We start from the raw sequence: 144,179 nt of genomic DNA, 5'->3' as shown, positions 1-144,179 counted from the left end.
GAAACACCATTGAGTCAAACCCTTGACCCTCAGTGTTGTTCCTCCTTCCAGCTCCCTTTGTCTCCTTTCATCCTACCCTTGTCCCTTTTGATTCCGGACCCCTCCTTACATACAATGTACATAGTAACTTGTAACCTCAGTCCAAAATCGACTTGATTTCCCCCCAAGAGACTTCCCCTCTGCTAGATCCAAAATTAGGGACCCCTAGGACAACCAGCAATGGCACAGTGCTCCGCATGAGTCGCTGAGGCCAAGGTCCTTCCACCCTAAGTCTCCGATTCCATTCTGGAATTGTCTGAATCTGCCCAATCTAACACCAATCCTGGATGTTTGATGGCAGTTGCTTACCCCTTGAACAATTTTCAGCTTTTTGACATTACCTGTCCAGGCATCCAGGGAAGTGATGTCAGAGGTATAAACAGTTCCTTTGTAGCCAGCATTCTGCAATTGTGAGGTAAACAAGCAAAACTGAAGTTGCTGAGCCACAAAGTGTTAAACATATGTACATCAATGTTTCAATGATCATCACTTACTTTGTTTAATGGGTCTAGAATGTCTAGAACCTCCTTGTTCACAGGGGATTGATGGTTATTTTGGGCCCATGAATCATGGGGAGGGAAATGATCTCCCTGAGGATTGCCCCAATTGCCTTGTGATCACCATGAAGTAGAAAGGGTGTGCTGGTGATCAGATCACAAGCCAAGTATTTGTCAATAGGGATGTAGGTAGTGTCTCCTTGACACTGTCAATTAAAGTGTAGGGGTGCTTTGAGGAATGCAAAGCCCCAGACAAGTTGTTCTGAATCATGTGTCTGAAGAAGGTCCACCCAGTGCCATTCAGTAGCTCTGTGGGGTACTTAGATGCTACCATGCTTGCCAACTGCAGCCACATGAAGGCTGCAGGAATTGTGGGCTGTGCTCTTGTTCCCTGGTGCAGGCTCCAATGCCCAACCAGTCACAAGGATGTATACACCAAAGGGATTATCATTATCAAGGTGAAGCTGAAGGGCTTCAGCTGGATCACCACCAGAGTTATATGTCACTGCAACCATCACATACTTGATCAATCTGTTGGTAATGCTTTGCTCTTCCCCCAGGTCAAGTTGAAGGGATCAGTGCCTAAAAATCCAGGCATCATCTTAGACAGATCAACTGTGTCTTCATCAATGAGCATTGGTTTGCTGGAATCATGGGTAGATGATGTATCATCTGCATGTGGCCAGCAAGCAGCATGAGCATGCAGAATGCTGCTTTGAGGTAACAGATTTGGTGGAGGTAGTTGGCATCTTTTGTAATGATGAATCCCCTTCATCAGCAAACTTGGTAGGGAGCTCTCAGAGCTCTGTGAGCTCTGTGAGGAAATTGAGTCTTTTTGCTGTGCACCCTCTACACATTGGGTGGAGAAAATTAAATGTTTGAATGATTTTGGATGCGGAAGTGCAAAGATAATATGTATATACATTTTTGGAAATGCATATTAAATGGCCAGCATCATTACTTTTTGTTTTTAAATAATGGATGGTCTTCATATCTCCATGCAATCTGCTTGGTTATTTTGGCACCAGTAATGCAAAGATAATAATATGGATATATGTGTGGCCAATTTCTGAGGTGATTCTCTGCACAACATATTGATTGATACCCATTTCACTTTTTATTGGACAAATTCCCTCAAAAGTGCTGTAACATGAAGCTGAGGCAAGATCCATACTTTGACTAGTTGTTATGATTCTTACTAATAACTCATGTATGATAGTTATCCCATGATTAGCACAATTACTAATAGAAAGAGCCACTACATTGCAGATGCAGGATCAAGACCTTGATAGCCATCTTTCCCTTTGATGGCTGTGCTTTGGCCCCAAGGGTGGCATTGGAGGAGACACGCACAGAAGGCTTGGAGCCACCAGCCTCTTTCAGCTTGACCATCATCCTGGTTTGGCATTTTGGAGGCCTGGAGGGCTGGGGTGGAGAAATAGGAGGACTGCTCTCTACCTCCTTTTCTGATCATGGTTCATCCACCTGCTGTTCATCACACTCCTCATTCTTATTGATCTCAGCTGATTCATCCCTACCTTCATCATCCTTGTCATCCTTCACCTCCTCTTCATCCTCATCCCTCCCCTCCCCTTCATCCTCATTATCCTCAAGGCGCTTCCCAACATGCCCACAACTAATCTGTGTTGGGGGAACATAAGGAGGCGAATCCGATTCATCATGATGATGATGACGTTGCGATCGACTATGATATGACTGCAATCAGTGTATTGGAGGAGAAACAATGGATGCTGACATACTGAATGGGTGTCTCAGGTACCAGCTCATGTGAGTCTTCAGAGTGGGGGGTAGACTCTTCGATGTGGCTTGCATCCTCAGGATCATCATCAACGGTGTGTGGATTGTCGAACATGAAATCATCTTCATTATCCTCTTGATTTTCCTTGTGTAGGTGGCTCTTCTTAGAGGAGCAGTCTAGAAGGGAGATATGGATAATGATGTTGAAAGTCAAAGGGAGAATAATGCTTACTGGTTTTGGGAGAGACATTGGAGGGCTCTGCTCGTCACTTACCCTTCATGGATGAAGGAGGCACTTGGGCACCTTGTGCCTGCTGCTTGAGTCGCTTGGTAAATTCATTCTTGACAGCATCATCCAATGAGTCCTCCTTCAACATCCAGTCAGGGAATTTCACCAGGTCCTTCTTGAAATCACAATCAAGACCCTGAGGTGTTTGGGGTGGCCTGACCGTCTGTCAAGGCCACCAAGGACTTGACCTTCATCAAGTGGAACAACATGTGTAAAATGGCCATTGTCATTGCTCTGAAAGCTCTATGAGGCTCATATGCCTTTTGTGTTTACTAAAATCATCACCTTATTTGTTTATTGCTATTTACAAAATATGAGGAAAACTCTGAAATTCAAAATTTTTCACTTTATCTTTCATCTCATTTCTTGCTCACAACTCAACCAATTTTGATGATTCTATGTGAACTGGAAAGCACCAAAGTGTGGCAATGTAACCATGCATGTTATGTAGGGTATAAATCAGTTTTAAAAAAGTGTTCCAAATGAAGTAAATTAAAAATATCACCCAATAAAGCAAACAAAAAGCTGATGTATTCTTCAGATATCATCCAAACCTTTGACACCAAATTTCCCATGGTCAAAAAGCCATGGTTATTAGGCTCACCAAAACGTGGTGGGAGACTTTTCTAGGGCTGAAACATACATTGCTACATTGCCCCACTTTGGCACTTTCCAATGCACATTGAATTAGCAAAAAAGTGATTTAATTTTTTTTCCAATTATTCCTAATTTCCTGAAATATCTCTCCCTAACTCATCCCAAAATTTCTGATTTTCCCCCCAATTTCCCCTGATTTTTTGGACATTCTCCTTTTTTAGAAAGTCCCCCATTTTCTGAATTTTCCTTAATTTCCCCTGACTTTTTTTCAAGTTTTTAGAAACCCCCCAGTTCCCCCTCATTTTCCTCTCATTCTCATTTTCCCCTTCATCCCCCTCCCAATTCCCTCCACAATTCCCCCCCATCCCCCCCTTCAATTTTCCCCTCATTCCCCCCTCATCCCCCCCTCCAAATTTCCCCATTTCCCCCCTCATTTTCTCTCTCATCCCCCCCCCTCAATTTTCCCCTCATTTTCCCACTCATTTTCCTGCATTTTCCCTAAGTAATTTCAGATTAACTGCATTTATATCCCTAAAATTGGTCTATATATTGATTGGGCTACATACCCTTGGTGTCAGGGACACGGCAAGGAGGGGCAGTGTTCCTGGACCTTTCCTGAGAAGGGAGGCCGGAGGTAGAGAACCAGTGGGAGGACCATGGTCTCAGTGACTTGGAGAGGAGCGCTGCACCTACATTTGGTAACACTCACTGCATTTGAGCCAAAAATTTCCACTGTGGAAATGGCAGGGATAACCGGATTTCCATGCAATTTCCCACAGTGGATATTGGTTCTGTCTGCTGGCAGATTGAGCATCACTTTACCATGGTTGGGGCTGGGAAATGATGGGGATTTGGTGGTGGCTGATAATCTTCCATATTGATTCCCAATCAAATCCATATCTGGAAAGCACCATTTCCGACAGAGGAAACCATGATGACATATACTGATCAATATCGCTCATTCATCTCTCGATGTACATAGAGGATAATAAACGATTAAAGACAGATGTCCCTCTTTCTACCTCTATCCCTCCCATCATTCTCCCTATAGCACTACCCAGAAGTTGGAGTGATGTACCAGGGCCCATCTGACAAATACCAGCATGACTCCCAACCTGCTGACGATGACAATATGGGGACTAGCGATGGCAGCTTCACATCATTTCGATCCCCTCCCATCCCCAGCACTAGTAATGCCGATGACTTCGGGTATTGGAGTACTGGAACCCAAGAGTACTATAGACAAACAGGTATGTCAAGATGTCCAGTAAGGTGTTAATATATTAATGAGAGTACTGACCTACCCAACGCACTAGGCCCATCTCCCTTAAGGTCACTGCCTAATGACTGGAATACTGGAATGATGAGGAGTCCAGTGGTTGTGGGCCACAGCCCCCAGTACTCTCGCTTGCTGGGTGAGGGTTTATTTCAAAGTAACGGAGTGCAGTAATTTAAATCAAGCAATCAGCTTACCAGGATCTGTCCACATGAACTCCAATCCATGACCTCCAAACTACCATATGGATGTCAGTCAGCGCCCGAAGCTGCTGGCTAGTGCGGAGGCAAGTATGAGAGCAAACTTGACTGAAGCAATTCAGCCATTGGCTCTAGAGTTACGATCATTGAGGGATGAGATGAACTCCAGCAAAGAAAACCAAGTGAGGTGGGGATGCCACGATTTGGCCGGAAAAGCTCCAGGTAAGTATTGACTATGTGCTAGTACTACTAGTGATAGATGGGGCTGATGATGATGCTTTTAGGAGTTGATGCAGCAGACTTTTCACCACATACTGGGGATCATGTCAAAGACTCCCGGAATGACAATAGAAGGGGAACAGATCCCTGACCCCCTGAAGCCAGGGGAATCCCTGCTGAAGAGAGCCGATGGGACTCCTCTCTTCTGGCCAGATTGGCGAAAACACGCAAATCATGAACTGAACGAGCCTGCAATCAATGAGGCTCTCAGGCTCTGTTTGGACAGCCCAGTATGTGGGCCTCCATCCCAAGCAACATGTGAAAGTTCAGGTGCAAGTCTGCTTCCCAGAAATTTACATGCCACATAGAAGAGAAGACCCTTGATGATCAAACAATCCACAAGGGACTCGTCCAGTACTTCAAGCACCTGCAAGATGTCTGGACGATGCTGCAAAAGGCTGATGGTTGAAACCAGCTTGTGTCATCAAGAGAGAGGAAGAATCGCTGGGGCCATAAGAAATCGGTAAGCCCGCCTCTTAAAAGTAGTCTGAGCCATGATCAAACCGTCCCTGTTACCAGAAAGCCACCAGGCGACGTAATGCAATAACCAAGCTATTGGTCAAGTTGACTAATGTCATGGAGTCGCAGATGAAGTCTCTTGTACTAACTGACTACATGTCGACAGACTGTGGCGATAACACAGGAGCACTGGTGCGCAGACAGAAGTGCTGGAGGTCACCAATGGTAGGTGGTCAACAAGTTGGCCTGCACACGTCCACCAGGCTAATGAGACTTTGTAGGTCGTGAGGTATTACTATGCATTGGACAAATGCCGCCAGGACGACATAGATGCCAAAGCTCCTGGCGAGAGGCCTGCGCCTCAAAATACATATAAGCCTGCAAGTCATTCCTCTGAGGCAATGTCCTGCCAGCTCCCTAAGTTCGCGGTCTTCCATTCATTGGTATCCCAAAACCTCTCTGCAGAGCAGTTGGCTCATATGAAGATCACGGAGGACCCAGAATGGATAACGAATATTGCGATAACTGATGAGATGATAATGGCTGAGGATCTTGCAGCACTCAGAAGGTTTGAAGCAGAATCTATAGCATATGAGGGTGACAACGAAGATGAAGGGGTGGATAATGAAGGCGAGGATAATGAGGCTGACAACACAGGGGATGCCTGAGATCTAGCTAGCAAAGGTCCAACATCCAGTTGCGTGATTGGAACAAAGTAAACATGCACCAACAATGCTAAACAAAATAACATAATATGTACGACCATGAGATAATAATATTTATTATTTTGGGTTAGGATGTTTGTACATTTGGATACACAGAGAGTGTCCTAGATATTACAGCAAGGGGATTCTCTCAACATCAAAGTTAGATCCTGTCTCCATTCTGCCATGTTGTAAGAATCTCAGTGGGGGTCATCAAGAATGATGATCGAATACATACAGCATCAATAGTAAGAGTTACCCATACCCATGTGCCTTGAACTGCCATCGCGAGCCTTGCAAGATGACTCCGAATGGAATCCAGAGCAATGATGGAAACACTTCCGTTATTCCACCATTTGTCAGCTTCCCAAACCCGGATGTGAGAGTCTTGGGCACTGTCCAGAAGCATGTACTGCACATCAGTGTATCGACCATAAGTATGGCAATGCTCTTACAAAGGGGCCCACACTGTGTCGTGTTTTGGCATGTAAGGGTGAAACCATTTGACCATGCCAAACGCCATTCGCATTGCTCCCATACCAAGATTCTTGTCGAATGAGAGGATATGTGTGAGTTCACCACAACATTGTGTCCCACATACATCCACTTCAACCAATGAGCTTCAGGGGTTGGCAGCCATGTCTGATGCAAGATATTGGCGGGATTTGATGACAACATAGTGGTGCATCCAGCAGGACGTGGGTAGTGGTATGCTGTCTGGGTGAGGGTTGACAGCGGTGTATTGATGCAGCCTAAGGCCTGGATGGCGACATTGCAGATGACCTATTATTACAATGGAATCAGCGAGCGTCAGATCGTACTTCTTCTGCGGTGCTGGGCCTAAGCTGATCTGGTTGAGGGGGAATGTTTCTGAGAGTGCACGCTTAGAATTCTGAATTATATACAATGAGAGGGCGTACCATCTGCAAGGCCCATATCAAGCTCTTGTGCCAGAGCTTGGACTGTACCCCGTTCATCTGTCATAGCATTTATCAGGCAAGAGGCTGCTGCCTTGTCCAGCGGATTGGAAGTCAACAATGCCTGGCTAATCTGTACTAAGGTGAATCAAGAAGGGGGACCATCAAAATGTAATTAACCATGCACAATTTGAGAGATGCGAATGGTACAGTGGAATTCGTGGAAAAAGGATGCCTCAATTTGCCCACCACCATGATTATTGGATTTGTAGCTTTTGAGGACCTTGTTCAGATGCTCAAATAAGAATGTCCAGAAGCCATAGATGGGGCCAAAGTCCTGGATGAATTCAGCAGTATGGACTGTGATTGGGTTTGTGTCAGGGCACACCCACCTGACCCGGGTCCACCCGGACCCACCCGGCCACACCACACCCGCTCCCCACTGTCTATCCCCCTCCCCCCTCCTTCCTCCCTCTCCTTCCCCTTTCTTTATTTCTTTCTTCTCATCTTCCTCTTCCTGTTTATTTCTTTCTATCTACACAGACCACCTTCCTTTGTATCGATGTACTATTGACCCGTCTGGCCCACACACCCCGGACGGCTTCCCACTGTGCCCAGCACGCATGCATGCAGCGGACGCTCTCGGGATCCCCCACGGGGACACCCGGATGCCTGCGGCTGCCTCCGAGGATGACATGGCACTCGTCATGTGACTCAAGCCACATGTACATAAATGTACCTGAAGTGGGAACCGAAGAAGTAACCTTCTTCTCACATTCTCCACTTCAGGTAAGTAGTATAGTTTTCCCCTTTAATAATAATAACACATTCTCCACTTCAGCCTGAGTGGCCAGGGACCACTGTCCCGGATCGGGCCCGCCAGTATGCACGCCCGCTCCACACCCTGCGACGGCCTCAGTGCCAGACATTACCCCCAGGCCTTCTCGACCCCGGACGCGTCCCTGACAGTTTGATCATGTCGGGGCCAAAAATCTGATGGCAGCAGGTCAGTGGAGAGATCAAACTTTAATGCAAACCCACCTCAAACACGCCCTTGAGATACTGTAGCATATGTCCCTCACCCATCGCAATCTGCTCTTCAGTTATCGTACGGGATAGCCAACACTTAAGCACCATTGTGAGGTGGAAAAAATTCATGGGCTCATCTGGGTGAAGCTTAGCCATCTCGTCGAGATTGGGACTGCCACCAGTAGTCATTCTCTTCTTCGTCGGTTTCCTCTTCTTTGGTGGTGGTGGTGGTGGTCTCGGAGCCTCATGGCCCTTGAAGCGTTGTCATCCATGGGGGCCTGTGAGGATCTGAGTTTAAGAGCATCCCAAGACAGTGTAGCAGTAGGAATGTTGATCGATGTACTGATTGATTAATACCCGAAGCCAGCTTCTCTTGTCCACATCGCTCCTTTGCCTCTTTCTTCTCCTGTTCCTTTTTTCGTATACGTTCCTGTATCATCTTCTCCCGCTCTTCCTGTGCATGGACAGCATCTGATGGTAGATATGCCTCCCAAATGATTGGTATCTAACAAAGAGAGTTTAGTCTGTCTTAATACCGGCCCAACCCAATTAACATACAGTGACGGGCCCAAAAATCGTTGCCATCAGCAGCCACTGATCGGCTGTCAGGGAGCCACCAGCCAGCTCCCTGACTGCCATTGGGAGTGTTGCCAAGTGACCCGGTACAGTGAACTAACGGCACTCAGTGTGGACGGCACAAGTGGAAAGAAGGGACACACGTTTGACAACACTTCATGGAAGAGGTTGAGTTCATGTTTTGGGCACAGGATGCCGAGGGACACTGTCAGAGACCAGGTCAAGACAAAGGAATGTCTCTGTGGCAGAGGGCTTCAGCCTCAGCGCTGTGCTAAGTAACACGTCTGTGCCCTAACTTACTAAACTGGCAACCAGAACTGAAGGGGGGTAAACTCTAGTCGATTTTATTACTGAGGTGTAACCTATGTACAAGTTGAGTATATATAGTTACAACGAGGGCAGGCCTGCAAATGGCAGAGCCGAGTGGAGCAGAGCTAATGGGGTTAGACATTAGCCAATTGAATATTACTGACAAGTCAGGTTACAGGGTTAACAGAATGGTAGGCAATAACCCAGAAACGGAAAGGAGGGATAGGCCCAAAGGTGGGCTTGCAGGGCAAGCGAGTGTATTGCCCAGTGGAGGCAGGAGTGCACTGGCGGACGTCGGAGCTGTCCGGAAGCCTTTGGGGCTCCATACTTAGGGAGGTGTAGGTAATAAATTGAAAAGAGGGGGTGGTGACCATCGAGGGATACCAAGGTGATTGTGGAATATGGGAGCTCCGAGGTTAGTGAAGAAGGAGCAGAGGTAGTCTGGAGAGATCGGAGGCAGTGGAAGGCCGTGGATGGATATGACAATGCACAGAAATGAGAAAAGCCTATTCTTGTTATATTGTCCTCCTTGTGCAAGTAAAGAGGCAATGGGATATATATCAATCAATCAGAACATCATGATACACTACATTTGATGTCAAAGAGTCATGGTGTCCAGGAGGGAAAATGACTTTAATGTTTTGAGGAGAAGTAACCCTTGACAGTGCAACATAAAGTTGTCCATGACTGAAGCATGGTGCACGCGAATCAAGCCCCACTGTCAAAAACCCCAAATATAGGGGAAAATGCGTGAGTCCGAATGCAGGCGGGGCTCAACTAGAGGGGATCCGAGAGCTCCGGTAGTGGACCAAAGCTTCTCCAGGAAGCCCAGGTCTGCTGGGTGGTACAAGAGGCTCTAAGAAGGATGCGGCCTCAGCAACTCAGAGGGAGTGCTGTGCCTCTGTTGCATCTCAGTTAGTCCTTGTATTTCATGTGTTTGAGGTATCTTGTCAAAAGGGGTCGGGATTCACTCAGAGGGACTTGGGGTAACATTTTAGTCAAGATTAGAACTGGGGAACTACAGGTTCTAATCTACAAGTATTTATATATGGAGGAATGGGAAGGACTTTAGTCAAAGTCTGAGTGATAATGGAAAACACTGAAAGGTGCCGAATGATACCGGAAGGTACCGAAAGGTCCCAAACGATATCCTTAACAGGAAACCGAGGTGTCGGGTCGAGAAGGGCGGAGTAAGAGGCCGGAAGATGAATGGGAACGAGAAATGGGTAAGAGGAGGTTAGCCGACTGAATGAAAAGAAGACAACAGTCATGCTATAAAAGGAAGGTGACTAATTAGTGATGACATGAGTGGGATCACTGGAGGATGCGGGTAGCTCTGAAGGTGGAGTTACGTATCCGAGGGATGTTGGGTGACTCCAATAAATGAAATGGGAGGGGGAATGGTTTAGAGGTAAGTCATGGGATGTCGGAGAACTGTCAGGAGGTCGGAGCAAATCCAGAGTCTCCAAATGTTCCAACCCAGGACCAAACTTCCGGGATGGGAGTGGCCAAGGTAAGGTGTGCTGCAACCACGCTGGAGCTGAGACAGTTTGGAGGGAAGGTGACTTGGGAAGTGGGGAGTTATGGTGTAGGGGATGATGAAGTTGTTAGGAAGGTGTGATGTGGTGGGAGAGCGCAGGGTCGGGATTCTGGGATATGACACCCACATGCTTCACAGATTGTCCCTGTGCCTTATTCACAGTCATAGCAAAGGCCAATGCAACTGGAAACTGCTGCTGTTTGAGGATAAAGTTCAACTCCCCTAAGTCTAATGGTGTGAGGGTCATTGGGATAAAAGCAACTTTCCCATGATGAAAACCTCCAAGGACATGGGCTTGAATCACTCTCCTTCCCAGATGCTCAACACGAAGGCAAGTTCCATTGTAAAGTCCATCCTGCACTGACAGGTTTCAGAGGAGAAGAATTGGGGATCCAACTTTCAGGGCCAATTTTGAAATAGGAACACCTGATGCATTGATGGAGTTGAGGCACTCCACTGGAATGGGATCAGGATGGTCAGCACCCTCTTCGTCCACAGCAGAATCAGCAGAGTCATAAATCATCTCCTCCCCAGGAAATTTGCCTAAGATGTGTTCATTGATGGAATGGACATCAGCATTACATGGAGCAAGGATGATGTGATCAGAGAAGTATGGATCTGGGTGATTGTCATATCCATCCCTGGCCATCGACTTCCACTCCCTCCAATCCCTCCGGTCTACCTCCGCTCCTTCTTCACTAACCTTGGAGCTCCTGTATTCCGCAATCTCCTCGGTACCCCTCAATGGTCACCACCCCCTCCTTTCAATTTATTACCTATGCCTCCCTAAGTACGGAGCCCCAAAGGCTTCCGGACAGCTCCAATGTCTGCTAGCGCACTCCTGCCTCCGCTGGGCAATACACTCGCTTGCCCTGCGAGCCCACCTTCAGGCCTATCCCTCCTTTGTTATCGCCTACCATTCCACTAACCCCGTAACCTGACTTGTCAGTAATATTCAATCAGCTAATGTCTAACCCTGTTAGCTCGGCTCCGCCATTTGCGGGCCCGCCCTCGTTGTAACTATATATATACTCAACTTGTACATAGGTTACACCTCAGTAATAAAATCGACTAGAGTTTACCCCCCTTCAGTTCTGGTTGCCAGTTTAGTAAGTTAGGGCACGGACATGATACTTGGCACAGCGCTCCTGGCATAAGTCGCTGAGGCCGAAGCCCTCCGCCACAGAGACACTCCTTCATCTCAACCTGGTCTCTGACAGTATTTTATTACTCCCTGACTAGTACACATCTTGTATGGCACCAAAAGCCCCTCACACTCATCCGCAAATACGCACATTAGTTCCCAACTCTGCCTCACTGTCCCCAGAACCCTCACAGCCTGGTCCTAGCCGATTGGCGAGAAACCCAGTTGAGTTTCGTAGCTTTTCTAATCTAGAAACCCCTCTCCCATCAACTCCGATCATGCGTCCCATTAGGAATCGATCACCAGTTGCAGATTCCGACTTCGGAGACACCACGGAACAACCCATAGACCCTGTTCACTTCTTTGGACTCGGTTCCAAGGTCCCCGACTTCGTCGACCCTCCTCCTGCTGATCCTCCCATCCCCACTGTCCCAACTGCCAACGATGCCGAACCCATCCCCAACATGGCTATTGCACAACTAGCCCAAGCCATTGCCAGCTTGGCTCATCACACCGGACGTCCACCATGTCCACCATCCTCCGCTCTCCAGACCAAGGTCTGTGAGCCCAAACAGTTCGATGGGAAAGATCCACGAGAACTCCGAGTATTTCTGGTCCAATGTGAACTCAATTTCCAGGACCGTCCCCTCGCTTTTGCTAGCGACTGCACTAAGGTCATCTTCACACAGTCCTACCTCAAGGGAATGGCCCTCAATTGGTTCGAGCCGGATCTATTATTCGATCAAAATTCTACGCTTCGTCCGCTGTAACGGGTCTATCACCACTAGACTCAAGACAGAAGAGAGGGGGAGGGTTGGAGTGGTCGCATGCACAGGTTTGTTAATGGGGAGTGGATTCCGCTACTCCTCACTGTCTAGCTAACTATACAGCTGGTCATGGTATCACGGAAGAGTCCGAAAATGACAAATAAGGAAAGAACAATAAGAAAAGGAAACATCAGGCTCTAATGGAATCAGAAAAATAGGAAAAATAAGAAATATGCAGGAGAGAACATTGGCTAAGGGTGGTAGAATCGCGGGATTTGGCTTGTTTATGGTACACCAGCAAATCCCCATTACACCGCGATGGATGAATACCTATCAAGAGTTCGTCAACAAACTTCAAACCAACTTCGGTCCTCACAATCCTGTGGGCGATGCTGAAGTTCAACTAATGACCCTGGACATGAAGGACAGGCACCACATCAATAAATACGTCGTCGAGTTCAACTGACACACCTCTCAACTTCATGGTTATGGAGAAGCCGCGCTCCATCATTTTTTCTATAACAGATTGCTGGAGTGTATCAAGGACGATATTGCCAGAGTAGGTATACCTTCTACTCTTTCGGAACTTCGTACCTTGTCGCAAACTTTTGATGCATGCTATTGGGAGCGTAAATCTGAAGTTACACATCATGCAAAACCCTCCTCCTCTAACGTTTTCGACAAGTCCACTGCTGCTTCTCGTTCTGACCCCATCCCTTCCTCCTCCTCTTTCAACTCCGCTTCTGGTAGCAAGCCTCTGAAGGACAATAAAAAGTCCGAGGCCAGCTCTGCTAAACCGGACCTTTTGTCTAAACTCGGAGACAATGGCAAGCTCACGCCACAAGAGCGTAAGTGTTGTCTCGACAAGAAACTTTGTATGTTCTGCAGTCAGTCTGGCCACATGGTCAAAGACTGTCCCAAGTCTTCTTCTCACGCATCTAAGGCCCATTCGGCCTAGACCAAGGAGCAAGGATCCGCTTCTGCAGAAGCAAAAAATTAGTCTGCACCCCTGTGGACTCCGCACAGACCAGGGGTTGCAATTCTTCCCTCCGTGCGCTCAAAGAAGTGCGTTTAAATGCGTCTTCCATCTCTGACTTATCCTCCCTCCATATTCCCATTTCTTTTTCTCTTTCAAATGGTCTATTTTCTCCTCTCAATGTTGACGTTCTACCTGTTGTAGATAGTGTTGCTGATGTACCACTCTCTCCTCTGCCCCCTCCGACTACTTCCATAGATTGATCCACCTCGCTCTGCTTCTCTTCTTTCTCTTCTCCTGTCCCTTCTCCTCCGTCCAATGATAGGACACAAAATAAACTTTTCCACTCCTATGAGAACGTACCCACACTCATAGACTCTGGGTCTTTGGACTGCTTCATCAACGACACATTTGTAAAGAAGTTGGCCTTGAAGACATATCAGATTAAACCCCTACAACTACACCTATTCGACGGTAGCACCAACTCAATCATAACCTGTGCCGTTGATATTCCCCTCCGCTTCACTTCTGGAAACATCACCCCCATGACTTTCTTTGTCACATTGCTGGATGGATCATGTTCCCTAGTCCTAGGACACAACTGGCTTACCCGCCACAATCCGTTGATTGACTGGGTCTCAAGCAGTATTACGTTCCGAACTTCTGAACCTACCAAGACAGTTACTCCAAGCTCTCCCCTGTCATCTCCGGTACCACTGCCATCATCCGACACCCAACCATCTGATGTTCCGCCAGCACCTCAGTCACAGGCTCCCACTCCTCCATTACCATCTATTGAGTTTGTCAGCTGTTCCGCATTTGCGAAGGCTTGTCGACTTGAAGGATCGGTATCCTTCAGCCTAACCATCCCCTCTGAGGACAGCCGCTTGAGGGCTGCCTCATCCCACACTGATTCTGTTGACCTCTTGGCCGTTCCGAAGGAGTATCACGAGTTTGCAGATGTGTTCAGTAAGAGCAAAGCCTCAACGCTGGCACCGCACCGTGAGCACAACCTGAAGATGGACCTTGAGGAAGGCACTTCACCACCCTTGGGTACTATGTACTCTCTCTCTACTTTGGAACTCGAGGCCCTCCAGGTGTTCTCAGATGAACACCTAGCCTCCGGGTTCATTCGTCCCACTACTTCCGCTCACGTGGCACCGGTCCTCTTCATCCGCAAGAAGGACGGATCCCTCCGTCTTTGCATTGACTTCCAAGGGCTGAACAAGATCACCAAAAAGGATCGCTACCCACTCCCCCACATCTCCAACCTCCTTGATGCACCTAGCCATGCCACAGTCTATACCAGACTCGACCTCCAGCATGCTTACCACCTAGTTTGCATTGCAGCAGGTGACGAATGGAAGACTTCCTTCCACACGCGCTATGGTTCCTATGAGTGGCTTGTCATGCCATTCAGTCTCACAAATGCACCTGCGGCCTTCCAGCAATTTGTCAACACGATCTTTGCTGATGTTACAAAAATGGGGCCGGAAGCGCCCATTTTCGTCCGTTCTGGCACAGGAATAGGGAAGGGGGTTGGACATAATGGTTTACAGGTGGTTTCACAGATGGTTTGACATGAGGTTTAACAGATGTTAGCACAGCGGTTTTTTGGTAATTGTTGATTGGTTAAACTTAATTACTATACAAATCATGTGATACAGAACCCATAAGAGTCTAAAATGGGAAATTCCCATTTCCATAACAGCTGACCTCTTGGATGTTTCTGTGGTAGTCTACTTAGACGACATCCTTACCTACTTGGAAGACATGGCTTCACATCAGGAGCATGTCTGAGAAGTTCTTAGGAGACTCCGCAAACATGGCCTATACGCCAATCCGAAGAAATGCGAATTTCATACGGACACTACGGAATATCTCAGATACTGCCTTTCTCCCTCTGGACTCACCATGTCCATCAAGAAGGTTAAAGCTGTCCAAGATTGGCCCGAGCCCCGTAAAGTCAAGGATGTCCAGTCCTTCCTTGGCTTCGCTAACTTCTATCAGTGTTTCACCCACTGCAACTCCCCCATCCTCTTTCTGTCGCCTCTGGACCTAGTTCCGCTGGTTGACTCATTCCCTCTGTCCTCTCTCTTTGAGTTAGGACCTCATCTGTTGACGTCTTTACATCTCCCCATTGGATAATTTTGTGCTCAAGTATCTGGCTGATGTCTGCTCACCCTGAGACTCCGTTGAGTAATGGACCTGAGTAAATGTTGTCTGGGTATGAGAACGCTTTCTTTCCAGTTCACCATCACCCTTCCCTGTCGCCTCTGGACTTGTTCCGATGGCTGGCACTCTTTCTCTGTCTATGTTAGACACTGGTCCGGGGTCGGCACCGAGGGTTGCCGTTGCGGGCTGCTATAGGCCGCGATGGCCGTGATGCCATGAACAAGGCCCGAGGGTAGGGCATTCGGCCTCAGCAACTCTAAAGGGAGTGCTGTGCCCCCTAGCTGTCTCTTGGCCCTCATTTCAGACTCACTGGGGTTGCCTTGCTGGGGTCAGGACTTAGGGGTTGTGGTCACATTGATATTAGAGCTAAGGTACAATAAAGTATCATACAGGATATATATATAGGAAGAAGAAATGAATGGAAGCGGACCCGGGCTGGAGGCTGAAGGGTCCGGAAGCAAACAAGAAGAAGGAGCGGGGTTGGCCGCATAGCGGCTGGCAATGACCGAGGGTCAAAACAAACAATAACAGATAAATAAAGGAAAGAGCGTAGGGCCGCGATAGCGGCAATGGTATCGTAGCGGCGCTGGACTCGGAGTTGGGCTGGAGTCGGGCGCGGGGATGATAGCGGCCCTGTAGGGGCCAAGTGGGCAGGGTAGGGGAGTCGCGCTGGGCATGGTGCTGGAGGCGGACTCAGGGTGGGAAGGTTGGTGCAGCAGCAGGGGAGTCGGCCAAGTGTAGGGGAGCCTAGGGGCAAGCGGGGAAGTGAGCAGGGAGTCCTCAGGGAGGATAGGGCTGAGGTTGGGGCTCGTGCTCATGCTCGCATAGTGGGAACGGGCTCGGGCGGCATCGGGACGGGCGGCTAACGGGCCGGAATGCACGGCCATGACAGTCTACCCCTACCCATGAGGAAGACTCCTACACCATTGGATGCTTTGCCAAAGCTTGCTACCGGTTAACATTTAACCTTTGCACATGGCACACACACATCTCTACTCCACTTACTCTCTTGCCTTCGGGCTCACCTCCGAGAGCTCTCTGGACGATCATTATCATGATCCTCATCCTTCCACTTCTCCTTGGAAGTATTCTGGAACCCTCCAGTTACTCCATACACCTCTCTTCCACTTCCTATGATGTTCAGCTTCAGCTTCTGGATGATCCAACTCTAGCCTGTTGTATCAATCAGATGCTGGGACGTCTAATCCTAAGAAGGGGATATAGACCCCGCTTCTATCTACCTCAGTACTATACACCGGTCTCCACCAAAAGTATTTTCGCATCTTCCCCACAGACAACCCTAGCTGCTCAAAGACCCTCGAGTCAGCTCCGTCTTCAATGCCAAAAACACACTCAACATCATACCCAACCTCCACCTTCGTCACCCTGTGCCTTGCACACCCTCAGACCTCCATCATTTCCAACAATCGAGATTCCATCGATGCATAAGACCCATTCAGGTGAGCAACCGAACCCTCCTCCCTGACATCAACTACCCCTCAACCCTGTATCTATGATACACTCCCTTCCTTTGACAAACCTTACCTGGATGGTACTGTCAGGGCACACCCACCTGACCTGGTTCCACCTGGGCCCACCCGGGCCCACCTCGCCTGCTCCCCGCTACCCATCCTCCCTCCATCCTCCATCCTCCCTCTTCCCCTTCTTCCCTTTCCTCCCTTTTCCCTCTTTCCTCTTCCTCCTTTATTTCATTCTCCCTTTCTGTTTATTCTTTCTATTTACAGGGACCACCTTTCCTTGTATCATTGTACTACTGACCCATCTGGCTCGGACACCCCAGATGACTTCCTGCTATGCATAGCACACATGCCTGCAGCAGATGCCCTGTCAGGGCCCGGCCCTCGTTCCGTGACGGGCCCAAGGGGATCCTCCGAGTCGCTGGGGTATCTAGTCCCAGTCCGAGGTCTTCAAACTCACTGAGGGGGCTAGCCCCAGCCTTCACAGGAAATGAGTTGAGAAGAAGGGTAACCTTCTCAACCTCCTGTGAAGCTGCTACAAATGGGAGCCGGGAACTATACAGTTTTCGGCTCTTTGCCGACTTTCCATAATTGGCACCCCCCATGGGAAGATTCTGGGTGAGCAGCTTGCCCAGAAAGTTCCCACGGTCTGCATGCATGCGGGATTGTGGAACAGTGAAGGGAAAAATAGGAGAAAATGGGGGAAGGGTACCTGAGGGTGTGTGGGGTCAGGGGCTGTGCCCTGACATGCCCTCGGGATCCCCCGCAGGGATACCCGGATGGCTGCAGCTCTCCCCGCAGATGACATGGCACTCGTCATGTGACCTAAGCCGCATGTACATAAATGTACCTGAAGTGGGAATTGAAGAAGTAACCTTCTTCTCATGTTTTCCACTTCAGGTAAGTAGTGTAGTTCTTCCTTTTAATGACAATTCACGTTTTCCACTTCAGTCTAAGTGGCCAGGGACTACAGTCCCAGATCGGGCCCGTCAGTATGTGCGCCCACTTCGCCCCCCGAGAGGGTCCCTCTGCCAGGCGCTACATCCGGGTCCCCTCCACCCTGGACGCGTCCCTGACAGGTACCCCGAGTGTCTACTCCGGACCTTCGGACCTCTCTTACCAGTCCACGGTACTCCTTCTCAAGCCTTCGGCTTGTACTCCGAACAACTCCAACTCCCTTATGACCATGGAACTCCACTCCTGTGTTGTCAAACCCTGAGTTCCTCCCCTTGTCAACCCTGAAAGGGATGCCGAGTTTGTTCTCCGACCTTCCCCCATCCTCTGGTTATGGCCTCCTTAGGTATCTGTCTTCTGTCTACTCCAGTACCCATCCCGGGAAGACAAACACGCTGAGTGTTCATATGAGTTGCTACGTTAGCACCTTCACTCTTCACCATAAGCCTCACCACATGGACCTCTGCTCCTTCTGAGCGAGCTCCAGACCAACAAGTTCTTCGGAACTCCATGGACTCGTCTCATCTCATCATCCCTCCTGTGACTGAGTTGTACCATGCGCAGCACGACCTCACCTTTGAGATTGTTGTCGCAAACGGGAACTCCCTCACTCCATTCCTGCAGATACTATGGAGCCAGCCTTGGCCCTCTGTCGTATCTTCACATGGACCTTCGGTCCCTCCCTCACACCTAGCGAGCCACCCATCCAGCCTCTTTGTGTTACCCCTTGGAGTCCTCCATTCCTTTAGGATCTCCTAACCCACCAACCCCCAGACCTCCCTCAACTCTTAGGAATTTCATGGAAGTTAAGACTGAAACTCCCCTTGAAGACCGCATCTACACGACCTCTTCACTCACCTTTCAGCTCTTACCGCCAGACGACTACCTATATCTGTGCGACCCAACCCTTCCTATCATACCCCATTCCTATTCTCGATTGAGTCCTTGCCATTCCTGGACCCGACTCCGCCTCTTCTGAGTCTCCTCATTCCGCCTAGTTCTTCGAAGTCCTGTCGGACTTCACACCTCCCTTCCTCTCCTCGTTGATCGAACACCATCCCAAGATCCCGAGCTGGTTGATGTAAGTCTTCGCTGTTACACCAACACTTCGTCATGCTCCTCATTCACCTCCTTCGTTGGTATTGTAGCAGGTATATCCAGAGACCTATTCTAAGGCCTTCATGGGTTCAAGCCTAAGAAGGGGATACTGTCATGTCTGTGCATATCCGATCCCGACCCAACTCCCAGACCTCCTTCTTCACCACCTCCGGAGTCCTACCCTACCGCTGTTCGTTCCGATATTCACCTTCAGTCCTGGCACCACACCTCCTCTCACCTCCCATGCCACCACCACACCTCCATCCCTCTCCTGTCCTATCTCCATCCGCTCCGATACTCACCTCGGACCGAACACTACTCCTCTTGCCACCCTCCTCCTACTCTTCCTCCCACTCCTCCGCTCCCTCCTCACAACACCTCCACCCTTCCATCATCCTCCTACTCTTCTCCCGTCCGCTCCAATACTCACCTTCGGACCTGACAACTCTCCTTTCTGCCACTCCCCTCTGGTCCTCTTCCGCTGACCTCCCGCCAAGTTACGACCTTCCGCCACTGTCCCATACCTCGTACTCAGACACCACTCGTACCTTCGCTCCAAGACTCCATCATAGCTCCTACCTCGGACTTTGACACCACCTCGGCCTTAGTCCATTGCATTGGTGACCTCATACTACGTAAACACCATTGCCAATATTCCTCGGACTTTCAACCCCACCTCCATAACCTCCATAAGCTCCGTGACCTCCGAGCTCCATGGATCATCTTTGGCTCTTTCGCTGCTTGTAATGTATCTCTCGCGTTTTCCCCTCATCCCTATTTGGACTGCTGCTTCTTCCCATTCTAGCCAGTTAGTCATCATCCCCACTTCCCCTCATCCTCCTGCCCCTCTGGGCTTCACCCTCCTTACCTCCTTTTGGATGTACCACCGGTTCAGCCCTGTGACCTTCGGTACCACTCCACTTCTGTCATCCCTTTGTTCCCATTTGGATGCCTTCATTCCGATTTGGATCCCCTTTGTTTCCTTGTGCTTTCACCCCCTCCATTATATATATCGGCGCTTGTACATACTCGTTTTAGTCCTTAGTAATAAAATCGACTAGAGTTTACCCCCCTTCAGTTCTGGTTGCCAGTTTAGTAAGTTAGGGCATGGACATGTTACTTGGCACAGCGCTCCTGGCATAAGTCGCTGAGGCCAAAGCCCTCCACCACAGAGACATTCCCTCATCTCAACCTGGTCTCTGACAGTATCTCTCCATAGACAAGAAATAAAGGCATCATTGGGACAAATTAATTCATGTCACTTTTGGTTCTGGGCTCTGTACCTTAAGACATACACTCCTCATGGAGTTCCTCCAGAATCCCATTGGCAGCTGCTGGGATACTGGCATCCCAGTATACTTGCAATCTCACTATCTGATGACAGTGTGAGCTAGCTAGAGTAAAATGTATGATAGCCCTTACTTGGTCATCCTAAAGGAGTGGCATCAGCATCAGCCTTAGGCAACCCATTCAACATGGAGCACTCACAGATTCTGATGGAGGCCTTATCTCAACTATCTTTCCCTTGCCTCCATGTGTCATCAAAGTCCTCTCAAAATATGCATCCCATTGTAGGTGGGATAATCGCCCACACACAGAACCGGCTCGGATACCCGTTTGCACATTCAGAAAACCACTTTCATTCATGCGACGACTCGGTACGGAATTGGTATCTAAAAATAGTCCTAATTCGTACAATTCTGACGATACCAAGAACGTCCCAATCGGTGGAGATTTGACAGAGTTCCATGTTGGAGATGTTAGGCATGGTAGGCACGGGCATGTGCAGGTGTGGGAATCTCAAGCGGCAACCCAGAATTCCAGCCTCACTCGTTCCCACGGCGTCTAATAAATTGGTAAAAATGCTTACTGGCTGCGTAAGAGTTATCTCCGGCTTCATTTCCAATTTTGGCCTTGAATTCCGTAAATCCATTGAGATATTGCTTATTTTCTTATATGTTCATATTTTTGCATCATTTCAGTTATTGATCAATATTCTTTTATTGATACTGTTACCCTTTTTTAGTATTTCGCCTAATAAGGTACCCAGGTGCCATATGGCATCAATATTTTCCATCTATTCTTTCTAAAAATAATTATTAGATATAATCCTGTACATACCGGATTTTGAAAAGAAGTTCTCCCCTCCCCCATTTTCTCTAAGGTGCTAGGACGTGCTAGAGAGGGTGTGAGTGTGTGGAATTCCAACAGTAGGAATAAGGGCAGCTGTCTAGCTCACAACGAGTGAGTAGTGGATGCTGAGCCCGGACCTTGCGGAAATCCTGGAGAACCCACCACGGAGTTTTAGGATCGAGAGTATAGCGAAGTCTAGTCAAGAAGTAGCAGTTTTGGAGAGTTTGGCCCCACGAGCTTAGTCGGCATAGAGAGCCATGAGCCCTCTTTCACCATCTTGGTAATTGAGCATCATCCATCCAGTACACAATGACAAAGTCTCAACTGCATCCTCTCACACATTGTGAAGGAACAGCTTACACATCGTGGAGGTGGTATTTGTACTCTTCTTCTCCTTTCCACCACACATGGCCTTGGAGTGTTGATGCAATTAGCATGAAAGCCAGAAGCCTTTTGATTTTTAACTCACCCGAAAATTCACGCTCTGATGTAACAGCTTGTTGAGACATTGATGCTTATTTCTGTCAGGGGACGCGCATGCTCGCGCAAGATGCTCCGATAACCTAGTTGTGATTAAAGCCGGTCAGCTATATACATGTAGAGTCCGGCAATAAGGAAACCAAACGGATTGCCGATAGAATCACGTGATCATAGAATGTTCCAGAACAATGCCGGAGATGATCCGGGTCACCGGGGCTTAGGTAAGCGGAGTAGACGGGAATTACCGGCATACTTCCCACGCGCATACGCGCAGCCGGCATAGGGTCCAGGGTCATTGCTGATCCCTGACAATTTCATGAAAGGGGCACCTGTGGTACAATGTTGACTTGTGGTTATGCAGAAGGAGCTGAGGCCAGTACAGCCTGGGTCGGGACAATCCCTGTTGAACTGGCATTCTGATGCCCTTGTTCATCAGCAAACCTGAATGTGGAAGTCTGAGAACTCATAGAAGCTCTCAGAGCTTCAGTCCTTTGAAATTGCTGGTCCCCTTCTCTCAGAGCTCCAAAAAGTAGTCAAAGCTCTGAGAGCTCATAGAGCTATATTTGCACACAGGGGACTATTATCTATATGAGCTCCCTGAGTGTTTAATTTACCCAATATCAAAATTTAAATTTAAGAGCATTGACTCTGGCATCATGTGATGAGTCACAGCCAAGTCCCTACCATGCAGGAAACTAAACAAACTGAGCTTAACTTTCAGCCCCCAATGCAGCACTACACACCAAGGGTATATAGCCAAATTAATATATAGACCAAATTTAGGGATATAAATACAGTTAATCTGAAATTACTTAGGGAAAATGTGGGAAAATGAGTGGGGAAATGGGGGGGGGAATGGGGGGAAATTTGGAGGGGGGAATGGGGGGGAAATGAGGGGGAAAATGAGGGGGGGAATGAAGGGGAAAATGAGAGGAAAATGAGGGGGAACTGGGGGGTTTCTAAAAATTTGAAAAACGGTCAGGGAAAATTAAGGAAAATTCAGAAAATGGAGGACTTTCTAAAAAAGGAAATGTCTGAAAAATCAGGGGAAATTAGGGGAAAAATCAGAAAATTTGGGATAAGTCAGGGAGTGATATTTCAGGAAATTAGGAATAATTGGAAAAAAATTAAAATCACTTTTTTGATAATTCAATGTGCATTGGAAAGTGCCAAAGTGGGGCAATGTAGCAATGTATGTTTCAGTGTTAAAAAGTCTCCCACCATGCTTTGGTGAGCCAAATAACTATGGCTCTTTTGACCATGGGAAATTGGGTGTCAGAGGCTTGGATGATGTCAGAAGGATACATCAGCTTTTTGTTTGCTTTATTGGTGGTATTTTTAATTTACTTCATAACTCTATGAGCCCACTGAGCTCATAGAGCTCATAGAGCTTTCAGAGCAATGACAATGGCCATTTTACACACACATATATCCATATTATCTTTGCACTACTGGTGCCAAAATAACTAAGCAGATAGAGCTTTTCAAGTAATGATGCTGGCCATTTAACATGCATTTCCAAAGCTTCCTACCAAGTTTGCTGATGTTGAGACCATGGAAGAACTCCAAGTGGCTATGGAGATGTATTGAGTGGATCAAGACATTTTGTTTGTGGATAAAACTTGAGTGCAAGGCAAGGTTTTGGAGGTACACATTATCCCAGAGACTTCACACTACAATCCCAAACAACTACAAACCCTTATTTCCATATAAGGAAATTCCATAAAGGGAAATTTCCTTTTATAGAAACTTAGTAGGACTACTAGGATGGAAGACAACATATTGGGTCACCATTGGAATCAACTGCGACAGACAGATTTCTGTGGCAGCTGCAAAGAACTATCAGCAAAGCGGTGAGCAGAAGATATAAATAAATAAATAGAAATCATCACTCACATTGTGCATTCCTTGGTTGTGCCAAGGCTTGAATGCTATCTCCCTGACCAGCACCACAGGCATAAAGTCTGCCCATGTCAGAGGCACTTTGGCCTGTTGAAGGTTATCCTCCAACAACCAGGATTGAAACATGATCCCATCCTGAGAGACCTCTGCAATCATGTGTTGTGTGTGGTTAGCGAATGGAATGCATACATATTGTAGATATCCTTACTCTTTCCATATAATGCTACCAACCACCATGCATTGGAGGATGCATGGATCGATCAGATCTGTGTGGCTGACAGACCCTGGCATTCATGTTCCTTGACTGGAAGGTCCTGGATATACCCAAGCTCCATGGCAATCACCACTTGCAGCACAGGCTTGCAGTGCTGCCCATGGATGATCTGGATCAGTTCATCTCCAGCCAAGAACCCATTCGAATCCACCTCGATCAAGTCATCTGTGGGCAGGAGCCCAGCCATGGCATACTGCTCAATGTCCTTTGTCACCATGTGGCCCCAGGAGTGGTGGTGCTCTGCCACCCAATGCCAGCTGACCTCACAGTTGTGTGGCAGGAGGTCCATTCTGGACAATGGGACCTATGAGTTGGAAGGGTTGGCAGAAACAAAAAGGGAAAACTCAACATGCCTTTGCAAACCCTTTGAACAATGCATGCTTCAATGCATCATAGTCAGCCTGGGACATGGGGATGGTGTTAGAGGTGGAAGCCATAACTGGAGGAAAATAATGGGCAAGTGGATCTTATATACCTAGATGTGACTGTGATGATGATTCTGTGGCTGTGATTCCCTATGAAAGGGGCCAACTCATATCATAACCCCATGAAGGAAATGTGGCAGTGCTCCCACCTTATGCATCAAGATAAATTTTTTCTGATCATGTGCAATGCTTGACACATCAAGAGAAATTTTTGATGACCACATGATCAAGGTAAATTTTTCATGTGGCACATCAACACACATGGCATCAATGAATAAATTATGGAGAAAAATGGAAAATATCATTACAAAAATGGTGCCTCATCATTTCTTACAAGGGATAGGAGTTTACAGGGGATTTTACAGGTGGTTAGACATAGTTAACAAGTGGGGTTCCTGCATACATAGCAGTTTCCCCCTGGTGAAAATTTCACCTGTCTTGGTGCCACATGATCAAGAAAATATTTACTTGATCACCTGATTTGCAGATCCAGAAGGTATAAAGGTGGGATCCACTGCCTCTGTTTCCTCTTTACCACCTCAACTTCCTCTTCACTCCCTCTTTACCCACCTTCAGATGTGAGTTTGGGACAGCTTTGAGGGAGTCCATCACTGACACAGGCTGCCCATAGGATGAATGCGCTTCCAAATGAAACTCTTTGTGAAATTGCAGAGCATTGCACTGGCATGCTCCAGACCCAAATCACACTTTCCCTGGTTTCCCAATGTCTTCATGCCACCATTCAGTCACACATCTACAAATTTGTTTCAATCATGGCTTGACCAGATCTGGGGGCGTTGGTCCACCAGGCAGAGATAGAGTGGGACCATTGGGGTCAGCCCTCAGTTGATCCAGAGGAAGTTGACTCCATGCAATGAGCTGGGGAAGAGATGCATGTAGGCCCTCTTGCCATCTCTGGGTCATGCCACACATACTTTGCATTGATGCTCCATTTGGTCCCCAACTTGAGGGTCCTATGCATTCACATACCAGAATCACCTTGTTTCGGGCATGGGCCTGGAGATCTAACCAAATGGATTGGCTAAAGGATCCCTGCAGGGCGTTGTTCTCTGAGGGAAATCTCCCTGTTCTGGGATGGGTTCAGGATGGATGACATCATGCCTTTGATTCATCTCCCAAATCTGTCTACCATCTCTCTATGTGGGTTGAGCAGGACTGAAGGGCAGGATCACTGGAAGCAGCCCCTGCCCAAAAACCTCACCCTTCATGTGTATGGCCATCCTGAAAGGGATGTTTATGGGGATGCAGGGGGTGTCGTTGGTGTTGTCGGAATGGCTCAGTCACTGTCAGGGACCGGCCTGGGGTTGAGAGCGCCCAGGTGTATCGCCCGAGGCTGAGGGTCCGGTAGGTGTCAGGGCACACCCACCTGACCCGGCCCCACCTGACCCAGTGCCCCACCATCCGCTCCTCCTGACCTCCCCCCTCTTCCCCTTTTCCCTTCCCTATCTTCCTCCCCTTCTTTTCTATTCTCTTTCCCCTTTATTCTTTTCTTATCACACGGACGACTTCCTTTGTATCAATGTACCACTGACCCAGCTGCAGTGTAACGCGCCTGAACCCGGACACACCGGATGCTCCTAGGACCTCTTACGGAGGTACCTGGATGGAGTGGCTGTGTGCTTGGGTGACGTGGCGCTTCCCACGTGGCCTCCAACCACATGTATATAAACACAGCCTAAGTGGGAACTGAGAAGCAACCTTCTTCTCACATTTCCCACTTTAGTCTCAGTGGCCAGGGACCCTTGTCTGCTTTGGGCCCGTTGTTACGCACGCCCGCGTCATACCTACCAGACCCTCAGCCTCGGGCGATACACCCAGGCGCTCTCGACCCTGGGCCGGTCCCTGACAGTAGGTATGACGCAGGCGTGCATAACAATGGGCCCGAAGCAGACAAGGGTCCCTGGCCACTGAGACTAAAGTGGGAAATGTGTTATTGTTATTATCAAGGGAAGTGTCACGACCCGGCGTTCCCCGGGGCCAGACGACCTCCTCCCTGACCTTCTCCCACGCCCAAACACTCCCCGCACACTCCGCTCGCCGCCCGTCGCCGTCTAGCCACTTCCCGCCACCTCTCCACAACACCTTTCCTCCTTGTCATTGAACGACCTAGCGGCGCAGAGCGCCGCGACCCGTTGTTCCATGTTTTGCCGCACCTTGTTATCTCGCGGTGTTGTGGGGACAACTCCGTGTACTGCAAAAAGTCGGATTCTGCGGAATTTGGTCACCAACACGCAGTACATATCCGCTGACGCTCCCGATGTTCATTCTATCACTATCCAACACTCCATACACTCACTCCATATTTTTCCTTATTTTCCCCATCATTCCCGACAGCCCCAAGCCAAATTCCCACGCCCAACCACGCCGCCAATTTCACCCCCTCTCCACATCTCAAGAACCACTGCACCAAATGGGATGAATAAGGGCTCGTTGGAAAGCTGGAGACGAGGAGGTTGCTGACGGGAGGATAGGCGGGTGCTGTGGCGAACTGTTGCGGAGTTAATCTTCACAATTCCCATTTCGGACCCGTTGTCACATTTTCCCCATTCACTCATATTTCTTTTATTGTTTCTTTGTTCCCAATTGGATATTCATCATTTACGGTTGCCTAACGGCCCGTTTACATTCCCCCAGTCCATTCATTTCATTTCCAACATATATAAACTAGATAACAACTTGTACATAACAAGTTAGTATTGAATAGACCCGTGAAGGGACAAGCAGAAGTTGCATCCAAGTGGCAAAGACGCCATCCACGACCCTAACGCCCCCATTGAGCTAGTTGATAACGTCTAAGACCCCTCTCATCATACTACTCAGCCTTGACGTCCAAGAGAGACGTAGGTGAGTGTTTGTTTGAGGTTTTTGCAGACTCGGTAGCACCCACGGACCAAAACCCGGCCCAACGAACCACACCTGCGCACACTACCACCCTCCCCCTTCTCTCTGTCTCGAGTCTAGGCGATAGACCCGTTACAGCGGCGAAGGTCACACTTGACCTTCGCTGTCTTGAGCACGTGCTCTTTGTTTGTTTTCCTGTTTCTTTTCTCCGCCCGCAATCTCCGCGAGATCTGGCGACTTATTCCTTATTCAGTTCCCTAGCGCTTATATACGGCTTGTAACTAATGCCTGTACTGTAGTTCGAAATCAACTAGAATTACCCCCTAGAGCTTACCTCTGTCCCCGCGAGACCTCTGACCTTCTAAGTATCAGGACCGCGTCGAGAACGAGGCGCAACGCTCCTCCTAGAGCCGTTGAAGCCGAAATCCCGGCTCACTCGCCTAAGTAGCCTCGGCCTCGAGATCGGTGGGGTTTATCCCTCGCTAAAGCTCGGTCGGGTGTAGGACGCCTTTATCACTAGCGGGCAACGCTCGGTCGCCTACGGCTACCCTCGGCGAACCTTCGCACGGTTCTGACAGGAAGTGTAAGCTACTTGCCTAAAGTGGGAAATGTGAGAAGAAGGTTGCTTCTCAGTTCCCACTTAGGCTGTGTTTATATACATGTGGTTGGAGGCCACGTGGGAAGCACCACGTCACCCAAGCACACAGCCACCTCCATCCGGGTACCTCCGTAAGAGGTCCTAGGAGCATCCGGTGTGTCCGGGTTCGGGCATGTTACACTGCAGCCAGGTCAGTGGTACATTGATACAAGGGAAGTCGTCCATGTGATAAGAAAGGAATAAAGGGGAAAGAGAATAGAAAAGAAGGGGAGGAAGAAAGGGAAGGGAAAAGGGGAAGAGGGGGGAGGTTGGGAGGAGCGGATGGTGGGGCACCGGGTTAGGTGGGGCCGGGTCAGGTGGGTGTGCCCTGACAGTCACTCAAGAAGTTTGTGGGGTGGCAAGATGCCATGGTCTGGGTGCTACTAGGGGTTGAGGTGGATCGGATAGGATCGGATTAGGATCAGAAATCCCGGATTGGGACAACCTCCCAATGGCCAATCCGGATCCGCCAGATGAAAATCCCGGATGATCCGGGATGATCCAGGATAATAACATCTTAAGATTTCTTTGTATTTTAACATGTATTTACCTGAATTCCGATCATACAATAAATTTGGAAGCTATTCAAATGGGCTATTCATCAATGTAAAGTGTGTTGACACTGTGGGAAACAGTCCTGACACCCCTTTACACAGTGGTCAGCATGAGTACAGACATTGAGTTACCCCAAAAGACTCGTGTCCAAAAAAGTATTTTGCATTTTTCTCGATAATTTACTGGTCAATTTAGTCTCAAATTGTATATTCTGGAAGCTATTCAATAGGGCTATCCAACTATGTAAAGTGTGTCTAGACCGCGGGAAACAGTCTTGACACCCCTCTGGACAGCAGCCAGCAATGTGCATGGACAATGAGTCAGGAGTTAAAATATCTCGGATGACTTTGCTACAATACAATAATTTCGGAGGCCCCCAAACCAATAAGGGGGCCATTAGTTGCATGCTAGCAATGGGACTCCATCCCAGATCATCTGGGATCATCCCAGATGCCAATCCTGGATCAAGAATACATCCTGACCCCCAATCCTAATCCGGCATCCGGGATTGAAAATTCCGGATCATCCAGGATAATCTGATCCACCCGGAGCCCTACTGGCCATGTACCCACAGGCCCAAATTCCCACAGTCACTCACTACTGTGCACTGGTCAACCAACCTGCTAATAAAATATCTAAAGGAGTGACTAACTACAATGTAAGATAGGAGCTAAATATGAAGTTTGTTAGAACTGGGTGAGGGTGGACAATTCCAGAGGGGAACCAGAGACTTAGCAAGGAGGGACCTTGGCCTCAGTGACTCAAGCGGAGCGCTGTTTGTCCATTTGGTCCTTAATTTCATAGGTAGTGAGCAGGAAGTCTCTAGGGGGCATTTCAGGTCGATTTTAGACTGAAGGTCCAAAATGAGTATGTACAAGCGCCTGTATATAATAGGGAGATGAAAGCACAAGGGAAACAAAGGGGGTCCGAATTGGAATGAAGGCGTTGTAGGCAGGATAATCGCCCATGCACAGAGCCGGCTCAGATACCCACTTCCAACATTCAGGAAACCCCTTTTATTCATGTGACGACTCGATACGAATTTGGTATCCAAAAATAGTCCTAATTCGTACAATTCCGACGATACCAATAACGTCCCAATCGGTGGAGAATTGACGGAGTTCCATGTTGGAGAAGTTAGGCACGGCAGGTCACAGGCATGTGTGGGCATGGGAATCTCAAGCGGCAACCCAGAATTCCAGCCTCACTCATTCCCACGGCGTCTGATAAATTGGTAAAAAATGCTCATCGGCTGCATGAGAGTTATCTCCGGCTTCATTTCCAATTTTGGCCCTTAATTCCGTAAATCTGTTGAGAAATCGCGTATTTTCTTATATTTTCATATTTTGCCATCATTGAAGATATTGATCAATATTCTTTTATTGATACTGTTACCCTTTTCTATTATTTCACCTAATAAGGTATCCAGGTGCCATATGGTACCAATATTCCCCATCTATTATTTCTGAAAATAATTATTAGATATAATCCTGTACATACTGGATTTTGAAAAGAAGTTCTCCCCTCCCCCATTTTCTCTAAGGTGCTAGGACGCCCTAGAGAGGGTGTGAGTGTGTGGAATTCCAACAGTAGGAATAAGGGCAGTGATCTAGCTCACAACGAGTGAGTAGTGGACACTGAGCCCGGACCTTGCGGAAATCCTGGAGAACCCACACAGAGTTTAAGGATCAAGAGCGTAGTGAAGTCTAGTCAAGAAGTAGGAGTTTTGGAGAGTTTGGCCCCACGAGCTTAGTCAGCATAGAGAGCCGCAAGCCCTCTTTCAGCATCCAAACAGGAACAAAGGGATGACAGAAGTGGAGCGGTACCAAAGGTCATAGGTCAGAACCTGTGGTACATCCGAAAGGAGATAGGGAGGGCAAAGCCCAGAGGGGCAGGAGGATGAGGTGAAGTGGGGATGATGACTAACTGGCTAGAATGGGAAGAAGCAGCAGTCCAAATAAGGATGAGGGGAAAATGCGAAAGATACATTACAGATGGTGAAAGTGCTGAATATGATCTGTGGAGCTCAGAGGTCACAGAGCTTATGGAGGTTATGGAAGCAGGGTTGAAAGTCCGAGGAATATTGGCAATGGTGTTTACGTAGTATGAGGTCACCAATGCAATGGACTTAAGCCAAGGTGGGGTCAAAGTCTGAGGTCGGAACTATGATGGAATCTTGGAGCGAAGGTACGAACAGTGTCCAAGGACAGGGTACGGGACAGCAGCGGAAGGTTGTAACTAGGCGGAGGGTCGGCAGAAGAGGGTCAGAGGGAAGAGAGAGAAGAGACGAGTGGGGTGAGGAGTGGAGGAGAGGAAAGGTGTCAGGTCTGAAGGTGAGTATCGGAGCGGACAGGGGAAGGGTAGGAGAGTGACAGAAGGGTGGAGGGGTAAGGGGAGTAAGAGGAGGAGTGAGGAGGAGGGTGGCAAGAGGAGTGGTGTTTGGGTCCAAAGGTGAATATCGGAACGGATGGAGATAGGGTAGGAGAAGGATGGAAGGGTGGAGGTGGCATGAGGGGTGAGAGGAGGAGTGGTGTCAGGAGTGGTGTCAGGTCCGAAGGTGAATATCGGAACAGACGGCGGTAGGGTGGGACTCTGGAGGTGGTGAAGATGGGGGTCCGGGTCTCGGATCGGGATTGGGTATGTACGGATATGACAAAGTTGGATAAAAGGGACTGACCTCAGTCTCTACAGTGAGAACTGAGAAGAATTCAAAAAATAAGTGTGACTATACTATAATGGAAGTCACATGCAAATCACGCGACAATAGAGATCGGTTAATGCGTGGTGTTCCTCCAACACCTGCCTGTCCCAACAAATCCCACTACTGGTACGCTGTTGTGGGGACAACTCTGTGTACCGCAAAAAGTCGGATTCTGCAGAATTTGGTCACCAACATGCAGTACATATCCGCTGACGCTCCCGATACTCATTCTATCACTATCCAATACTCCATATTTTTCCATATTTTTCCCATCATTCCTGACAGCCCCAAGCCAAATTCCCACACCCAAGCATGCCGCCAATTTCACCCCCTCTCCAGATCTCCATAACCACACATACAACCCAGCCGTTCTTCTACCCAATAGTGATGCCCTACCACCCTTCTTCACCCCCGGAGCATTCCCCAGAATGGCAATCCCATACCTGGATGGTTCAGCATGGAGTATAGTCTCATGTGGTCTTGACAGCACCTGTCAATGGCCACATCTCAAGAAGTACTGCACCAAATGGGACGAATAGGGGCTCGTTGGAAAGCTGGAGACGAGGAGGTTGCTGACTGGAGGATAGGCGGGCGCTGTGCCGAAGTGTTGTGGAGTTAACCTTCACAATTTCCATTTTGGACCCATTATCACATATTCCTCATTCATTTTTCTTTTATTGTTTCTTTGTTCCCAATTGGATATTCATCATTTACGGTTGCCTAACGGCCTGTTTACATTCCCCCATGCCATTCATTCCATTTCAAACATATATAAACTAGATAACAGCTTGTACATAACAAGTTAGTACTGAATAGACCCATGAAGGGACAAGCAGAAGTTACATCCAAGTGGCAAAGACGCCATCCATGACCCTAATGCCCCCTCTGAGCTAGTTGATAACGTCTAAGACCCCTCTTATCAGAATCCTCAGCCTTGATGTCCAAGAGAGACATAGGTGAGTGTTTGTTTGAGGTTCTAGCAGACCCGGTAGCACCCCAGGACCAAAACCCGGCCCCACGAACCACACCCGCACACACTACCACCCTCCCCCTTCTCTCTGTCTTGAGTCTAGGCAATAGACCCATTACAATGCTCCCTTGAGCGCCAAGTAACTGATAGTTGACCACTGGGCTACTCCCTCAAGGAGTGCCAACTACCCATGCTACTGGTATGCTCACATGAGTGCCAAGTCACTGCTAGCCGACTGCTAGGTGGCTCCCTCAAGGAGTCCCCACTATACCCGCTGCTGGTACACTCCTTGGAGTGCCAAGTCACCGTTAGCAGACCACCACATCTGCTGCCGGTATGCTCCTTGGAGCGCCAAGTTACCATTAGCACACCTGGCCTCAGATCTCCTCTTGCTCTCCCCTCAATGGCTACACAGCCACCTCCCATCACCCCTGGAGCTCCACCCCATCTCTGGCTGGCCTCCACCCTACCATCAGACAGCCCAGAACCCTGAGCTCCACATGACACCTGCCTTGAAAGCACTTGGATGGCTTCCAGGAACAGTCTGTGACAATAACACCCAGTATCATTGCCAAAGCCAATTTTCTGGCATTAAAAGATGGATAACAGAACTCTGTTGTCAAGTCCATTATTCCCAACTATCTGTTTGTTTGCCAAGAGTTGACTAGCTATTTGGTTGTGTGGTGACACAACATCTGACTGATCATAGACACCCAGTGGCCTCCTTAGACTGGCCATTGAGCCAGGGATCCAGATCCTCGACACCCCTGTCCCATTGAGTGAGACTTGGTCAACAATCCGACCCTGGACCTTGCCAGCATTCTGACCTTACCTCCAGTTCCCAAGCCCTTGGTGCTCCCAGCATCCAGTCCCTCTAGTTCCTCTTGTCTTGTCTCTATCTAAACCACACCCATCACTCCGCTATGTGGTCACAGCCATGCACTGCATCCAGACCTCCACCCACATCTGTACCTCCACCCACCTCTGATGCTTCTGGTTGCCCTCCACACCCTGTGGTCAGGTCAACACTCCCACTCCCCTCAGGACCTCTGCTGGTCATCATGCTGTCCTTGTGATGGTACTGACAGGTCCACCTCTGTCTCACGGACTTGTGTTGGTGCCACACTGACCCCACTTTCTGATTTGTGGACTTGTATTGGTGCCATATGCTGAACTCCACTTTTGCTCTGGCCTTTTGCCACTTGGCTGCCTATCATTCATTCCTTGCTGAGTGCCTATGATGCTTATTCATCCATTTGCTTAACTTGTCAATATTGGTGTTGATCTGCTTTTATTGACATTAGGTTATTGACCCCATTGTTCTTCCCATCAATAACCCTCATCACTCATTGTTGCTCATTCATTTCTCACTTCCATCTTCCAGGCTCTTGTCCTTCATTCAGTTTGACAATCCCCACTTATTTCCATGCCAGACCACACCAGACTGACCAGCCCTTCTATGTTTTCCTCCTGCCAATTTATATCCTGTAAATACTTTTGGGGACCTCAGTCTGGAATCAACTAGAGTACCCCCCTGTCTGGTCTGAGTCCCTCCTTCTGCAAAGGGGGCCTCCCCCCCTCTGAGTCTGTGCTCCTCCTACAGCCCTGCTCCACCCACAAGTCTTGTTTAAAGTCCACTGTAAATGCCAATCTGTAAATAAGGGATCTCCTCCAGATGTCAAGCTCAGGGCACAGCACTCCCCTTGAGTCACTGAGGCTGCGATCCCACTCTGCTAACCTTGAACAGCACTTCCAGATGCACCACATATATCTGCCCACACATGCGCACTCCAACAGACCTCTGCCAATACCTCCAACCTCGACTCTGACAGAAATCCGTCCATCGCTGACAAGGTGGTGGAAAGGGTCCAGGAGTTGAGTCAGGATTGGGTATGGATGGATATGATAAGAAGGGTAGAAATTGTGTGCCAGTGGCCATTGAGGTTGGGAGCATGGGACATAAAGGGGAGACAAAGAGGGTGAGGAATAAAGCACCAAATTGAGGATTCCCCCTAATCAAAATGGACATTGGCTCTCAGAACAAGACAAATACATACTTGCAGTTGGATTCCCATCCTAGGCATTTGTCCTAAAAGATTTCAGCATGAATAGAATGCTTGGATACTTGTGTACATACTCAAGATCACCATAATTGTTCATCTTCCAGCAAGGTGGACATTCCCCATGCTGCAAACAGGAAATTCAATGAAACAGCATGGAACTCAGAGTTCCTCTGGTGCTTCAGAGCTAAATACAACAATCTAGTTGATTGAGAAGAGGAGGATGTGCCTGGGGCTAATGGAAATGATGAACTCCCCATTGTGCTCCATTTATATGTGGAAGATTCATTGGTTAGAATGCCAAGAGTGCAAGATACCCAAGTGGCCACTTTTTGCTTGTCACTAGCCTCATCAGGGGGGCCAGTTGGTAGATCTGACTTGTGAGGAAGGAGTGAGATGCTCTCTTTGGTGGGATACTGGTGACAGGCAGAGCATGTGCAAAATTGCAATATGCCCATTATCATTGCCATAGCCAACCTTCTTGCCTGAAAGGAGGAATAGCAAAAATCAGCTGCCCTCATATTTATTAATCCCAATTGTTTGAGGTCTCCCTGTTTTCCTGTCTTCTTCATCTGAGCAACATGCTCATTCCAGAGCCACAGCTTGGTCTCACACTGGGCCAAGAGTTGACTAGCTATTTGGTTGTGTGGTGATGCAACATCTGACTGATCATAGACACTCAGAGACTGTCTTAGACTATCCATTGAGCCAGGGACCCAATCCAAAGATGACATTGCAGTTTGCATTGTGGTTTGCATTGTGGTTTGCACCCAAGAAGACATGCGAGTGTTGGGTGAGATTGTGGCCAGAAGACATAACAGCACCATCAAATTCCAGAAAGTCTGAGTCAGCTGACACAGTGCACAGCAAAGTGAGGGTTAGCATGTTGGCTAGGGGTGGTGGGGGCCTGTGCAAGAAACTGGGGCTGGTGTCAGGGCCTGGCCTCGGACTTGGAGGCTCCCTGACCTCAACCCCCATCTGGCCTGTCCTCACACTATGCAGGGCATGAGATGTATAGAGAATGTACATTTGCCTATGCAGGGCATAAGATGAGACGAAGGGTAAAGGTCTCATCTCCCCACATGGTTGCTATATAAAGGAATGGGTCACATGCCCACAACTATACAGCTCCTAGAGTTGTGTATTGTGACCCAGAGGGAACATCCAGGTGGCAGTGCCCAGTAAGTGTGGGAACATTCTGGGTGAGCTGCTTGCTCAGAAAGTTCCCACACTATCCCATGCATGTGTGCACACAACACACAAAGACAACAACAAGGCAACAATCAAAGAACAGAAGGGAGTAAAGTAGGTGGGGAGTCCAGGGCACCCTAAGGCAGGGTGCTGGACCCTGACAGCTAGTTTGCATTAGGCAGCACAATGCACAGCAGTTTGCAAAGCAGTTCCAGGGTGGTTCTCAACAGGGTTGGGTGTGGGAGCGGGTAGCAGGAGGTTGGGTGTGGGAATGCCCTTCTCGTTGCGGTTTTGTCATGGAGAGGATGAATAGGGAGGTGGACATGGTTCCAAGGTTACAGGTTGAGTTTACAGTGGTGGCACAATGGTGAGGATGTTACAATTGCGGTACAAGGTTTTTGGGTTATGTATTCGATAATGAGAAAGCATTTTTCGGCATCTGCCTTACACATCATATGACTTCTAACTATCTAATATAAAAGTCACAATGGTCAAGGGAAGTCCCTTGAAACTCAACAAATTCCCCAGCCAGCACCAAAACCCAGTGGGAAAGCTTGGCATGGGGTTTGACAGCGAAATAAAGGTGCAGGGACCAAGGGTTTGATTGTTCATAGTCACGGACCATAAGATTCTAGGTCCATTCCTATAACATGCACAGACTTGTCCCCACAACAATGCTCCCAGGATCCCCCACGGGGACACCCAGATGCCTGTGGCTGTCTCCGAGGATGACGTGGCACTTGTCATGTGACTCAAGCTGCATGTACATAAATGTACCTGAAGTGGGAACCGAAGAAGTAACCTTCTTCTCACATTCTCCACTTCAGTCTGAGTGGCCAGGGACTGCTGTCCCTTCCCGGACCTGCCAGCACACACGCCTGGTTCACACCCCGCAAGGGCCCTTCTGCCAGGCGATACATCCGGACCCCCTCTACCCTGGATGCGTCCCTGACAAGGAGGCCTGGCCATGCACCCATGGGTCCAACTTCCCATGGTCACCCATTACTGTGTGCCAGTCCACCAACCCACTTATCCCAACAACCCCTGCTACTGGTATGCTCCCATGAGCACCAAGTCACTGATAGCCACCAACTGGATGACTCCCTTTGGGAGTCCCATAATTACACACTACTGGTATGCTCCATTGAGCGCCAAGTCACTGCTAGCTGACCACTACCAGTAAGCTCGCAGGAGTGCCAAGTTACTGTTGGCCAACCTACAGGTTATACTTTCAGACACCCTTCCCTTTCTGCTCTCCCTCTGATGGCTACACAGCCACCTCTGCCCATGAGCAGAATGGCTCAGGTTGGGTTCCCTGGAACCCATTCCTGTAACATGACCTGTTCCCACTTGCATATAAAATGAGCCAAAGCAGAACCAAAGAAGCAGCCTTCTTCTCATTCCTGCTTCAGTCTAAGAAGCCACACAGGGATGCAAGCCCAAGTGAGGGCTGTCCACTATACACTCCGACAACTCTGCTGCCACCCAGGTGCTAGTGCTGGGTGCTATATGGCTACCCCCACCTCCTGCACCATCCCTGACATGCAGCAGAGCTTTTAACTCATGCTCACTTGCCATTTACCTCTGGTTTTATCATGTGGTTATTGCTTTATATTTCATTTGTCACTGTTTCCCTTTTAACCCCTTGTTCACCTTTTTTGTGAATTATTTGTCCTTAGCTCCTGTCCATGCTGCTTTTTGTTGTCTACCCTCCACCTCCCTCCACCTCCCCAACTCCTCCTTTGGCTGTTAAATTTTTCCTGCTTTCTTAAACTGTACTTGGTCTGCAGCTCACCCTTGCCCTTTGTATCCTGCAAATCAGCATTCTCCATGGCCCATGTTGGGCCATGTCCACTATGTTGTTCAGAACTGATTAGGTCTCAGTGTGAAGCAGAATTGGTCCCAAATATATTGAGAATATCATTGTGAATTTTCACAGGAGAAACTGATTAGATCCTCCTGCAAGACAGGATTTCATGACAGGATTTTGGCCAAATTTGTGAAAAAGGTGGGACTCATCACATGTACCAGGCCAGGAGAAAATCATGTTTTATGGTAAAACCTCTGTCATGTGGCAGATGCAATATCACCATGGATTTACTTTTCTCAGTGCATAAATACAGGGGAAAGCTGTTGCAGGGGTCATAGGTCCCAAGCATGAGTGGGTCTCAGAGAGATAGGAGTATAATTGGTGTAGATGGTGGGGAGATGGCAGGGGAAGAATAGTGAGGTGAACAGTGAGGGGCTTCCCACAGTGCATGTTGGGGTGATGGTACCAGAAATCCCTTCAATGCAAGTACCTTGAACAATGGACTTGATGTTCTATGTCCTGGAAGAGGTCATATTGTGGATAGTAGAGCCCAATCCACTCAAGCTCATTATGGGATGGATCCTGTGGTTGTGTCAGGGTTCATTTGCAGCTTACCAGCCATCCATGCATACCTCCATGCTAAATTCTTGCCAACTCTCCACATTTTCATCCACACTTGATGGGGCCTCCCTGGTCAGAACCCATCATACTGCTGCAGCCCATTCATCATTTGAGAAAGCTGGGTGCTCCTTGGAGCAACCCTCTGGCCTCCTCATCAGTGTCACCTCCAGTCTCACTGGAAGGTTTCTACATTCCCTGAGGTACTTGCTCACTGCTTGGGAAAAATTGTCATGGAATTTTTGGTGGTGATGAGAGTAGGTAGCTGGTGATTTGTTGGGATACTGCACAAAATTGAATCTCATTCCTAACCTCACAGTACTACAACATACCTTTTCATGGAAGTCTCTCCGGAGGGCATATGGAGAAAGTCCAGGGTTCAGAGCAATGTGGGGTTGGGTTGTCAAAGATAGTAATTGTCCTGGGCTGAAGTTGCAGGCAGAAAGAGGAGACCCTTGCTCCTATGGGGCACAGGGGACTTTCATCTGGGGGGACTCATCAGCCCTTTTTGCCTAGTATTTATCCTTACACAGTACAAGTCTGTGCACCTGGAAAGCATCCCACATCTGAAATCCTATTAATCTTGGTTGATTTGAGTGGAAATCAGATTTATCATACTTTGTAGTTATCTTAGAAATATGATAAAATATGCAACAGAAAGCTACAATGCTGTAGAATGTAATGGAGCCTTTTATTTCCATAAAAGGCAAGTAGTTTTTGCACTATTTTACGAAATAATGGATCCAGTCTTGTTGAAACTCAAGATTAACTATTCTTAGGACAGCCTATCTTTTTTGTTTTATAAACAGAAGTAAAGAGCAGGGTTGGCCACATAGTGGCTGGCAATGACTGTGGGTCAAAACAAACAATAACAGATAATAAACAAAGGAGCATAGGCTGTGATAGCAGTGATGGTAATGGTAGCAGTGCCAGACTCGGAGTTGGGCTGGAGTCTGGCATGGGAATGGTAGTGGCCTGGTGAGGGCCAAGCAGGCAGAGTGCCAGAGGTGGATTCAGGGTGGGGAGGTTGGTGTGGTTGTGGGGGAGTTAGCTAAGTGTAGGGGAGCCTAGGGGCAAGTGGGGGGGTGAGCAGGGAGTTCCTCAGGGAAGATAGGGATGAGGTCAGGGCTTGCACTCACACTTGCACAGTGGGAATGGGCTTGGGTAGCATTGGGACTGGTGGCTGGTGGCTGGAATGCATGGCTGTGACAGGATGGAAAAATGTGGGGTCTTCTGGAGTGGAATATAATGAGTAGATAGATTGGGAAATGGGTTGGGTTGGGTTGGTTGGGTTGTTGAAGACAAATCATGTGTTTTTAGTAATTGAGTGTTTTAGAAGATGAGGGGCACAGAGCAAAAGGGAGGACCTCATCCCACAGGAGATACATGTACTTTTGTCTGAGACTCATCAGCTTTTTGCCCTTAAGGTATTTATATTTTTTGAGGACAGTCTGTGCACAGGGACAGTGGGATGTTTTTAAGGGAAACATCCCAACACACTTAAATAAGCAATGGAAAGCTTAATAAGCATGCACCAAAGACAAATATAAACTTATATAATGTATATATAAAGGATATATTATGACCCAATATAGTAACTAACTGTTTGGTGGTTGTATTAGGTGTTTGGGTGTTGGGTGGGGGGGGTTTTTGTGAGGTCTTGTGGGTTGCTCAGCACACTAGTCCGTAAGTGTTACAATGGTGTGTATTTTATGGTAGTGTTAAGTGGTAACTGGAAGTTGCCGCTTAACCATGTGACTTTAAGTACACCTTTGTTGCATAAGACTCAGGGTTCAGGGCCATTGCCCTGACAGTTTTGTTGCCCCCAAGGCCTAGAACTTTATACCACCCCATACCCTTTCAGACTAGCATCCCCATGTATTGTCAGGGCATGGGAAAACGTTACCGTGACTCGCCGTCAGTGACCGTTAAGGTCCGCTGCTTTGGCGTAACAGCCCGTCAAGGGTGGGGATGACAATCGCGGCGGAAGGGGTTTCGGCTTCAACGACTCGTTCGGGAGCGTTGCGCCTCGTACTTGACACAGCCCCGATATTTCAGGAGGCAGGAGGTGCGACTGGGTCAGACAGAGAGTGCAGGGGGTAACCCTAGTTGATTTTCGAACTACAGTACGAGGTAGTGTACAACTGGTATTTAAGTATAATGGAATGAATGGAATTAAGTCGCCAGATCTCATGGAGATTGCGGGCGGGGTTAAGAAGAAACGAAAACAAACAAAGAGCGTGGGAGAAGGATGGCTGTGTACGGCCATCAAGAAAAACAAGCGTGATAAAGAAAGACTCATAGGCCCATGATGGGCCGTGGAAACAGGTAGTGGTGACGGGGAAGGGTGACGGGCTTGTTCAGGCGGCGTCGGGCGGGCAGCGGGGTTGACGGGGTCGAAGCGGGGGAGGGAGAATGTGTGGGGAGTGATCACCTGACCGTGGGAATTGCCGGGTCATGACATGTATCCATGTCTTCAGCTAGGTCACCATGTGCCTCTGAATGTGATGCTAGGACACATCTTCTCCAGGAGTTGATGGTCTCTTAAGTTAGACACTCTTGTCTTACTCAGTAGGAAATCACAATCAGATTTGTGCAAGTCAAAAAGAAGCCTTCACCTCCAACCCAGGACAGGAGATTTCTCTTGCTCCATGACCCAGGAGAGTGGCCCTTCACCATCCTGAAATCTCATGACAGAAGGACTTGGAGGATCAGTACATCTGATAACAGACTTTGGCTTGGTGTCATATCCATGCATACCCAATCCTAACTCGGCTTCCAGACCCTCCTCTTCACCACCTCTGGAGTCCTACCCTATCCCCATCCACTCCAATCTCCACCTTTGGACCCAACACCACCTCTCTCCTGACTAACCTCTGCTAAGGTATGACATCCCACTGCCATCCTGTACCCTGTACTCAGACACCACTCGTACCTCCACTCTGAAGATCCCATCATGCTCCTGACCTCAGACTTTGACTCCACCTCAGCTATTGGTGACCTCATTTTACATAAACACCATTGCCAATATTCCTCAGACTTTCAACCCCGCCTCCATAAGCTCCATTACCTCTGAGCTTCATGGACCTACCTCAGCACCTTTCGCCATCAGTATTGTATATCTCACACTTCTCCCTCACCCCTATTTGGACTACTGCTTCTTTACATTTAGCCAGTTAGTCATCAACCCCACTTCACCTCACCCTCCTGCCTGTCAGGGGATGACCCCAGGTCCCCATGACCCCTCTCTCTATAACCCACAACCTGACCTGTAACAGCCCATCTCAGGGCACAATGCTACTGTGGGTAAGAAAGTGAGAAAAAGGTTAACTTCTCACTTTCCCACAGTGGCCCCAATATGGCGAAAACTTCCGGGGATACCTGGAAGTCACATGAAGAATGGGAACTGGGCCCAGAGCATGTGGTGCATGGAGCATGCAGGGTGGAAGCGCACATGCAGGTCTGGGTCTGGGCTAGTCAGGGTGTGTGCCCTGACACTGCCCCTCTGGGCTTCACCCTCCTTACCTCCTTTCAGATGTAACATAGAGTCTAACCCTTGACCCTCAGTACCACTCCACTTCTGTAACTCCCTTTGTCCCCATTTGGATGCCTTTGTTCCATTTCAGACCACCTTTGTTTTCCTGTGCTTTCATCTCTCTATTATATGTAGGTGCTTGTACATACTCAATTGACCCTCAGTCTAAAATTGACTAGAACGCCCCCCAGAGACTACTAGCTATGTCTGAAATTAAGGACCAAACAGACAACCAGCAATGGCACAGCACTCCCCTTGAGTTGCTGGGGCCAAGGTCCCTCCTTGCTAAGTCTCTGGTTCCACTCCAGGATCATCTGCACTTGCCCCATTCTAACACTTGGGAACATACTTATCCAAGGCATATGTTTCTCCCAAAATGGCAAAGGAAATTTCTATATTGGGTAATTCCTGATTTGGAATGTTCCATCTATAATAGGAAATTTCCATAGAGGGAATTCCCTGTATGGAAAATCTCCTTTTATGGAGTTTCCCTTTTAAGAAATTTCTCTTTATAGAAATTTCCATGTATGGTAATTTTTTCCCCTGGAGGGAGGGCTTCTGTTAAGTCACAATATCTCCTACGTTTTAACAATTGAATGGTCAAATCGACTTAACTGGGTCATTCTCATGCCCAACTTGCAATCTGATTCCAGGTCTCTTTCGTTTTTTTCTTCCATTCAGTTCCACAATGCAAAATGATTAAAAACAAAAATCCCTCACTGCCTCACATGCCTACCGCATTTGTCGCTGGGAGCTTTTGTGCCCTGGCCTTTGTTTGGAAAACCAGGAAACAGGACAGACCCAGCAAGGGGTCACATGGCCGGCCCCCAAACCAGTTCAACCACACTCCAGCATGACCTGGGCATCCCAAATAGGCTCCCAGCACTTGGTTTCGATGCACATGCAACAGGCTTTGGTCTTGCATGGGCAGTGCAAGGCATGGAACATGTGGCAGGGAGATGCTGGAGGTGAGTGAGGCCCTTTTTTCATCATTCAACACTTCACATCTGTTACCTGTTGGAAGCACTGTAGGTGGGATAATTGCCCACATGCAGAGCTGGCTCCGATATCCATTGATCTGGTCATGTGCAGGCATGGGAAGTTCAATTTAGGCAAGTGGCAAGTCAGAAAAGCATGCTTCACACATTCCCAAGGCATCAAATAAATTGGGAAAAATATTCTTTAGCCATGTAAAGGTTATTCCCAGCCACATTTCCTGTTTTGGCTACTAATTTTGTGAAATCATTGATAAATTCCCGATTTTCCTCATATTTCCACATTTTTACCATCATTTTGCTATATTGGATGATATTCTTTTATTCTGCTGATGCCCTTTTCATATATTTTGCTTATGACAGGGTTCAGGAGCCATATGGTGCCAATAATCCCCATCAATTATTTCTAAAAATGTTTATTCCTTATATTCCTGTACATACCAGGATTGAAAAATCAAGTTCTCCCATCCCCTAATTTCTCTAAGGTGCTAGGACGTGTCAGAGTTAGTGTGAGTGTGTCAGGAATTCCTACAGTAGGAGTAAGGGCAGTTGTCAAGCCCACAAAGAGTGGGTGGTGGACACTGAGCCCAGAACTTGTGGAATTTCCAGAGAATTTCCTGGAGTTTTAGGATTGAGGCCAGTAGAGAAAGGAGTTTTGTGGAGAGTTTCCCCCACAAGCTTGGTTGGCACTGAGAGCCACTAGCTCTCTTGCAGTGCTGGAACTGAATGAACCTATCTCTATTCTGTTGTAGATGCCATATCAATGATGCACGCTTGCACACCTGTGCTACGGTCCCCAATGCATGCTCTATGTGTTCCCTACATGTCATCCCCAACTCAGAGTCCGATTGGGCACCCTCCATGATCGTCTGAAGGATCCCCTTGCAGGTGTGTCTCCAGCTCAACGACAAGGGGGACTCCCTCCTTCCCCTGTTCAACCCCTTCCTTTCATTCAATAACTAATCTTCATTCATTTACATTTCACAATCCACTCTGCAGACATGAATGCCAAGGAGTCCGCCACCCCTTCATCGCCGTCATGCCACATCACCACCCCCATCACCCATCCCTTGTCCTTCAACACCATCTCAAAACTATCAACCCCAGCCCCTCCATCCCCCCCATTTTATTTTATTCTTTTGTTGTATATGAATAATTAATGCATAGTCGATTATCAATAACAAGAATGAATTTGGGAGGAAAAAAATTTGAACCAATTTGATTTTTCACTGAGTCCATTATTGCCAAATTCATGACAACCCTGAGAAGCATTGAATTAGTTCCACAGAGGCAATGCAGGAGCGCAAAAACTGTTGAAACATTGCTGGGTGTCATGGAGTTGAGCAGGGGGGCTGTAATTGGGTGCAGATGTGCACCTGTAGTGCTGCTACCTTGTGCAGAAGCCTCAGGCCTCTAAGTGGTGGGGATCTCTTGATTAACCACTTTTCTAGAAATTTTGAATGGAGACCCAATGATTTAACCATTTGACAAAAATTTATCTATTCATAACATGGTTAAACATTGCATTTTAACATGAGCATCCCTCAATATGGATAATAAATTGAATGGGTGGTTAAATTTGCAGCTGCTTTTGGATTCTCCCATGTTGAATAGGTTAAGTAACTTGATAAATTGCTGTTATTTATTTTAAACTATCAGCAAACTCTGTACCCATCGTTAAGCTTCCATTTTCGGTGTCTCCCTGTTGCAATGACATAATGGCAATGCAGATGCTGATGTGTTCCTTCACCAGACATCCTGGTGTTCATTTGACTACTAAACGATACAGGAGGTTGCACTGTAAGCATGCTAGGATGTAACCCAGCAGCAAACAAGAAAAGAAAAAGGGGGGCAAAGAAAATCTTACTACTGGTAAGGCCACACATGGTCCCAGTGCAAGTGCACGATACTAATAAATTCTCTTAAAACTCAGAACTCACCCTGGTCCTTCTTGGACAGTCATCAGGGAGTCAGACTAAGCTCTTTAAATGTATGGAAGGGTCGCTCAACACCACAATCTTTGTAGCACAAATGAGGGGTCCAACAACTGTAAGTACAATGCAAACTGGGTGTATATATAGAAAAAAAAGAGAAATCAGAACAAAAAACAAGTAAAATAGCCGATGGATGGTGGCGATGGAAACAGGAAGAATGTTGAGAACTCGGCTAAGAAACAATAAGGCAAAAAAAATGTCCACAAGGTAACAATAAAATCAATAATTGAGGCCCATAAGGTCAATATTAACCATCAATCTCGCTTCTCCACCAAATATCCGTCATCCTAACTCCCGTCCCGTCCTCCCATCCTCTTCTCCTGATCCGTCGCTGTCCTTCAAGCTCAAAACCGTGTGAATTGGTGGAAAATTGGTGGAGATATGGGGGAAATGGTGGATATCCGTGAATTTTGGGGAAGTGGCAATATGGGTCTTGAGAAAAAAAGCATGGAAAAAATCGGAAAAAATGTGGAAATGTCCCATGGGCATTGTGAATGTGTCGGAGGCTTGAGGGTGCTCGTTGGAGCCTCGAAAAACATGGTTCTGGCCTTGTTTGTGTGGTACTTGCTGTGCCCTCCTACGGTGCCCCTGAAACCTCTGACTTTTGACCCTCACTTGACAACTCCAGAATGGAATCGGAGACTTAGCATGGAAGGACCTTGGCCTCAGCGACTCAGGCGGAGCGCTGTGCCATTGCTGGTTGTCCTAGGGGTCCCTAATTTCGGATCTAGCAGAGGGAAAGTCTCTTGGGGGAATTCATGTCGATTTCGGACTGAGGTTGCAAGTTACTATGTACATTGTATATAAGGAGGGGTCCGGAATCAAAAGGAGCAAGGGTACTCCGAAAGGAGACAAAGGGAGCTGGAAAGAGGAACAACACCAAGGGTCAAGGGTTTGACTCAATGGTGTTTCCCAAAGGAGGAGTGAAGGGCCAAGGCCCAAGGAGGAAGGAAGGAGGTTGGGAGTGGGGAATGGCTAGCTGACTGAATAGAAAGGAAGCAGTAGCCCAAATAGGAATGAGGGAGAATAGCGGAATTGAGTAGGACAATGCAATAGTTGCAAGGTCCGAGGTAAGTCCGGAAAGTCCGAACTCGGAAGTTAAACTCCGGAATATTGGCAAACATAATTAAATGGAATGAGCTAACCAATACAATGGGTATAAGCGGAGGTGGGGTCAAAGTCCGAGGTCGGAGCTAAGACCGGAGGTTCCGGAGACGGAGATGCGAATGGGATTCCGGAGCGGAGGTCCGGAGTCAGGAGCTTAGGTTTTGCGTACTCATCTGGAAGGTGTCGAGGTTGGGGTCGGACCCGGAATGTTCCGGAGTCGGACCAAAGGTGGTGTCCGAGCCAGAGGTGGGATAACCTCTTGGGAGTCGGCAAGGGGAAGGTGACGGAAGGGAAGTAGGGCTCCGGAAGTCGGAGTTCGGAGTTCCGGGAGCCCGGAGCGGAGGTCGGGATTGTATGGATATGACAGAACCACTCCACTCATTTACGCTACCTCACCCCTGCATCTCATTTCACACTACTGTTAGAACTGGGCGAGGGTGGACAATTCCAGAGGGGAACCGGAGACTTAGCAAGGAGGGACCTTGACCTCAGTGACTCATGCGGAGCGCTGTGCCATTGCTGTTTGTCCATTTGGTCCTTAATTTCACAGTAGGCGAGCAGGAAGTCTCTAGGGGGCATTTCAGGTCAATTTTAGACTAAGCCTAAAACGAGTATGTACAAGCGCCGATATATATAATGGAGGGGGCGAAAGCACAAGGAAACAAAGGAGATCCGAATCGGAACGAAGGCATCTGAACGGGAACAAAGGGATGACAGAAGTGGAGTGGTACCAAAGGTCATAAGGCAGAACCTGTGATACGTCTGAAAGGAGGTAAGGAGGGTGAGGCCCAGAGGGGCAGGAGGATGAGGAGAAGTGGGGATGATGACTAACTGGCTAGAATGGGAAGAAGCAGCAGTCCAAATAGGGATGAGGGGAAAATGTGAGAAATACATTACAAGCGGTGAAAGTGCCAAAGGTGATCCGTGGAGCTCGGAGCTTATGGAGGTTACGGAGGTAGGGTTGAAAGTCCGAGGAATATTGGCAATGGTGTTTATGTAGTATGAGGTCACCAATGCAATGGACTAAGACCGATGTTACGGGGATGGGGGAAATTCCCCATTCCTCGATCCGTTCTTATAGTGGGATGACGAGGGTCATGTCTAGTCTGTACCATAACGGGATATGTAATCGATGAGTGATCCCAGTCTTGCCTGGGAGCGGACGATCGAATTCCCATCGATCGCGATTGGTGATGTAGTGAGCTATTAAGGGATTGATGATAGGTAGTCAGAGATACCAGGACAGACGGGTCAGCCATGGGTACTTGGCGCTCCTCAGTGGAGTGTACCGTGTGCAAGGTCACGACTTGTGAGATGGGTGAGAACTTCGTATAGTTGCCATCAGGTACTTGGCATTTGCAGTGCAAACGTACCGGTAGTGGGTTGATATCATAGGCGTGCAATGAGGACTGACTATTAGGGCCTTCGGTGACTTGGCGTTGTAAGCGGGCTAGGGATCTAACCCACTAGGAAAACAGGAAAGGACGGGGACCAGATTGGTATCCAACAGGTCAGGGAAAAGGGGTAATGGTGATAATGGTCCGGTGCGGTGCATGGGTGGCTCTAATCAATCTCTCACCCCACCTCTCTGGGTGACACTAAAGCGAGGACTGATCTAGAGGTCTTCTTACTGATGTTCTTCGTCGTAATACTCCCTACTAGCTTGGGAGGGGCAAACTCGGTGGTTTCTAATCCAAGGGGAAAAGTAGATACATCCTCATGTACAGGTATATATGAGAAATGATCAAATAAAAATGATAAAAACTATCCGATGTGCCCCATGTGCTTAGGTGGATCATATGGGCAACAAACAATAAGGAAGGGAAAACAATAATCAAGAAAACAATAAAGCAATAAATGATTTCCAGCCAAAAAATATCCAACTCTATCCATCACCAATGAACTCCCGCTAATCACGGATCCTAATACTCCTAAATGACGCGTTTCCAACGGTACCAATATCATCCAAATCAGTGCAGTGGTTGCTGAGATAAGTGAAATCCAGTGTGAGTGTGGCCGCACTGCTGGGTAGGCGTGGGAATTTGGTCTGTGGGGACTGGAAATGTGTCTGAAAAAATAGGGAAAATCATGGAAGGGTAGAAATGGTATATGGGGACGTGTGTGATGTGTTTCGTGAAGTGGGGATGTGCAGGGATGGGGAAATCGCGATATTCAGTTTGTTTGTGCAGTACCGGCTGTGCCCGCCTACAGCGTTCCCAAAGGGAACGTACCATTGGCGGGGAAACATGATGACTGCTGAAGGAAGAAACATACGGTGGATGGGCGGCTACTTGGCGTTCGCGTAGCGAACGTGCCAGCATCATGGGTAAGTGGGCCTCAGAGTGTTCACGATCTCCATGATCGTGACGGGATGTCGTGTGTCGAGTACTTGGGGGAGAGCGTAGTGAAGAGGACCCATAGGGTACAGATTCCAAAGGACGAAATTCATGTCGAGAGTCTTCGACTCGCGACCTCGAGTTCTCACGGCAAGGGCCGTTAGAGGACTCGATATAACCAGACATATAAGACATATTGAGAGTTGTACAATCACACAGGTTCAGTTGAGTCACAGGGAGAGTTGTTACAGAAGACGGTACATGAGACAGTTGTAGAGCAGTTGTTAGTTAGCGGGAACCGCCTTCGGCGGTTTCCATACAAGACGCGTGACTATCTACAAATGGTAAGGTCGCAGGAAATCCCACAAAACACAAATAACCTCGGCCAGCACCATGTCAGGGTTCAGCACCCTGCCTTAGGGTGCCCCGGACTCCCCACCTACTTTACCCCCTTTTATTCTTTGACTGTTGCCTTGTTGTTACCTTTGTGTGTTGTGTACACATGCACGCACGGGATAGCATGGGAACTTTCTGAGCGAGCAGCTCACCCAGAATGTTCCCACAGGTCACAGCCACAGTTCTGGGCGAGCAACTCGCCCAGAACGTTCCCACGCTTACTGGGCACTGCCACCTGGATGTTCCCTCCAGGTCACACTACACAACTCTAGGAGCTGTATAGTTGTGGGCATGTGACCCATTCCTTTATATAGCAACCATGTGGGGAGATGAGACCTTTACCCTTCTTCTCATCTCATGCCCCACATAGTGTGAGGACAGGCCAGATGGGGGTTGAGGTCAGGGAGCCTCCGAGTCCGAGGCCGGGCCCTGACACACCAAAACCCCAATTGGGGAAAGCTTTGCACGAGGGGGGGGGGAAAGGGGTAGAATGGGTAAGGAGGATAGGGTATCGGGATAGAGGACGGAAGGGAGAAAGAGGGGAGGAACGATAGAGAGGAGAAGTCTTTGACCATGCGACAGATATGGTCGTTGGAGACTCCGTATCCATAACAACCGAGGTGGAGTCAAAGTCTGAGGTAGGGACTATGACGGAGGCTCGGAGCAAAGTTACAAGTGGTGTCCGAGTATGAAGTACGGGACAACGGCAGAAGGTCGTAACTTGGCAGGGGGTTGGCGGGAGAGGACGAGAGGGAAGAGAGAGGAGAGAGGGAAGAGGGAAGGAGTGGCAGAAGGGAGAGTTGTCAGGTCCGAAGGTGAGTATAACTTGGCCAGTTGAGTGCAAGGCAAAGTTTTGGAGTAGAGACACATTACCCCAGAGACTTCACACTACAATCCCAATCAACTTCCATAAAGGGAAATTTCCTTTTATAGAAACTTAGTAGACTACTAGAAAACATATTCCCAGTGCAGTCAGACCAGTCCAGAAAGTGCCAACAGTGTCAGCACTTGTCCAAGTGGACCTCATAGTGTGTGGTGATGCAGTCAGAGAAAGTGCTGACACTGAAATAGATGAATGGGGCAAGGGGATCAGGGGATTGTGTTGGGGATGCCAGGTCAGGGTACTGTACCCTGACAACCAGCAACCAGATTCCCACCTGGAAATATCCTGTCAAGGGCCTTGTCTAAACACTGCCTTCCCCAAGCTCCAATCTGGCTGACCTCCAGCTCCAAGGTTGGCAGTAGCTGAATGGAGTCACAGGTCAGAAGATCTGGCTCTTCCATCAACACAGAGAAAGGATAGCATTCAGCATTTTTGGTTTCCTCTACCAACAGATCCATGATGCCATTCTCTTTAAACCATTTGACAGCAATGAGATTAAAAAAGGCATTGCAGCCTTGGGAGTACCCACCATTTTCCCACTGTTTAACAAATGCGTTCATGGCTATCAGTGTTTGAGGTTCTTCCACCCCCTGAAGCCCCTTGCACTACTTCCCCTTCACCTTGCCAGTAGCCTGGGAAAGGGCAACTACAAATGCCCTTATATTGTCCCAGTCTCTTGCATTCTTTTCTGGATCCTCAGAGAACCTAATTGGTGGATTGTGAGTGCCCAGAAATCAAAATCCCAGTCTACACCACTGGTCCAAGCTCCAGCATCCTTGAAACTGTCATATCCATCCACAGCCATCACCTTCCACCACCTCTGGTCCTCCCACATTGCCTCCACTCCTTCACCACCAACCTTGGAGCCTCTGGTTTCCACAATCCCCTCTGGCTACCCTGATGGTCACCACCCCCTCATTTCAATATATTACCTATGCCTCCCCAAGTATGGAACTCCAAAGGTCGCTGGACAGCTCTGTGTACCCCCACTTCCATTAGGCAACTTAGTTGCCTTCCCTGCAAGTCTACCTTCGGGTCAATCCCTCCTGGCCACTTATGGGTTATGGCCCATCACCCCGCTAAACCCCATAGCTTGACTTGTCAGTAATATTCAGTCAGCTAACCTGTAACTCCATTAGCTCCACTCCGCCAGCCCCTGCCATTTACAGGCCTGCCTTCTAGACTCTCCTCGTAACTATATATATACATAACTTGTAGATACATTACACCTCAGTGATAAAATCAATAGTTTCCCCCCTCTTCTAGAGCTCCCTCTCAGTCAGTAAATTAGGGCACAGATGTGTTACTAGGCACAGCGCTCCTGGTATAAGTCGCTGAGGCTGAAGCCCTCCATTACAGGGATGTCATCACTCATCCCAGATCTGGTCTCTGACAATCCCCTGAGGTACTGGCTCACCACTTGGAAAAATTTGTTGTGGAATTTTGGTGGTAATGAGAGTAAGCAGCTGCTGATCTGTCAGGGTACTGCACAAAATTGAATCTCATTCCTAACCTCAGTACTACAACATACCTTTTTGTGGAAGTCTCTCCACAACACATACCAAGAGTCCAGGGTTTAGTGTTGGCTAGCAGCAAGGGCTGGGCAATTGCAACTTCGAAATGGGCAACATCAGTATGATGCATTATTTATCAAAAGCCTTTCTGTCAAAACTGCAACAATCCTGGTGCAGACAGGGCTCAACTAGAGGGGTTCTGAGAGCTCTGGTAGTGAACCGGAGCTTCTCCAGGAAGCCCAGGTCTGCAGGCTGATACAAGAGGCTCTAAGAAGGACACAGCCTCAGTGACTCAGAGGTCTCTGTTATGGCTCAGTTAGTCCTTAATTTCAGATGTCTGAGGTATCTTGTAAGAGGGGGACATGAATCACTCATAGGGGAACTAGTTTCAGAACTGAGGTACAACAAGTCCTAATCTACAGGTATATATACAAGGTGGAGGAGAAGGACTTTAGTCAAGGTCAAGTACCAAAAGGTTCTGAATGATATCTTTAACAGGGAACCGAGGTGTTGGGTTGAGGAGGGTGGAGTAAAAGGCTGGAGGATAAATGGGAATGAGAAATGGGTAAGGGGAAGTCAGCTGACTGAATGGAAAGAAGACATCAGTTGTACTATAAGTGGAAGATGACTAATTAAGATGATGAGAGCAGGGTCACTGGGGGATACAGGTAGCTCCAAAGCCAGAGTTACATATCCAAGGAATGTTGGGTGACTCCACTAAATGAAATAGAGAATGGAAGGTTTTAGAAGTATGTAACAAGATGTCGGAGGTCCAATGGGGGGTCGGAGTGATCCAGAGGACCAAGCTTCCAGGATGGAGGTGGCTAAGGGCGAATGTGCCGAAGTCCAGGCCAGGGCTGAGACAGTTGGGACAGAAGGTGACGTTGGGAAGTGGGGAGGAATCATGTAGGGGATGACGAGGTTGGTAGGAAAGTGTAGTGGGGTGGGAGAGTGCAGGGTTGGGATTCCAGGATATGACACTTTCTTTCTCTATAAAGAATTAGACAATTATTATTATTATTCATACAGAATTGCAGCATTACAGGCTGCATATGCACCTGTAGCAGGTGAGGTAAAGAAGCACAAGGAAGCAGTGGAAGGCAAGGTGGTCAATGATATGGTGATGTCAGAAGAGATATCTGAAGGATTAGAGGAAAAGATGAAATTCATATGCAAACTGACAAAAAGCTTTTTAGATGTTTTGGAGCCAGATGAAAGCATGGGGAGCTTTGTCATCAAGCTTCTTGTGCGAAACAAGGATGTCATTGAAGTCATGGCATCAGAGGAAGAAAAGTTGGTGCCCATATATCAGTACCTTCTCAATGTCCAGGTAAGGACAGGGTGGATGCTGACTCTGTGGTGGTCAGCCACTGGGGCCAAGAAGGGGCCTGAGGGCATTGACCTTGATATCTTCAAGGTGATGTGACCAAAGCTTGGCATGCAAAGGAAGCTCCAGTGGATTGCAGCTGACAAAAGGTCCAATTGGGGGCTGATGGAACTTGTTCATGTTGGCAAGTACTACCACAACTGGAAGGGCTTCATGATAAACCATATCTCAACAAAACTTCTTGGTCATACATGTGCAGTATGTTTCTTGCTATGTGAAATAATTATTTATGACATCACTGATCAATAGTATCTGTGGCCATATATGTCCAAGCACAAATGAACATCTGGGGCTTCTTGTGACAGAGTCTGATGCAGATGATGACTTCAATTATGAGCAATTTGAGGCACTCCTGAAGGAAATGGGTGGGAAGTTGACACACAAATCATGCAAGGTGAGAACCAAAGAGCTTGATGAACTGGCACTGCACTTTGTCAAGACATTCATGAAGTTGAGAGGATGCCCCCACTTTATGCATACTGTACTCACATGACCAACTACTGGCAGGGTCCTGAGCATGACACAAAATTTTAACTGGCAACTTGGTTTGATGTGTGACACCCAACCAGAAACGCCAAGCCCTAAAAGGAAAGCAGTGCCAATTTCAAAACAATGGTCACATTTAGCAATGAGTAAAAATTTTTCATTTCTGAATGTATTTATTACCCAAAAAGGGATACAGTTGCATAGCCACAAGCAACCAAGTGGTTTTGTGTGACATGGACAACTCACCATTTCCCTCATGTGATGCATGACTGGTAGTTGGTTGTGTGAATACAGTACTTCAATGTAGAATTCTGGAAAGGTGTGGAGGGTGCTGAGGTTGTGGCTGGGGTGGTGACAATTATCAAGAAAGGGTCAAAGAAGACACAGCAGACTTATGGAGATGATGTTTTCAAGTTCTCACATCCAGATCACTCATCATGATATATCAACTAACAAACAGCACTATGGAGTGCAGTTGAAAGGTCCTTGAGTAAAACTGAAGCATCCTCCCTGAGTTGGTTCTCCAAAAATGTCACAATTGCTTCCAGTAAATATGAATGAATGGGGGAAGTTATGATAGTGGATCAAAAATGGGGATTTAGCAAGCAACTAGAATGGCTGCTGTGCCACCTTGTGATGGGAATTTTTGTATCCAACTCTAGCCAAATCAAATGATGGAAATATTGAGTAGTGTTGTAGGAGAAATAATGACAGCTGAGACAAATTTAAAAGTTCATTGGAGGGAGGGAGATCAGTTCTTGAGGTTTGCAAAAATTCATAGAAAAACATTCACACATTATCAAGTTATTCATCAAACAGTTGAATGGCTTTAAGGTCAAAGTGCAGGGAAAACCAACATTCATGCAATATCCAGATTGAAAACCCATAACAAATTTGACATATAAAATATATAAAAAGGATCTAGTGATTTGAAAGTTTCAGGCCAATCAGCCTGGTGAAGTAATGGTAGTCATGTTTCTCTGACCTACTGTGGCCACACTATGTCGAAGAACATGTGAGAGTGGCAGTGTTGAGAATATGGGTTGGGAGATTGCAAAACCAGTTTCTGCCCAAAAATGGAAATCACCTGCAAAGCAGAGAAAGGGCAAATGACACCTGGAGCACTCAGGAAATTTCCTCAGCATTGGGAATGAATGGTATGCTGCTGAGTGACAAAATGGTGAGAGGAAAAGCAGAGGTCAGTGTGCGGTGCCAATACAAGTCCACAAATGGGATGCAGAGATCAGCATGGCACCAATATGTCCACAGACAGAGGGTGGTCCATCAGTACTGTCACAAACAAGGACAGCATGATGGCCAGAAAAGGTACAGAGGGGTGTGTTGACCTGACCACAGGGGTGTCAAGGACAACCAGTGTCATATCCATCCACAGCCATCCTCCTTCATTACCTCTGGCCCCTCCAGACTACCTCTGCTCCTTCTTCACTAACCTCAGAGCTCCCATATTCCACAATCACCTTGGCCTCCCTCGATGGTCACCACCCCCTCTTTTCAATATATTACCTACACCTCCCTAAGTACGGAGCCCTGAAGGCTTCTGGACAGCTCCAACGTCTGCTAGCGCACTCCTGCCTCTGCTGGGCAATTCACTTGCTTGCCCTGCAAGTCCACCTTCAGGCCTATTCCTCCTTTCTGTTTCTGGGTTATTGCCTGCCATTCTGCTAACCCCATAACCCAACTTGTTGGTAATATTCAATTGGCTAATGTTTAACTCCATTAGCTCTGCTCCACTCAGTCCCATCATTCATGGGCCCACCCTCGCTGTAACTATATATACTTAACTCGTACATAGGTTACACCTCAGTGATACAATCGACTAGAGTTGATCCCCCTTTAGTTCTCATTGCCAGTAAGTAAATTAGGGCACGGACATGTAACTTGGCACAGCGCTGCTGGCCTGAGTCACTGAGGCCAAAGCCCTCCCCCATGGAGACAAATCCTTCCTCTTGATCTGGTCTCTGACTGTTACGGGGATGGGGGAAATTCCCCATTCCTCGATCCGTTCTTATAGTGGGAAGGCGAGAGTCATGTCTAGTTTGTACCATAACTGGAAGTGTAATCGATGAGTGATCCCAGTCTGACCTGGGAGTGGGCGATCGAATTCCCATCGATCGCGATGGGTGATGTAGTGAGCTATTAAGGGATTGATGATTGATAGTCGGAGATATCAGGACAGATGGGTCAGCCACGGATACTTGGCGCTCCTCAATGGAGCGTACCGTGTGCGAGGTCGCGACTGGTGAGATGGGTGAGAGCTTCGCGTAGTTGCCATCGGGTACTTGGCGTTCGCAGTGCGAACGTACCGGTAGCGGGTTGATATCGTAGGCGTGCAATGAGGGCTGATTATTAGGGCCTTCGGTGACTTGGCGTTCCCAAAGGGAATGTACCGTTGGCGGGGACATATGATGACTGGCAAAGGAAGAAACAGATGGTGGATGGGCGGCTACTTGGCGTTTGCGTAGCGAACGTGCCGGCATCGAGGGTAAGTGGGCCTCATAGTGTTCACGATCACCATGATCGTGATGGGACGTCGTATGTTGAGTACTGGGGGGAGAGCGGAGTGATGAAGACCCATAGGGTACAGGTTCAATAGGACGATACACACATCGAGAGTCTTCGACTCTCGACTTTGAGTTCTCGCGGTGAGGGCCGTTAGAGGACTCGATATAACCAGACTTATAAGACATATTGAGAGTTGTACAGTCACACAGGTTCAGTTGAGTCACAGGGAGGGTTGTTACAGAAGACGGTACACGAGACAGTTGTAGAGCAGTTGTTAGTTAGCAGGAACTGCCTTCGGCGGTTTCCGTACATGACGCGTGACTATCTACAAATGGTAAGGTCGCGGGAAATCCCGCGAAACACAAACAACCTCGGCCAGCACCAAAACCCCAATGGGGAAAGCTTTGCACGAGGGGGGGAAAGGGGTAGAACGGGTAAGGAGGATAGGGTAGCGGGATAGAGGACAGAAAGGAGAAAGAGGGGAGGAGCGATAGAGAGGGGAAGTCTTTGACCATGCGACGGATATGGTCGTTGGAGACTCCGTATCCGTAACACTGACAACCAGAAGCAGGTAGAGGTGAAGAGGATGTGGAGGTGGGCAGAGGTGTGGATGCAGGCAGAGGTGCTGTAAGGAGTGCTAACCCCACCCTTTATTCATTATCTTATTGTATATTTGTCTTGATTTAAACATGTATAAACAATGTATATACAATAACATGGGAATTTGGGAAAAGGAAGAGAACTCCTTTTCCTCCCCATTGTTGATAATTAAAGCTCCATACAGCTCAACTTTATTGACGACCTGAGGATTGAGAACTGGGGTTGGAACCTACACCAACCCCTTACAGGTGCAGATGCAGGCAGAGGTACAGATGTGGGTGGAGGTGCAGATGCAGTGCATGGCTGTGACCACATAGTGGAGTGATGGGTGTGGTTCAGATGGAGACAAGGCAAGGGTAGGCAAGGCTGAGTTGTGCCATAAGCTGACTATTACCGCAGGCAACCCCACATGTTTAATTACATGGCGCCATAATAAATCTGCAGTGCCCGTCGCATCTGTGGTACAGTCATTTGCCTCCGAAATGCACACACCTCTGATGTACACAGTGGCAATTTCTCAACCACAACTGGGCCATTTCACTAGATAATGCCTTCACAGATGCTGAATATTAACTACATTGGCTTCATGGTTATTTCAGGAAACACTGAAATATGGATTTTTAGCAAATTAGCAATTCAACTGATCTGTGCTACAGTGTACTTGAGCCCCACTTGTGGCATTGTTGAAGAAGGACAGGAGAACAAATGCCAATGGGAGTGGATAAATGCTTTTCTGAGCATATTTGATCTGAAATGGGCATACATGCAGCATAAAGTCATGCAGCATATAAAAACAGAAAGTGGGTCATGGAAGCACAATAACAAGAATGTGGGGCCCAATTCAGCGTGTACAGTGGTTCCATATGCCTGATCAATAATTAGCTATGATAGCATGCATCAGCAACTTGGGCAATGGCCTTTCCACACCTGTGCACTTCAGAGGTCATGCCTCAAAATCATCTCCCTTGGAAGATTCATTATAACGCCATGGAAACTCCATATTTTCTTTCCAAAATTTGCCTGCACGGAGATGAGATAATGGTCTTTCCCTGAATAATTTTCATTAATTTTCTATATATACGAAACTCTCATCTAGGCACTAAGCATGAAAGTGTGCATTTCAGAAGCAAATGACTGTAGAGGAGCTGTCATATCCATCCCCGGCCATCGACTTCCGGTTCCTCTGATCCCTCCGTTCTAACTCCGCTCCTCCCTCACCAACCTCGGAGCCCCGTATTCCGCAAACCTCTCGGTACCCCTCGATGGTCACCACCCCCTCATTTCAATTTATTACCTACGCCTCCCTAAGTATGGAGCCCCGAAGACTTCCGGACAGCTCCGACGTCCGCTAGCGCACCCCTGCCTCCGCTGGGCAATACACTCGCCTGCCCTGCAGAGCCCACCTTTGGGCCTATCCCTCCTTTCCGTTTCTGGGTTATCGCCTGCCTTTCCGCTAACCCCGCGAACCGACTCATCGGTAATATTCAGTCGGCTAATGGTTAAACCCCGTTAGCTCCGCTCCGTTCGGCTCCGCCAATTGCGGAACCGTCTCCGCTGTAACCATATATATATCCCACTTGTACATAGGTTACGCCCCAGTAGTAAAATCAACTAGAGTTACCCCCCTAGGTTCTAATTGCCAGTCAGTAAGTTAGGGCACGGACGTGTCACTAGGCACAGTGCTCTTGGCAGAAGTCGCTGAGGCCGAAGCCCTCCGTTACGGAGACATTCCTTCGTCTCGAATCTGGTCTCTGACAGGAGCATGGGATAAAATGCCCATATATCGTGAACTTGTCTACCACTGCCAAGATGGCATCTGGCTGCATGGTCCCTTTAGGGGGGGGTAGTCCCATCACGAAATCCAAAGTTATTGTGTGGTATGGCAAGTCTGGGACAGGCAAGGGCTTCAGCAGACCCGGCATTTTGCCTCTGTCATGCTTGATCTTCTGGCAGATGTTGCAAGTTCCCACATACTGTCGAGTGTCCTTTCCAAGGTCCTTCCAATAGCACTTAGATTTTAGGTGCTTGAGCGTCCTTTCTATGCCCATGTGAGCAGCCTCATGAGGAGTGTCATGAATTTCCTTGAGGATCATGGTCCTCAGACTTCTCAGGACACACAGGCGTCGGTTGGTTTGCAGGTCGTCCCAAAGTAGCAACCCTTCCTCCGACACTTGGTAGGCACCCCCTGCTACACCACCATTAAGGGTTTCGCAGTATATGTCCCTGAATTCCTCGTCCATGGAGTAGGCCTGACGGATTCCTCAGCTATCCTTGGGGCTAGACCCAACCATAGACTTGTCATGCTCCTTTCCTCTTGATCTTCATCAATGATATCCATGTTATGTGATAGGTCTAACTTGTCCATGGCATTAGACCATGCCCTGGTAACCACAAAAGCTCCTTTTGCTGGGTCCTTGCACAGGTACATGCTCCAACTTTGGACAAGGTCCTCCTGAGCCAGGTTGGTCTCCAGACTGAGTAACTCTTCCACATTTGGGGATATCGTTTCTGGGGTCCAGGCCAGGCATGACAAGGGGTCTACATTAGAATGTGCAAGGCCTGGACGGTGGACTATAGTCATCTTTGGGAATGCTGTGAAGACTAGCCCCCATGCTGCTAGGTGATGATTGTAGTTTTCGAAGGTCCTCACCCATTGTAGTGCTGCATGGTCCATGATTAGGAGTAGGTCCTCACCTTCGATGGACGGCGTGAACCTGACTAATGATTCCTTAGCTGCTAAGGCTTCTCTCTCGGTTGCTGAGTATCATGGCTCGGGGCCCTTGCACATTTGACTCCAATACACAATAACTCTTTCTGCCTTCAAGAGAATTTGCCTGCGTTCAGCTCTGTAGTCTGGCCCTGTTAGGTTAGGGAATCTGCTCCGATCCTTAACTTGGATGTGCTTTTTCATTCTTGGTAGGCTCACTCCAATCTCTCCCCATCTGTCAGCCTCTTTGAAAATTATATTGATGGAAATCAGGCAGTTCAATTGGTGGGCCTGGCCCACCCTATGTGGGAAGACAAATGATCCATTGTAAAATGGTTTCTCAATTTGCCCACTTGGCCATAATGCTGTTGGCCTTATCACTTAGGAGCCATGAGCAGTTCTTCTGGTTACATATACTGCTTCCCCTCAACCCTGTGCTCATGATTCCTGCACTCCTGGTGCTTCAATGCTGCCATACTATACATGCTTTTTGAGCTTCACTGCCCCTAATTCATGTGTTCAGAGCAGATATAATATTGTGGACATGGGGCAGAAACAAAGGAGATTGCAGAAGAACAAGGGGGTGGAGGGGAAAATTGCTTGTGTACATGCAAGCCCAATAGAGACCAGTATGATGATGATTGGACAGATGGAGTGCTGTGGTGACAAGTCCTTGGAGTCAGGGGATATGGCAGAATGTCAGCTGGCAATTAATGACCTGGTCCTAAAGTTTGAGCCCAGGAATACTTGGGAATGCCAGTCAAAACTTTGGAGCCTGCCTTGAATGAGTCATGTGGACAAGAAATAGATGGTGAGAGAAAGCTGGAGGCCGACCTTCAAAACAAGCTGAAGGGCAGTCCAGTGCATAATTAGAGCATGGAGCAGAAGAGGAAACACATAATAGAGTCCAGAGGCATGTGGGAGATGGAAGTACCACTGACAAAATTCATCCAGAATGGATTCAAGCATGATCTAAGACCTTTTTGGGAGTGCCTGTACCCACAGCACTGCTGCAGATGTCAAGTGGCTTTGAATAAGAGTGGCCATTTGTGTCAGTGGTCTGTGGGCCTGGGTGCCACAGGAAGAGGATATCAGATGAGGCTGGAGTGGTGAATAGCTGATACAATCTGACAAATGAAATGGAGAAAATAGCTGTGTTAGGGAAGTAGTCAGATTGGCTGAGTGTTAGGTATGGGTCAGGCAAATGGGGGTGACTGGTGGGGACAAGGCTCCAGGTGGGGCTTTGGCCTCAGCGACTCCAAGAGAGCACTGTGCCTACTGTCTTGCCCACATTTCGAAGTGGCTTGGGGCTGCCTTGTTAGGGGGACAAAACCATGTTGATATTCAGACTACAGATATGATAATGTATTATACATGTATATATAGTAAGAGAAACTGAATGGGTCAGGTGATAAGAGAACAAAACAAGGGCCAGCATCCAGGTCAGGATGCATGGTCATGACACTGAGCAATACAGAAGATGGCTGTCATATCCATACAATTCTGACCTCCGCTCTGGGCTCCCGGCACTCCGAACTCCGACTTCCGGAGCCCTACTTCCCTTCTGTCACCTTCTCCTTGCCGACTCCCAAGAGGTTATCCCACCTCCGGCTCGGACACCACCTTTGGTCTGACTCCGGAACATTCCAGGTCCGACCCCAACCTCGACACCTTCCAGACGAGTACGCAAAACCTATGCTCCCGACTCCGGACCTCCACTCCGGAATCCCGTTTGCATCTCTGTCTCCGGAACCTCCGGTCTTAGCTCCGACCTCGGACTTTGACCCCACCTCTGCTTATACCCATTGTATTGGTTAGCTCATTCCATTTAATTATGTTTGCCAATATTCCGGAGTTTAACTTCCGAGTTCGGACTTTCCGGACTTATGTCGGACCTTGCAACTATTGCATTGCTCCATTCAATTCCGCTATTCTCCCTCATTCCTATTTGGGCTGCTGCTTCCTTTCTATTCAGTCAGCTAGCCATTCCCCACTCCCAACCTCCTTCCTTCCTCCTTGGGCCTTGGCCCTTCACTCCTCCTTTGGGAAACACCATTGAGTCAAACCCTTGGCCCTTGGTGTTGTTCCTCTTTCCATCTCCCTTTGTCTCCTTTTGTCCTACCCTTGTTCCTTTTGATTCCGGACCCCTCCTTATATACAATGTACCTAGTAACTTGTAACCTCAGTCCGAAATCGACATGATTCCCCCCAAGAGACTTTCTGTCAGGGGACGACTCCCGGGTCCCCATGACCCTCCCCTATGGTCCACAGTCCCAGGTGTAACCAGCCCTGTCCAGGGCACAACCTACTGTGGGTCAGAGATGATATATAGAAGAGAGGCAAGTATATACAACTTGCCTACTGTGGGTCAGAGATGAGAAGGAAGTTAACTTCTCATCTTCCCACAGTGGCCACAATACATCGAAAACTTCCGGAGATATCCGGAAGTCACATGAGACCCGAGACCCGAGGTCCGGGCCATCCAGCCGCACTGAGCGTCCGGCACAGGGCACGCACAGGGAGTGCAACAGCCGGGTGCGGTTGCGGGTGCGGGTGTGGATGCGGGTATGGGCTAGGTCAGGGTGTATGCCCTGACACTTTCCCTCTGCTAGATCCGATAGGGACCCCTAGGACAACCAGCAATGGCACAGCACTCCGCCTGAGTCGCTGAGGCCGAGGTCCTTCCATGCTAAGTCTCCGATTCCATTCTGGAGTTGTCCGAATCCGCACGTTCTAACAATGGCAAGGACTCTGGCAATTGTATGGGCTCACATTGCTTGGATCATACCATTGAGGGCATTCCAAGGACTACCAACATGATGGCCCTCTGCAATAAGTCCTGTGAGTTGTGCTGCACCAATATTGAATGGCAGACTTATTGACACCCAATTTTGCAGAACTGATTGCCAGTGTGAGTGAATAAATTTGGGTATTGACATAAGTGGAGGGTGTCAGAACACGGCCAGGAGGGACCTTTCCCTGGAAGGGAGGCTGGAGGTAGAGGACAAGCAGGAGGACCATGGCCTCAGCGACTCAAAGGGGAGTGCTGTGCCTACATTCGGTAACACTTAGTGTTGGGTCCTTAACTTCAGAACATGGGGGCACAAACTCTGGGGGAATAGTCATTGTTGTCGATTTTGCACTGAAGTGCCATCAACTACAGTACATGACTTATATACATAATACAAGACAAATAGGGACAAAGGGAAAACCCAAGATGGACTTACCCACTTGCCAGGTTGGTGAACTTGTGAGAGAATTGCCTTATTGAGCACTGTGGAGTGGGTAGATGAAGGGTGAAATTAGCGACAGCTATTGGATAGTGGGGAAACCTTTGCTGGGTTGGCAGAGGTCCTAGGAGGTCCATAGTAATATTGTAGAAATATTAATAAACATCTGAGATGAGGATAAGAGGTACTGGAGAAGGTACCAGAGATTGGAAGTGGAGATAAACCAGAGGTGGACCAGAGGTTGGTGAGGGAGAGGATGAACTGGAGGTGAACCGGAATGGTGGTGGAATAGATCAGAGGTTGGGTGGAGTTGGTATGGATATGACAGAGGGAGGAGGAAAAGGAGGTACTTGGTTGTTGTTATCTACAGACACACCAGTGGAAATAAGCAAATTGTCAGGGCACATACCCTGACTTAGCCCGGACCCGGACCCGCGTCCGGACCCAACTCCACTTCCCGCGCACTTCCTGCACCGCATGATCTGACCCTGGATCCCACCTCATGTGACTTCCGGGTATCCCTGGAAGTTTTCACCATATTGGGGCCACTGTGGGAAAGTGAGAAGTTAACCTTCTTCTCACTTTCTTACCCACAGTAGGCAAGTGTAGCCTACTTCTATTTATCTATACACTTTCTTACCCACAGTAGTTATTGCCCTGGACAGGGCTGTTCACAGATTAGGCTGTGGGCTATAGAGAGAGGGGTCATGGGGACCCGGGGTCCATCCCCTGACACAAATGAATTAGCAGCCAATCAATTCCATAAGCATAACAAGCTCAATGGATGAATAAACTAAATTGGGAAAGCATCACATGATGTGGTTGCTTATTTTTCGTCACTTGTCACTGCTGATTCTTGTTTCAAACCATCACTATCAACATTTTCTACTGCTATGGAATCACTGATCTGGGATAACAGCCAGGTCCCCACTGAGCTTGAAAAGATCACATTGTACTTCCAACTGTCATATCCACACAGTTTTCCAAAAAACCGTTTCTGCCAGAGACCAGGTCGAGACGAAGGAATGTCTCCATGGCAGAGGGCTTCGGCCTCAGTGACTTATGCCAGGAGTGCTGTGCCAAGTAACACATCCGTGCCCTAACTTACTAAACTGGCAACCAGAACTGAAGGGGGGTAAACTCTAGTTGATTTTATTACTGAGGTGTAACCTATGTACAAGTTGAGTATATATATAGTTACAACGAGGGTGGGACGGCAAATGGCGGAGCCGAGCGGAGTGGAGCTAACGGGGTTAGACATTAGCTGATTGAATATTACCGACAAGTCAGGTTACAGGGTTAATGGAATGGTAGGTGATAACCCAGAAACTGAAAGGAGGGATAGGCCCGAAGGTGGGCTTGCAGGGCAAGCAAGTGTATTGCCCAGCAGAGGTGGGAGTGCGCTAGCGGACGTCGGAGCTGTCTGGAAGCTTTCGGGGCTCTGTACTTAGGGAGGCATAGGTAATAAATTGAAAGGAGGGGGTGGTGACCATCGAGGGGTACCAAGGTGATTGCAGAATATGGGAGCTCCGAGGTTAGTGAAGAAGGAGCGGAGGTAGACTGGAGGGATCAGAGGGAGTGGAAGTCAATGGCCAGGGATGGATATGACAGTTTTGATGTTTGGCACTTTTCACTTGATGGGCTTATAACATTATGGAAACACATTCCAAAATTCTCATAGAATTATGAAATATTACTTACTATCTCATCTACAGATCTGCAAATTACCTAAGCAATATGTCCATTTTTGGTAAAGTTACTTAATTTACAAGGCACCTATGTCATCGAAATGGCTTTTTGGAGTGCCCCTGGCACAACCTAGAAAACAAAATATCACATGTTAAGTCATTATAATGCCCCCAAATCCAAAATGCAACCCTTATCTGCTTCACAAACTGCACAAGTCCTTTCCCTCATTGATTCTGGTCACAGTGCTCACCAGATTGCATCTACTACTGGCCATGGAGCTTCCACTATCACTTGGCTCTGGTCTCAACACCATCCTGATGTCCCTAAGCCCAGTGGTGGGCATCCACGCAAGCTGTCAGGGACTGACATTCACCACACCCAATGCCTCATTAACTCTGGCAAGGCTGACAACTCTTCCCAAATCACCCAAATGCTCCGAAACATCACCAACAAGAGCCTCTCACCTGAGACTGTCCACCTGCACTTGAAGGAAGCTGGTTGGAAAGCAGTGGTGAAGAAGAAGTGGCCTATGCTGAGCAGGAAGCATAGGAAAAACAGAATGGACTTTGCAATAAGCCACAAGGAGTGGACTCTGGAGGACTGGAAGAGAGTGGTGTGGTCAGATGAGACCAAGGCTAATTGCCTGGGCTCAGATGGGAGGAAGTGGGTGTGGAAGAGGGTGGGTGGGCCTCTCAGTGACAGGCTGGTGCAAGGGACCAAAAAGTTTGGTGGTGGATCAGTCATGGTGTGGGGATGTATGATGTGGTATGGGGTTGGGATGGCATGCAAGATTGATGGGAGGATGGATGGGGAGCTTTACTGTGAAATCCTGGATGATGAACTCCAACAAACCCTATCATATTATGGCAAGAACCCCATGTCCTTTTCCAACAGGACAATGATCCCAAACATACCAGTTTAACAATCATGGTATTAGGGTCATGGAGTGGCCCTCCCAGTCAGTCCCCAGACCTCAATCCAATCAAACACTTATGGAATCATGTGAAAAGGAAGCTTGGGGAGTATGAAGAACCTCCAAATAGTGTTCATGAGCTGTGGGATTGGTTTCAGGAGGAATGGGACAAGATAGAACCAAAGATTTGTCAGAATTTGATTGAAAGTATGCCTAGGAGAATTGAGGCAGTGATTAAGGCAAAGGGTGGCTATACCAAATATTAATAAATGCTATTTTCTTCTCCCAAAAATCAACTCCAAAAAACCATTTCAATGACATGGGTGCCTTGTAAATTGAATAACTTTACCAAAAATGGATATATTGCTTAGATAATTTTCATATCTGTAGATGAGATAGTAAGTAATATTCCATGATTCTATGGGAATTTTATATTGTGTTTCCATAATGCTATAAGCCCATCAAGTGAAAAGTGCCAAACATTGAAACGGTTTTTTGGAGGACTGTACCAACTCTGCCCAACCTCCAACCTACTCTCCCTCACCTCCACCATATCCTCCATTATACTTCCAGTCCACCTCCACCTCCGATCTCTGGTACCTTCTCTGGTACCCCATATCCTCATCATAGAAGATTATTAATATTTCTATCTACCCAACATTACTACGGACCTCCTAGGACCTCTGCCAACCCTGCAAAAATTTTCCCATTACCCAATAGCTGTTGCTAATCCCACCCTTCATTTACCCACTCCACAGTGCTTGATAAGGTGAGTCTCTCATGAGCTCTGTCAGAGACCAGGGTTGAGACGAAGGGATGTCTCCGTAACGGAGGGCTTCGGCCTCAGCGACTTCTGCCAAGAGCGCTGTGCCTAGTGACACGTCCGTGCCCTAACTTACTGACTGGCAATTAGAACCTAGGGGGGGTAACTCTAGTTGATTTTTCTACTGAGGCGTAACCTATGTACAAGTGGGATATATATATGGTTACAGCGGGGACGGGTCCGCAATTGGCGGAACCGAACGGAGCGGAGCTAATGGGGTTTAATCATTAGCCGACTGAATATTACCGATGAGTCGGTTCGCAGGGTTAGCGGAAAGGCAGGCGATAACCCAGAAACGGAAAGGAGGGATAGGCCCGAAGGTGGGCTCTGCAGGGCAGGCGAGTGTGTATTGCCCAGTGGAGGCGGGGGTGCGCTAGCGGACGTCGGAGCTGTCCGGAAGTCTTCGGGGCTCCGTACTTAGGGAGGCGTAGGTAATAAATTGAAATGAGGGGGTGGTGACCATCGAGGGGCGCCGAGAGGATTGCAGAATACGGGGGCTCCGAGGTTAGTGAGGGAGGAGTGGAGTTGGATCGGAGGGATCGGAGGGACCGGAAGTCGATGGCCGGGGATGGATATGACAAGCTCGCCAACCTGGAAAGTGGGTAAGTCCATCTTGGGTTTTCCCTTTCTTCTCATATTTGTCCTGTATTATGTATATAGGTCATGTACTGTAGTTGATGGCACTTCAGTGCAAAATTGATGACTAGATCCCCCCAGAGTTTGCACCCTCCCCTATGGTCCACAGCCTACTGGTGTAACCAGCCCTATCCAGGGCACAACCTACTGTGGGTAAGAAGATGAGAAGGAAGCTAACTTCTCATCTTCCCACAGTGGCCACCATATCAGGAAAACTTCTGGGAATATCCAGTCACATGAAGGCAGGATCCAGGGCCGGATCATGTGGCGCACAGAGCATGCGGTGCGGGAATGCGCACGGGAAATGTAGCAGGTCCGGACGCGGGTCCGGGTCCAGGCTAGTCAGGGTGTGTGCCCTGACACCGTTCTAAAGTTAAGGACCCAACAATAGCGTAATTGAATGTTGGCACAGCGCTCCCCTCTGAGTCGCTGAGGTCACAGTCCCTCCACTTGTCCTCTACCTCTGGCCTCCCTTCCAGGGAAAGGTCCAGACATGCTCATTCCCCTTTTGCTGTGTTCTGACAAGAATGGTGAAATCCAATGATAATGTTGTATGGTTTAGCCTGTGTTATTCAGTATTTTCAAAGTTGTTTATGATAGAGGGCATTTTGACAGGGGCCCAAGGGTCCCCCCCAACCCGAACTAATTGGTGTTTTTACCCTATAATATATTTCCCTCATTTTTTCTAATTAATTATGAGTGTCCATGATATAATTCAATTTCAATTTAAAGATTCAGTCATATGAGTTTTGAAGCTTTTAAAGTGAAATCAAAACATAAAGAACCCTAAGAAACAGTATTGCCACATGTTGGAACATTGCAGCTAGATAAACTCTGGTTCTTGAGATATTCATGCCTCCACGTGACCCTAGCTGCATGTATATAATAGTGCCTGGGGTGGGAACAGAAGAAGCAGCCTTCTTCTCAACTTCCCACTTCAGACTAAGTGGTCAGGGATGCTCACCCCGCAACGGGATCACTGCTATGCACAGCTGCTATTCGTCCCACTGAGTCCTGCATGCAGGGACCTCGCCACTTTCGGAGCTGTCCCTGACACCCATCATCCAATGAACACAAACCATAAACAGGGAGGAAGTAATGGTGGGGAATACTTCTGGGACCATCCATTTTGGGAAACTGAGTTGCCCAGTGTCATATCCGTGCATACCTGATCCCGACCCGACTCCCAGACCTCCTTCTTCACCACCTCTGGAGTCCTACCCTACCGCTGTCCGTTCCAACATTCACCTTTGGTCCTGGCACCACACCTCCTCCCACCTCCCATGCTACCTCCACTCCTCCGTCCCTCTCCTCCCCTATCTCCGTCCACTCCGATACTAACCTCGGACTGAACACCACCCCTCTCACCACCCTCCTACTACTCCTCCTCCTACTCCTCCGCTCCTTCCTCACAACACCTCCACCCTTCTGTCATCCTCCTACGCTTCTCCCATCTGAGCCACGTCATCTCCACACACAGCTGCACCTCCCTGGGTGTCTCTGCAGGAGATCCTGGAGGTGGCCACTCAGTAGGCAGGAGTGTGCGTGGCATGTGCGGCGACCAGGGGGGGGGGGGGTTAGGTATGTAGTGGTACATGGAGAAGGGGAAATCGACCATAGAATAGAAATAGAGAGAAAAGGGGGACAATAGAGAAGGAGAGATGGGGAGTGGTAGCAGGGTAGTGCAGTACGGGGTGGGGCGCAGCATGGTGTCAGGCGGGTGGCAGGGTCAGGTGGGTGTGCCCTGACCCTGACAATGGGCCACCAGTCAGATGATTTTTCAGGATGGATCAATCATGTCCCCATCAGTAGAACAAAGTGGAGTGTCCAGTGGTGGTTGGGATACATTCCAGATCAGGTGATTGAGCTATGTTCATGGTTTCCTGAGTTCCTCCAGCTATGTGACCCTTTCGCTATCAATGGTGAGCCAGCTCTCACCTTGCAGTGGCTCATCAAGTTTGCATTGCATCTGGACACCACTTTGGAGCAATATCATCTGCTAAGCAACATTTACTTGTGCATTGCCACTCTGAAGGAGATGGGGATGAGGGAGCCCTGAAGTTTCTTGTGAGTGCAATGAGGCATTTTGTATGCTAATGATTAACCAGGATTTACATTGTTGCCCAACCACTCAATGGCAAGACCCTTTCTTATCCATTATAGATGTTACTGACAATTTTACAGTTACTCTCATGTCAGCCCTCTCATTATGGCGATTTTGATTTCTCCTCTTGTCCTACTTCTCAACACTACCCTCACAAACCCAATGACGCTCCCTACAATGAACACATTACTATTGCATGCCACCCTCTGCAGGGGATTTATCCAAATATCTCAAGGAGACCTGGATGCATTCCATGTGGCATGGAGAGTGGTATTGCCTCACATACCTGAGTCTGTTGATCAGACACCCAGTCCTCCCCTTGACAACACTGACAAAGAGGGACCTCCCACTCAAACCAATGAGGGACCTTCCACTTCCACTCACACTGATGAAAGGCCTTCCACTCAAACTAATGCTGAGCCTTCCACTTCCACTCACACTGACAAAGGGCCTTCCACTCAAACTATGCCAAGCTTCCACTTCTACTCACACTGATGAACCTTCCACTCAGACTAATGCTGAGCCCTCCACTTCCACTCAAACACCTGAGGGGCCTTCCACTTCAACAAATAGGAGGTCTGGGTGCAAGAGACTTGGTGCTTGAGAACCAACATCTGCTCAAACTAACGAATCATCATCTGTTGGCCAAAGAAAAAGATGCAGGAATGGGGGAGGTGGTAGTGGTGTCCAACCAAAGAAAAGGAAACATACCCAGAAACTGGAAGCTCCTCGCATCAACAAAATTCATGTGACCAGGGAAGAAACAGTGACATGTGTCCTCTGGGAAGAAGTTGTCACCTCTTGGTTCGGCATCAACACCATATACACATCCAGAGCTCCAGCGAGGGTCTCTCCAGATCCAGAGGCAAATGCCAAGGCAAGTTTCCCATGTGTTGAGTGATTGAAACTGACAGGGCCAGTAGCTCCTCCACAGTGTCCAGTTGCACACCATCTCACTTGTTCCAAGACCTGCTCCTGTAGGAGACAAACTTGAAGGAGTTGCTGAGAAACTAACATTTGAATTTCTGCACTGTGACTCTGTGAGCCTTTCCTCATTCCCTTCCCACATTGACGACTTCAATGTAGCTCTGCAGGCCTCATACTGTAGCTTCATTAGCTATGTGGAATCACTGCAGCATGACAAAAACTGGATGCCCACCACACTACCACTTGGCCATGTGCTACAAATGGAACCACATGTATTCCAGGAAATGCTGGACACTGTTGGCCCTCTCATCTTGGTCAGCCCACCAGAGGCACTTGAATTTGACATTTCGACACTTTTTGGTCTGATGGACTTTCAGGGTGTCTCACAGTGTATAGGTAAGTCCATGTCCTCCTTCCATTGGGCTCACTGACATGGTTCTCAGACTCCAATGGGGATGAGGACTAGATCCTGGAGATGCCAGCAGGTGATGCTGCTCATGAAATGTGTCATTGGTCCACATCCAGGCCATTGATCATGGAGCATGTCCCAGCAACTGCTGGGATGTATCAAGCTGTAGAGTGGTGAGTCTCTTTATTATGTCCCATATGTAGCTTACATGTTACAGGTTCCTCAACACTCATGACATGGCACTAGCTGAATTCCCTGTTGGCCAGTATAATGCTCAGCAGATAATGTCCAGGGAGCCCAGTGAAGACTCACACATTCCAACACAACAGGATGATCAAATTACACAGCCCACACAGGCATCCATATGGCCTCACTCTCAGCATGGTTGAGCATGAACAAACCATGACCCAACATTCCATTTTGAAGAATTTCCAGCAGAAAACACCCAATTTCCTCAGAACAATTTATGGGCTGGCAACCATACTTTCTAAAACTGAGAATGTAGGATCCAGCCTTTTCAATGGCCTCATACTGATCCACTCACATAGATCACCGAGTACTGCTTGCTTGAGGTCACATATTGAGTCACAAGTTCACTGGTACACCAATCATGATTTACTCTGCACCAATCCAGATTTTGATGGGCAAGCCTGCTATGATTCTGTAATGGTAGACACTGTTAGAGACCCGAAGTGAGATGAAGGAGATGTCTCCATGGTGGAGAGGGCTTTGGCCTCAGCAACTCAGACCAGGAGCGCTGTGCCTAGTTACACGTCCGTGCCCTAATTTACAGTATATATAGTGACAGTAAGGGTGGGCCTGTGAATGGCAGGACCAAGCAGAGCGGAACTAACGGAGTTAAATGTTAGCTGACTGACAAGTTGGGTTACAGGGTTAGCAGAATGGCAGGCTATAACCCAGAAATGGAAAGGAGGGATAGGCCCAGAGGTAGACTTGCAGGGCAAGCAAGTGAATTGCCCAGCAGGAGCGGGAGTGTGCTAGTGGACATCAGGGCTGTCCAGAGGCCTTCAGGGCTCTGTACTTAGGGAGGCATAGGTAATATATTGAATTGATGGGGTGGTGACCATCGAGGGAGTTGGAGGTGATTGTGGAATACGGGGACTCCAAGGTTAGTGACGAAGGAGCAGAGGTAGTCTGGAAGGATCAGAGGTAGTGGAGGATGATGGCTGTAGATGGATATGACATTCTCCTGCATCATGAATATTTATTGGTATACAACTTATGGATTCAAATGCATTCCATGCATTAATGAGGTTATCATCAATTGGGCCATTGCAATTGTCCCCCCTGTGGACCCAGCCCATGTCCTTGAATGCATCATGAAGAGTGTGGATGTCACCTGCATGGATTTGTTGACATGCTTTGTAGCCCCCCAAATGAGTTTCTTCATCAACTTCATCCCCAGACTCATCACCAATGCCCTGGAGCTGTTGAACAAAAAGAGTGGGGTTCTGGATGTACTCATTTTTGTTTTGCATCAAATTCTTGGCATGGCCAATGACAAAGTCGAAGTCATTGGGATCTTCGTCAGTCCAAGGTTTAAAGGCATGAAGAAGTGAGAGGTAGAGAAATGGAGTAATGCCATTGCCTTGCATCAGGGGGTGACAGCATTTGGTATCTTGACAGGAAAGGAGCACCATGGTGATGCAGAATTTGGATGAGAGGTGATGGGTATTTGAACCCTTTCCCTCAGCAATCTTGATTGGCTGGTATACAGCCATTGCCCAGTGAAGATGGTTTTTTTGAATTACAGTATGCAACATGGTCTTGCTGTGTTTGCAATTGCATGTTCCACGTGTGAAAGACTTCCTGAGTTGTCTGCCAATACTGACACTCCTGGTGCCAGCTGAGTTCCAATACCCCAGATCTGAAGATACCATTGTTGTGTGGATCTGGTTTATTGGGGAAGGAGTAATCCACTGAGGCCTTTCCCTTTCCCTTCGCTTTCTCTTTGTAGACGCTCACTTTGGTGAAGAAATCTGAAGGGAATTTAGTATCTTTAGGGACTGGAATTGGAACATAGTCAGGACTATGTGTCATCTCGATGACCCAGTTGGAATCTTGCTTTCTGGCCCAGGTAATAGCCTATTGCCCATTTCCATCCCCTTTTGGGAGGACCGATTTGGACAAATTTGGTATCAGCAGAAAGCTACAATTTAGGAGGATTTATTGGAGCAGTGGGAGAAGGATGAGGAGTAGCAGTTTGGGTTTGGTTATATTCATTTCATTCATTTTATATTACCTATATTGCTTTTGATGTGGGTTTATTTCCATCACTTTCTTTTCTATTCTGTGGCCCCATGGACCATTCATTCCTGGGCACATGGATTTTCCAGTATTTTCCTGTATGATACAAAGGACTTCCCCCCTCAGATTTGCAGTACCCTTTTGTCTAGAAGATCAGCCATGCCAGAGCACATCTAGAAAACAGCCTAGGACTCCTGATGATTGTCAAGAGTGACCAGGAGTGAGTGTTGATTTTTAGAGATTTTTGTTGATTGTCAGTAGCACCTAGGGCTCCAGGTGGATCGGATTATCCCGGATGATCCGGAATTTTCAATCCCGGATGCCGGATTAGGATTGGGGGTCAGGATGTATTCTTGATCCGGGATTGGCATCTGGGATGGAGTCCCATTGCTAGCATGCAACTAATGGCCCCCTTATTGGTTTGGGGGCCTCCGAAATTATTGTATTGTAGCAAAGTCATCTGAGATATTTTAACTCCTGACTCATTGTCCGTGCACATTGCTGGCTGCTGTCCAGAGGGGTGTCAAGACTGGTTCCCACGGTCTAGACACACTTTACATAGTTGGATAGCCCTATTGAATAGCTTCCAGAATATACAATTTGAGAGTGAATTGACCAATAAATTATCGAGAAAAATGCAAAATACTTTTTTGGACGCGAGTCTGCAAATACTTGTGGCTGTCCAAACTCACTGTCTGTGCACAATGCTGGCCACTGTCCAGAGGGGTGTCAGGTCTGTTTCCCACGGTGTTGACACACTTTACACCAATGGATAACCCATTTGAATAGCTTCCAGAATATACAATTTGAGACTAAATTGACCAGTAAATTATCGAGAAAAATGCAAAATACTTTTTTGGACACGAGTCTTTTGGGGTAACTCAATGTCTGTACTCATGCTGACCACTGTGTAAAGGGGTGTCAGGACTGTTTCCCACAGTGTCAACACACTTTACATTGATGAATAGCCCATTTGAATAGCTTCCAAATTTATTGTATGATCGGAATTCAGGTAAATACATGTTAAAATACAAAGAAATCTTAAGATGTTATTATCCTGGATCATCCTGGATCATCCGGGATTTTCATCTGGCGGATCCGGATTGGCCATTGGGAGGTTGTCCCAATCCAGGATTTCTGATCCTAATCCGATCCTATCCGATCCACCCGGACCCCTAGTGGCCAGGCACCCTGGGGCTGCCTGAGTCACTCCTCCCTCCCATTCTTGGGAGGAAGGGTTGTAGGACCCAGTAGGGTACTACAGGAAGTGTAGGAATGGGAGCTCAACCACCAGTGGGGGGGGTGGGAGCAGGAAGAGTGAGGTCCGGTGTCTGAGCACTCACTGGGCCATTGAGGTTTTCTCACAGATTATAAGAATATCGATGTAGACATCGATATGGGTCAAGTCAGATGTTACAGGGAAGGTTCACAGTGGTGGCACAATGGTGGCAGTTACAATTGTGGTACAAGGTTTTGGAGGTTGTATATTTGATAAGGAAAGACATTTTTTGGCTCCAATGTCAGAAAATTGTGAGATCAATCAAAAGCACAAGACTTGACATTTAAAATGCCAAAATTTGACATTTAAACATGAATTTTGGCATCTAAATGTTGTGATAAATTGTTTATGGCATTTTTTGATATTATTGAATGTGTTTTTATACCCCTCAAACACTCTGAATATGTTTTTAATAACTTAATAAATGTGTCATAAATGCTTCCTACAGCATCAAAATCGTCAAAAACCCATCTCATATAACACATAAAGCACCACCACAACTGACCAATGTATTCTCATCAGCTGTTGGGTAGTTGTTGTAAAAAAATGCCATGAAACGTTTCCCGGGTGTTTAAACAAACAGGATTTTCCAACAAACTCCCTTGATGGTCACCACCCCTTCAATTCAATATATTACCTATGCCTCCCTAAGTATGGAACCCCAAAGGCCTCCAGACAGCTCCGACATCTGCTAGTGCACTCCTGCCCCCGCTGGACAATTCACTTGCTTGCCCTGCAAGTCGACCTTCAGGCCTATCCCTCCTTTCCATTTCTGGGTTATAGCCTGCCATTCCACTAACCCCATAACCCGACTTGTCAGTAATATTCAGTTGGCTAATGTTTAACTCCGTTAGCTCCACTCCACTCAGTCCTGCCATTCACAGGCCTGCCCTTGCTGTAACTATATATACTTAACTTGTAGATAGGTTACACCCTAGTGATAAAATTGACTAGAGTTGATCCCCCTTTTAGTTCTTGCTGCCAGTAAAGTAAATTAGGGCATGGACATGTTACTAGGCACAGTGCTCCTGGTCTGAGTCGCTGAGGCCAAAGCCCTCCACCATGGAGACATCTCCTTCATCTTGCTTCCGGTCTCTAACACATGCCCACAACTATACAGTTCCTAGAGTTGTGTAGTGTGACCGAGAGGGAACATCCAGGTGGCAGGCCCAGTGAGTGTGGGAAGATTCTGGGTGCTTGCCCTGAATCTTCCCACAGTTGTGGCTGTGCTGGTTTCTGGGTGAGCTGCTTGCTCAGAAAGTTCCCACACTATCCCATGTGCATGTATACACAACACACAAGGGCAACAACGAGGCAACAATGGAGGAACGGAAGGAAGGGAGTGGTTGGGGAGTCTGGGGCACCCTAGGGAAGGGTGCTGAACCCTGACACTTTATTCCTTGTTCCTTTGTCAAGGTGTTCTTTTCTTCACCATTTATTTCATTTTTTTCTCTGTCAAAAAAATTGCCATATATATGGATCACTGTACTTTCCATATAAAGAAATTACCCAATTAGGAACCTATCCTATAAGGAAATTTTCATTTTGGGAAGGGCCTGGCAGGCCACTAGGATGGGAGAAAAACCATTGGCTCATGCATGGGTAAGCATCCACTCTTTGGTAAGATGCTACACAAAGATGTGGATCAGCACAATCCTCTCATATCCATGTATCTGTACCACATTCCATTCGCTTCCATCAACCCACCTCTCCATTCCACCCACCCTACCTCCATTTTCTGTAATCACCTCTAACACCCCCTATGGTCATCACTGTCACAACCATACATCCTGACCCTGACTTCCACTCTCATTAGCATCCCACATCATCTACTGCCATTAGCATCCCATATCTTTGAAACTTTGTATTACTGTATAGTACAATGCCCAATTAATATATTATATCAAAACTGCCCAGGTAACTAATCAATTCTTCCCAGGGTACCCTGTCATAATGGCCCCATCAGACTGTGTATCTGATAGGAGGTCCCAGTACTTGAAATCTAATAGTGATGGGGCACCAGGCCAACCCATTACAATTTGCCCAGGTTACTTCCCACTGTATGACATGTGATCTGTCCATATCTCTCACCTGGGAAATTGCCTTGAGGCTTCTCACCTTGTGCTCATGCCAGCCAGGTGTCTGGGGATGACTCCCAGGTCCCCATGACCCTCCCCTATGGCCCACAGCCTCAAGTCTAGCCAGCCCTATCAAGGGCACAATCCTACTGTGGGTCAGAGATGAGAAGGAAGTTAACTTCTCATCTTCCCACAGTGGCCACAATAGATCGAAAACTTCCAGAGATATCCAGAAGTCACATGAGACCTGAGACCCAGGGCCCAGGGCATCCAGCTGCATGGAGTGTCTGGCACAGGGTGCGCACGGGAAGCGCAACAGCTGGGTGTGGGCGCAGGTGTGGGTGCGAGTGTGGGTGTGGATGCGGGTATGGGCTAGGTCAGGGTGTATTCCCTGACACCAGGATGACCAATAATGGGGCCAGGGGAATTTCCCAAGGGGTTGGTTCAAACAATTGTGGGATGCAATGGTGCCTGTTAGAGACAGGGGTCTTGGCCAGTTCCAGAGTGGAAATGGAGACTTAGTGAGGAGGGACCTTGGCCTCAGCAACTCAAGCAGAGTGCTGTGCCATTGCTGTTTGTCCTTTTGGTCCTTAATTTCAGACATAGCAAGAGTTAAGTCTCTAGGGGCATCCAAGTTGGTTGAAGTCGATTTCTAGTCAGCTCAGGGTGATTACTGACTGAGGAACCAGGATTGAAAGTCCAAGGAATATTGGCAATGGTGTTTATGTGAAATGAGGTCACCAATGCAAGACTTAAGCTGTTATAGGAATGGAGTCTCTTGCGACCGTGTCGACTGAATGTCAACCACAGCAGGTCCTCCTTCTCCACATCCTCCCTTCTCTTTCTTACATTCTCCCCGCTTCCCCCCTTCTTACACACTCACTCTGTGCTAAGCTTTCCCTTATTGGGTTTTGGTGCTGGCCAGATTACTCATTCTATTTCATGAGATTTCTCATGATCATTTCTTATTCAATAGTTAGCGTCACATTCATGTACGGCTACAGCTGAAAAGATGGAACTTAACGAATAACACACCCTCATCTTCTGTGCAACAACTGTAAACCTCCTTGTGCCAACACTGTAACGTCTGTGTAAGATTGTATATGTCTCGGTCACCATCTATATGGGTCATCCCTACTGAGGTTGACGACTCTAGCCATGGATCGTTGAGTTCGCACACGACTCAACTCAGGTATGCACAAACACCTTTTGTTATGACTCACGTTGCTTGCCCAGGTACTGGGCTCATGTCTGCCTCACCTTATGGTGAGCATCTGGTTAACTCTATGGACAGATTGGTATTTGATACAAGCCCGCTCCCCTCATCGCCGGTACACTTTCGCAAGCGCCAAGTAGCCGTCGATCCCACCACATGTCGTTTGACCTATGATCGACTAACCCCTCCATCACCGGTACACTCTTACGAGCGCCAAGTACCTGTTGACACGAATACAGACCATTTGCCAAACGAACAGTCTCATACCTCGTTGCCGGTATGCCCATCTGGGTGCCAAGTATCCGTCAACCCAGCCTCAAGTAGCTCCCTCAAGGAGCTGGAATCTCACTCGTTGCGGGTACACCCATCTGGGTGCCAAGTACCCATCAACCAAATCTCAGGAAGCTCCCTCAAGGAGCTGTTATATCATTCACTACTGGTACGCTCCCTCAAGCGCCAAGTACCCGCTAGCCCTTTGTCCTCGACTGGTCCCGTTCTGGATATTCCCTTTGCCAGTGATCCTATACACCCGTGCACGGTATGCTCACATAACGAGTGCCAAGCATCCATCATAGCAGACTCCCATTCACCACGAGGTCTCAGCTTTCTGTCAAAAGCTCCAACAATACTCATTACACGACTATGCCACCCTACATACACGAGGTCGATGATTCCAAGTCGTCTATAAGGATGGAAAGAAATGGATTACCCATGACCCATTTCTTTAACATAAGCTGGGGTGGTGTCAAAGTCTGAGGTCAGGACCAAGATGGGATCTCAGAGTGGAGGTATGATTGGTGTCTGAGTTCAGGGTATGGGATGAGAACAGGAGGTTGTACCTTGGCAGAGATTAGTCAAGAGAGAGTCAGGAGGAGTGGAAGGTGGGGTCAGATCCAAAGGTGGGGATCAGAGCAGATGGGAATAGGGTAGGACTCTGTAGGTGGTGGAAAGGGTCTGGGAGTTGAAACAGGATTGGGTATGTATGGATATGACAGTGCCCCACATTGCACTGAACCCTGGACTTTCTCAGTATGCCTTGTGGAGAGACTTCCACAATGTATGTTGTGGTACTGTGAGGTTAGGAATGAGATTCAATTTTTGTGCAGTATCCCAACAAATCACCAGCTACTTACTCTTGTTACCACCAAAAATTCTGTGACAATTTTTCCCAAGCAGTGAGTGAGTACCTCAGGGAACATAGAAACCTTCCAGTGAGACCAGAGGTGACACTGACAAGGAGGCCAGAGGGTTGCTCCAAGGAGCACCCAGCTTTCTTGAAAGATGAATGGGCTGTGGGACTACAATGGGTTCTGACCAGGGAGGCCCTGTCAAGTGTGGACACCAATGTGGAGAGTTGGCAAGAATTTAGCATGGAGGTATCCTCTGACCCCTGCAACAGCTTTCCCCTGTATTAAAAGCAGCCATCATACTTCTGCTCATTTGTAATTATACCATAGCTGATTCGTGCTATATCTTTGTTACACAATACCTTTGTGGGCTGTTGCTGTTCTTGGACTCACTCTCCTGCAATATATATATTGATGCATTGCATACATATTGTTACATTGCATGCATATATCGTTATGAGTAAGCACAAAACAATGGAAGGAAGACAAATTGATGTATGGGTGCCAAGAAGTTTATCCATGAGACACAATAGTTGGGTGTCATCATAGCTTGTCTACAAAACAAACCATTCTAGGATCCCCAGGTCCATCATCACCTGGACTGCATACAGCCTTCATGGAGCCACAAAGTATTCCACCAGGCAGTGAACATATCACCACCACCCTCCAGGTTGGCAGCCTTCACTTTGTTGAATTCATGCCTGAATTCACTAAAGTCCTTTGGGTGCAGATGGGCATAATGGTGGATCACACACCATCTGTTGGCTCAGGTTGCCCAACCAACAAGCAGCCACTTGTTAGCTGTCAATATGAGTCCAAGACATATGCTGTTAGCATTGTGTCATGGTGTTACATCTATCCATGGGACCACCCTGTTGTGACTGAAGGTGTCAGTTGTCAGGGGATGGTCCCCAGGTCCCCATGACCCCTCTCTATGGCCCACAGCCTAACCTGTAAACACAGCCCATCTCAGGGCATGACTACTGTGGTTAAGAAAGTGAGAAGAAGGTTAACTTCCCACTTTCCCACAGTGGCCCCAATATGGCAAAAACTTCCAGGGATACCTGGAAGTCACATGAAGAGTGGGAACCAGGCCCGGAGCATGCGGCACACAGAGTGTGCAGGGCAGAAGTGCACATGTGGGTCCGGGTCTGGGCTAGTCAGGGTGTGTGCCCTGACATCAGTTGTCAGGGATCAGCAATGACCCTGGACCCTATGCTGGCTGCACATATGCATGTGGGAAGTATGCTGGCAATTCCCATCTACTCGGCTTACCTAAGCCCTGGTGGCCTGGATCATCTCTGGCATTGTTCTGGAACATTCTATGATCATGTGATTCTATCGGCGATCTGTTTGGTTTCCTTATTGCTGGACCCTACATGTATATAGCTGACCCTAAGATGGGGACACTCCTTTCCCCCAGCTTTAATCACAACTAGGTTATCGGAGCAACCTGTGCAAGCATGTGCATCCCCTGACATCAGTCCACCCAATGTGCATGCAGAGATCAAACCATGCATTGGGGTGAGAGGAAAAATTACACTTGCATTATATCTAATAATCATTTTTAGAAAGAATAGATGGGGAATATTGGTACCATATGGCACCTGGATACCTGATTAGGCGAAATAATGAAAAAGGTAACAGTAACAATAAAAGAATATCTGAAATGATGGCAAAATATAAAAATATAAGGAAATAAGCAATATCTCAACGGATTTGTGGAATAAGAGCTGAAATTGGAAATGCGGCCAGAGATAACTCTCACGCAGCCGATAAGCATTTTTACCAATTTATTAGATGCTGTGGGAACGAGTGAGGCTGGAATTCTGGGTTGCTGCTTGAGATTCCCATGCCCACACATACTCATGACCTCCCATGCCTAACCTGTCCAATGCAGAACTCTGTCAATTCTCCACTGTTTGGGACGTTCTTGATATCATTGGAATCGTACGAATTAGCTGTCAGGAACGTGTTGGACGCTTATCCGGATGATCCGCAAGGCGTGCAAAGTCGTCTGGGCTCGTAAGGTCAGAAGGGCGGGACTTCAGTTTCAGCGACTCGGGTGGAGCGCTGCGCTTCGTTCTTACATTGTTGTCCCAATTTCAGACAGGAGCCTTACAATGAGGAGAAGAGTCTAGAGGGGGAATCCAAGTTGATATACGAACTGAGGTACATCTGGTGTAACCTACACACGTTATAAACACAAGTAACTAAATAAGACCGGCCCGGAAGGAGTGGTGGATCAAGTGCGATATTAATGAATGAAGAAAGAGACAAATAGTTAATATCGGCAAACTTGGTCAACAAAAGGCAAGCAAGAAACAAAAGGAGGAACAATAGTCTGCAAGCAAACAAAAGAGAAAAGGCCATCCAGCCATCTAGCAAGCCATCTGGCTGGCAGGCAGACAACAAAGAACCACTTGAGTGGGCAACCTTGGTTGGGAGGTACACACACAGGGGAGGAAGTGTGGATGAGGGTGACAGGTGGACAGATGGATGGATGGATGATGATGTTAATGGGTGGGATGGGCCAAGTGGCACTAGGGCACGTTGATGGAAGTGACAGATATGTTGGGTTGTGACATTAGCACTATTTTTAGATACCAAATTCATATCGAGTTGTCACATGAATGAAAGGTGGTTTTCTAATCATGGAAACAGGTATCTGAGCCAGCACTGCATGTGGGCGATTATCCTGCCTACAACAAGTCATGCTGGCAGTCTGGACACTCTTTGCTATCTCTGCTGCTGCCATTTTGTCAGGGTTCAGCACCCTGCCCTAGGGTGCCCCAGACTCCCCAACCACTCCCTTCCTCCCATTCCTTCATTGTTGCCATGTTGTTGCTTCTGTGTGTTGTGCATCCATGTGCATGGGATAGCATGGGAACTTTCTGAGCAAGCAGCTCACCCAGAAACCTGCACAGCCACAACTATGGGCACTGCCACCTGGATGTTCCCTCCAGGTCACACTACACAACTCTAGGAGCTGTATAGTTGTGGACATGTGACCCATTCCTTTATATAGCAACCAAGCAGGGAGATGAGACCTTTACCCTTCTTCTCATCTCATGCCCTGCATAGTGTGAAGATGGGCCAGATGGGGGTTGAGGCCAGGCCCTGACACATTTGAAGGCCTGTTAATTCCACCCCAAAAGAATCAACATTACCTATTGGCCCCTTCACCTCAAATATTGGTTGGGTTATAGGGTGTTTTTGGACTTGGATGCTTGATTTGGTTTGGATGCTTGACCTTTGGGATGTTGGGAGTTGGAGTGGGAACTGGATGCTGGACTCTGGATGTTGGTGTGCTGGGATGCTGGGATGCTGGAGGCTGGATGGATGATGGATGCTATTGTAAGGAATCAGTAACTCATGAAAAGTGATAGATGCTCCATGGGCTCCATGGAATTTCATGAAAATTCATGAAAATTCATGGGATTCCATGGGATTTGTTGAAATTTCATGAAATTCCATGGATTTTCTGACAAATTACATGACTTTTACAGCCTCCCATAGGTGGTCATGGGCTTCTGTGGATGTTCATGGACTCCCATGGGTGTTCATGGAATCCCATGGATATTCATGGACTCTCATGGGTGCCCATGGGTGCTCATGGACACCCATGGATGCTCATGAACTCCCAAAGGCCATTTATGTAACAGCTTCTATGTGCTTGTTATTTTGCTCTGTTACAAGGATTTGACACTCAATGCTGCCACAGTGATGTGCAGATGGTCAGAGCAGAGGGGGGGGTTTCCATTGTTCAATCAAGTGTGAAGCAAATATTGCCATAATTAATGATGAAAGTTACTGAAGACAGGCAGCACTGACATGTCTATATTCACCAATACTATTTACATAAATTTTGCTGCGATCAAAACTGATGGAGATGTATGCATGTTTTTCCCTGGGCTCCTCACATGTATGATGCACCTGTGATTGGTTGTAAGGATTATATTCCCCACCCTTAACCTTAATCCCCTCATTAATAATATATGTCACCTCATTATGGCATGTACTGATGGACTGGGAGTGTGAGGCAACACCAGTGCTTAAACAAGCACACCAACATATTCAGTGGACACTTGCAGTTGTGGCACAAAAATCAAAGTTCATATTTATTATTATAGAAATGGGATTTTCCCATTTTTAGCCTCTTACGGGCTCTGTGGAGTACAGTATCCCATGCCATGTAAATAGTTAGTATCCAACAACTATCATCACACAAAACCTGACCCAACCATGTTATTGTAAACCCAGCTCTCACAACCTCACCACATTATCTGTAGAATCATCCCTATGCTGACCCCCTATGCTGCACCCAAAACCTATGGAAATGGACCAATTCAGCCCCACAGTTCTAACATTTATACAGACTCTGTTGTCAAAGACTGGATTTGAAAGGGAGGTATGACTCAGTGTTCAGAGGGCTTTGTCCTCAGCAACTCAAGCCAGGAGCACTGTGCCCAGTAGCATGTCAGGGCCCTAATTTGCAGATACATGGGAAGTCTAGGTGGAGGGCCCATAAATGGCAGGAACCAGGTGGAGCTGACATAACAGGGTCAAGGGTTAGTCAACTGAATATTTGTAAGGCTGGTGTGGGTTCCAACCTGGGTGACTCCTCAGTCCTCTGGCTGTCAAGATCATATGCTGTATCGAGCTTAGATTTGACAGGGGTGAGGGTAAAGAGTAAAGAACCCTTTACTTGAGCCCAAGCCATACAAATGTAAATACAGTTGTGTACAACAAGAAATAAACAGGAATAAAGTAATAAACACTGCTCCACCATCCATTCCTTACAATATTACTGGCAACTTGAGTTACAGGTTTAACAGACAACAACCCAAAAGGAGAATGGAGAAGGCTGTCATATCCATACAACTCCGGACCTCTGCTCCTGATTCTGGACCTCCATCCCCTCCTCCAGAACTCCACATCCCCCACCATCTCCTCCCCCTGTTGGTTGTTGAGAGTCCACTCTACCTCTGGCTCCAACACAACGTCCAACACTACCTCTGGTCTGACTCCGGTTTACTCTGGGTCTGATCCCAACCTTGTACCTTCCAGACCAGAGCTTGTGATGCTCCACACCTCCAGCTCCAGACTCCTGTACTGGAACCCCATCACACCTCCACCTCTGGAACTCTGGTCACATCTCTGCCTCTGGACTTTGACCTCTGTCAGAGACCAGATTCGAGATGAGGGAGAGTCTCCATGACGGAGGGCTTTGGCCTCAGTGACTTATGCCAAGAGCGCTGTGCCTAGTGACACGTCCGTGCCCTAACTTACTGACTGGCAATCAGAACCGAAGGGGGGTAACTCTAGTTGATTTTATTACTGGAGTGTAACCTATGTACAAGTTGGATATATATATAGTTACAGCGAAGATGGGTCTGCAATTGGCAGAGCCGAACGGAGCGGAGCTAACGGGGTTAAACATTAGCCAACTGAATATTACCGACGAGTTGGGTTGCAGGGTTAGCGGAAAGGCAGGCGATAACCCAGAAACGAAAAGGAGGGATAGGCCCGAAGGTGGGCTCTGCAGGGCAGGTGAGTGTATTGCCCAGCGGAGATGGGAGTGCACTAGCGGACGTCAGAGCTGTCTGGAAGTCTTCGGGGCTCCGTACTTAGGGAGGCGTAGGTAATAAATTGAAAGGAGGGGGTGGTGACCATCGAGGGGTACCGAGAGGATTGCGGAATACAGGAGCTCCGAGGTTAGTGAGGAAGGACCGGAGTTGGACCGGAGTAATCGGAGGGACCGGAAGTCGATGGCCGGGGATGGATATGACAACCTCCTCCTCTGTCTTACATCCTTGTATTCTTTATTGCATTTCATTTATTACATCTAGCCAATATTCCAGACTTTGACTTCCGACTCCGGACCCTGCAGTCTCTATTGTATGGTGTCATTTAATCCTCTTGTTGCCTCTTCCTTATTTAGATGGCTGCTTCCTTTCCACATTAGTCAGCTGTCATTCCCCACAACCCACTCCACTCCTTCCCCTCTTGGCCTTGCCCTTTTGGGAAGCACCATAGAGTTCCAACCCTTGACCCTTGGGGTTGTTCCCTCATCCAGTCCCCCTTTGTCTCCTTCCAGTTCCCTTTGTCCTCAACTCCACTCCTGTATTATTATATATACACTCTGTGCATAGTTTCCTGTACCCCTAGTCTGAAATTGACAACTAGAACCAGAATTGACTAGCAGACATCAGAGCTGTCTGGAGGCCTTCAGGGCTCCATACTTAGGGAGGTGTAGGTAATATATTGAATTGAGGGGGTGGTGACCATCGAGGGAGTCAGAGGTGATTACAGGATATGGGGGCTCCAAGGTTAGTGACGAAGGAGTGGAGGTATGGAAGGATCAGAGGTAGTGGAGGATGATGGCCATAGATGGATATGACAGTTGATATCAACAAGGGATGAGATACATAACAACTTAGGATTTATGATGAACTGGACTGGTGCAATATTGGCCTCTTGATATTGGTCATGCTTCTGCTTCTTAATCTGTGGCTTTTCCTTGTGTGCTTTCATGGTTGTTGGTGTTGATAAAAAGGCTAGAAGTATGAACTCAGTTCATGTTATCATATACCCTCTTGGGACATTTCTGAAAGAGATGCTTTGCAGCACCACTGTACAGGAGTTGGTTCTCAAACTATGTATGCACACTGCCCCAGTGGACATATACTATGGCAAACATTCAAGCTGTCTTGATTGGACATGAACATTATTTAACATGAGATTGATAGAGTAAAATGTATAAGATGAAATGGAGGACTAGCAAGTTTATCACTGGTGTACAAGTATTTAATACATGATTTGTGTGAGATAGACAAGAGATAACCAACTCACCTCAGTCCCATTGTATGTGGACTGAGGGAAGGTTGGGTTGTCCAAAAATTAGGTTTATAGTCAGGCACCATGTGTCAGGGCACGGACGGTTATCCGGCTGGCCCAGGCCCCTATCCGGATAGGTTGAGTACCCGTAAGCCGATATCTGCGTGTGATTTGCCGTAGTTAGAACGCAGGCTGTATTCAATGCACTATTTCCGCTATCACGTCATCCCTCACCTGTTATTGCCCCCTTATCCACATGATCTATTCTCCTATTTCATGTCGCTTCTCTATCGGCTACCATGTGTTCCCAATGTAGCCACGCTCTTATGAGTTGCAGAACTCATGTATATAAGGCCTTATTGCCAGCTGGGTTGGCCCCCAGCTTTTACAACGACTAGTTTCCCGGGGAGATTCTTATGCGCGAACTGACGTGCAGACTCTGACACCATGGCACACTGACTTTGGCAGCAATGTAACCAAGAATGAAAATCTAAGATGCCACATGACTCAGCATCAACAAACATGAATTGGTCAAAGCATACACCATAATACCAAGAATTCTAACATTTCATGTTTTCCTTTTTTAACAGGCTAGGTCATCTGTGCCTAGGACAGCATGGCAATCAACCAATCTCATCATGTTTGCCATTATTGTCTTCAGGTGTTGTGTCTGACAACAGAATTGTAGTGCCTAAGCTCATCAAACTCTTTTACATTTCCATTTCACAATCTCTCCAATTATGAGCTCCTCCAATACCTCAAGAACAAAACTCCTCCCCTTGCCAACCAAGTGGGAGGTCCAGTCAGCACTGTCCCTGTGACAGGCCCTTCCCTTTCACCTCCCCACACATAGCTTGACTCTGTGATGCTGCAAGCTACTGGTGGTCTAAATTCAATGCACCATCTCTGCTTATTCCACCAATCTTAGGTGCTAGGATTTCAACAGATTCCACAACTCCGAACCTGGCTTACCTCCAAAATGCCAACCTGATAGCTTGGGGAATGCTTTGAATAATTTGGGGGTATGAATGCTGCCCAATTTCTATTTCATTCTTATTTTCCATTGTTTAGACATCCTAATCATGTTACATTTTGTTTTTATTCTAATTCTTTCAACTTTACAGTGTTGTTCATTTGGGCTTAGTACCCATTTTGTGCTGCTAAGCCAACCCAACAGGGCATTTTCAATGCCCCCATATTGATCTTGGGGGCCCCTTGCCACAACATGCTATGATGCAGGCTGTGACTCAAAGCTCTTGCTTATGCATTCACTTGGGGTTGGGGCCCTGCTTGTGTCATGGTGCAGGTGATAAGAGGCCCCAGGGGCCCCTTATTGAAAACACCCTGTTGGGTTGGCTTAGCAGTGCAGAATGGGTACCCTATAGAGCCCCACCCCTGGCTCTCTTGTCCCTATCATGGTGTCAGGGCACGCCGCACCGTACCGCGCTGCACCCTCTCTGCCCTCTCTTTCTCCCTCTCTCTCCTTCCTCCTTTCCTTCTTTCTCTTCTCTCTCTCTCTTCTTTCTATCCTTATATGGACGACCTCTCCCTTTTCCATATTTGTAGCACAGATGTGTCCAATGCTGAGCACCCTGCATGGGTGCTGTGATGCCGAGCATGCCATGCGTCCCTACTTGTATTTCTCCTCTCTTACACCTGGGATAGACCACAGAGTTGCCTGCAACAACCTGGCTTTGTCCAAGGTCGACATGGCACTTCCACATGACCCATTTTCACATGTATATAAACCTAGCCGAAGCAGGACCAAAGAAGCAGCCTTCTTCTCATTCCCGCTTCAGGCACATATTTCAACCTAGTTTAGCTTTTCACCTTAATGACAATACATTCCCACTTCAGCCTAAGAAGCCACATAGGGACACCAGCCCGAGTGAGGGCTACCTGCCATATGGTCTCACCACCCTGCCGCTGTCCAGGCCGCTAACGCCGAGTGTTATGCCACTACCCCTGCCTCTTCAGAGCCATCCCTGACACATGGCCATATAGTTGGCAAGTCTTTCATGGTGTCATTGGTTTCCAAGTGCTTGTATATTTTTATTCTTGGTTCTGTGGTGGTGTTTGCTCTTATCAGTCAATGACTGTATGGGCTTCCAACCAGTCTTGGGTGAGTTGTTCTCCCCACAACTTATCGTTATGCATGGTCATCCCCCAGTCAATTGTCAGGGATGCATCTGGAGCCAAGGTGGTCTGGGTATAGTGCCTGGTGCTGAGGACCTCACAGGGTGGACTGGGTGTGCATACTGGCAGGCCCAATATGGGACAGCTGTCCCTGGCCACTCAGACTGAAGTGGGAAAGATGTACATATTGTCACTGAAAGGGAAACTAAACTAGGTTAGGGTACTTGCCTGAAGTGGGAAAGATGAGAAGAAGGTTGCTTCTCCAGTTCCCACTTTGGCTGTGTTTATATACATGTACCCAGGGTCACATGGGAAGTGCCACATCACCCTCACATACAGCCACAGCCATCTGGGTGTCTCCATGGGAGATCCCAAGGGCATCTGCTGCAGGCATGTGATGGGTGTACACCTGGGTCATCTGCACACCTGGGACTGGGCATGTTGTAGGTGTCATATCCATACAATCCTGACCTCCACTCTGGGCTCCCAGAACTCTGAAACTGACTCTGGACTCCCACTTCCCTTCCATCACCTTTTCCTTGCCAACTCCCAAGAGGTTGTCCCACCTCTGGCTCCAACACCACCTTCAGTCTGACTCCAGACCATTCCAGGTCTGACCTCGACCATGACACCTTCCAGATGAGCACGCAACATCTATGCTCCCAACTCCGGACCTCCACTCTGGCATCCCATTCATGTCTCCACCTCCAGTCTTAGCTCCAACCTTGGACTGTGACCCCCAAACTGGACCAATTCCCTTTACCCTCTTTCCCTGACCCTGCTGGATACCAATCCAGTCCCCATCCTTTCCTGTTTGCCTGATGGGTATATGGCTACAATTTTGTATTTGGAATATGACAGTGGGAACTACTGGATCCATGTGCCATTGAACCATGGGAAAGTTCTGGGTGAGCAGCTCACCCAGAATCTTCCCATGGTTAGTTAGTTTGTCAACCTTGCCTTGGCTATATTTCAGTCATTATATTCATGATCATCCCTGTAATGCTTAGTTTACTGACACTGATTGGGTGCTATGATCATCAGTTGGTTCTCAGAAGTCCCATGAATAAGCAGTTATGGATACTGGGTGCACCACACTTGTGGTCCAAAAATGCATGGAAAATGATGATCCACATGTAAACACCTTGACAGTTTTTTTTGGTGGATGGCCCCAAAGGAAATAAGCAAATGAATTATGTGAGGTCTCAGTGGGGTAGCTCAGCACACAGAGCTGTAAGTGATATGAAGGTGTGTATTTTACAGTGTGTGTAAGCAGTTAATGGAAGTTACCACTTACCCACGTGACTATATGTACCTCATAATTACATATGGCTCGGGGTTCAGGGCTATTGCCCTGACAAATTAGCAGCCAATCAATTCCATAAGCATAACAGGCTTAATGAATGAATAAACTAAATTGGGCAAGCATGATGTGATGTGGTTGCTTATTTTTCATTGCTCATTGCTGCTGATTCTCATTTCAAAACCATCACTATTGACATTTTCCACTGCTATGGAATCACTGATCTAGGACAACAGCTGGGTCCCCACTGAGCTTGAAAAGATGGCATCATACTTCCAATGGCATTTAACCATCCCCATCCCCTGTTGGGGACAAACCCTGGGTCCCCATGACCCCTCTCTATGGCCCACAGCCTAACCTGTAAACACAGCCCATCTCAGGGCATAACTACTGTGGGTAAGAAAGTGAGAAGCTTAACTTCTCACTTTCCCACAGTGGCCCCAATATGGTGAAAAGGGAACCGGGTCTGGAGCATGTGGCACACAGAGCATGTGGGGCGGAGTGCACATGCAGGTCCGGGTCCAGGCTAGTCAGGGTGTGTGCCCTGACATCCCCCCTCTCAGGCCTGCCATTGGAGGCCATCCAAAGCTGTTGCTCTGGGATTGAGAACTGGATCAAGGACTGAAAAACCCTTACAAAAGATGAGGAGAAAAAACAGGCAGGGATGTCCCCAACATCTACATCCCCCTCATCATTACATAGGTTTCACATACTTCCTGCAAGTCATATGTTTCTTTTCTTTGGGCTCCTTCAGACAAGGCTAGCCCTAATGTGGATGCAGTACTCATCCACCACCCCAACATATCCAAATCCTGTTGAGATCCCCAGTCATCCACAGTGAGTACATGGACACAAGTGCAAGATCCAGTACTGGGTGCAACAGTGCTGTCTTGCCCTCCTTGACTACACCCCTGCAGGTCAGGAAAGTGCACCAGCCCCAAGAAGCAGATGGAAGAATTCTTCCCATCTCACTCCTTGCTGGCAACACAAATTGGCTTTTGAATAAAGCCAAATCATTCAAGGTGCTTGCTGGCCAGTGCTGCTTAGGAGCAAATATCCTTTATGCTGCATGGGGCCTCCATCAGATTCTTGAGTTAGGATCTGAGTTCCTGACAAGCCCCCCCCCCCAAACTGCTGTGAGTGACCCTTCCTAATGATCCTACAGCATGAACACATTCAATGGATGAAAGATGAAAAGTAAGTATATCGTATTGTTTCCATTCACACTTGCTCACACAGCACCAGCAGCTCTCCATTCATAACATTGGGTCTGCATTTCTCTTTGTGTCCTTCTCATGGACACCACCATGAATTGGGCTGGCACCATGCCCACATGGACATCACTGGTGTCACATGTTTGTCAGGGGGCCCCCTTCCCCTCTATTTCCTGTGGGGAGGTTGTGATGGAGAACACAATCCTCCAAGTGGTGGTGAGTGTATGCAAGAGAGGGGTCTAGCAGTACAGGACCTCTCCATCCTAACAATGCATGGACTTATCTCAATCACACCTCAAGTCCCCAAGCTCCCCCTCAGGATATTGACCTGATGCAAGAAGACACTGTTGACAAAAGCACATGTGCTTGCAGCACTCTGCAGGCCACTCTGACAGGTACAAGGCCCAAGCCACTCAAATGCCAAAGAGAAGAAAGGGAAAGAAGAAGGCTATGGCTGAAGACGAGTCAATTGAGGATAATGACACAGCTGCCACTGTCATGAAGGGGTCCACCTCCAGAGGGGGGATAATGACTGGCATAAGTTCATCACTGAGTTTGCTATCCCCAACCTCGACGACATCAATGATTGGCCTGAGCTGGCTGTCCTGCATGTTCCCAACCCTACCCCACATCCTTCTTCTTCTCACTGGACTGAAAAGGTGCATGTCCAGCATGATTGCATCATGAACATCAATCTAATTGATGACCTCTCATTCATGATGCAGGTGCTGTATAGCTTCACCTTCCCTTGTGTCTCCACCCTTGATGATGATGATATAAAATATCAATGGAACATGGAGACATTCCAGCTCCCTAGGAAACCTGATTCCATGAGTCCCTTCGGAGGACACCAATGCTGGCCACTGTGGGGTCATTTACAGCTCCACACCTGGATGAAGATGGGGTTGGCACCATCCTGCATTGCATTGCAGGTTACAAACCGATGTTCTTCCCCATCAAATTGGAGGACCCCTTGATTGTCAGGTACAATGACTTGGATACCCAATGCAGCATTGGATTCAAGTACCTGTTCCACTACCCAAACCAGTGTGGGTGCTTTGTCCTCTGCCCAGGGCAAGCACTGCAGGGTTTATCTTCCCTCCAGCGATTTTCCATGGTTGTTGCTGATCTTGTTTTCTAGCATCGTGGCCCTGGCCAGGTCCATTTCATCTTCATGGTGTCATAGGAGAATTGAGCATAGGGGCCCTGATGCAAGGGTCGTTTTTCCTCTCTGTCATATCCATCCATGGCCATCACCCTCCACTACCTCTGGTCCTTGCGGACTACCTCCACTCCTTTGTCATCAACCTCAGAGCCTCCAGATTCCACAATCACCTCCAACTCCCCCAATGGTCACCACCCCCTCAATTCAATATATTACCTACGCCTCCCTAAGTATGGAGCCCTGAAGGCCTCTGGACAGCTCTGATGTCCGCTAGCACACCCTGCCCCCACTGGGCAACTTAGTTGCTTGCCCTGCAAGTCTACCTCCAGGCTGATCCCTCCTTTCCATTTCTGGGTCATAGCCTGTCATTCCGCTAAACCCGTAACCCAACTTGTCAGTAATATTCAGTCAGCTAACATGTAACTCTGTTAGCTCCCTCTGCTTGGTCCCACCATTCACAAGCCCGCCCCTATGTAACTATATATACATAACTTGTAGATAGGTTACACCCCAGTGATAAAATTGACTAGAGTTTCCCTCTTCTAGTTCTCTTTGCCAGGTAGTAAATTAGGGCATGGATGTGTAACTAGGCACAGCGCTCTTGGTCTAGTCGCTGAGGCCAAAGCTGTCATATCTGTGCATACCCAACCCAACCCAACTCCCAGACCTCCTCCTTCACCACCTCTGGAGTCCTACCCTACTGCTGTCCATTCCGATATTCACCTCCGGTCCTGGCACCACACCTCTTCTCACCCCCCATGCCACCTCCACTCCTCCGTCCCTCTCCTGTCCTATCTCCATCCACTCCAATACCCACCTTGGACCAAACACCACCCCTCCCTCCACCCTCCTACTACTACTCCTCCTACTCCTCTGCTCCCTCCTCACAACACCTCCACTGTTACAGGAATGGGTTCCGGGGAACCCAACCTGAGCCGTTTGGCTCACTAATGGAGGTGGCTGCATAGCCATTGGAGGGAGAGCGGAATAGGATGAGTGTACGGAAGTACAACCTGTGGGTTGGCCAACGGTAACTTGGCACTCCTGGGAGCGTACCGGTAGCGAGTATGATGTGGGCTCCTTGAGGGAGCCACCTGGCTGTCTGCTAACAGGGACTTGGCGCTCCTGGGAGCGTGCCGGTAGCGGGTGTGCTGGGAGTGTTTGGCTAACAGTGACTTGGCGCTCAATGGAGCGTGCTGGTAGTGAGGGATACTGGGACTCCCAAAGGGAGTCACCCAGTTGGTGGCTGTTAAAGAAATGGGTTGAGGGTAACCCACATCTTTCCGTCCTTATAGATGACTTAGAATCGTCCACCTCATGTATGTAGGGCAGTTTAGTCATGCAATTAGAATTATCCGATGGCCGTGGAGCTTTTGACAGAAAGCTGAGACCTCGCGGTGAATGGGAGCCTGCTACAATGGATACTTGGTGCTCGTTACGTGAGCGTACCGTGTGCAGGTGTATAGGATCACAGGTTGAGAGAACGTCCTGAACGAGACTAGTCGAGGACATAGGGCTAGCGGGTACTTGGCGCTCAAGGGAGCATACCGGTAGCGAGTGAGATAACGACTCCTTGAGGGAGCTTCCTGAGAATTGATTGACAGGTACTTGGCACCCAATTGGGTGTACTGGCAACAAGTGGTGTTCCAGCTCCTTGAGGGAGCTGCCAGGGGCTGGGTTGACAGATACTTGGCGCCCAGTTGGGCGTACCAGCAACAAGGTATGAGACCATTCATCTGGCGGACGGTCTGTATACATGCCAACGGATACTTGGCGCTCGTAAGGGCGTACCGGTGACGGAGGAGTTAGTCGTTCGTAGGTCGAACGACACATGGTGGGTTCGACGGCTACTTGGCGCTCGCGAGAGCGTTGAAAGAGGGCTCGCGGCTCTCTATGCCGACTAAGCTCGTGGGGCCAAACTCTCCCTAAACCTCTACTTTCTTGACTATACTCTGCTTATCTCGATCCTTAACTCTGTGGTGAGTTCTCCGGGATTTCCGCAAGGTCCGGGCTCAACAAATCCACTACCCACTCGTTGCAGGCTAGATTGTTGCCCTTATTCCTACTGTTGGAATCCACTCACTCACACCCACTCTAGCGCGTCCTAGCACCTTAGAGAAAATGGGGGAGGGGAGAACTTCTTTTTCCAGAATCCGGTATGTACAGGATTATAAGAAATAATTATTTTTAGAATGAATAGATGGGGAATATTGGTACCATATGGCACCTGGGTACCTTATTAGGCGAAATAATAAAAAGAAGGGTAACAGTAACAATAAAAGAATATCAATCAATATCTGAAATGATGGCAAAATATGAAAATAAAAGAAAATAAGCGATATCTCAACGGATTTACGGAATTAAAAACCGAAATTGGAAATGCAGCCGGAGATAACTCTCACACAGCCGATAAGCATTTTTACCAATTTATTAGACGCTGTGGGAACGAGTGAGGCTGGAATTCTGGGTTGCCGCTTGAGATTCCCACGCCCGCACATACTCGTGACCTGCCATGCCTAACATGCCCAACATAGAACTCCGTCAAACCTCCACCGATTGGGACGTTCTTGATATCGTCGGAATCGTACGAATTAGCACTATTTTTGGATACCAAATCTGTACTGAGTCGTCGCATGAATGGAAGTAGATTTCTGAATGTTGGAAGCGGGTATCCGAGCCGGCTCTGTGCGTGGGCGATTATCCCGCCTACAGCGTACCGGCGACGAAGGGAGCGGGCTTGTATCAAATACCCATACATCTGTAGAGTTAACCAGATGCTCACCATAAGGTGAGACAGACGTGGGCCCAGTACCTGGGCAAACGACATGAGTCGCAGCAAAAGGTGATCGCGCATACCTGAGTTGAGTCACATGCGAACTCGATGATCCGTGGCTAGAGTCGTCAACCTCGGCAGGGATGACCCATATAGACGACAACCGAGACATACACAATCTTACACAGACGATACAGTGTTGGCACAAGGAGGTTTACAGTTGTTGCACAGCAGAGGGTGGTGTGTTATTCGTTAGGTTCCGTCTTTTCGGCTCTTGCCGTACATAAACGTGATGCTAACTATTGAATAAGAAATGATCGCAAGAAGTCTCACGAAATAGAATAAATATTCCGGCCAGCACCAAAACCCGATAAGGGAAAGCTTAGCGCGGAGTGAACGTGTAGAAAGGGGGGTAACGGGGAGAAGGTAACAAAGAGAAGGGAAGATATGGAGAAGGAGGACCCGCCATGGTGGACGTTCAGTCAACACGGTCGCGAGAGACTCCATTCCTGTAACAGTGGCTATTGGTGACTTGGCGCTCATGGGAGCGTACCGGTAGCAGGAGTTGTTGGGGAAAGCGGGCTGGTGGACCAGTGCATGGTAGTGGGTGACCGTGGGAATGTCAGGGCACACCCGCCTGACCCGGCTCCACCCGGCCCAACCTGACCCGGTACCCCGCCGGTCCACCCTTCCTTACCTCCTCCCCCTTTCCCTTCTTCCCCCCTCATCCTCCCCTCCTCAGTTTCTCCTTATCTTACTTCTCCTTTATTCTCTCTTTATTCTACATGGACGACTTTCTCTGTATCAATGTGCAACTGACCCATCTGCAGCGTGCCCACAATGTACCCGGCCCGGGCACCTTGGGCGACTTCCCGCTGTGCCCAGCACGCGCGCCTGCACCGGATACCCTCGGGATCTCCCACGGAGACACCCGGGTGGTTACAGCTGTGTGCGAGGGTGACGTGGCATCCATCATGTGATCCAAGCCGCATGTATATAAACGAACCTGAAGTGGGAACCGAAGAAGTAGCCTTCTTCTCAACTTTCCACTTCAGGTAAGTAGTACAATATTTCTCCTTTAATCATAATAACAACTTTCCACTTCAGTCTAAGTGGCCAGGGACTACTGTCCCACATCGGGCCTGTCAGTACGCACGCCCGATCCGCCCCCCGCCAGGCTCTCGGTCCCGGATGCTATACCCGGACCCCCTCGACCCTGGACGAGTCCCTGACAGGGAAGTGGGACCTGCGGGTGTGTGGCCAGGCATCCTGGAGCTGCCTGGACCATATCCTTCTCCTGAGGAGGTGGGATAGGCTACAGTTCCTGATAGGGAACTTCTGGTTGGGTGGGAGTGGGCAGCAGGAGGTTGGGCATGGGAATGCCCTCCTCGTTGCAGTTTTGTCATGGAGAGGATGAATAGGGAGGTGGACATGGTTCCAGGGTTACAGGTTGAGTTTACAGTGGTGGCACAATGGTGAGGATGTTACAATCGTGGTACAAGGTTTGTGGGTTATGTATTTGATAATGAGAAAACATCTTGGCATTTGCCATACATGTCATATGACTTGTGTCTATCTAATACAAAGGTTGTAATGGCCAAGGGAAGTCCCTTGGAAATCAACAAATCCCCCAGCCAGCACCAAAACCCAGTGGGAAAGCTTGGCATGGGGTTTGGCAAAGAACAAAGTGAAGGGAAGGAATTGTCTTACCTGTGTGCATGGTCCATAGGAATCTCCATTTCCATAACATCCACCCTTCCGTCATCCTCCTACTCTTTGTCCATCCGCTCTGATACTCACCTTCGGACCTGACACCTCTCCTCTCCTCCACACCTTCCCTCCTTCCTCCTTCCTCTCTCTTCCCTCTGGCCCTCTTCTGTCGACCCCCCACCAAGTTACGACCTTCTGCCGTTGTCCCGTACTTCGTACTCGGACACCGCTCGTACCTTCACTCTGAGCCTCCATCATAGCTCCTACCTCGGACTTTGACTCCACCTCGGCCTTAGTCCATTGCATTGGTGACCTCATACTGTGTAAACACCATTGCCAATATTCCTCGGACTTTCAACCCTGCCTCCATAACCTCCGTAAGCTCTGTAAGCTCCGTAAGCTCCAAGCTCCATGGATCATCTTTGGCTCTTTCGCCACTTGTAATGTATCTCTTGCGTTTTCCCCTCATCCCTATTTGGACTGCTGCTTCTTCCCATTCTAGCCAGTTAGTCATCATCCCCACTTCTCCTCATCCTCCTGCCCCTCTGGGCCTCGCCCTCCTTACCTCCTTTTGGACGTACCACAGGTTCTGCCTTATGACCTTCGGTACTGCTCCACTTCTGTCATCCCTTTGTTCCCGTTTGGACACCTTCGTTCCAATTCGGATCCCCTTTGTTTCCTTGTGCTTTTGCCCCCTCCATTATATATATTGGTGCTTGTACATACTTGTTTTAAGCTTAGTCTAAAATCGACCTGAAATGCCCCCTAGAGACTTCCTGCTCGCCTACTGTGAAATTAAGGACCAAATGGACAAACAGCAATGGCACAGCACTCCACTTGAGTTGCTGAGGCCAAGGTCCCTCCTTGCTAAGACTCCAGTTCCCCTCCAGAATCGTCCACCCTCGCCTAGTTCTAACAAAAGCCCTCCGCCATGGGGATGTCTCCTTCGTCCCATATCTGGTCTCTGACACTCTCACTCCAATGCATGGTTCAATCTCTGCATGCAAGTTGGGTGGACTGACATCTTCAGTCACAACAGGGTGGTCCCATGGATAGATGCAACACCATGACACAATGCTAACAGCCATTTTGCTCCCATATTGCCAATTCTTGATTGGGGAATCCCTGATGCATGTTTCTTTGTATGGTTGGTAAGACAACATTCCTCCATAGAGATACCTCTGAGTTAATGCTGTTATAGTTTGACATAAAATTAGTTTGGATATATGATGAATTTTCCTGATTTTAATTGATCTCCATCATGAAGATTGACCTCAGAGGCTTCCTAGTGTCCTCCAATATGTGATATTTATTGATGCAGGCATTTTACAAGATGGACTCACCAGATGCAGCCCCTGGCAGCTGCCAAACTGGCAAGAAGGTGAGCTTCTTTGTTGCAGCAACCAAAATCTAATATCAAAATATCAATACATCATGAAAGGCAGCCTCATCAAAACTAGTGGTCTGTGATAGGTGAATGATGACCACAATTTTGAATGGTTCTAAGTTACAGTCAAACCCACACATGAGGGAATTAGCCTCCCCAATGAGTGGGCAGTAACTGAAAAAAAGTGTAATCCCAAGTCATGAAGTCATGCAGTTTCATGAGCCTGCATGGAAATTCATGAGGCTTCATGAGGCTTCATGCAGGAGCATACACAGTCATGCAGTCTCACCAAAGTTTTCATGAACCTTCATGACCAAATTTAAGTTGGAAATTGACAGGACACATTATGCACCCCCATGCCCCCTTATGAATGTGCATGACTTTCCATGAATAAGAATAGAGCCTCATGAGCTGTCATCAATCTGCTAAGACTGATGCATCGCTCTGAATTTATGTGATGGAGCATGAACTGTCATGGAGGATTGTGATGATTGTTATGACTGATGGCCATCCAATGAGAAATGAACACAGTCACTACCAATACAATTAGCTGCTACTTTAAGCATCACATGTACAAGGAAATCATGGTTGGCAGCATGCATATGACTCAACTGTGAGGTGTGTAATTACCCAGCAGATGCCTGAGCACAATACTGAATTGATAGTCAGATATCATGCTCTGGTCAAGTTGCCCACACTATTCCTATTTGGGTAGCCAGCCAGAACAAAAGATACAAAGCTATGCACAACATAAAGTTTAGAAGTCAAATGGAATTTCTCTGCCACAGTGGCTACAGTATGTGTACCTCAGTGTGCCATGTTGGCATTGCCAGGAATTTTGAAAATGGCAATAAGAAGATAAACAAACAAATATTGTGGGAGATGGATGGCTGTACACAGCTGTTGAGGGGTGGGATGAAAAGAGGAAAGAGCATAAGCCTGCTGCCAGTGGTGAAAAGCAAAAAGCAACAATGGGCTCACACAGGAGGCAGCAGGTGGGGAGTGGAGTGTCAGGGGATGGACCCCGGGTCCCCATGACCCCTCTCTATGGCCCACAGTCTAACCTGTGAACAGCCCTGTCCAGGGCACAACTCTACTGTGGGTAAGAAAGTGGTATAAGATAGGAGGCAAGTAAGATTGTCAGGGCACACCCGCCTGACCCGGGCCCACCCGGGCCCACCCGGCCACACCACACCCGCTCCCCGCTGTCTATCCCCCTCCCCCTCCTTCCTCCCTCTCCTCCCCCTTCTTTTCCCTCTTCTTTCCCCTTTTCTTTATTTCATTCTTCTCACCTTCCTCTTCCTGTTTATTTCTTTCTATCTACACGGACCACCTTCCTTTGTATCGATGTACTATTGACCCGTCCAGCCCACACACCCCGGACGGCTTCCCGCTGTGCCCAGCATGCGCGCTGAAGGGGAGAACGAAGGAAGGTCAGTTGGGAGGTTCAAACGAGACCACCACCAAGCTGTTCCCTGGTTCTTTAGTTAGGATGGGGAAGTGTACTAGTGTTGTTTATTGTAAATATAGTACCAATCTGAGTGTTTTGGCTAATTCTATTTTTATGGGTTAGTTTTAAAGTTCCTGGGAATTGACTTACAGATAAACCGAGCCCTGCGGAGCTGTTTCTTTATTGAAATTTATTAATTTGTCTAGGTGTAATTCTGTGTAGCGTTGTTTAATTTGGATTTAAACTTGAATTTAATCTTCTACTTGGTGAAGTTTCAAAGATTCTATTCAGTTAATGAATTTGGATGGTGTCTGGAGTGTCCCTTGAGTTCGTTTTATTTTTGTCTTTATTTTATTGCTTGTTTTAACAGTAGCAAAATAACTGTTTTGTGTTTACACTTTGAAATCTGGAGTGTTAACCAGCTCTCCTGTTGAAATATCTACTTAATATTTCTCTCCTTAATTGCTGCCTTTTACTACAGTGGCAATCTTAACTGTATATCACTTTTTCGCACTGGAGTGACAACCAGAAATGCTTGAGAAAAATAATACTCTATTTTCTTACTTCTCTAAGGGGGGCGAAAGGTCGCAGAAAGGGTCTCCCTTTTATACTCCTTGGGTCGCCTTCCTTTTTCACGCTCTACCTTCTATTTACAGGATTTATTTACAGTGTATTTTTCTCAAACTGAATAAAAAGTGAAATTTTCACGCTATAGTTCTGCTGCGCTGAACTGCGGTCTACTGCGGTCAGACTGCGCCTGGAATCCTTATTGTCCTTCCTCGCCTAAGCTATTTTAATGGTTAATTAGAATTTGTCTGCGCCGCATTTGCCGCAGTTCCCTATTTCAAATTCCCCATATTTCCCATTAAGTTCGCTATGACTCGGTCATACTGAATTCAAACCTCGCATTACTATGCGTGCGACTGTGCTGAGACCTTCAGCTGATTTATTCCAATTTTATTTAGTGACATTTTAGTTAAAATGAGACTGAAATGATAAATGAGTGAATTATTCAGGTTTAAAACTGAAAGAAAAAGTTGCTAGTAATCAAGAATTACTCAAACGAATGTGTTATAGCTCTCTACTTCATTAGAACATCGTTCCCTAAAATTCCCGCCATGGTCCGTCGTAGTTTAGTAGTTTTCGTGAATTTCGTTCATATTCCCTGATTCCCTTTTGTATTATCACATCCTAATCCTCCATATGTATTGTTCGTTGTTATAGTAGGTCGTCCTCGAAGATATCATATTTTTATGTATTTTATTTAGGGCTCTAGACCTCTTGAAGCTGTCTTCCCGCGTGTTTTCAGGTTTCTAACTTCATGTCCTTGTATCTCATTCATTTCTGGATGTTTTCTCACGTTCTTGGTATCATAAATTTCCATTTATTCCCACCTTTCCAATGGTACTAAGGTTGTGTCCTATTTCCCTGTATTCGTTGAGTTAGCAAAGTTTCGCGCGCACATTCGGTAATCACGTGCGTCGTTCCCATAGTTGTTCGTATGCGGGAGCCGTTTTCGTTTAGTTGTTCGGGATTTATGATATGCGCGGGTGTTTATTTCTTTCATATGGGCTTCTGTGATTTATTTCAGATTTTTCCCTCATGATCTAAGGTTGTTTTGCACCTTTCGTGCTTTGTTTTGACCGGGCTCTTCCTTATTTGGACGGAAATTGGTCTTCGCGATCTGCCGAAGTGCGGATCTCGGTTCCGACGGCCGGTTCCCTGCGCATCGCCACCCTCACGTGTCATTACACATGATGCGGATTCCTATATTCCCGTCATGGGTATAACTTCACAACGGCTGGACCGTTTGGGCTGAGAATTTGCATAACTATAGTTTCCTATTTTTCATAATTTCCGTGTAAATTTCGTTGTATGTTTTAATTATGGATCCTACGCAATCATCGTCTTGTCCCTGAGCTCGGACTTTTGATGTCGCTATTCCCGTTATTGGATTTCTCATTAACGCATGATCCTTTTATTATGGAAATTTGGGAGGATTAAGAGTAGATCCTTTCCTTTCTAATGGGCTATCAAGCTTGTCTCGGTCGTTACTAGTTAATCTTCGCGCTTGCTTTTTAGACATTGTCCTCGTTTTGCAGGAGTTTTAGTCATATCTCCGTCGTTTATGGGTAGTTTCCCCTATAATTACTCTCATTGGTTCCGTTTGGGTGACATCTACATTTCCTATTATAAACACGACTTTGACTTTTGCATTAGTTCCTGAGGAATCTTTGTTCCGTGGTACTTCCATCCTTGCTATGTGTGCGGACGTGGGAAAGTAGTTTCCGTGGAGGTTCTCTGATTATTTTTATAGTCAAATCTTGGTCGATTGTCCTAATTCTTGGTTTAATATTTGCTATAAATTCCCCCGAGAATTCCGTCTCGTTGATGGTAAGCTTGAAGTATTTTTGTTATTTTTCTTTCTTTCGATTTATCGTGTATAGTCGTAATAATTCGTAAAAATTCGTAAAATTCGTTAAAATTCAGGTCCTTCTATGTTCTCATATCTACTTGTCGTATGAGGTTTTGTGATTTATCTGGCATATTTTCATAATGGGTTTCCATAGTGTGGCCGTTATTTCTCCTACAGCGCATGCAGTGGACGCTCTCGGGATCCCCCATGGGGACACCCGGATGCCTGCAGCTGCCCCCGAGGATGACATGGCACCTGTCATGTGACTCAAGCCGCATGTACATAAATGTACCTGAAGTGGGAACCGAGGAAGTAACCTTCTTCTCACATTCTCCACTTCAGGTAAGTAGTATAGTTTTCCCCTTTAATAATAATAACACATTCTCCACTTCAGTCTGAGTGGCCAGGGACCACTGTCCCGGATCGGGCCCGCCAGTACGCACGCCCGCTCCACACCCCGCGACGGCCTCAGTGCCGGATACTACCCCCGGGCCCTCTCGACCCCGGACGCGTCCCTGACAAAGATACACTTGCCTACTGTGGGTAAGAAAGTGAGAAGGTTAACTTCTCACTGTCCCACAGTGGCCCAATATGGCGAAAACTTCCGGGGATACCTGGAAGTCACATGGGAAGTGGGAACCGGGCCCGGAGCATGCGGTGCATGGAGCATGTGGGGCAGAGCATGCATGTGGGTCTGAGTCCGGGTCCGCATGTGGGTCCAGGTCCGGGCTAGTCAGGGTGTGTGCCCTGACATGGAGTCAGCAGGATCAAAGTGGACATGGGAAAAAGGTTGGGAGGTGGTCACCTGACCTTGGAAAATGCTGAGTCATGACAATTCTGTTATGTACACAAACAGTGGACAGATGTAACCCTGGAGTGACAGAGTGAGAGTACAAGTGGAGAGCCTGTTCAATGTACAGTTCTGGGGGGTCAAAAGGAGATGGAGGGGCCCTGACCTCAGTGACTCAGGTGGAGCACTATGCTGCTACAGGTTGTCCTGGGGGTCCTTAATTTCAGGTTTAGCTCAGGGAAGTCTTAAGGGGGGGTAAGCTGGTTGATTTCTGACTAGGGATACAAGTTACTAGGTACCCAAAAAGGTAGGAGGGAGAATGGGAGTGGGGAATGGCTAGCCAATTGAATAGAAAAGAAGCAGTAGCCCAAATAGGAATGAGGGAAATAAGTGGGATTGAATAGGACAACACAGTAAGGACCGCAGGGTCCAGACATGGAAGTGAAAGTCTGTGTCAGGGCACAGCCCCTGACCCCACACACCCTCAGGTACCCTTCCCCCATTTTCTCCTATTTTTCCCTTCACTGTTCCACAATCCTGCGTGCATGCAGACCGTGGGAACATTCTGGGTGAGTTACTCACCCAGAAACCATCACAGCCACAACCGTGGGAAGATTCTGGGCGAGCAGCTCGCCCAGAATCTTCCCACGGGGGGGGGGGGGTGCCAATTATGGAAAGTCGGCAAAGAGCCGAAAACTGTATAGTTCCCGGCTCCCATTTGTAGCGGCTTCACAGGAGGTTGAGAAGGTTACCCTTCTTCTCAACTCATTTCCTGTGAAGGCTGGGGCTAGCCCCCTCAGTGAGTTTGAAGACCTCGGACTGGGACTAGATACCCCAGTGACTCGGAGGACCCCCTTGGGCCCGTCATGGAACGAGGGCCGGGCCCTGACAGTCTGGAAATATTGGCAAGAGTAAATAAATGTGAGGTCAGCAATACAATGGACTTAAGGGGAGGTGGGGTCAAAGTCTGAGGTTGGAGCTAAGATTAGAGGTTCCAGAGATGGAGATGTGAATGGGATTCCAAGAGGTCTAGGGTTGGAGGTGGGAACATGTCAGGCATATACCCTGAAGCCCAGACTCTGCCACTGCACCACTGCCACCCCTCCTGCACACACCCTGTGCTGCATGCCACAGGCCCTGGGCCTCAGGCTTCATGTGACTTCTGGAGGTTTTCCTTGATATTGTGGCTGCTGTGGGAAGATGAGAGTTAGCCTTCTTCTCATCTTCTTACCCACAGTAGTGTGCTGTCATATCCATCCATGGCCATCATCTTCCACCACCTCTGATCCTTCTGGATTACCTCTGCTCCTTCTTCACTAACCTTGGAGCCCCTGTATTCCGCAATCATCCTCCAACTCCCTCGATGGTCACCACCCCCTCTTTTCAATATATTACCTACGCCTCCCTAAGTATGGAGCCCCGAAGGCTTCCGGACAGCTCTGACATCCACTGGTGCACTCCCACCCCCACTGGGCAATTCACTTGCTTTCCCTGCAAGTCTACCTTCGGGCCTATCCCTCCTTTCTGTTTCTGGGTTATCACCTGCCATTCTGCTAACTCCATAACCTTACTTGTTGGTAATATTCAGTCAGCTAATGTTTAACGCCGTTAGCTCCGCTCCGCTTGGTCCCACCATTCATGGGACCCCCTCGCTGTAACTATATATACTTAACTTGTAGGTAGGTTACACTCCAGTGATAAAATCGACTAGAATTGATCCCCCTTTTTAGTTCTCATTGCCAGTCAGTAAATTAGGGCACAGATGTGTAACTTGGCACAGCGCTCCTGGTCTGAGTCACTGATGTTATGGAAATGGGAATTTCCCATTTCTAGCCTCTTATGGGCCTGTACAGTACAAAGTCACGTGATATGTAAATAATAACAACTTAACAAACAACAATCACGAAAATCCACACCTTGTTAATGTCATTGTAAAGTCAACTGTTAAACCTCTGTTACATCAACTGTAACACTATTTCGATGTCATGGCCACTCCCTGCACCTGGATGCTATAGAAATGGGCCAATTAGGCCCCATTTTTATAACAGCTGAGGCCAAAGCCCTCTGCCACAGAGACAACTCCTTTGTCTCGCTTCTGGTCTCTGGACAGGGCTGTTTACACAGCTGTGGGCCATAGGGGAGTGTCATGGACTATTCCCAGAAGTTGTCCAAAAGTGTCCAAGCCAGAGGTGGGGTGGAGCTCTGGGGGTGATGAGGGTGTTGAAGGGACTTGGCTTCAGTGACTCAGAGTGGAGTGCTGCACCCCTTATGTTACTGCATCCCCAATTTGTCAGGGGAGCTGGCAATGAAGGAACTGGGTTGCCAGGGAGGAGGGGCCGAGTGGCCACCCCCTACTACTTAACCGCAAAGGCATTAGTGAGGGTCAATTGTTGCAGTCTATCTACCTCTTGTTTCATTTGTTTTCTCTTTATTCTTCTTGTTTTATAGTCACATGACTGCAGAGTCAAACTGTAACTGTTACTACTTGTGTATTAACACTACAGTTTAACTCAGGAGTGCCCATAAGCTGAGCTCCTATATCAATTGCTTGTCACATGATTCATTTTGTTTATCATACCAGGTGCCCTTGGCAAGTGCATTGCTCAGGCTAGTTTGGGATCAACTTGAGCGACTTAGGCAGGTGTAACAGATGGGGGGATCGATGGACTTGATATTATATCTGGCTCAATATTCACTAGGAAGTTCACAAGAGTACATATAGGAATATTTGAGTCCAAAGGTAAACAAGCATTACCAAGGGGAAGAGGAAGTGAATAGATGTGTCAGGGACGTGTCTGGGGTAGAGGAGGCCTGGGTGAGATGCCCGACACTGGAAACCTCATGGGGTGTGGAGCAGGCATGTGTACTGGTGGGCCCAGCTCAGGAGGCAGTCCCTGGCCACTTAGACTGAAGTGGAAAAGGGTGTTATTATTATTAAAGGGGGATGCTATGCTACTTACCAAGGGTGAGAGAAGGCTACTTCTTCGGTTCCCACTTCAGGTATGTTTATATACATGCGGCTTGGGTCACATGATGGGTGCCACATCACCCTTGCATACAGCTGTAGTCACCTGGGTGTCCCTGTAGGGGATCCTGAGGGTGTCTGCTGTGAATGCACAAGTTGGACATAGCAGGGAGTCGCCCGAAGTGCCCAGGCTGGGCATGTCATAAGCATGCTGCAGGTGGGTCAATGGTACATTGATACAGAGAAAGGTCGTCCATGTAGAATAAAGAGAAAATAAAGAGAAAGTGAAATAAATGAAGAGAAAGTGAAATGGGGAGAGAAAGAAAGAAGAAGGGGGAAGGAGGTAGGAGAGGACTGGGTGGTGGGGTACCAGGTGAAGTGGGGCCAGGTGGGGCTGGGTCAGGCAGGTGTGCCCTGACAAGATGTTTGGCTCCACAGGACAAATAGGTTTCAGGCAAAAAGCCCAAATTACATCTGAAGAGTGTGGAGTGGGAAAGCAGTGAACCAACTGAATAACAGAGGTTAAGTCCATCTGCAAGTGAGCAGGGATACCACAAAGAAAATGTCCAGGACTCAGAGGTCATAGTCTGGAATATTGGGTGCAGGGAAAATATAATATATGGAGTAATTAAAGAATATGATGAGTGGAGGTAGGGCAGGAGATAAGGAGGTACCAGGGTATGAAGGTCCAAAGGAAGGACAACTGGAGACCTGGAGGTAGAGATGACAGAGGTATGGAGATCTGGATGGGAAGGGTAGGGGTAAAGTAGGAGGGAATGTGACTACTAATAATCATGCTAGTAACCTTAGTCTACTCACAATACATCAGCAGAGGTCCAAGGCAAAATGTCAGGGCACGGCCTAACCGGCTACCCTGACTCCCTATGCCGGAAGGGAGTTGCTGTAAGATGATCCGGAGAGATCCGAAGAATGCAGGTAATCTCACTTAGCTCCTGCTTCCTTTCTTCCGTCCACATGTCAACCCCTTCCCATGCCTCGCTTACAATTATCCAAATGAATACTTATCTTTTCATGTCGTCATTCTATCGGGCTATCTCTTATCTCATTGTAGCTGCACTCTAGTGGGTAGCGGTACCCATGTATATAACTTCTATCTTTGCTGAGGGTGGCACCTCAGCGTTAACAATGACTAGGATTCTCAGGAACACCTTTATCATTGTGAACTGACACACAGTCCCTGACACAAAAGTACCCAAGGGGGTCTGGAGGTGAGAGGTCTGGAAGTGGGAGGGTACATAGGGAAGAGGAGGTAAGGGGTAGAGAAGGATCTTAGGCTTGTAGGTGTAGAGCAGAGAGGGCAGAGGTGGTTAAGGCAGTTGGTGGTTGTAGTGTGAGTTGTCTAGGAACAGGACAGATTGGGGATGGAAGGTCCAGGATATGACAGGGAAGGTCATGGAGACTCAGGAGTCGTCCCCTGACAGAACATCACATGCTCATGTCTGGAAGGTGTCAAGGTTCAGGTTTTCCACTTTAGTCAGCTGTCATTCCCCCCAACTGTCATGGACCCACAGGAAGGCTATCCATATGCTTCCCAGTCGAGTGGTTGTGTGGAGTGAGGTTCCAGGTCATCTTCCAGTGGGTCAGGGACGTACTGGAGGTAGAGCAGAGCTCTGGGGGTGATGAGGGTGTTGAAGGGACTCAGCTTCAGCAACTTGGAGCAGAGTGCTGTGCCCATTATGTTACTCATCCCCAATTTGGGCAGGGGGGCTGGTGACAAAGGAACTGAGGCTGCCAGGAGAGGGGGCCTGAAGGCCACCCCCTTACTACTGAACAGGAAGGCATTAGTGAGGTTCAATTGCTCATCATGTGATTCTACTGGGTTTTTGCCCAAGTGCCTTAGGTGTGTCTGTCACTCAAGACTGATGGGATAGTGTCAGAGAAGAGAAGGGCAACTTAGACAAGTTGGGCAGAGGGGTCAATAGCCATTTAGATTATAACTGGGGGGCTATTTACGAGGGGTACATATATACAACAGAGGGGTTTGAGTCTGAAAGTAAACAAGTCATTACCAAGGGGGAACAGGAAGTAAATAGAATTTGATATTAGATAGAAACCAGTCATATGACATGTAAAGGCAAATGCTGAGGATGTTGATGATTATTGAATACATAACCCACAAACCTTGTACCGCAATTGTAACATCCTCACCATTGTGCCACCACTGTAAACTCAACCTGTAACCTCAGAACCATGTCCACCTCCCTATTCATCCTCTCCATGACAAAACCGCAACAAGGAGGGCATTCCCACGCCCAACCTCCTGCTGCCCGCTCCCACCAGTCCACCAGGTGGTTGAGCAGTCACTCCCATCCAACCAGAAGTTCCCTATCAGGAACTGTAGCCTATCCCACCTCCTTAGGAGAGGGATATGGTCCAGGCAGCTCCAGGATGCCTGGCCATGCACCTGCGGGTCCCACTTCCCACGGTCACCCACTACCGTGCACTGGTCCACCAGCCTGCTTTCCCCAACAAATCCCGCTACCGGTACGCTCCCCTGAGCGCCAAGTCACCGATAGCCACCAACTGGGTGACTCCCTTTGGGAGTCCCAGTATCCCACACTACCGGTACGCTCCATTGAGTGCCAAGTCACCGCTAGCCAACCACTCCCAGCACACCTGATGAGGTGGGAGAGCACAGGGTTGGGATTCTGGGATATGACACCTTTTGTTACAGGAATGGGTTCCGGGGAACCCAACCTGAACCGTTCGGCTCACTAATGGAGGTGGCTGCGTAGCCATCGGAGGGAGAGCGGGATGGGATGAGTGTCTGGAAGTACAACCTGTGGGTTGGCCAATGGTAACTTGGCGCTCCTGGGAGTGTACCGGTAGCAAGTATGATGTGGGCTCCTTGAGGGAGCCACCTGGCTGTCTGCTAATGGGGACTTGGCACTCCTGGGAGCATGCCAGTAGTGGGTGTGCTGGGAGTGGTTGGCTAGCAGTGACTTGGCACTCAATGGAGCATACCGGTAGTGTGGGATACTGGGACTCCCAAAGGGAGTCACCCAGTTGGTGGCTATCGGTGACTTGGCGCTCAGGGGAGCGTACCGGTAGTGGGATTTGTTGGGGAAAGCAGGCTGGTGGACCAGTGCACGGTAGTGGGTGACCGTGGGAAGTGGGACCCGCGGGTGCATGGCCAGGCATCCTGGAGCTGCCTGGACCATATCCCTCTCCTAAGGAGGTGGGATAGGCTACAGTTCCTGATAGGGAACTTCTGGTTGGATGGGAGTGACTGCTCAACCACCTGGTGGACTGGTGGGAGCGGGCAGCAGGAGGTTGGGCATGGGAATGCCCTCCTTGTTGCGGTTTTGTCATGGAGAGGATGAATAGGGAGGTGGACATGGTTCCGAGGTTACAGGTTGAGTTTACAGTGGTGGCACAATGGTGAGGATGTTACAATTGCGGTACAAGGTTTGTGGGTTATGTATTCAATAATCATCAACATCCTCGGCATTTGCCTTTACATGTCATATCCCTGGTTTCTATCTAATATCAAAGTCTCAATGGTCAAGGGAAGTCCCTTGAAACTTAACAATTCCCCCAGCTGTCAGAAACTGTGTTCGAGGTGATCGCGGGAAGCGGAGCGGAGTACGGTGGCGTGAGTGGTCACTTAGCTAATGAGCTACTCTGTTGCAAGGTGTCGAGGGGGTTGGGACTTCGGCTTCAACAACTTTGCTAGAGCGTTGCGCCATGCGTTCTAGGCTGTCCCGTATTTCACGTTAGTGGGAAAGACCTTGCGGCGACGTTGACTTAAGCGGGGATGAAGTTGAGAGGCGAACTTAAGATGAGAGTACTTGGGGGGGGGATTCTAGTCGATATTCGAACTAAGGTACATTGACAGTAAACTACAAGTATAAATAAGAAAGGAGAACAGAGAAGGGACCGGTCGGTCCGGCACAGGACGGGAGCGGGATGATAAGTATGACAGAACTAAAAGAGCGATGAGGACCAGGGTAATGGGACAGAAGAAATGAATGGAACAGAGGACAGCGAAGTTGGGAGGCAGAATGGATAGGCCGACAATCTAGGCACGCGGATCAGAATGTCAATATACGTATAAATCAAATATCAATAAAGGAATAATCAATTGTCAATAAAGGAATGTCAATAAGGAGTGGATCAACAGCGACCATAACAACCGCTAGTTAGTTAAGCGAATGAATAGAATAAAACGGTATTGGCCGAATGGCTGAGGAACCCAAGTGGTGGTGGGAGAACAAAGGAGGCGCTGCTACAGGGCCGTAGAATGGGAACCACTATCGGCGCTGCTAAGTGATGGGTAATGGCGAGATTAACGGGCGCGAGTAATGGCACAAGAGTGGGGGTGCAGAAAGTGGTAGAGGGGTGGGGACTTTGTGGGGCCATGACACCAGCCAGCACCAAAACCCAGTGGGAAAGCTTGGCATGGAGTTTGACAGAGAAATATGATGAAGGAGGGCAGAGACAACCTACCTACTTGCAGTCACGGACCATAAGAATCTAGTCCATCTCTATAACACCTTTGGACTGCCCTCTCCATTCTCCTTTTGGGTTGTTGTCTGTTAAACCTGTAACCCACGTTGCCAGTTGACTAACCCTTGACCCTGTTCCATATGTCAGCTCCACCTGGTCCCTGCCATTTATGGGCCCTCCACCTAGACTTCCCATGTATCTGCAAATTAGGGCCCCAACATGCTACTGGGCACAGTGCTCCTGGCTTGAGTCACTGAGGCCAAAGCTGTCATATTGTCAGGGACTGCATGTCAGTTCATGACGAAGAGGGTGTTCCCGAGAATCCTAGTTGTTGTTAACGCTGAGGTGCCACCCTCAGCGGAGATAGGGGTTATATACACGGGTACCGCTACCCACTAGAGTGTGGCTACAATGAGATAAGAGCTAACTGATAGAATGATGACATGAAAAGATAGATATTCATTTGGATAATTGTAAGCGAGGTGTGGGAAAGGGGTGACATGTGGATGGAAGATAGGAGTGGGATGCTAAGCAAGAGCTAAGCGAAATTAGCTGCATTCTTCGGATCACTCCAGATCGTCTTACAGCAACTCCCTTCTGGCATAGGGAGTCAGGGTAGCCAGTTAGGCCGTGCCCTGACACATATCCATCCACAGCCATCATCACCCTTCACCACCTCCAGTCTTCCAGATTGCCTCTGCTCCTTTGTCACTAACCTTGGAGCCTCCAGATTCTGCAATCCCCTCTGACTCCCCTGATGGTCACCACCCCCTCATTTCAATATATTACCTATGCCTCCCTAAGTACAGAACCCCAAAGGTCTCTGGACAGCTCTGACATCCACAAGTGCACCCCTGCTTCTGCCAGGCATCTTAGTTGCCTTCCCTGCAAGTCTACCTTTGGGCCAATCCCTCCTTCCTGCTTCTGGGTTATAGCCCATCACTCCACTAAACCCCATAACCCAACTCATTGGTAATATTCAGTCAGCTAACCTGTAACTCTGTTAGCTCTGCTCCACCTGGCCCCTGCCATTTACGAGCCTGCCTCCTATGTAACTATATATACATAACGTGTAGATATGTTACACCTCAGTAATAAAATCAACTAGAGTTTTCCCCTCTTCTAGAGTCCCTCCTCAGTCAGTAAATTAGGGCATGGACATGTTACTAGGCACAGTGCTCCTGGGATAAGTTGCTGAGGCCAAAGCCCTCTGCCACAGGACATTGTCTTTTGTCCCAGATCTGGTCTCTGACAAAAGCCCTCTGAACACTGAATCATACCTCCCTTTCAAATCCAGTCTTTGACAACAGGAGTCTGTAGACATGTTAGAACTGTGGGGCTGAATTGGTCCATTTCCATAGGTTTTGGGTGCAGGATGGGGGTCAGCATAGGGTTGATTCTACAGATAATGTGGCAGAGGTTGTGAGAGCTTGGTTTACAATAACATGGTTGAGTCAGGTTTTGTGTGATGATAGTTGTTGGATACTAACTATTTACATGGCATGGAATACTGTACTCCACAGAGCCTGTAAGAGGCTAAAAATGGGAAAATCCCATTTCTATAATAATAAATATGAACTTTGATTTTTGTGCCACAACTGTGAGTGTCCACTGAATATGTTGGTGTGCTTGTTTAAGCACTGGTGTTGCCTCACACTCCCAGTCCATCAGTACATGCCATATTGAGGCTACATATATTATTAATGAGGGGATTAAGGTTAAGGGTGGGGAATACAATCCTTACAACCAATCACAGGTGCATCATACATGTGAGGAGCCCAGGGAAAAACATGCATACATCTCCATCAGTTTTGATCACAGCAAAATTTATAATAGTATTGGTGAATATAGACATGTCAGTGCTGCCTGTCATATCCTGGATCTTCTGCCTCCCCCCGCTCTATCCATACACAACTCCTATGACCTCCACCAGCCCTCCCAATCTCTCTCTGCTGCCTCCGGTCGATGCCAACGATTAGGACTACCTCCTCCTTCGACTCTCTCCCACTCTTCCTCCCATCCATGTCTGCATCACCTCCAGACCTCCCCTACCACACCTCCACCTCCTTGGACCCCTTGTTCAAAGGTTATGGATCTACTTGTTGTTGGTAACCCTCAACTTGCCTATCCACCCTCCTCCTTACTTCTGGTCCCCACACCTCCAGCACCTCCAGTTGTGTACCTCCAGTACCTCCACTCTGTCATATCCATTCCCAGCCATCAACTTCCACTCCCTCCGATCCCTCCAGTCTACCTCCGCTCCTTCTTCACTAACCTTGGAGCTCCCATATTCCGCAATCACCTCGGTACCCCTCGATGGTCACCACCCCTCCTTTCAATTTATTACCTACGCCTCCCTAAGTACGGAGCCCCACAGGCTTCCAGACAGCTCCGATGTCCGCTAGCACACTCCCGCCTCCGCTGGGCAATACATTCGCTTGCCCTGCAAGCCCACCTTTGGGCCTACCCCTCCTTTCCATTTCTGGGTTATTGCCTACCATTCTGCTAACCCTGTAACCTGACTTGTTGGTAATATTCAATCGGCTAATGTCTAACCCTGTTAGCTCCGCTCGGCTTGGCTCCGCTGTTTGCGGGCCTGCCCTCGTTGTAACTATATATATACTCAACTTGTACATAGGTTACACCTCAGTAATAAAATTGACTAGAGTTTACCCCCCTTCAGTTCTGGTTGCCAGTTTAGTAAGTTAGGGCACGGATGTGTTACTTGGCACAGCACTCCTGGCATAAGTCGCTGAGGCCGAAGCCCTCCGCCATGGAGACACTCCTTCATCTCAACCTGGTCTCTGACACACTCCTCCAGTACCTCCCCACTCCTACCTTACCTCTGGTCATGTTATTCTTCATTATTTTATCATTTGATATTTTCTATGACCCCAATCTTCTGGACTACAACTTCCAGGCTCCAGACCTTTCTGTCAGGGCACACACCCTGACTAGCCCAGACCCGGACCCACATCCGGACCTGCTTCCACCCACCATGCTTCCTGCATGTGCGCATGCTCCGCCCACCGCATGCTCTGGGCCCGGTTCCTACCCCTTCATGTGACTTCCGGGTATCCCCGGAAGTTTTGCTGATATTGTGGCCACTGTGGGAAGATGAGAAGTTAGCTTCCTTCTCATCTTCTTACCCACAATAGGCAAGTGTATATACTTGCCCTTGTTTTATCTCATCTTCTTACCCACAGTAGATTGTGCCCTGGATAGGGCTGGCCAGACCTGAGGCTGTGGGCCATAGGGGAGGGTCATGGGGACCCGGGAGTCGTCCCCTGACACTTTCCAGGCATCTTCCCCTGTAGTTCCCTGCTCATTCATAGATGGGCCCAGGCCTTAACATTCAGTTGGTTTCTAATCCTCCCACTCCACAAACTTCAGACGTAATTCAGGCTTTTCGCCTATTCTATATTTGTCCTGTGGAGTCTTTCTATTTACTTCCCCTTCCCCTTGGTAACCTTTGTTTACTTGGTTCCAATTATCTCTGCTATATGTATGTGTGTACCACTCTAGTAAATAGTTCCCCCCAGTTATAATATTAAGTCCTTGAATCCAAACCTGCTTCCACAACGTCTATCTGCTCTACTTGCCTGCTGCTTCATCTTGAACTAAGAGCTGAGTGACAGATGTGCCTAAAGGCACCTTGGTATAAAACCCAACAAATCATGTGACAAATGATTGACCCTTGCTAATGCCTCAATTGTTAAGTAGTGAGGGGGGGCTTCTGGCCCCTTCCGCTGGCAGCCTCTGTTCCTTCATCACCAGTCCCCCTGGAAAATTGGGGACAACGAGGACATAATGGGCACAGTGCTCCATTCCGAGTTGCTGAAGCTGAGTCCCTTCAACACCCCATCACCCTCGGAGCTCTGCCCCACCTCTGGTCTGTCTCCAACCCACTGTCAGATGGCCTGGAACATTGAGCTCCATCAGACACACCTGCCTGGGTAGCATTTCAGATCTTCCCCAGGTGGGTTCATGACAGGTACCTGAGGAATGGGAGCCTGGGGTACAGGTGCTAACGGAACATCAGATGGTTGGATGTCGGTTGGCAGAGGTGAATCTGGAGGCAATGGGGGAGTGCTCAGGGTAACTGTCTTGGTTAGTTCAGGAGTTCAGAACGTAATACTGCTTGAGACCCAATCAATCAATGGATTGTAGTGGTTAAGCCACTTGTGTCCTAGGACTAGTGAATATGATCCATCCAGCGATGTGACAAAGAATGTTGTGGGGGGTGATGTTTCCAGTAGCGAAGTGGAGGGGGATATCAATGGCATGGGTTATGATGGAATTTGTGCTACTGTTGAAGAGGCATAATTGTAGTACTTCTGGTATAATCCATTAACCCCATAACCCAAGTTGTTGGTAGTATTCAGTTGGCCAACCCTTGACCCTGTTAGGTCAGCTCTGCCTGGCCCCTGCCATTTATGGGCCTGCTGCCTAGACTCCCTCTGTATCTATATATATGTAACTTGTAGATACCATACACCTCAGTGAACAAATTGACTAGAGTCACTCCCCCTTTTCCAGAAGACTCCTCAGTCTGTAAATTAGGGCACCGACGTGATACTGGGCACAGTGCTCCTGGCAGAGGACCTCCTCATCACCCAAACCCTCACAGCCTGGTCCCAGTTGTCTGGCAAGAAATCCAGTTGAGTTTCATAGTTTCTCTAACTTCGAAAATCCTCTCCCTTCAACTCCAATCATGTGCCCTGCTAGGAACCAATAACCTGTTGCAGATTCCGATTTCAGAGACAGCACTGAGCAACCCATAGATTCAGTCCACTTCGATGGATTTGACCCCAAGGTCCCCAACTTTGTTGAACCTCCTCCAGATGACCCACCTATTCCCATTGTCCCAGATGCTGATGAAGCTGAGCCTATCCCAAATGCAGCTATCACACAGCTAGCCCAGGCCATCACCAGCTTGTCTCATCACACCAGTGGTTTACCTCACCCACCATCCTCCACTCTCCAGATCTTGCAAGGTCCATGAGCCCAAACAGTTTGACGGTACAGAACCCTGCAAACTTCGAGTATTTCTGGTCCAGTGTGAACTAAACTTCCAGGACCACCCCCTTGCCTTCACTAGTGATCGTGGCAAGGTTATCTTTGCACAGTCCTACCTCAAGGGGATGGCACTTGATTGGTTTGAGCTGGAGCTACTATTCAATCAAAATTCTCTACTTCGTCCATGTTGGATGAATAGTTATCAAGAGTTTGTGAATGAACTCCAGACCAATTTCGGTCCCCATGATCCTGTGGGCGACACTGAAGTCCAACTCATGACATCGGATATGAAGGATGGTCACCACATTAACAAGTATGTTGTTGAGTTCAATCAACACACCTCACAACTTCATGGTTATGGAGAAGCTGCACTCCGCTGCTTGTTTTACAATGGGCTACCAGAACGCATCAAAGACGTCATTGCTAGGGTAGGGAAACCAACCACCCTTTTGGAACTTCACACATTATCGCAGACCTTCAACACACACTATTGGGAGCGTAAATCCAAAGTGACTCAGCATGTGAAACCTTCCACCTCCAATGTCTTTGACAAGACCACTACCTGTTCCTGTTCCAACACCATTCCTTCCTCCTGTTCCAATCCCACTTCCAGCAGCAAGCCTCTGAAGGACAACAAGAAGTCCAAGGCCAGCTCTGCCAAACCCGCCCTTTCATCAAAACTCAGAGACAATGTTAGATCAGGCAGATTTGGATGACTCCGGAATGGAATTGGAGACTTAGCATGAAGGACCTTGGCCTCAGCGACTCAGGCAGAGTGCTGTGCCATTGCTGGTTGTCCTGGGGGTCCCTAATCCCAGATCCAGCAAGGGGAAGTCTCTTGGGGGGAAATCAAGTTGAGGTCAGACTGAGGATACATGTTACTAAGTACATTGTATATAAGGAGGAGTCTGGAATCAAAAGGAACAAGGGTAGGATGAAAGGAGACAAAGGGAGCTGGAAAGAGGAACAACACTGAGGGTCAAGGGTTTGACTCAATGGTGTTTCTCAAAGGAGGAGTGAAGGGCCAAGGCCCAAGGAGGAAGGAAGGAGGATGGGAGTTGGGAATGGCTAATAGAAAGGAAGCAGCACCCCAAATAGGAATGAGGGAGAATAGCAGAATTGAAATGGGACAATGCAATAGTTGCAAGGTCCAAAGTAAGTCTGGAAAGTCTGAACTTGGAGGCCAAACTCTGGAATATTGGCAAAGGTAAATAAATGGAATCAGCTAACCAATACAATGGGTATAAACAGAGGTGGGGTCAAAGTCTGAGGTCAGAGCTAAGACTGGAGGTTCCAGAGATGGAGATGCAAACGGGGTTCCAGAGCGGAGGTCCGGAGTCAGGAGCATAGGTGTTGCATGCTCATCTGGAAGGTGTCAAGGTTGAGGTTGGACCTGGAATGTTCTGGAGTCAGACCGAAGGTGGTGTCAGAGCTGGAGGTGGGATAACCTCTTGGGAGTCAGCAAGGAGAAAGGTGACGGAAGGGAAGTGGGGCTCTGGAGTCAGTTTTGGAGTTCTGGGAGCCTGGAGCGGAGGTCGGGATTGTATGGATATGACAGCAAGCTCATGCCACAAGAGTGTAAGCGCCATTGTAAGAGAAATAACGGTCACCCTATGAAAACTCATTATGTCAATCGGGTAAGATCTGACTATAAAACCAACCAGAAAACTTCCATGGAAACTGCTTTCCCATGCCCACATGCATAGCTGAGGCTGGAAGTACCACAGAACAAGGATTCTGTAGGAACCAATGCAAAACTCGATGTGGTGTTTATCATAGGGAGTGTAGATCCCTTTTAGAGAAGGTAATTTCAGGAAATTCTACTCATAGACGATGGAGAAATATCTGAAATTCGTGGGAAATGAGGACAACGCTCAAAAGACAAGCATGACGAACAACCAGTAATGGCCGAGATGAGTTTGATAACTCATTGGAAAGGATGGGATCTATTCTCAATCCACTCATAATTTAATAGCAAAAGGTTCATGCATCATGGAGATATTCATTAATGGGTTCAGCAATATTGAAGTCATAGCTCAGGGAAAAGCTGACAGTCATGCAAAATCCATATTTAAAACACATAATGAAATTTACAAGAAAGATATGATAATTGTGAAGTTATGCCAGTAATGGGAATAGAGTATTCTGCACTATGTCAAAGGACACATGAGGGTGGTGATGCAAAGGGAACTGGCCGTTGGAACTGAGATCTGCACTTCAGTAGATCACAAAGACCAATTTCTGTCCAAATATGGAAGACTCCGGTCAAAACAAAGCATGGAGAATTCAAAAACACCTTAGATCATGAGGGAAAAATCTGAAATAAATCATGGAAGCCCATATTAGGGATACAAACACCCATGCATACAATAAATCCTGAATAATTAAACAGAAACATCACCCACATACAAACAAGTGCAAGAACAACACACATGATTACCAATTGTGTGCGTGAACTTTTGCTAACTTGACAAATACCGAGAGTTAGAGTACGACTGTAGTACTGTTAGAAAGGTTGGATTAGATGAAAATTTATGATGCTGAGAATGTGAAAAACCATGCGGAAATGAGTGAGATATAAGGACCCGAAGTTAGTAACCTGAAGACATGTGGGAAGACAACTTCTAGAGGTCCCAAGCCCCAAGTAAAATTCATAAAAATATGATATCATTGAGGATGACTTATTATAACAACAAAAAATACATTTGAAGGACTAGGATGCAATAATACGAATGGGACCCAGGGGAAATGGACAAAAACCACAAAAAACCACAAAAAACCACAAAACTATGATGGACCATGGTGGGAATCTCAGGGAACAATACACTAATAAGGCAGAGAGCTCTAACACATTCATTTGATCAACTCTTAACTACTAGCAACTCTTTTTTTAGTTCTCAACTTGAACAATTTCACTCAGCCATCATTTCAAGTCTCATTTCAACTAAATGCCACTGGATCAAAATAGAATAAATCATCTGAAAGTCATAGCACAGCTGTATGCGTAGCAACGCGAAGTCTGAATTCAGAATGACCAAGTCATAGTGAACTTAATGGTAAACAGAGGAATTTGAAATAAAGAACTGCGACAAATGCGGCACAGTCAAGTTCTAATTAAGTCATTAAAATAGCTTAGGCGAGGAAGGACAATAAGGATTCTACACACAGTCTGACTGCAGCAAAGCTGCAGTTCAGTGCCACTGAGCGCAGCAGAACTATAGTGTGAAAAATTCATTTTTATTCAGTCTGAGGAAAATATACTGTTAATAAATCCTGTAAATACAAGGTAGAGCATGAAAAAGGAAGGCAACCCAAGCAGTATAAAAGGGAGACCCTTTCTGCGACTTTACACCCCCCTTAGAGAAGTAAGAAAATAGAGTATTATTTTTCTCAAGCATTTCTGGTTATCACTCCAGTGTGAAAAAGTGAAATACAGTTAATATTGCCACTGTAGTAAAAGGCAGCAATTAGGGAGAGAAATATTAAGTAAATATTTCAACAGGCGAGCTGGTTAAACACTCCAGATTTCAAAAGTGTAAACAAAACAGTTATATTGCTACTGTTAAAACAAGCAACAAAAATTAGACAAAAATAAGACAAGGCCAAGGGACACTTCAGACACAATCTAAACCCATTAACTGAGTAGAATCTTTGAAAATTCACCAAGTAGAAAGTTTATTTGAGGTTAAAATTCAAATTTAACAATCCTACACAGAATTACACCCAGATAAATTGAGAAATTACACTAGAGGAACAGCTCCACAGGGCTTTGTTTATCTGTAAGTCATTTCTCAGAGATTTTAGACTAACCCATAAAATTAGCCAAAACACTCAGATTGGTACTATAATTACAACAGATCTACTAGTACACTTCCCCATCCAAACTAAAGAACCAGGGAACAGCTTGGTGGTGGTCTCATTAGAACCTCCCAACTGATCTTCCTTCATTCTCTCCTTCACCGTGTTGACAAGAAACTTTGCATGTTCTGTGGACAGGCTGGCCACATGGTCAAGGACTGCCCTAAGTCTTCTTCTCGTGCATCTAAGGCCCATTTGGCCAAGACTGCTGAGCAAGGGTCTGCAGAAGCAGAAGCAAACAATTAGTCTGCACCCCTGTGGACTCTGCATGGACCAGGGGTTGCGATTCTTCCTTCTGCACTCAAGGAAGTACATCTAAACACAACCTCCATTACCAACTTGTCCTCCCTCCATTCCCATTTCTTTCTCTCTTTTGAATGGTCTTGTCAGAGACCAGATCCAGGACGAGCGATGACATCCCTGTAATGGAGGGCTTCAGCCTCAGCAACTTATACCAGGAGCACTGTGCCTAGTAACATGTCCATGCCCTAATTTACTGACTGAGGAGGTGTTAATGGGCCCCACTGAGATGTCGGATACCGTCGATTAGTTGGGTATCTGCATCTGCAGGCTTTGCCCTTAAATACATGCGTGAGTGGCAACAGTGATACACGAGAGACAAAAGGAAATGAACTACAAAGGTAACTGGACGCTTTGTGGTCCAGTACCAAGTTGCAGGAGCGCCCTGACACCTCTCCCAAAGCTCAATTTGTCTGGTCCGAGCTCCTCCAATCCGGTGGTGATGTACCGGGTGGATTACCGCCCTGACTGCCTGTGGCGTTGGACTGCTAACTTCAACACTCCCCCTCAGTCCAATGTCCACACGTTCCTTTAGCCTACAAACTCCATCCCTAGCATTAGGCAGAAGCGCTCATGCTTTACCTTAGCTAGCGACTTTGTAAGGATGTCTGTGGCCATGTGTCAGGGCACAGCCCCTGACCCCACACACCCTCAGGTACCCTCCCCCCATTTTCTCCTATTTTTCCCTTCACTGTTCCACAATCCCGCATGCATGCAGACCCGTGGGAACGTTCTGGGCAAGTTACTCGCCCAGAAACCATCACAGCCACAACCGTGGGAACTTTCTGGGCGAGCAGCTCGCCCAGAATCTTCCCACGGGGGGGTGCCAATTATGGAAAGTCGGCAAAGAGCCGAAAACTGTATAGTTCCCGACTCCCATTTGTAGCGGCTTCACAGGAGGTTGAGAAGGTTACCCTTCTTCTCAACTCATTTCCTGTGAAGGCAAGTGTAACTACCTTCTCCCTAAATGCGCAGCAACTCATTTCCTGTGAAGGCTGGGGCTAGCCCCCTCAGTGAGTTCGAAGATCTTGGACTGGGACTAGATACCCCAGCGACTAGGAGGACCCCCCTGGGCCCGTCGCGGAACGAGGGCCGGGCCCTGACACCATGTCATTCGTCCTGATGAGCTTGAGGTCCCATCTGCGATGCATTCCCTGATGAAGTGGTAGCGGACAGCTATGCTTTTGGTGGCTGCATGATTTACTGGATTCTGGGCAAGCAGGTTGGCAGCGCGATTGTCGATATGTAGGGTAGTGGGTCCAGTGATTCCTTCATGCAATTCTTTGAGTAATTGTTGAAGCCATATCGTTTCCTTGGCACTTCAGCTGCAGCAACATACTCTGCATGCGTTGAGGATGAGGCGACGCTGTGTTGTTGCTTGGACATCCACGAGACCACTCCTCCTGAGAGAAGAAAAGCATACCCAGATACGGATTTATGGTTGACCACATCATTTGCCCAATCTGCATCCATATACCCTATGAGTTCTCCCCCTCCTGTCGTGTATACAATACCTCGATTAATGGTTCCAGCGAGATATTTCATGATGTGCCTGATTCCATCGACATGTTCTTGTCCAAAAGTCGAGGCAAATGAGGCCAGTGCCCTAACTGATGCACAGATGTCCGGGTGTGTCTGTTACAGGAATGGGTTCCGGGGAACCCAACCTGAGCCGTTTGGCTCACTAATGGAGGTGGCTGCGTAGCCATCGGAGGGAGAGCGGAATAGGATGAGTGTACGGAAGTACAACATGTGTGTCGGCCAACGGTAACTTGGCGCTCCTGGGAGCGTACCGGTAGCGAGTATGATGTGGGCTCCTTGAGGGAGCCACCTGGCTGTCTGCTAACGGGGACTTGGCGCTCCTGGGAGCGTGCCGGTAGCGGGTGTGCTGGGGGTGTTTGGCTAGCGGTGACTTGGCGCTCAATGGAGCGTACCGGTAGTGAGGGATACTGGGACTCCCAAAGGGAGTCACCCAGTTGGTGGCTATCGGTGACTTGGCGCTCATGGGAGCGTACCGGTAGCGGGAGTTGTTGGGGAAAGCGGGCTGGTGGACCAGTGCACGGTAGTGGGTGACCGTGGGAAGTGGGACCCGTGGGTGCGTGGCCGGGCATCCTGGAGCTGCCTGGACTGTATCCTTCTCCTGAGGAGGTGGGATAGGTTACAGTTCCTGATAGGGAACTTCTGGTTGGATGGGAGTAACCACTCAACCACCCGGTGGACTGGTGGGAGTGGGTAGCAGGAGGTTGGGCGTGGGAATGCCCACCTCGTTGCGGTTTTGTCATGGAGAGGAGGAATAGGGAGGTGGACATGGTTCCAGGGTTACAGGTTGAGTTTACAGTGGTGACACAATGGTGAGGATGTTACAATTGCGGTACAAGGTTTGTGGGTTATGTATTTGATAATGAACAACATCCTCGGCATTTGCCTTTACATGTCATATGACTGGTTTCTATCTAATATCAAAGTCTCAATGGTCAAGGGAAGTCCCTTGAAACTTAACAATTCCCCCAGCCAGCACCAAAACCCAGTGGGAAAGCTTGGCATGGAGTTTGACAGAGAAATATAATGGAGGGCAGAGACAACCTACCTACTTGCAGTCACGGACCATAAGAATCTAGTCCATCTCTATAACAGTGTCCCCTGTTACGGGGATGGGGGAAATTCCCCATTCCTCGATCCGTTCTTATAGTGGGAAGACGAGAGTCATGTCTAGTTTGTACCATAACTGGAAGTGTAATCGATGAGTGATCCCAGTCTGACCTGGGAGTGGACGATCGAATTCCCATCGATCGCGATGGGTGATGTAGTGAGCTATTAAGGGATTGATGATAGATAGTCGGAGATATCAGGACAGATGGGTCAGCCACGGATACTTGGCGCTCCTCAATGGAGCGTACCGTGTGCGAGGTCGCGACTGGTGAGATGGGTGAGAGCTTCGCGTAGTTGCCATCGGGTACTTGGCATTCGCAGTGCGAACGTACCGGTAGCGGGTTGATATCGTAGGCGTGCAATGAGGGCTGACTATTAGGGCCTTCGGTGACTTGGCGTTCCCAAAGGGAACGTACCGTTGGCGGGGACATATGATGACTGGCAAAGGAAGAAACAGACGGTGGATGGGCGGCTACTTGGTGTTCGTGTAGCGAACGTGCCGGCATCGCGGGTAAGTGGGCCTCATAGTGTTCACAATCACCATGATCGTGATGGGACGTCGTATGTTGAATACTGGGGGGAGAGCGGAGTGATGAAGACCCATAGGGTACAGGTTCAATAGGACGATACACATGTTGAGAGTCTTCGACTCTCAACTTCGAGTTCTCGCGGCGAGGGCCGTTAGAGGACTCGATATAACCAGACTTATAAGACATATTGAGAGTTGTACAGTCACACAGGTTCAGTTGAGTCACAGGGAGGGTTGTTACAGAAGACGGTACACGAGACAGTTGTAGAGCAGTTGTTAGTTAGTGGGAACCGCCTTCGGCGGTTTCCGTACATGATGCGTGACTATCTACAAATGGTAAGGTCGCGGGAAATCCCGCGAAACACAAACAACCTCAGCCAGCACCAAAACCCCAATGGGGAAAGCTTTGCACGAGGGGGGGAAAGGGGTAGAACGGGTAAGGAGGATAGGGTAGCGGGATAGAGGACGGAAAAGAGAAAGAGGGGAGGAGCGATAAAGAGGGGAAGTCTTTGACCATGTGACGGATATGGTCGTTGGAGACTCCGTATCCGTAACATCCCCAGTGCAGCATACATTAGGGACCCAATCGCTTCAAGGTATGGGTACGAGGAAACTTTTGAGTGGTCTTCTGCTGAAGTTGGCTTGTAATGAATTCCTGAGGGCAAAGGGGTAATGATGGGTGTGCAATCAGCCATGCTGAAACGGGCAAGGACATCCTTAATATACTGAGATTGATCGATTGACAATGTTCCGGAAGATATATCTTGGTGAAGTCGAATGCCCAGGATCCATGAAGCCTCTCCTTGGCTTGAGACTTTGAATCATGCGCCGATAGTGTCTTGAATGGAGGTTAATAATTTCTCGTCATTGCCAGCCAGGAGCTTGTCGTCAACGTAAACAGGGATGATAATGATGGCTTGTCCTCGTTTAAACACGAAAACCAAGTGGTCAGCATGTGTTCGCTGGAAACCAATTTGAATCAGAAAGTTATGCAGTGTTGCGTACCACTCGCATCCTGCCTGCTTTAGCCCATAGAGCCCTTTCTTTAGCTTTGCGATTTTCTGCTCCTCCCCCTTTTCCTCGCAACCCTTCGGCTGTCTCATGTATATATCCTCTGACAGCATCCCATTTAAGTATGCAGATTTGATGTCCATTTGTCGCACTCTCCACCCATGGCGAGCACAAATGGCAAGAAAGACGTGGAGGGATGCCGACTTCATGACAGGTGTGAACGTCTCCGAGTAGTCGATGCCTTCGTGCTGTCCAAACCCCTGGGCAACAAGCCGGGCCTTGAAACGAGTGACCTTCCCATCAATGCTGCGCTTCTTCATGAGGATGAAACGACAACCAATAACGTTCCAGATGCCTGCAGGTGGGTCAACGAGCTCCCAAGTACCTGCATCTCTGATGGCAGCAAGTTCCTCTAAGACAGCGGCATGCCAGCTATCTCTCTCAGGGCCAGCTAGAGCTTCTCACAGAGTTGGTGCATCTGGCAGATCAGTGTCCTTGGTCAGCACAGGGTTGGTAAGGTGGACCTCATCCAGGGCAATGTCAAGGACATCCTCCATCGTTACAAGGTCTTCATATACGTTTGCAATGGCTTCCTTCTGCTGGCCATGCATGCCATATTCCAAAGGATCAAAACGCTGCAGGGGACGTTGTTCCCTCACAGGTCAGGTATTCTGCTGGGTGGCAGTGGGAGAGGGAGGTGAGTTGCCAGGAGATTGCGCATCCAGGGCTTGGGTCACAGGATCATTTCTGGAAGACGTCGCCTCTGTCAGCTGATCAGATACATCCGACTGTCAGGGACAGCTCCGAAGCGGCGAGGTCCCAGCGTGCGGGACTCAGTGGGACGAATAGCAGCTGTGCATAGCGGCGATCCCGTCGCAGGGTGAGCATCCCTGACCACTTAGTCTGAAGTGGGAATGTGAGAAGAAGGCTACTTCTTCGGTTCCCACTCAAGCTGTTATTATATACATGCAGGATCGATCACGTGGGGTGCACCACGTCACCCTCGCACACAGCCACGGCTCTCCAGGTGCCTCCGCAGGAGAACCCAAGAGGGCCCGCTGTGGGTGCAGGGTGAGTGCGGTGGCAGTGGCGGCGATATAGGGATGGTAAGATACAGGAGGGGAAATGGGCATGTGCGCTGGTGATACATTGAGCAGCGGGAAAGGTGGTCCATGTAAGAGAGAGAGAGAAAGAGAGAAAGAAAGAAAGGAGGAAAGGAGAACAGGAGGAAGGAAGAGGGAGAGGAGGGAGAAGCGGTGCGGAGCGGGGAAGTGGAGCGGGGAAGTGGAGCGGGGAAGTGGAGCGGGGATCGGGCAGGGCGTGTTGGGGCATGCCCTGACACCGACTCATCGTCCGAGTCAGGTGTTGTCTCAAAGGTAGCACGTGGCATCACCCTGTCAGGGACCGACCCAGGGTCGAGAGCGTCCAGGTATATCGCCCAGGGCTAAAGGCCCGGTAGGGTGCAGCGCAGGCATGTGTAACAATGGGCCCAAAGTAGGCAAGGGTCCCTGGCCACTTAGGCTAAAGTGGGAAGTGTGAGAAGAAGGTTACTTCTCAGTTCCCACTTAGGCTGTGTTTATGTACATAGAGTTGGAGGTCACGTGGGGAGCGCCACATCATCTACATGCACAGCCATGTCTGCCCAGGTATCTCCATAAGAGGTCTCAGGAGCGTCCGGTGTGTAGGGCGTCACCCAGTGTGTCCGGGTCCAGGCGTGTTGTGCAGCCTGGTTATGTCAGGAAGTGCCAGACACGTATCCGGGTGACCCGCAAAGCGCACGAGGTCGTCTGGGCTCGTAAGGTCGGAGGGGCGGGACTTTAGCTTCAGCGACTTGGGTGGAGCACTGCGCTTCGTTCTTACGTTGGTGTCCCAATTTCAGACAGAAGCCTTACGATGAGGATAAGAGTTTAGAGGGGGAATCCAAGTTGATATATGAACTAAGGTACATCTGGTGTAACCTACACACGTTATAAACACAAGTAACTAAATGAGAGCGGCCCGGAAGGAGTGGCGGATCAAGCACGATATTAATGAATGAAGAAAGGAACAAATAATCAATATCGGCAAACTTGGTAAACAAAAGGCAAGCAAGGAACAATAGGAAGAACAATAGTCCGCAAGTGGACAAAAGAAAAAAGGCCATCCGGCCGTCTAGCAAGCTGTCTGGCTGGGGGCGGACAACAATGAAGCAGGCAACCTAGGTTGGAAGGTACGTGCGCGAGGGAGGAAGTGCGGATGAGGGTGATGGGTGGATGGATGGGTGGACGGATGATGATGATAGCGGGACGGACGGACCAAGTGGCACTAGGACACGTAGAGGGAAGTGACAGATATGTCGGGTCATGACAGGTTAATGGTACATTGAGCAAGGAAGTCGCAAGGAAGTCGTCCGTGTAGTAGAAAAGGAAAGAAGGAGAAAGAAAGGAAAGAAGAAGGAAGGAGAAGGGAAAGGAAGAAGGAGAGAAGGGAGGAGGGAGGATGGGGGCAGCGGGTGAGGGTAGTGGGATCGGGTGGGGTCGGACCAGGTGGAATGGGGTCAGGTGGGTGTGCCCTGACACACCCTGGCTTCCTTGCGGAATATGGGTGACCTGACAATCTCGACCTTGTGGGTAAGTACATCATATGCCTTGTACCCAGAGGAATTCTCGGGGTACCCCAGAAACTTGGCTGGCCGTCCCCGCTCACCCAATTTATGAGCCACCAGATCCTTTGGTTGGTGGACGAACATATCAGCAAACCAGACCCTCATGTGTGACTTCTTCCCATGAAACCGTTCAAAGGGGGTCACCTTTGTGGAGGCATCTATTGTCCTGTTCATGGCGTATATGTATACTGCCGTGGCAAGCACGTCAGCCCACAAGAAATTAGGGGCCTCAGCATCTTTTATCAGGGTGTGCCCTTTGTCAAGAATTTTTCGATTTGCCCGCTCAGCTACCCCATTTTGTTCAGGTGTGTGGGGGACCATGTGCTCCATTGTGATTCCCTTCTCCCCACGATATCCTTCCAAGGTTGAGTTCAGGTACTTGCTGCCTCGATCTGTCCACAGGATCTTTACGTGCGATCCATATTGGTTGGCAAAGTATGTGTCCATCTTGACAAACCATTTCAAGAAATCTGACTTGAGCAAGCACGGGTAGAACCAGATGAAGCTTGAGAAATCGTTGACAAGCGTGCAGAAATACTTCCTCCCCCCCAACGATGTCACTTCCATCGGCCTGCATACATCAGAATGCACGCTGTTGTGGGGACAAGTCCGTGCAGGTCAAACCAACCCTTATCACGCATTTCACCCCCTACTGCATCAGGGACTAGGATTGGTGAGTCGTAATAATAATAGGAGTTGTAGATACTGTGGAGATGGTTCTGACGAGTCCAAGATCGTCGGATTTGGTGCCGTGGTTGAGGAGATATGACCTTTTCTTTATTTTCATTACTATTTCATTCATTCACGCATGTGACTTTCCTTTTATATTTGTATCAGACTCTTCCGTGACAACTGTACAGACAGTTAGTTAGAGGTTAGAGAGAGTATCAGCACCGTACTCAAAAGGACCATCCTACCCTAGAGATAGAGAGAGACCTACCCCCCAGACCTGAGTCGCGAGTCTAGATTGATAGACCCGTTACAACATGTCCAAGTCATTCCTTGGCCACATTATGTCCCTTTCCAAAACGTCCCCTCACCATCTTCCCTCTGATGCATGCCTCACAGTCAAAACTCTTTGAGTCATCTGGGATGCCTTCTACTCCCAAAACTGATCGGTTCCTGATCATTTCCTTCAGCATGTCCTTTCCAGGGTGGGCAAGATGTTTGTGCACAAGGTCGAAGGATGGTGTGGTAGCTACTGCAGCGGACTCGGTCTTTCACAGCAATGTCAATGACGAGGATGGGTGATTAAGATAGAACATTGGTGCAAATTCCTTCAATGTTTCAGCTATCAGCTTTCCATCTGCTTGCGTGATTCTGCAGACACCGTCGATGTCAAACATGGTCCGGAGGCCTCAGTGGATTAGGACCCTACAAGATATGAGCCCATATGCAAGATCGGGTACATATTGAACCCCTAGAACTTTTCTGGTGACACGTTTCTCACTGGCCATACAGGTGATCGATATGGTTCCCACACCAAGAGATGGAATTAGGCTCTCATTTCCTAAGCGGATTCGTCTGGGGGGGTTGTAGGGTGTATATTCCACAAAATCATCCCTGTTCGGACAGAAGTGGTTGCTGCAGCCAGAATCAACGATCCAGGGTTTCGGGGTGTTGGACCGCTTATCAGCTACCAGTGCAGAATCAACAATATATTTGGCACACATCGCTTTTGCCTCGGATTCTTCGGTAGCATTGGCATTCTCTCTTTCTGCTGTCTTCTTTTGCTGATATTCTTCCCTTTCAGCCTGCATCGCTGTACATTTTTTGTGGAGATGACCTATCTTCCCACAACTCCAGCACATCTGGTGTGTTACCCAAGTCGGGTCGTTCCATTTCCCCCTCCCATAGCTTTTCTCTGCAGCGAGGGCTTTCGGGGTCTGTGAGCCTTCTGCTTTCGTTCCAAGGTCTTTCCATTAGCTCGGGCCTGCAGCTCCTCAGTTTCGACTTCCTTCCTCAGTTTGTCGAGATCCCAGTCCATGTCATTGGTTGCTGCTGGGGCGTTCTGAATGAGCATGGTCTGCAGAGTGCTCATGCAGGATGGAAGACAGTGGATGAGCTGCATAGTGATCATTCGGTCCTCGATGCGCCCTCAGTCACCAGGAACATGTTTGTTTACCTCATGAGCAAGGTTCATGAGGCCAGATAGGAAGTCAACAATGGATTCATAGTCGCTGACTTTTACCTCATAGTATTTTATTCTCGCATAGTATTCGGCAGAGGCTCCAGTGTGCTGGTAGGCACTCTTCAAGGCTTTGAACAGGGTAATTGCAGGACTTTGGGCATGATGGAAGACATTGTCTTGGACTGGTTCACTGAGAGAGAGCCATAATCTTTGGTAAGTATTGCTTTCTCCTTCAACCCATTCAGCATGTTCGGGTTTTGATTTATCAGATGGTTCAGCCAGGCTTCCCTCTAAATATCCCCAGGTGTGTCCCATGGCGAAACAGAGGTTGGTGGACCACCTGTTCCAGTCATCGTGTCCTTTCAGCTTGGCGATAGCAAAGACGGCTTTATCAATGGTTGAGTCTTTCATGGTGTGTTCCTCAGAGCTGATCCAGAACAGGTAAACAACAGCGAGTCAGGACAGAATGGCTTTTGAGCAATAGTCCAACAGTGCCAGGGATTCTTTGGTCGACTTAGAGCAGCAGAGTGGGACTGGGCTAATAACCTGTTAATGGGCCCCACTGAGATGTCAGATACCATCGATTAGTTGGGTATCCGCATCTGCAGGCTTCGTCCTTAAATACATGTGTGAGTGGCAACAGTGATATGCGAGAGATGAACTACAAAGGTAACTGGACATTTTGTGGTCCAGTACCAAGTTGCAGGAGCGCCCTGATGCCTCTCCCAAAGCTCAATTTGTCCGGTCCGAGCTCCTCCAATCCGGCAGTGACATACCGGGTGGATTACCGCCCCTGACCACCTGTGGTGTTGGACTGCCAACTTCAACAGGAGGAACTCTAGAAGAGGGGGAAAACTGTAGTTGATTTTCTCACTAGGGTGTAATGTATCTACAAGTTGTGTATATATAGTTACAAGGGGAGTCTAGAAGGTGGGCCTGTAAATGGCCAGGGCCAGTGGAGTGGAGCTAATGGAGTTACAGGTTAGCCAACTGAATATTCAACAAGTCAGGTTACAGGGTTTAGCAGGGTGATGGGCTATAACCCAGAAGTGGAAAGGAGGGATTGGCCTGAAGGTTGACTTGCAGGGAAGGCAACTAAGTTGCCTAGCGGAAGCAGGGGTGCGCTTTTGTGGACGTCAAAGCTGTCTGGAGACCTTCTTGGCCACTCCCATCCCGGAAGCTCGGTCCTGAGTCAGAACATTCAGAGACTCCGGATTTGCTCTGACCTCCTGATGGATCTCCGACATCCTGTGACATACCTCTAAACCATTCCCCCTCCCATTTCATTTATTGGAGTCACCCAACATCCTTTGGATATGTAACTCCGCCTTTGGAGCTACCTGCATCCTCCAGTGATCCCACTCACGTCATCACAAATTAGTCACCTTCCATTTATAGTATGACTGTTGCCATCTTTCCATTCAGTTGGCTAACCTCCTCTTACCCATTTCTTGTTCCCATTCATCCTCTGGCCCCTTACTCCGCCCTTCTTAACCCAACACCTCGGTTCCCCGTTAAGGATATCATTCGGCACCTTTCGGTGTTTTCCAGTATCACTTGGACTTTGACTAAAGTCCTTCCCCTTCCTCCATATATAAATACTTGTAGATTAGAACCCGTTGTATGGCAGTTCTAATCTCAACTAAAAGTTACCCCAAGTCCCTCTATGAGTGAATCCCGACCCTTTCCTACAAGACACTTCAGACACATGAAATATAAGGACTAACTGAGATGTAACAGAGGCACAGCGCTCCCTCTGAGTCGCTGAGGCCACATCCTTCTTAGAGCCTCTTGTACCACCCAGCAGACCTGGGCTTCCTGGAGAAGCTCAGTTCACTACTGGAGCTCTTGGACCCCCCTCTAGTTGAGCCCCGCCTGCATTCAGACTCACACACTTTCCCCTTGTTTGGGGTTTTTGACAAAAGGCAGACTTGCAGGGCAGGCAACTAAATGGCCCAATGGAGTCAGGGGTGTGCTTGTGGACATGAGAGCTGCCTGGGGTTCCATACTTAGGGAGGTGTAAGTAATATATGGAAATGGGGGGGTGGTAACCATTGGGGGGCTCTGAGGGGAAGATGGGATTTGGGGGCTCCGAGGTTGGTATGAGCAGTGGAGCAGAGGTAATCAGGGATGGCTGGAGGTGGTGGCAGGGGATGGATATGACACCTGTGAAGATATATGTATAAAGGCTTTGGTTGGGTCCCTATATTTTATGGAGTCCTGCAATTTCAACTGATATTTCACTTGCTATAGTATTGTCAGGGCATCTCACCTGACCATACAACCCTGAAACCCCTCCCCCCAGTCTCTCCCCATTTTTCTTTATTTTTCCATGTGTATCTACAACCAGGAGCCCACATACAGACCCATGTGACACCCTTTCCAAGCTGTGGGAATGCACCTGGCTTCTGCCTGCAGTCACACTATAAACTGGCACAGTCCACTTCCTTTTATAGTAGCTTAGCAGGGATAGGGAAACTCACCCTTCTTCTCAACTCACTCCCCACTAAGCCCCCTCAGTGAGTTTGAGGAACTACAGGCAAGATCTAGTGCCCCACTGCCCAGAACACTGCACACACCCGACTCTGGGGTCAGGCTGCCCCTGGATGGGGGCTGAGTCCTGACAAGTATGTTGTTGTTCATGCACTGTCAAATGCTCCCATGGGTATTCATGGGTATCCATGGGAATTCATGGTACCGATGGAATTTCATGGAAATTGGAAGATAATGTTGTACATGGGCTTTCATGGGCTTCCATGGGTGTTCATGGGTGTTCATGGCCCCCCATGAAAATCCATGGAAGCCCATTAAAGCCCATTAAAGCCCATGGAAACCCATGAAAACCCATGGATATCCATGGATGTTACGGATACGGAGTCACCAACGACCATATCCGTCGCATGGTCAAAGACTTCTCCTCTCTATCGTTCCTCCCCTCTTTCTCCCTTCTGTCCTCTATCCCAATACCCTATCCTCCTTACCCATTCTACCCCTTTCCCCCCCTCGTGCAAAGCTTTCCCCATTGGGGTTTTGGTGCTGGCCGAGGTTACTTGTGTTTCGTGGGATTTCCCGTGACCTTACCATTTGTAGATAGTCACGCGTCTTGTACAGAAACCGCTGAAGGTGGTTCCTGCTAACTAACAACTGCTCTACAACTGTCTTGTGTACCGTCTTCTGTAACAACCCTCCCTGTGACTCAACTGAACCGTGTGATTGTACAACTCTCAATATGTCTTATAAGTCTGGTTATATCGAGTCCTCTAACGGCCCTCACCATGAGAACTCGAGGTCGCGAGTCGAAGACTCTCGACATGTGTATCGTCCTATGGAACCTGTACCCTATGGGTCCTCGTCACTCCGCTCTCCCCCCAGTACTCGACATACGATGTCACATCACAATCATGGAGATCGTGAATACTCTGAGGCCCACTTTCCCGTGATGCCGGCACGTTCGCTACGCGAACGCCAAGTCACCGCCCATCCACCGTCTGTTCCCTCCTTCGTCAGTCATCATGTTTCCCCACCAATGGTACGTTCCCTTTGGGAACGCCAAGTCACCAAAGGCCCTATTAGTCAGTCCTCATTGCACGCTTATGATATCAACCCGCTACCGGTACGTTCGCACTGCGAACGCCAAGTACCCGATGGCAACTATACGAAGTTCTCACCTATCTCACAAGTCACATCCTCGCACACGGTACGCTCCATTGAGGAGCGCCAAGTACCCGTGGCTGACCCGTCCGTCCTGGCATCTCCGACTACCTACCATCAATCCCTTAATAGCTCACTACATCACCAATCACAATCGATGGGAATTCGATTGTCCGCTCCCAGGCAAGACTGGGATCACTCATCAATTACATATCCTGTTATGGTACAGACTAGACATGACCCTCGTCATCCCACTATAAGAACGGATCGAGGAATGGGGAATTTTCCCCATCCCCGTAACAATGGAGCCCATGGGAGATATTACACTTTTCAGATGTTACTCACGTCATCGCATCCAATGCAGCAATCGGATGTCCAGATGAACAACCCAGAGGAAAACCCTCCTCCAGGGCAATAACTCTACCCTTGAGGAAAGGGAAAGTGACACAGTAATATGCCATTGAGGCACCCATGAAAACACCTTCCCCCAACTCGAGGCCCCACACACAATATTGTATGCAAGGAACCGCAAGTAAGAATTGTGGAAATCTCTACTTCGTCAAAGAACCCACATTCACCACCGCTCCTGTGTAAACACCATTTACACACGAATCCCCACGGTACAAGTGAGGAGGAACACCAAAGACATACAATCTTTGGGTCGAAATTCATTTTCGAAAAACTCCTTCTCTTTATTACTTTCCTCTCTGTGATACCCATGTATCGCAGTTCACTTCAAAGTGACAGCCCCACACTCATTTATTCCCTCAATTTTTTTCACTGACATGTATAAATCGCCCACTTTAAAGTGGCGACAATAAAACACTCATTGATAATCTCAAACTCAATGTAACTCATTTTTTTTAATTTTATTCTCTTCATCATTAACCTTGTATGTGTCGCAAATGCAATGCAAGGGGGGAGAATGTCAGGGCAATAACCCTAAGCCATATGTAATTACAAGATACATATAGTCACTGTCAGGGACGCGTCCGGGGGTCGAGGCGGTCTGGGCGTAGCGTCCAGTGCTAAGGACCTCACAGGGGGTAGATCGGGCATGTGTACTGGCAGGCCCGATGCGGGACGCCATTCACAGGCCTGCCCTCGCTGTAACTACATATACTTAACTTGTACATAGGTTACACCCTAGTGATAAAATCAACTAGAGTTGATCCCCCTTTTAGTTCTCGTTGCCAGTAAGTAAATTAGGGCACAGACATGTAATTAGGCACAGTGCTCCTGGTCTGAGTCACTGAGGCCAAAGCCCTCTGCCATGGAGACAACTCCTTCATCTCGCTTCCAGTCCCTAACAGTTGTGGGGAATGACAGCTGACTAATATGGAAAGGAAGCAGTGTCAGGGACGCGTCCGGGGTAGAGGGGGTCCAGATGTATCGCCTGGCAGAGGGGCCCTTGCAGGGTGTGAACCAGGCGTGCGTACTGGCAGGTCTGGGAAGGGACAGCAGTCCCTGGCCACTCAGACTGAAGTGGAGAATGTGAGAAGAAGGTTACTTCTTTGGTTCCCACTTCAGGTACATTTATGTACATGCGGCTTGAGTCACATGACGAGTGCCACATCATCCCCGGAGACAGCCGCGGCCATCTGGGTGTCCCTGTGGGGGATCCTGAGAGTGTCCGCTGTGTGTGCATGTGCTGGGCACAGCGGGAAGCCATCCAGGGCGTGTGGGCCAGACGGGTCCATGGTACATTGATACAGAGGAAGGAATAAACAGAAAGAGAAAGATGGGAAGAATGAAATAAAGAAAGGAGAGGAAAGAGAGAGAGAAGAAAGAGGGAGAGAGGGAGGAGGGGGGAAGGAGAGGGATGGACAGCGGGGAGCGGGGAGCGGGTGTGGTGTGGCTGGGTGGGTCCAAGTGGACTCAGGTCAGGCAGGTGTGCCCTGACAAGCAGCTGGCTAAATAAGGAAGAGGCAACAAGAGGATTAAATGACACCATACAGTAGAGACTGCAGGGTCCAGAGTTGGAAGTCAAAGTCCAGAATATTGGTGTGAGGTCTCAGTACGTAGCTCAGCACACAAAGCCATAAGTGATACAAAGATGTGTATTTTACAGGGTGTGTAAGCAGTTATCTGGAAGTTACCACTTACCTATGTGACTGTCAGGGCACACCCGCCCGACCCACCTCCACCTGGGCCCACCTCACCCGGTACCCCTTCTCTCACCCTGCACCCTTCCTTCATATCCCTTCCCCCTCTATCCCTCTTCCACTTCTATTTCTATTCCTATTTCTATTTCTATTTCACATGGACAACCTTTCCCTTATATCTATGTATTATTGACCCACCTGCGACACGCACACGACATGCCTAGCCCCGGACGACCCCAGACAGCTCTAGGGCGCAACCTAGTGCACGCACATGCAGCATACGCCCTCGGGATCCCCCATGGGGACACCTGGGTGACCACGGCTGTATGCGGGGTGATGTGGCGGACCTCATGTGACCCAAGCTGTATGTATATAAACACACCTGGGGTGGGAACCGAAGAAGTAACCTTCTTCTCAACATTCCCACTTCAGGTAAGTAGCATAGTTTCCCTTTTTAATAATAACTCAACATTCCCACTTCAGTCTAAGTGGCCAGGGATTGCTGGGACCAAGCGGAGCAGAGCTAATGGAGTTAAACATTAGCCGATTGAATATTACCAACAAGCCAGGTTATGGGGTTAGCGGAGTGGCAGGCTATAACCCAGAAATGGAAAGGAGGGATAGGCCTGAAGGTAGACTTGCAGGGCAAGCAAGTGAATTGCCCAGCAGGGGCAGGAGTGTGCCAGCGGATGTTGGAGCTGTCTGGAGGCCTTCGGGGCTCCATACTTAGGGAGGCATAGGTAATATATTGAATTGAGGGGGTGGTGGCCATCGAGGGAGTCGGAGGTGAATGCGGAATATGGGGGCTCCAAGGTTAGTGAAGAAGGAGTGGAGGTAGTCCGGGAGGATTGGAGGTAGTGGAGGACGATGGCCGTAGATGGATATGACAACAACCCACTCCACTCCTTCCCCTCTTGGCCTTGCCCTTTTGGGAAGCACCAGAGTTCCAACCCTTGGCCCTTGGGTCATCCAGTCCCCCTTTGTTCTCCTTCCAGTTCCCTTTGTCCTCTGACTCCACTCCTGTAGTATTATATATATACTCTGTACATAGATTCCTGTACCCCTAGTCTGAAATCGACGACATTGTCACGGCCGTGCATTCCGGCCCGTTAGCCGCCCGTCCCGATGCCGCCCGAGCCCGTTACCGCTATGCGAGCGTGAGCGCGAGCCCCGACCTCAGCCCTATCCTCCCTGAGGACCCCCTGCTCACTTCCCCGCTTGCCCCTAGGCTCCCCTGCACCTGGCCAACTCCCCCACAGCCACACCGACCTCCCTGCCCCGAGTCCGCCTCTGGTACCGACCTAGCGTGACTCCGTGACATTGCCTACTCCGCTATGATACCATCGCCACTATCGCGGCCCTACACCCCTTCATTTATTTATCTGTTATTGTTTGTTTTGACCCTCGGTCATTGCCGGCCGCTGTGCGGCCAACCCTGCTCTTTGTTCCTATTTGCTTCCGGACCCTTCGGCCTTCGGCCCGGGTCCGCTTCTATTCATTCTATCTTCATATATATATATCCTGTATGCTACGTTATAGTACCTCAGCTCTAATATCGACTTGACCACGACCCCAAGCCCTGACCCCAACAAGGCAGCCCCAGTAAGTTCGAAATGAGGGCCAAGAGACAACTAGGGGGCACAGCACTCCCTTTAGAGTTGCTGAGGCCAAATGCCCTACCCTTGGGCCTTGTCTGAGGCATCGCGGCCATCGCGGCCCTTAGCGGTCCGCATCGGCGACCTTCGGTGCCCGACCCCGGATCAGTCCCTAACAGACATGACGACTGGATTGCCCCCCAAAGAGACTCCCCCTGCTAACCTGAAGTTAAGGACCACCTTAGACAACAAAGCAATGGCACAGCACTCCACCTGAGTTGCTGAGGCCAAGGTCCCTCCTCTCCTGAGTCCCTTCTCTGCTTCCAGACAACTCCATGCTCCTCTAACAGCTGAAATATTTGGACAACTGCTTCTTCCTATTTAGCCAGTTAGTCATCCACCCCATTTCCTCTCATCCTCCTGCCCCTCTGGGCCCTCGCCCTCCCTACCTCCTTTCAGACACACTATAGAGTCAAACCCTTGACCCTCAGTGTTGTTCCTATTCCAAACTCCCTTTCTTTGTCTCTGTTCAGACACCTTTGTTCTTTCATCCTCTGTCTCTCCTTATATATAGACTATGTACATAATCGCTTGTACCCCAGTCTAAAATTGTGACCAGATACCCCCTTGAATTCCCACCTTGAACCATACCTTGCCAGCCCAAAATTAAGGACCCCCTTAGACAAACAGTAGTGGAACAGTGCTCTGAGGCCAAGGTCCTCACATATTACGTCTCCCATTCCACTTCTGAATCCACTGCTGTCATATCCATCCACAGTCACCACCTTCCATCACCTCTGGCCATCCTGAATTGCCTCTGCTTCTTCTTCTCCAACCTCAGAGCCTCCAGATTCCGCAATCCCCTCCCACTCCCCCGATGGTCACCACCCACCCATTTCAATATATTACCTACACCTCCCTCAGTACAGAACTCTGAAGGTCTCCAGACAGCTCTGACATCCACAAGCACACCCCCACCTCTGCTGGGTAATTTAATTGCCTGCCCTGCAAGTCTACCTTTGGACCAATCCCTCCATTCCACTTCTGGGTTATGTATAACCTGCCATTCTGTTAAACCCTGTAACCTGAGTTATCAGTATTATTCACTCAGCTAACCTGTAACTCTGTTAGGTCCACTCTGCCTGGCCCCTGCCATTTACAGGCCCGCTGCCTAGACTCTCCCTGCAACTATATATACATAACTTGTAGATACGTTACACCTTAGCAAAAATATCAACTAGAGTGTAAGGGGTTGGTGTAGGTGCCAACCCTGGTCAGCCTAGTTCCTCAGGCTGTCAACAAAACTAACTTGTATGAAGTTATTATTGCAACAGTAGTGGGAGGAAAAGGCTAAGTTGCTCTTTCCGCTTTCCCACACTATTGTATCTACTTTGTATATACATGTTTATTACAAGGCAATTATACAATATGTAAGTGGGACATAAGGGGTGGGGTTACCACTCCTTACATAGAGTTTCCCCCCTCTTCTAGAGTTCCCTCTCAGTCCATAAATTAGGGCACTGTGTCAGGGCGTGGGAATACGTTACCGTGACTCGCCGTTGGCGACCGTTAAGGTCCGCTGCTTCGGCGTAACAGCCTGTCAAGGGCGGGGATGACAATCGCAGCGGAAAGGGGTTTCAGCTTCAACGACTCGTTCATGAGCGTTGCGCCTTGTACTTGACGCGGCCCCGATATTTCAGGAGGCAGAAGGTGCGACTGGGTCGGACAGTGAGTGCGGGGGGGTAACCCTAGTTGATTTTCGAACTCCAGTACTAGGTAGTGTACAACCGGTATTTAAGTATAACGGAATGAATGGAATTAAGTCGCCAGATCTCACGGAGATTGCGGGCGGGGTTAAGAAGAAGCGAAAACAAACAAAGAGTGTGGGAGAAGGACGGCCGTGTACGGCCGTCAGGAAAGACAAGCGTGATAAAGAAAGACTCGTAGGCCCGTGACGGGCCGTGGAAACAGGTAGTGGTAACGGGGAAGGGTGGCGGGCTTGTTCAGGCGGCGTCGGGCGGGTAGCGGGGTTGACGGGGTCGAAGCGGGGAAGGAAGAGGCGTGGGGAATGATCACCTGACCGTGGGAATTGCCGGGGTCGTGACACACTGATGTGTTACTGGGCACAGTGCTCCTGGCATAAGTCGCTAAGGCTGTACCCCTCCATTCACAGGGATGTCATCGTTCATCCCGAACCTGGTCTCTAACAGTATATTTTTGCTCCCTGACAGTAAATGTCTTGTATGGTGCCCAAAGTCCTCTGCACTCCTTCACAACTATGCACATTAGTCCCTAACCCCACCTCCCCATCACCCTCACCCTCACAGCCTGGTCCTAGTCATCTAGCGAGAAACCCAGTTGAGTTTCATAGCTTCTCTAACTCAGAAAATCCTCTCCTGTCAACTCCGATCATGCACCCTGCTAGGAACCGATCACCTGTTGTAGATTCCGATTTGGAGACATCACCAAGCAACCTGTAGATCCAGTCCACTTTGACAGATTCGACCCCAAGGTCCCCCACTTTGTCGACCCTCCTCCAGATGATCCTCCTATTCCTATTGTGCCAGACACTGATGACACTGAGCCTATTCCAAATGTAGCTATCACATAGCTAGCCCAGGCCATCACCAGTTTGGCTTGTCATGCCGGTCATCCTCCTCCCCCACCTTCCTCCACTCTCTGGACTAAGGTCTGCAAGCCCAAACAGTTTGATGGAACAGAACCCTGCAAACTTCAAGTATTTCTGGTCCAGTGTGAACTAAACTTCCAGGACTTCCCCCTTGCCTTTGCTAGTGACTGTGCCAAGGGTATCTTTGTGCAGTCCTACCTCAAGGGGATGGCACTTGATTGGTTTGAGCTGGACCTACTATTCAATCAAAATTCTCTACTTTGTCCACATTGGATGAATAGTTACCAAGAGTTTGTGAATGAACTCCAGACCAATTTCGGCCCCCACAATCCTGTGGGTGATGCTGAAGTCCAACTTATGACATTAGACATGAAGAACGGTCATCACATTAACAAGTACATCATTGAGTTCAATTGACATGCATCTGTCAGGGCACGCCTTCGGGTCGCTAGCGTAAGTAGCACATTGCCACATGACCTGTATCTCCATCAGCTTCTTTTCTTCTTCTTCATCTCCGATCTGATCCAATCTGCGGCTGTCGGTTATGACGATGCATGATCTTCTATCATTCTTGATCTGATACTACCGGTTATTAGCTAGTTGACTAGTTGCCACCTCTATTGTGTATATATGACCGTGTGCTGGGATGGGCATGTCCCCCAGCTTTGATATCAATTAGATTTCTGGGGCATCCTTCACTGCAAGCATGCACGACCCTGACAGCATCACAGCTTCACAGTTATGGAGAAGCAGCACTCTGCTGCTTGTTCTACAATGGGCTACCAGAACGCATCAAAGATGATATTGCTAGGGTAGGGAAACCAATCACCCTTTTGGAACTTCACACCTTATCACAGGCCTTCAATGCATGCTATTGGGAGTGTAAAACTGAAGTAACTCATCATGCAAAACCCTCCACCCCCAATGTCTTCAACAAGACCACTACTGCTTCCTGCTCTGACACCATCCCTTCTACCTCTTACAAGGTAGCAAGCCTCTGAAGGACAACAAGAAGTCTGAGGCCATCTCCACCAAGCACAACCTCTCATCAAAACTCGGAGACAACAGCAAGCTCACACCACAAGAGTGCAAGCATTGTCTTGACAAGAAACTTTGTATGTTCTGCAGACAGTCTGGCCATATGGTCAAGGACTGCCCTCAGTCTTCTTCTTGCACATCTAAGGCCCATACAGCCAAGACTGCTGAGCAAGGGTCTCCACACCCCTGTGGACTCCACACAGACCAGGGGTTGCAATTCTTCCCTCCATGCACTCAAGGAAGTACGTCTAAACATGTCCTCCATTTCCGACTTATCCTCCCTTCACATTCCCATTTCTTTCTCTCTTTCTAATGGTCTATTTCCTCCTTTCAATGTTGACCCTTCGGTTGATGTTCTACCTGTTGTAGATAGTGTTGTTGATTCACTTTCTCCTCCTCCTCCTGCCTCTATAGATCGCTCCACCTCTCTTCTCTTCTCTTCTCTTACCTCTCCTGTCCCTGCATCCCTGTCCAAAAATAGGACAAACAATAAACTTTTCCACACCTACATATGAGAATGTTCCTGCACTTGTAGATTCTGGGTCTTTGGACTGCTTCATTGATGACAAGTTTGTGAAGGAGCTTGCCTTGAAGACATATCAGATAAAACCATTACAATTATGCCTCTTCGATGGTGGCACAAATTCTATCATAACCTGTGCTGTTGATATTCCCCTCCACTTTGCTTCTGGAAACATCACCCACACAACTTTCTTTGTCACATCACTGGATGGATCATGTTCACTAGTCCTAGGACACAACTGGCTTACCCACTACAATCTGTTGATTGATCGGGTCTCAAGCAGTATTACATTCCAAACTCCTGAACCAACCAAGACAGTTACCCCAAGCTCTCCCCCATCGTTTCCAGTTCCACCACCACCACCTGACATCCAACCATCTGATGTTCTGTTAGCACCTGTACCCCAGGCCTCCATCCCTCCGGTACCATCTATTGAGTTCATTAGCCATTCCACATTTGCGAAGGCTTGTCAACTTGAAGGATCAGTATCCTTCAGCCTGGGTACCATTTCCCGGGACAGCCTTCTAAGAGCTGTCTCCTCCCACACTGATTCTGTTGACTTTTTGGCCATTCTGAAGGAATACCACGAGTTCGCAGATGTGTTCAGCAAGAGCAAAGCCTCAACGCTAGCACTTCACTGTGAGCACGACCTGAAGATCGACCTTGAGGAAGGCACTTCACCACCCTTGGGAACTATGTATTCCCTCTCTGCTTTGGAACTCAAGGCTCTCCAGGCATTCTTAGATGAACACCTAGCCTCTGGGTTCATTCACCCTGCCACATCTGCTCATGCAGCACCAGTCTTCTTCGTCTGCAAGAAGGATGGATCCCTCTGTCTTTGTGTTGACTTTCAAGGGCTGAATAAGATCACCAAAAAGGATCGCTACCCACTACCCTGCATCCAAGACCTCCTTGATGCACCTAGCCATATCACTGTCTATACCAGACTTGACCTCTGGCATGCTTACCACCTGGTTCATATTGCAGCAGGTAATGAATGAAAGACTTCCTTCCACACACGCTATGGTTCTTATGAGTGGCTCATCATGCCATTCGGTCTCATGAATGCACCCATGACCTTTCAGCGATTTGTCAACACAATCTTTGCCAACCTCCTGGACGTTTCTGTGGTAGTCTACCTAGCCGACATCCTTACATACTTGGAAGACATGGCTTCACACCAGGAGCATGTCCGAGAAGTTCTTAGGAGACTCCGCAAACATGGCCTATACACCAACCCAAAGAAATGTGAATGTCATATGGATACTATGGCATACCTCAGATATTGCCTCTCTCCCTCTGGACTCACCATGTCCACTGAGAAGGTCAAAGCTGTCCAAAACTGGCCTGAGCCCTGTAAGGATTGTACAATCCTTCCTTGGTTTTGCTAACTTCTATTGGCGTTTCATTCACCAATACTCTGACATTGTGGTCCCCCTTGACGTGCCTCACATGTAAAGGAGCCCCTTGGATCTTCTCCAACAATTGTCGATCTGCTTTCAACACTCTGAAAGAGCCTTCACATCAGCCCCCATCCTGATGCATTGGGTACCCAATGCCCCACTCATTGTAGAAACTGACACCTCTGATTACACGATCTCTGGAATCCTTTCCATCCATTGTGATGACGGAGAGATTCGCCCCATTGCTTTCCACTCAAGAACCCTTTCGGTGCTGGAACTCAACTATGACACCCATGACAAGGAACTGCTTGCCATCCATGATGCGTTCCAATCTTGGTGTCACTACCTTCAAGGTTCAGGAACCCCAATTGAGGTCATCACCGACCACAAGAACCTTGAGTATTTCTCCACCACCAAACTCTTGACTCAGCAACAAGCCCACTGGTCAGAGTTCCTCTCCCAATTCCACATGATTGTCCGATTCCATCCTGGAAGACTCGGAGTAAACCAGATGCGTTGACTAGACACTGGGATGTCTATCCCAAAGAAGGGGATATGGACTATGCTCGCATCAATCCACAGAACTCCTGACTGGTCTTCACTTCAGAGCAGCTCACTGCATCCTTACAAGCCACGTTCCTAGCTGCAACAGTAATCTGGGCAGCTGTACTCGTTGACACAGAGGCTCTCCATCAAGACATCCTATTATCCCTCTCCTCTGACACCACAATCTCTTCTCACCTCACCTCTCCCAACCTCCCCAATTCCCACTGGTCCATTGATGCCAAAGGCCTGTTAAGGCTGGACAACTGCATCTACGTTCTGGACTCCAATGACCTTCATTATTGCAAGACAAACATGACCACCAGCTCTCTGGACACTTCGGTCAAAACTGGACCTTAGAGCTAGTCCATTGTGATTATACCTGGCCATCTGCACCTTCATCAAGAACTATGTGTCCTCTTGTACTTCTTGTGCCTGCACCAAAGTCCCTCATCACAAGCCTTACAGCTTACTCAAACAACTCCCCATCCCTGATTGCCCTTGGAACTCCATCTCCAAGGATTTCATCAAACAGCGTCTGGATTAACTTCCATCCTGGTCATCATGGACTGCCTGTCCAAACAGTGCATCTTCATCCCTACCCACAACACCATTACCTCTCTGGAACTGGCCAAGCTATTGTCATATCCATGCATACCCGATCCCGACCCGACTCCTGGACCTCCATCTTCACCACCTCTGGAGTCCTACCCTACTGCTGTCTGCTCCAATACTCACCTTGGACCGAACACCACTCCTCTTGCCACCCTCCTCCTACTCCTCCTCCCACTCCTCCTCTTCCTCCTCACAACACCTCCACCCTTCCGTCACTCTCCTACCCTTCTCCCATCCACTCCGATACTCACCTTCAGACCTGACACCTTTCCTCTCCCCTTTCCTCTCTCCTCTCTCTTCCCTCTGGCCCTCTTCTGCCGACCTTCTGCCAAGTTACGACCTTCCGCCGCTGTCCTGTACCTCATACTCAGACGCCGCTCGTTGTCAGGGCCTGGCCCTCGTTCCGTGATGGGCCCAAGGGGATCCTCCAAGTCGCTGGGGTATCTAGTCCCAGTCCGAGGTCTTCAAACTCACTGAGGGGGCTAGCCCCAGCCTTCACAGGAAATGAGTTGCTACGCATTTAGGGAGTAGCTTAGTTACACTTGCCTTCACAGGAAATGACTTGAGAAGAAGGGTAACCTTCTCAACCTCCTGTGAAGCCGCTACAAATGGGAGCCGGGAACTATACAGTTTTCGGCTCTTTGCCGACTTTCCATAATTGGCACCCCCCCGTGGGAAGATTCTGGGCGAGCAGCTCGCCCAGAAAGTTCCCACGGTTGTGGCTGTGATGGTTTCTGGGTGAGTAACTCGCCCAGAACGTTCCCACGGTCTGCATGCATGCGGGATTGTGGAACAGTGAAGGGAAAAATAGGAGAAAATGGGGGAAGGGTACCTGAGGGTGTGTGGGGTCAGGGGCTGTGCCCTGACACTCGTACCTTCGCTCCGAGACTCCGTTGTAGTTCCTACCTCAGACTTTGACTCCACCTCGGCTTTAGTCCATTGCATTGGTGACCTCATACTACGTAAACACCATTGCCAATATTCCTCGGACTTTCAACCCCACCTCTGTAACCTCTGTAACCTCCGCAACCTCTGAGCTCCATGGATCATCTTCAGCACTTTCGCTGCTTGTAATGTATCTTTTGCGTTTCCCCCTCACCCCTATTTGGACTACTGCTTCTTCCCATTCTAGCCAGTTAGTCATCATCCCCACTTCCCCTCACCCACCTGCCCCTCTGGGCTTCGCCCTCCTTACCTCCTTTCGGATGTACCACAGGTTCTGCCCTATGACCTTCAGTACCGCTCTGCTTCTGTCATCCCTTTGTTCCTGTTCAGACGCCTTCATTCTGATTCGGACCCCCTTTGTTTCCTTGTGCTTTGCCCTCTCCATTATATATATCGGCGCTTGTACATACTCGTTTTAGGCCTTTAGTCTAAAATCGACCTGAAATGCCCCCTAGAGACTTCCTGCTCGCCGCCTATGAAATTAAGGACCAAATGGACAAACAGCAATGGCACAGCACTCCACTTGAGTTGCTGAGGCCAAGGTCCCTCCTTGCTAAGTCTCCGGTTCCCCTCTGGAATCATCTGCCCTCGCCCAGTTCTAACAGCTATTCCTTCTTCATGTGTTCTCCAAACACAGAGTTCCTTCCCATGTCACCTCTGACAGGGGTCCGGAGTTTGTTTCCCACTTGTTCCATTCACTTGGTACAGCCCTCGACATCCACCTCCACTTCACCTCTGGTTACCATCTGGAAGGAGACAGACGACCCAAACAAATGAACCAGACACTTGAGCAGTACCTGTGCATCTATAGTAACTATCAGCAGGATAATTGGCCCAAACTCTTGCCTCTCACAAAGTTCACATACAATAACGCTCCGAATGCCACCACAGGTGTCTGTCAGGGGACAGACCCTGGGTCCCCATGACCCCTCTCTCCACAACCCACAACCTAACTGTAAACAGCCTAGTCTCAAGGCACAACTACTGTGGGTAAGAAAGTGAGAAGAAGGTTAACTTCTCATTTTCCCACAGTGGCCCAATATGGCGAAAACTTCCGGGGATACCCGGAAGTCACATGAGAAGTGGGAACCGGGCCCGGAGCATGTGGCGCACGGAGCATGCGGGGCAGAGCATGCATGTGTCAGGGACCGACCCGGGGTCGAGAGCGCCCGGGTGTATCGCCCGAGGCTGAGGGTCCCTGGCCACTAAGACTAAAGTGGGAAATGTGTTATTGTCATTATCAAGGGAAGTGTAAGCTACTTGCCTAAAGTGGGAAATGTGAGAAGAAGGTTGCTTCTCAGTTCCCACTTAGGCTGTGTTTATATACATGTGGTTGAAGGCCACGTGGGAAGTGCCACGTCATCCGAGCACACAGCCACCTCCGTCTGGGTACCTCCATAAGAGGTCCTAGGAGTGTCCGGTGTGCGGGGGGTCGTCCGGTGTGTCCGGGTTCGGGCGCGTTACGCTGCAGCCGGGTCAATGGTACATTGATACAAAGGAAGTTGTCCGTGTGATAAGAAAGGAATAAAGAGGAGAGAGAATAGAAAAGAAGGAGAGGAAGGAAGGGAAGGGAGAAAAGGGGAAGAGGGGGGAGGTCAGGAGGAGTGGATGGTGGGGCACCGGGTTAGGTGGGGCCGGGTCAGGCGGGCGTGCCCTGACAGCATGTGGGTCTGGGAGCAGGTCCGGATCCGGGTCCGGGTCCGGGCTAGTCAGGGTGTGTGCCCTGACAGTGTCTCTCTGTTCTTTGCCAATAAGGGTTACCATCCGAACATTACCATTCACCTGGAGCAAGACTTGACATTGGTATGTGCCCAAGAGTACTTGGTGGATCTTGACTCCCTCCATCACTTCCTTCGTGAGGAAATGCACCACATGCAGATCTGTTACCAGGGCCCAGCAGACTCCTGAAGGAGTCCCACCCCAGCTTTTGAGGTAGGAACTTTGGTTAATGTAAAGGCTAAGTACTTCCACTCCACCCAACCCTCCAAAAGCTCCCAAGAAAAACCTTGGCCCTTTCGAGATCATCACCCATGTTGGTACTCACTCCCTCACTCTCTGCCTCCTGGAAAACATGCAAGCCATCCACCCGGTATTCCATGGTTCTGTCACAACCCAGCATATCCACCACTTCTGTCAATGCATCCTAGTGCCACTTGGCCCATCCCACCTGCTACCATCATCATCTGTCCATCCATCCATCCACCTGCCAGCTGGATGGCTTGCTAGATGGTCAGATGGCCTTTTCTCTTTTCTCTGCTTGCGGAATATTGTTCTCCCATTGCCACTCCTTGTTTCTTATTTCCTTTTGTTGGCAAGGTTTGCTGATATTAACCATTTGTCTATTTCTTCACTCTGTCAGGGCATGGGAACAACGTTACCGTGACTCGCCATCGGCGACCGTTAAGGTCCGCTACTCCGGTGTAACAGCCCATTAAGGGTGGGGATGACAATCACAGTGAAGCAGGGTTTCAGCTTCAACAACTCGTTCATGAGTGTTGCACCTCGTACTTGACACAGCCCCGATATTTCAGAGGACAGAGGGTGTGACTGGGTCATACAGGGAGCACAGGGGGTAACCCTAGTTGATTTTCGAACTAAGGTACAAGGTAATGTACAACCGGTATTTAAGTGTAACGGAATGAATAGGAATAAGTCGCCAGATCTCACGGAGATTGCGGGTGGGCTTAAGAAAGAACAAAAACAAACAAAGAGCGTGGGAGACGGATGGCTGTGCATGGCCGTCAAGAAAACAAGCGTAATAAGGAATGACTCATAGGCCCATGGTGGGCCATGGAACAGGTAGCAGTGATGGGGAGGGATGATGGGCTTCTCCAGGCGGCATCAGGTGGGCAGCGGAGTTGACAGGGTCGAAGCAGAGGAGGGAGAAGGTGTGGGGAGTGGTCACCTGAGTGTGGGAATTGCCGGGTCATGACACACTCATTAATATCGTGCTTAATCCACCACTCCTTCCGGGCCGGTCCTATTAAGTTAGTTGTGCTTATAATGTGTGTAGGTTACACCGGATGTACCTCAGTTCGTATATCGACTTGGATTTCCCCCCCTTGTCTCTTCTCTACATCGTAAGGCTCCTGTCTGAAATTGGGACAACAATGTAAGAATGAAGTGCAGCGCTCCACCCGAGTCACTGAAGCTGAAGTCTGTCAGGGACAGCTCCGAAAGCGGCGAGGTCCCGGCATGAGGGACTCAATGGGGCAGACATCAGCTATGTGTAGCGGTGGTCCCGTTGCAGGGTGAGCATCCCCGACCACTTAGTCTGAAGTGGGAAGTTGAGAAGAAGGCTGCTTCTTCTGTTCCCACCCCAGGCACTATTATATACATGCAGTTGGGGTCACGTGGGAGGAGCCACGTCATCTCCGCACACAGCCGCACTCCCCTGGGTATCTCTGCAGGAGATCCCAGAGGTGTGCCGCTCTGTGAGCAGGAATGTGTGCAGTGGGTGCAGCGATCGGGGGAGTGGGGTTAGGTGTGTAGTAATACATAGAGAAGGGGAAGTCGACCATGGAACGGAAA

At 48.4% G+C, this 144,179-nt stretch overlaps 9 protein-coding genes across 9 annotated transcripts; 5 read left to right on the top strand and 4 right to left on the bottom strand.

Moving 5' to 3' along the window:
* Window positions 1-1,778: 1,778 nt before the first annotated feature.
* On the bottom strand, window positions 1,779-2,671 carry EI90DRAFT_3132859 (uncharacterized protein; the record flags this gene model as incomplete). Its single annotated transcript, XM_039064510.1, has 4 exons — window positions 1,779-1,961; window positions 2,022-2,241; window positions 2,297-2,471; window positions 2,569-2,671. The coding sequence occupies 4 exons, from the start codon at window positions 2,669-2,671 to the stop codon at window positions 1,779-1,781; spliced, it is 681 nt and encodes a 226-aa protein (XP_038909956.1).
* A 1,581-nt stretch (window positions 2,672-4,252) lies between these two features.
* Window positions 4,253-6,062, top strand: EI90DRAFT_3020863 (uncharacterized protein; the record flags this gene model as incomplete). The annotated part of the gene is made up of 6 exons (XM_039057564.1): window positions 4,253-4,430; window positions 4,497-4,626; window positions 4,712-4,838; window positions 4,941-5,165; window positions 5,351-5,398; window positions 5,676-6,062. The coding sequence occupies 6 exons, from the start codon at window positions 4,253-4,255 to the stop codon at window positions 6,060-6,062; spliced, it is 1,095 nt and encodes a 364-aa protein (XP_038909955.1).
* Window positions 6,063-36,900: 30,838 nt separating this feature from the next.
* Window positions 36,901-38,040, bottom strand: EI90DRAFT_3020862 (uncharacterized protein; the record flags this gene model as incomplete). Its single annotated transcript, XM_039057563.1, has 5 exons — window positions 36,901-37,120; window positions 37,552-37,643; window positions 37,694-37,751; window positions 37,895-37,963; window positions 38,012-38,040. The coding sequence occupies 5 exons, from the start codon at window positions 38,038-38,040 to the stop codon at window positions 36,901-36,903; spliced, it is 468 nt and encodes a 155-aa protein (XP_038909954.1).
* Window positions 38,041-49,158: 11,118 nt separating this feature from the next.
* Window positions 49,159-49,485, bottom strand: EI90DRAFT_3020861 (uncharacterized protein; the record flags this gene model as incomplete). Its single annotated transcript, XM_039057562.1, has 1 exon — window positions 49,159-49,485. The coding sequence occupies one exon, from the start codon at window positions 49,483-49,485 to the stop codon at window positions 49,159-49,161; it is 327 nt and encodes a 108-aa protein (XP_038909953.1).
* A 2,077-nt stretch (window positions 49,486-51,562) lies between these two features.
* EI90DRAFT_3020860 (uncharacterized protein) lies at window positions 51,563-52,753 on the top strand (the record flags this gene model as incomplete). The annotated part of the gene is made up of 3 exons (XM_039057561.1): window positions 51,563-51,861; window positions 52,076-52,220; window positions 52,607-52,753. 3 exons carry the CDS (start codon window positions 51,563-51,565, stop codon window positions 52,751-52,753), a joined length of 591 nt encoding a protein of 196 aa, XP_038909952.1.
* A 14,889-nt stretch (window positions 52,754-67,642) lies between these two features.
* Window positions 67,643-68,032, top strand: EI90DRAFT_3132847 (uncharacterized protein; the record flags this gene model as incomplete). The annotated part of the gene is made up of 1 exon (XM_039064509.1): window positions 67,643-68,032. The coding sequence occupies one exon, from the start codon at window positions 67,643-67,645 to the stop codon at window positions 68,030-68,032; it is 390 nt and encodes a 129-aa protein (XP_038909951.1).
* A 656-nt stretch (window positions 68,033-68,688) lies between these two features.
* On the top strand, window positions 68,689-68,930 carry EI90DRAFT_3132846 (uncharacterized protein; the record flags this gene model as incomplete). The annotated part of the gene is made up of 2 exons (XM_039064508.1): window positions 68,689-68,860; window positions 68,908-68,930. 2 exons carry the CDS (start codon window positions 68,689-68,691, stop codon window positions 68,928-68,930), a joined length of 195 nt encoding a protein of 64 aa, XP_038909950.1.
* A 1,224-nt stretch (window positions 68,931-70,154) lies between these two features.
* Window positions 70,155-70,934, bottom strand: EI90DRAFT_3020859 (uncharacterized protein; the record flags this gene model as incomplete). Its single annotated transcript, XM_039057560.1, has 3 exons — window positions 70,155-70,201; window positions 70,234-70,512; window positions 70,727-70,934. 3 exons carry the CDS (start codon window positions 70,932-70,934, stop codon window positions 70,155-70,157), a joined length of 534 nt encoding a protein of 177 aa, XP_038909949.1.
* A 17,031-nt stretch (window positions 70,935-87,965) lies between these two features.
* On the top strand, window positions 87,966-89,100 carry EI90DRAFT_3020858 (uncharacterized protein; the record flags this gene model as incomplete). The annotated part of the gene is made up of 5 exons (XM_039057559.1): window positions 87,966-88,256; window positions 88,286-88,317; window positions 88,360-88,550; window positions 88,839-88,993; window positions 89,071-89,100. 5 exons carry the CDS (start codon window positions 87,966-87,968, stop codon window positions 89,098-89,100), a joined length of 699 nt encoding a protein of 232 aa, XP_038909948.1.
* Window positions 89,101-144,179: the final 55,079 nt, after the last annotated feature.

This window comes from Cantharellus anzutake, assembly GCF_015039405.1.
Source record: "Cantharellus anzutake strain C23 chromosome Unknown EI90scaffold_93, whole genome shotgun sequence".
Taxonomy (NCBI): Eukaryota; Fungi; Basidiomycota; class Agaricomycetes; order Cantharellales; family Hydnaceae; genus Cantharellus; species Cantharellus anzutake.
This window is presented reverse-complemented; position numbering and strand designations above follow the sequence as displayed.